This window comes from Sander lucioperca, chromosome 6 (genome assembly GCF_008315115.2).
Source record: "Sander lucioperca isolate FBNREF2018 chromosome 6, SLUC_FBN_1.2, whole genome shotgun sequence".
Lineage (NCBI taxonomy): Eukaryota > Metazoa > Chordata > Actinopteri > Perciformes > Percidae > Sander > Sander lucioperca.
In genome coordinates this window covers 3,926,932-4,047,532 of record NC_050178.1, presented here as the reverse complement: position 1 = coordinate 4,047,532, position 120,601 = coordinate 3,926,932, and the positions used below count along the sequence as shown (strand labels likewise).

Sequence of the window (120,601 nt, the reverse complement as noted above, 5' to 3'; positions counted from 1 at the left end):
CCGTATTGAGGGTTTTTTCAATATATATATATATATATATATATATATATATATATATATATATATATATTATTAATTATATAAATAACTTTATACCCAACTTTACATGTAAAATACTTTCTTGGGCAATATGACTTGTTCATTTTCATTATATGTTAGTAGGGTGACCTCAAAAGTTAGATTAGTTAGTTAGTTTTGACTCTTCGACTAAGAAATATTTGACTGAATTTGCTTTGCCTTGAGCAAGACATTTAACCCCTAGTTGCTCCAGAGGTGTGCAACCTCTGATATATAGCAATTGTAAGTTGCTTTGGATAAAAGCGTCAGCTAAATGAAATGCAATGTAACTGTTCTTACATTTACTTTTGTGTCTAAGTGTTTAACAACCAAACGTTTTGACATTTATAACAGCAGCCCTCAAGAGTTATTATTTAACTCTCTTCATTACGCTTTATTTTCTTTATCGATTAATGCGCAGATTCTTTTCTTGATAATCACTTGGTCTATAAAACATTAGTAAACTTCCAGGATAAATCACCAAATCTCAAATGTATTAACCTGAAGCGATCACATTTTTGCTTTAAAAAAAAATGGTAAATAATTAATTGATAATCAAAATAGATGCCGAATTATTTTCTGTCAATTAAACGACTAATCATTGCAGCTCTACTTTATAGAGATATGTAGCTGGGTTTGAATTCTGTCTGTTCCTCAACCTTTCAGTTGGTACTAGTGCAATACTGTCATAGATTGATCATTAGCATAGTGTTATACAAGTAAAAAAACATGAAATGGAAACATTGAAACATTTATTTAAAAAAAAAAAAAAAAATCAGTGTAAAAAATAATCAGTATTTGTTTAATTGGCTACATTAGTTCTGATGATTTTAATATCATCAACTGGACGATCTTGACCACTTGTCTCCACCATCCCAATCCGGTTCAGCACTCCCATCCCCTGGCATACTCTTCCAAAAATACTGTGCTTTCCATCTAACCACTGAGTGGGTCCGAGAGTGAAGAAGAACTGGCTTCCGTTTGTGTCCGGTCCTGCGTTGGCCATCGCCAGAATACCAGCACCTAACAGATACACAAATGAAAAGAGAGAATTACAATTTTGTGACTTTTCGCTGTTAAAAGTCCCTCAAGTGTCACATAAATATTAGAAATCTCTAACACTTGATTGGTCCATTTTAAATAGATTTCAAATCAAGAAATTCTTTAGGCAAAACCACAACTTTTAACATTTGCTATACATCGACTTTAATATATTTGAAAATCCACTGAGTTGCCAGTATATTAGGTATACCTCGCTAAAAACTAATGCACTTAAATACAAGAGCACTGCAACAAATCCTAACTTCATTTTTGTAAAAAAGACAACATCAAGGACTCAGTACTGACACAGGTAAATTATTTGTAAAGGGCGAAGGAGCTTTTTCTTTATTTACCAACCTATATTTGTCTCCTCCACATCTACCAACATGTATTCAATTGGGGATTTTCCCACTGTGATTACCTGTGAATTTCAGTTCTGGGTTCAGCTCATCTTCAAACTGTTTACCAAATATGGAGGCACCACCGCGACCTGTTAGAAGACCAAAGACCAGTAAACTACAGATTTGCCATCCTCAAGTGAGATAACTGAAGGAAACATACAATCATGAACATTGAACTGTGAGGTTCAACGTTGCTCTGTGTCTATATTTCACCCTTATTTTGCCATAGAGGTAAAGTTGTGTTTTCAGGGGGACAGGTTTACAAAGTAAAGTGAATGTTATGGATAAGATGACAAACAAATGTATGAGCATGGGTGACTACATGTGGTGTAAGACATTGTATGAAATATGTCAATTAGAAAAACAAAATGTTGAAAGGTCACATATTAGAATACCTTTTTTTTTTTTTTTTTTTTAAATGCTCATAAATAAGAAGTGTGGTGGTGTGATCCTCACAACACAGGCTGCACTGCCAAGTGTTTTGGTTGGGTGAAATCTACTGATTAATTCAAGAATGCAGCAAGTAAATCCCGCTACACTACTAATTTAAAGCATAAATTAAAACACGAGGCCCACTAAAATATGCAGAAGTTTGATTGATATTACACAGATGGAGCCTGGCTGCAGGCATTTTCTCCCATTCAGCCACAAGAGCATCAGTGAGGTGAGCCAGTGATGTTGGGCAATAAGTCCTGACTTATAGTTTTCAGCCTAAAGGTGTTGGATAAGGGCTCTGTGCAGGCCTGTCTAGTTCTTTCACAACTTGTGACATAAGTTTCACTTCCAAACAAGGACCTTTTCCCAAACCATTGCTAAAAAAGTTGGAACCACAACATTTTCTAAAATATCATTCAGTGCTGTAGCATACGATTTCCCAGCAATGCTTTAACAGTATGTGTCTATATTGCTATTTGTCTATGTATAGACAGTTAACACCTACCGAAGTCAAATTCCTTGTGTGTGTAAGTATACTTGGCCAATAAAACTGATTCTGATTTCATAGGGCCCATTATTTCCTTAGAAATGTCTTGAAAGCTTCCTTGTAAGAACTATGTAATTTGGTACAAATTATAGGAAATCGAGACAAAGTTCTGAGGCAGTTTGAGTTTAGTTTATAAACAGTTGTTGCTTTCCAAAGAAACTTTTGAGAATTGCTCCATTTATACCAAATAAATATGTATTCTTTTTCTAAAAGTAGAATTCTCCATAAATGATGAATTTTATGTTTGCCTGAAGACAAATTCCACAATACTAATTGAACACGTTGACCTATAACTATCATACCTGCAAACTCAGAAGGGCTGAAAAAAGGGACACATCTCCTCCATTTTCCCATTCAAAACGGCGATTTTCGCCGAAAAGCGACTAGTTTGCAGGTATGAACTATAGTGCCAAATTGCGAAATATTTCTGGGAAACTTCCACTAGCCCTAAACGATAAAGAAAAGGTCAAAATAACGAAAAAGTACGTGACCACGCCTGCCTATGCATCCTGTCTGGATATGTCGTGTATGTGATGAACCCACCTGTTCCTGTAGGGTCTCCTCCCTGCACCATGAAGTCTTTGATTATTCGGTGAAACTTTGTGTTGGTGTAGTAGCCTCTTCTGGCCAGCTCTGCAAAGTTCTTGCAGGTCTTTGGTGCATGTTTCCAGTATAGCTCCACCACAACCGTCCCCATCCTGCAATGCATGGCCAGTATTAATATGTGTAGCGTCGTTGGATAGCACAGATATCACTCTGGCGGTGTGTTAAAGATTACCCAAAGCCTTAGAATACATGTTAGTATCGCCGAAGTTAACCTAGTAGGCGCAACGCGTAGTTAACGTCACCAAACCGCTAGCTAACATCACGTTACTGAGAGCTATCTTAACCGAGTTAGCATCAGCGGTTTTACTAAAAACTTACGTCGTGTCCAGAGCCACTGTTGGCGGCTGCCATGTGTCTGGAGGTATCCCTGACATTATCACTCCAAAATATACCCTTCAGTAGGCTTTAAACAAACCAGTTTGAATAAAAAGTAAGTGTTTTTTTTTTTTTTTCAGCCTAGAACGTTCATTCAATTCATTTCAGGGGGAGTTTTTTCTTCTGTGGTTGCCGCTCGTTTCCTCTGCATGTGGGAGGAAGCCGGCAACAGTTGACTGCCCTCTACTGAACAAAACACGGTAGTTGGCATCCTTAACGGTGTATTCTTATTTCCTTCTGGATATTATAATTATAATAATATTAATGTATATTCATCAATGCCTTTTTAAGGCGTGTAATTAGCAAGTCCAGTAGCTCTCATAAAATCAAGTAGCCATTTCCTGCCATCCACAGTCTCAACCATAGATATAGAACAATATCTATGGTCTCAACACTCTTATATTTTTACTTTTTTTTTTTTTTTTTTTTACTTTTTACACTGGCCTCCACCCCACTCGCCCTGTTTTCTAAGTAATACAAAGTAGTACGTAAGTAAGTAATTATGCAAGTTACTAAGTAGCCTATACTATAACATATGTTAGTAAGTAAGTAGCCTCTAGAAGTAATAGAAGAAATTTTAGTAAGTAAGTCAAGAAATATGTACTTTCTGCTTATTAAAACACAAGTTACAAAGTGCTTCCCAATAAAAGCATTTAGGACAAAACATGATGATCTCAGCAATCTAACCTGAAGTACACCCATAGACTGCAGATTAGTCAATGAGTACACCCATAGACTGCAGATCAGTCTATGGGGAAACCCATCTCTCAGGCTACAGTTCACCATGTTGTAGTTCACATTGAAAACTACAGGGCAGCAACAACACGCATACAAGGCGCAAGCGTGCCGGAAATGTATGCGGAGAAGAAGAAACGCATCCTCCTTGACTCTTCAGTTGGGCCTGTACACGTTTCTTGACAGAGTTGTCTCAACTTGTCAGTGGTTGATAGCAAGGTAGGGATATTTAATTTGTGCGTTTTGGTCGTAGTCTGTTAACACGCTCTTGTTCTTGTTTACGTGTAACTTTTAAGTCAGTAGTTAGTTCAGTTAGCTAACGTTAGCTAGCTAATGTTGTCCGCCCGCAACCGAATCAGTAATGGGACACGATGCGTTTGGGCTCTGGATAAAAATTGGAGAAGTTCATACTCTGCTTAAAGTTTTAATGACTTATTATTTTATTTTGTTAGGCAGTGTGCCTATCTGTTTGTTCAGAATGTAGGTAAACTGTGTCACAATATTAATGAGATGCAGTGATTAAAAAAAAAAACTTTATAGTTTTTTTTTTCTCCATTAGTAAATTGACCTTGAGTTCATTTTTGTGTGTCAATCTGCTATTTCCAAGGTCAAGAATTACTTAGGATAAAGGGATATTTTCCATAATGACAGTGATCCATATCGACAGCTAGCCGCTATGTAAAGTGAATTAATAATGCGTGTGTACTTTAATTTTACTTTCCCATAAAATATATATAAAAAGGTTCAAGTTTAGCCAAACACATCCATGTTTTCATACACTGACAACAATTGCTACTGGCAGGATCATACATATAGCCTATTTCATAATGCATTTGGTTTTATAATATGTTCATTTGTTGTAACTTGCTTGAGACTTGATGACCTGTTGCTGAAAATAAGTGTTACCATAATAATTCTTACAACAGACATTCTAGAGCCTAGCTTGCCATCATTGATTATCAATCAAAATTGTCCATCAGAGAGCCCAAGTCAACATTATCGCATGTCTTGTTTTGTCTGACCAACAGTCAAAAACCTACATAGATATTTAATTTAATATCATAAAAGCATCACATCTTAGTATATGGAGAAATGGAACCACTGGATTTACGTCATTCTCGTTTTGTAAATTGACTTTAAGGTAAAATAGAATATTAACATAGCTACTTAGTTTAGTTGACTTTCAACTAATGACTTAATCATTAGTTATTTCAGCTCCAAGTCTCTTGTTTAAAAGAAGGAAAGTGAGGTGGTTTCCCTTTTAAATTGTATGGTTGCCACTGAGTATCTTTAAACAGTTATTGGTTGGATCAATTTGTCTTTGACCTGTTGGATTTTATGCAGTAACTCTGCTTTGCCACTGAGTTAGATTAGGTGTGTTTGCATCAGCCTTACCTTTTTAATACAGTGTTTAATCATTTAGTCATATGTTGAAACAGAAATTGCAGTTTCCTTAATGTTCTTGTCTCTGGTGTGCGACCCAGTCTGCAGGAAGAGTAATTGTGTAGTTAGCCTGGTTGTGTATCTGGCATGCAAAGGGGAGGAATTATTGTGGATAGCATGTCCTGTGGTGAATGGCAGAGGTAATTTGCTATGGCATACATTCTTTTGTAATCAAAGTAGCATAATGACTCCATGCTAGAACTTAAATTCATATACACTTTACTGCAGCCAGTAACACAGGATAGCAAGCTTAACCTAGCATTGACAGATGCAGCAATTTCTACTTCCCTACTGCCATGTGATTAATCAGATGAGAAGGTCTAATCCAATTAGGATGGTAGCATGCCTGTGTTAGCACTCCTAAGCTTGCAGCTAGGTCAGGATATTTTTGTGATTGAGCCCCAAGGACTAAAGAGAGTAAAAGAGGTGCGCCAGTAGTAACAGAAAACTAGATTTTTAGATAGCATTGAGTTTTTATTTTCATTTATTCTTCTGTCTCAAACCAGAGTTGCTACAGTCTGCACACAGATTGTTTGTTCAGATGATCGTTAGATAGTAACAAATTCAACTTCTCTGTCTCATCTCAAGGTCCTACACCATGTCTATACTCAAGATCCACGCCCGAGAGATCTTTGATTCTCGTGGAAACCCCACCGTGGAGGTTGACCTTTACACTGACAAAGGTAGGCAGAAATATAACTAAAATAATCTATAAACGTATTGCCCATGTATTGCCCATGTGCCTCAATAACAAAATTAATTTAATCATCTTTAGTAGGGCTGAACGATTTTGGAAAATAATCTAATTGCGATTTTTTTTCCACCAATATTACGATTTAAAATGCAGTTATTTTTTAAGCTCATTATCTGCTGTATTATTTATACAATGCTATATTATTAACAAAGACAGAAAATGATTGTATGACTAACACAATATTAGATGGATTAAACAAATTGTCCTTTACTGTTATTATATACGATTAAATTAGGTGATGCATGAATTTATATGAATGACATTATTTATTTATAAACTACTTAATCACAGTGACTGATTTGTTGAACGTCCAGCCTTGTAATACAATGACATGTAATAATTACCATGACAACATAAAGCACTGACAAATAAGCCTGGTGTAAACATTAATATTAAAGTCAGTAAGAAATCACACTTACTAAAGCGCAGATTGCGGAAAAGCACTTTTTAAACACTGTCTGTGAACTTTACTGGACTGTCTTTTAAATATGTATATGTGCACAACGAGTATGGCAGTGCCAGCCGCAGTGATCCTACGGCTTGACCACGTCAGTTGTAGCAGCGGAAAATACTCTTTTTTTTCAGCTCCGCTGCGACTCTCTGTTTACATTTTTGGTGTAACGTTAGCTTCGGTTTGGCGACCTGGCTAAAATATGTGCGGAGGGCATGTTGTACCGCTTATCCAGTGTATTTATCAAAGCTGTCAGCCCAGGCTTGGTCACAGTACTGAGGTGCATCCTTTCTTTAGCGATAAACTTACTACTTGAGTCATTTCCACGTTCTGTTACTGAAGTACAGTATGTTCATTTGGAGTTACGCGGTCAGTGATCCCTGTCGGGTGGCATTTTGCTTACTTGACAGTTGACACCCTGGTGTTAGGCTTTTTAGCCATGCAACTATTGTACATCACTTTGTGGTGTTTTTTTAAGTGGTGATAGAGGTTAGTGGTGTTGCCCCATCGCAACATTAGCAAGGCACGTTTTGCACAATACGTGACGGTTTGCAGATACTTCCTCTGCAGACTGTTTTACTCTCGCGTGTCACGTGACCAGGGTGTAAATGCAGCCTCTGCGATTAGAAAATCTAATTTTAACATATCGCAATTTAATTGCAAATGCAATTACTTGTTCAGCCCTAATCTTTAGTGATTGTCATGTCACCCATATTATGTCCTCTCTCTGCTCCCATGTACATTTCACAGGCTTGTTTAGGGCAGCTGTTCCAAGCGGTGCATCTACTGGAATCTACGAAGCCTTGGAGCTTAGAGACAATGACAAGTCACGCTACCTTGGAAAAGGTCTGTACGGCATTTCGGTGTTTTCTTTTTACTGGGATAGAATAATTTATAATTTAATTTATAATTTATACTCTTTATTGATCCCCAATGGGGAAATTACAATTAAATGCTGAATGAGTTAAATGTCAGGTGTAATTTTCATATTCACTACCTAATACGAACAACCTCTATGGCCAGTTTAAAGCAGAATACACTTTCAAAGAAAAGGTACTATATTTTATACTTTTCCTTTTCTCTATCTTTCTGGGTGTTGTCTTTACTCTCCATTCTCTCTTTTCCAGATGTGAAAGGGTTAGTGAGTTTCCATTGCCTGTCCCTCTCAATTAAAAACAAAGATTTGTCCATTTGACAGTAGAACAATTAATTACACGGTCATTTAATTACATGACAACATAACAACTCATCATCGAATGCTTTTGGCAATCAACCAGATGTGATGTGCATGGTGAATTGTCAGTAAAGCATGCTCACACTTCAGTATTGATGTTTAGCCTGTGGATTGATGGACTGTAAAATAAAATTGCATGCATTTCTGTATATATATGTATTTGAGAAATAAAAGTTGCATGTGTTCAAAATCTATGTTTTTATCATTGGCTTTACAAGATTTGTCCATTGTGAAGAATAATCACACTAATCTCTCTGTCGCAGGAGTCTCCCAGGCTGTAGGACACATTAATTCAACTATTGCACCTGCACTTGTTGGCCAAGTAAGAAGATAATTCTCACTCTGTGTGTTTTATTTTCCCAAATTTTGTACAAACTATTCATTGTTGTGCGGATGTGAATCATTCCCAACTTGCTCTTTCCATCTCGTCAGGATGTATCTGTGGTTGAGCAAGAGAGAATTGACCAGATGATGATCGACTTGGATGGCACAGAGAACAAATGTAAGTGACGATAATCGTACTGTTGTGACATCTGAAACATCTATAAACATTGCAGTACAGTCTTCATAACTATCTGGACTACGGCAGAATTCTGCTGAAGCAGCCGTTTTCACTTACTTGTTCATGCCTCCAGTTTTTTGCTTAACAAGTGGAACACCTGAGGCCTATACTACGAAGCAAGAATTTATTTCTGTTACTCGGCTTCACCTAACCTAACAACCGCGGTCCCTCAAAAGGTGTGACACGACGGTGGTTATCAACTTGTTCCCAGGGTTTCCCAATCTAGCGACGAGCGCCTTCACATAAAAGGGACGGTGTTTGCACTATATGACCAGTCACAAACGTGGACAAGAAGAGCAAATGATAATCCTACAGAAATATGAAGAACACAGACACGTAATACAGGCAAAAAGCAGTGCAGTCGCTGCTGCTAAACCCAGGAAGGAAAGCTGGCAAAACATTGCCGACGCTGGAAATGCATAAGTTAAGGCTTATCAATATCATTGCCCCATCAGTCAGGCACAACAAGATCTGACCATAATTACACTTGTGCATTCCATAAACTTTCGTTGCTGTAGCCTATTCTTTCAGTTGCAACCCTGGCAGTGGTAAGCGGTCGTGGGAGCAGATAAAAGAATAATATAAAAACATAATTCAAACCGATGTGTCGCATTGGCAATATACGGCTCAAGAAGCTGACAGATACGTAAATCCCCTTTGCTGAAAATCTATAGCTTTCATAAAGATACCCATCAGGGAATGTCAACGGGTTTTGTCGGTCTCTAAATGTTCTAGCTTTTCTGAGCGCACCTCTCATTATCCGCGCACCGAGTTCCACCGTATCTTCTAAGAACGGTGAAGCCATTATCAATCGAGTATTGATTGGTCAGTAGGCGGTGCTTTAACACCAGTTGATCTCTAATCTAGAACATAACCTGCTCCCGAGCAGGTTAGGTGTTCAGCATAAGTTACCATGGCGATGTAACCCGATAACAAGTGACCTACCGTTGTGATGCACAAAACCCTGGGTTGAACCTGAAGTTACCTTGGTAACCCCAAATCTTGCTTCGTAGTATAGGCCTCTGCTCAGTTGAATTGAGGTCAGATGACCAGTAAAGTACTTTTTACTGTTTGGCTCTTTGTTTAAGATCATTGTCCTGCTGCATTATGAAGCTTATTTCCAGTGTAATCTGATGCATATGTTCAGATCTGAGATGTATCATGAATAATGTCACTGCTGGTTGCAGTAGTAGGACAGAAAGTTCTGTGAAATGATGGTGAATTTTTATATTTTGCTTTCCTCCAAACAGCCAAATTTGGAGCAAATGCCATCCTGGGTGTTTCTTTAGCTGTTTGCAAAGCTGGTGCAGCAGAGAAAGGTGTCCCCCTGTATCGTCATATTGCTGACCTTGCAGGAAACCCCGAGGTCATCTTGCCTGTGCCGGTGAGGATCTGTGTGCCAATTTATTATTTTTTCCTCATTATTCAGTTCGCCTTCCAGTTCATTGTGAAGTCACAGATCTTGTTTCTCTCCCTTCTGCCTCCGCCAGGCCTTTAATGTGATCAATGGTGGCTCTCATGCAGGCAACAAGCTTGCCATGCAGGAGTTCATGATCCTGCCCATTGGCGCAAGCAACTTCAAAGAAGCCATGCGCATTGGAGCCGAGGTCTACCACAATCTGAAAAACGTCATCAAGAAGAAATATGGTCAGGATGCGACCAATGTGGGTGATGAAGGTGGCTTTGCTCCAAACATCCTGGAGAACCAGGAAGGTATGGAGGAGGAATGATTTTGTTTGAAACTCTCTTACAACTGCAAGATTAGCACAGATAACAGGTTCCTTTCCCAGTGTGAAGTCAAACTGCTATTATCCCAATAAAGAAAATGACTGCGCTGTAAACCAAATGTGCAGCCTGTAAACTAGGGCTGCAACTAACGATTATTTTAATAATCGATTAATCTGTCGATTATTTTTTCGATTAATCGATGAATCGGATAAAAAAACAAAAAAGCATGAATTTACATCAACTCAATACATACATACATACTTGTTGTTTTAGTTAATAGTTGTGTAAAGGTAAGTAACTCAAAGAGCAGATACAGACAAAACACACACACACACACACACACACACACACGTTCACTTGAAGCTTATTCATTAAATTATTACCATCATTGTAGTAAGTGCAAGTTAAGTTCATTTGTACACCACATTTAAACACAACTTAAGATGACCAAGTGCTATAAAAGAACTTTAAAATGAAATTAAAAAGTACAACACACACAAATATATATGTCAACAATAACTGATATGGGACAAAGCACAGAATATATATATGACAATAGATTGAAAAATTAATAGGCCAAAAAAGGCGAGTGAATAAAAACGTGTCTTTAGTCCTGCTTTACTACTGTTATTAACGAGCTAACGCTAGCTTGTCATGCTAGTCAGCTGGATAACGAGTAAACACCACACCAGCACCAGAAGAGGGACGTTGCGTTCCTCACTTCAAAACGGAACAAAAGTAGGATTCTGTAGTGACTTTACCCTGCTGTTGAACTCCCTTCCTTCTCATCAAGGACTCCAACATGTTTACGTTTTAGGTGCTGAATCATCACCGTGGTGCGCCCGTGCCATGCCATGTCGCGTTTGCTTATCTTGCAATTAAAGTTTTTGATTTATTTAGTGTGAATTCTCCCACACCTTGGATGACTTAGGTCGTACTGATTTCTCTGCCTCCGCCATGTGTTTCAGAACAACGTTAAGGGTCCGGTCTCTCTCTGTATTTCCTCTACCCCCGCTCTGCTCTTTTTTCTTCTCTTTCGCTCCACGCCGCTCCGCACGGCACTCAACTCAATTGCAATCTCCGCGACTGAGTGGCGTGTTGCGCGACATAACGAATCGATAATGAAATTCGTTGCCAACTTTTTTAATAATCGAATTTTATCGATTTTATCGATTCGTTGTTGCAGCCCTACTGTAAACCATTAGACAAAAAAAAAATCTGCACAATGTTCTGCTTTTAAAGAAACCTCTCATTCTAAAAGGAAGACTTTTGGGAAGGTTGGGTCAAGGTATGATGTGGTATGATCATACAGTGACCTTAAAAATACAAACAAGTACACAATGTAACACAGTGTAAACACAGGCCAAGTAACAAATACAATCATGTTTGATTGGGACTTCAGTTTTTTGTTTGTTGACTTGTTTCTATGATACATTTTGAGACTGCAGTTGGTACTGGTGTATTGGAGTGTGTCCTCTTGAAAGGTATTTCTAATATTTTCAAAATAAATACCATTAAAACAACATCTATCTGACACAGTGTCAACAGGGGGTTGGGGGTTTCTATTTTTCTGGTCACTCAGTGTGAAAATCATCATCCTCATTTATTGTTTTCTGTGGTGCTTCATGCAAGTGTTATAGCATAAATCATGATAAGTAATGCCCAGCAGTTAATTTTTCTATATTGATTGTTTAACTCTGCAGCTCTGGAGTTGATAAAGGAGGCCATCGCTAAAGCAGGATACACAGATGAGGTTGTGATTGGCATGGATGTGGCAGCATCTGAATTCTACAGGGAGGGAAAATACGATCTGGACTTCAAGTCTCCTGACGACTCGAGCCGTTACATCACTCCAGATGAGTTGGCTGATCTCTACAAGAGCTTTGTGAAGGATTATCCAGGTAACTTCCAGACATTTTTACACATTATTTAGCAGGCGTAGAGCAGGACACACAACATACGCAGTAGTAATGTCAGGGATCAGGCTGCTTTTTTTATTCGTATGATACATTTTTTATTGATTATAAAAAAAACATGCATATAGAACAGACCAATATATGCTTGGGGATTGACCGGCTTTCATCAGAAATAATTTGCGAGGTGTGCAGTATGTTTTCAAAACAAAATTATAATGCATCATCTGATGATTTGGGTTTCTTGAAGAAATTAAAATATTGGGTCAGACTCTGAACCAATTAATACCTGTGTATTTTAATGATAAATCTATTTTCCATATATTGTTGGTTGGCATTGGTTTAAGAGTTGCTGCCATGGACTATAATTGGGAGACCAGACCTCTGGTACCCACACTTGAATATATACAATGTAAGGTATGCAACGGCTGTTCTTTCCCCCAGGGGATTCCATAAGCACATAAAAGGCAGATCGCATCTGCAAGTAAAAGGAAAATGAAGTGGCCGGTATATTAAACTGCTGCTGTATTTCCTGGAAAGTACGGAGAATATAGTCTTTTGTAATATCGGCAATTGTATGCATCCTTGTTCAGACCAATTAGGTGTGCTGATGAAAGTGATCTGAAATATAGATTAAAAGAGCCAAACAAATTGATTGTGTGCTATTGTCAGCACTGGTTTACAACATCAAACACCTGTTTCATCATTGCAAAGCTTTCAAGAACAGCAATTTTTTTTTTTCTTACTAAAATTCATTTTTTGGATCTTCAAATAGATAACGGAAAGCACTCGGCATTTTGACTTGCAGTCAAGTTTTAAACAGATATGAAACCAAATCAAAGGCACTTGCCAAAATGTAGCTTAGACAGATTTGTGCTTTTAACTCACAATGACAGCCCTGACAAAAACAATTGTGAATTCCACCAGGAGCTTACATTTAAATGACTTTGTCACAATAAACTTCTTTGTTTGTACTAAAAGAAAATAAACCTGTAAAAAGACTGAAGTGTCATGTCAACAATGTTATTTGTTGCATTTATTAATAGTTTTCACAAGCTATTGTGCACTATTGTCCTGATTATTATTGGAACATCGTGGCATAGTCACACAGGTATTTATATACTGGTGAACATGGATATTATTGCAAATTTCCCTTTTTATAGCATGGATGTACTTTGAAAAGCGATTACAAATATAAGTACACCTACGCTGTGATGTTCAAATGTCTCCATGATCCTTTTAGAATGAAAGGATATTTTGGTTTTGCCGGAACTTATAGGTCTTTTTTTCATGTTTGGCTATCATTCCTATCAGTGATAATTACATTTTACTAACCAGGTTAACTGCAGAGAGTCTGATGAGGAAGGAACATGAGCATGATGAGCATACACCAAGAGGTTTGGCAAACATTTGGAAAGCTAAAACTATTACCCAATCTGTCCGTTGTAAACATCCATCACAGTTTATAGATCGATTTCTTGGTTCGACATTGACATACAGTGCTTAACATTGTTGTACATGCACAGTTTTCCTGTGCAATGAGGGACCTTACATTTTACCTTGAAATAACATGGGTTACTGTAGATAATCTGTCAAATCGTCGGATTGTCTCATCATTCGTGTTTCTTCCCCTGTTGGACCAAAAGTATGTTTGGTCCTTGAAGGATGTCTTGATGGAACAACAGCTGAACGTGATCACAAACATTTCAGTTTAAGCCATACTGATCATCTGTGTCAATATCCAATGAGGAATGTCTGCATTTTTTTCACTCACAGTGGTTTCCATCGAAGATCCCTTCGACCAGGACGACTGGGCGGCCTGGACCAGCTTCACTGGAAGCACAGACCTTCAGGTTGTTGGAGACGATCTGACGGTGACAAACCCTAATCGCATCAGCAAGGCTGTGGAGGAGAACGCCTGCAACTGCTTGCTGCTTAAAGTCAACCAGATTGGCACGGTTACTGAGTCCATGCAAGCGTGAGTCAACACTTTAAATTTAAAATAAGTCTGGGATGTGGCTATAGATCAATTGAATATTAGACTATATACCTTACAATGTCCTGTAATGTCTAGAAGTTGATGGTCTCCCATTCGTCCTCCTGACAGGTGTAAGATGGCTCAGGAGAGTGGCTGGGGTGTGATGGTCAGCCATCGCTCCGGTGAAACTGAGGACACCTTCATAGCAGATCTGGTGGTGGGCCTGTGCACTGGACAGGTACATTCAGATAATAAAAATGTTTGTTGTATGAGTGTGTTTTTTGAGAACAGTAAATTGGACATTTATGACAAACGATATGGATTTATCTCCTCTGTCCATTTTCACATTGGGAAATTATTTCCACTTTATAAACTACTTTGATAAATTTCTGAATAAACAACACCATTAGTCAAAATGCAATATCAAATGCTGTGAGACAGGAATCACAAAGCAATGACTTGGACAACGATTAATGGAGACATTGAATCCCTTTGATTGAAATCATTGTACATATTTTGTCATGCACTTTCAGATCAAGACTGGGGCACCCTGTCGCTCCGAGCGTTTAGCCAAATACAACCAGATTCTAAGGTAAGTCTTATACCAAAAATAGGATTTTTATCCCAATTGTGCTATTTTTTTAAAAGCATAAAATGCAACCGTGCATGTGGTGTTCTAATTTGTGAAATAAAATACCGCCAATGCCTTTCTGCTAAACTACAACTATGTACTTGTGCTGTATTGATTCAAATGACATACATTATATTGTTTTAATTGTTTTGATTAGTGCATTAATCTCAGTCTGTAACATTTCCGATCCTTTAAACATTGTGTATGTACTTGGCTCATATCTTTGATGGACTTTTTAAATTAAACCGGTAATGTTATTAAAATACTGGGGAAATGATCTACTTGTTGTAAAAAATAAATCTACATTAAATTTTAATATTGTTTACTTTATTGTAGAATCGAAGAGGAGCTGGGAGACGAGGCTCGCTTTGCTGGAAAAAAATTCAGAAACCCATTGACAGAGTAAATCGATTTACTTCATGTACAAATGGATTCATACACACAAATCTATAACAACACATCAGATAATAATGGAAAACACGTTAACCAAAGCGATAATGGTTACTGTAGAGCCACTTGTATACTAATCATTGAAAATAATTGATGGGTAGAACTTACTGTAGTTACTGAAATTGTTACCCTTGACAATAAAGTCTTATACATTGTTCTGTCCTGTGCTAATGTGGAGTAAAATAATAGACAAGATTATAACTTGAGTAATATTTATTTACAAGACTGAAAAACTGTAATTACAAAAGCTGCTCTTGGAGACAGTTAATAAAAAAAAGTTTTCTTAGTGACAGAATGTATTGTGATTATTTGTCCCATGTTTCCGTTTATTTTGCTGTGGTGGTGGTAGATGTTTTTGTTGGGTTAAAGGAGATTGACTTCTTACATCTTTTTAATTATTTCAGCTATTTAAATACATATATAATAAAGTAAAACAAAAGGGCAATTCAGTCAGAATATTATTAAGATAGAGGGACCTGTCGCACCCTAAACCAACCCAAAATGTGGAAAAAGATGCATAAGTATCCCAATCTGCAAATGTGTAATCTGTTGGTATTTATTAACAGACATTTTTACGATAACAGTCAAAAACAGACATTATTAACAGTAACCGAGTCATATTAGAGTAGTAGTAGAGTCCTATTCAATGCAGTATTGTTCTGATTTTGTTTGTTCCTGTGTCAACAACATACTATATATTATAACATAATTCTTAAGTCTTAAAAACCTTTTAGTATATCAATCTAAAACCTGTTTTATCTTGGTGAATTATTTCGTTTTAAAAGCCACGTCTCGCTCAACTCTGGCTCCTGATTCTCTTTTCCATCACTTCTCATTTACACACACTCACATCATTAAAAAGTCCTCTGCACCTTTGCAGGGGGATTCATACAATCGTGTTGTGTACCTGAGTTCAGGTATGTATCGTGTAAAATCTTTATTTCTGCCTCATGGTCACAGGAAGTGAAACACCACATGTCTTCTGCAGGTTGATACTAACTGATGCTTTCATTTTTGATGGAAACATTTCATATCATGGTACATGGTACCATGATATGTCTAATTTTCAGTGGTTGACTTTTGTATTTGACAACCAAACAAATGATAACAGGTGATCTGTTGGTTTGTAGATGGTCACTCTCATTAGTCTCTCAGGGAAAATAAGTTTTTAATCACGTCCTTACCGAACGTTTTAATTCCTTCATTGTGATTAAATCACCTAACTCAGACCTTTTTAATCGTATCATTTATTCAAACATGAATAAATTAAACTTGTTGAAGTTCAAAGTTCAAAAATAGATTAAAGAAATCATTACTTGACCAATACAGAAAAGAATAGACCGAAACACAGGAATGGAATTAATGTAAAGGTATTGTAGTATATTGTTGTAAGTTATTGTACGACCTGAAAAATTGTGTGCTGTAATTGCATATCTATTTGCTTTGTAGTAATATAATTTTGTGAAATAGGGGCAGGACCAAATGAGCTATTTGCTTCCGTCTGCTCCTTCTCAAACTAATCCTTTTTTATTTTTTTGATTTTTGTTAAATTCTGATAATTTGTGTTTTATTTTGTGGTTTTAATTTTTTGTTTTTGTTTTCTTTTGCAACATTGTTGATTGTTCGAGATAAATATAAAAAAAAAATGAAGAGCAGGAAATTATGCATGTGTTCACCATACTTTTATTTATTGTAAATATAATGACAAGCTCAGTTTACCTGCAAAATCACAGCACCAAACTGCTTCCACATTAGCAAATATGGATAATAAAGATTTTTTTATTTTGTATTAATGATTTGCAAAAACATATCTGTTGTTTTTACAAATTAATCTGTGAAGCTATATATTTGTGATGTTTAATTTTTGTATTTAATAACCTCAAAACCAGTAAATAGCTGTAAACTCGACAAAACTGACAGCATATTATCAGATGTTTTCTACACGCCACAGCCTTACATTAACAGAACTGTTTCTGCGGCTGGGAGGTTAACGTCTTACATAATGTTTAATAACCACAGCAGTTCACACAGTATGATACGATGTTTGATTCATGGAGGCCTGTGCAGCAGCTGGTGAGCAGCCTCAGTGGCTCCTGTTCCTGCTGCTGATCCGCGGCACATGCTCAGTTATGTACACCCAGACAACTTTGAAGGCTTAGCTGTGGCTGCTGAGGTCATTGCACTGGGAAAGAAAATAGACCGACTCCCTCCACTATACCGCCTCCATTTTGAATAGCCATGTAATGGGGGATTCGCATAGTTTTTGTGTGTATCGCCCACTGCGCTGCGTAGTGTCAACAAGCCACATCCAAACAGCCTTCGACATGGACGACCTGTTCAGTCCGCGGAGGTAACTTGATTAACTTACATTTTGCATTTATATTTTGTTGTTATGTATTAAATATGTCTCTGTGTTTTGTAGCGTTACTTTAAGAGACGTTTGTATGAAATAGTCGGAGTGTCAGTGGTCACGAAGTTCGTATCTGGCTAACAAGCTAACCAAATAACAGCGTAATCTTACTGTCTCGTTAGCAGCTAGCAGCTCCTGCTGGAAAATGTTTTTTTTTTATCGCTTTAATGTAGCTAACAGTTCTTTCTGCAGCTATTGTTTTAAATGTCAGTAATGCAGATTAACCATATACATCGTTTAATAAATCAGCTGTTATTTCCTCTGGGCTTGGCGTGTATTGACATGGGTCGTTGTCGCTATATGTAACGTTATGTATGTCAATGGCATGTTGTGCATGCTAACATTTATATTTATTATTGATTGCATACTTTAGCTAACAGTTAACCAGGAGACGGAGGCAGACGGCTACTGTCAACCTGTTAGGATCTCCAAAGTAGCACACACTGTTCTTGTAATGGTGACCGTAAAAATTAGCAGCTCTTGTATGACTGATTGATTGACAGTCTTCTACGGTTCTAGCGTCAGATTTCATTCATATAATATAAGGAAACGTCGCAGGTCACAGCTGAGATTGGTTCACAGTGATGGAGGGGCGGGATGGTATTCTGCTGCTGAAATCACTGTCCAGTGGGAGGGAAGCTGCTCTGACAGCCAAGTTAAAGCTGGACATATCGATCATACGTCTGTGTACTGTACATAACTAACTGTAACGTTACAGCGTTAGCGACCCGCTAATCAACAGTTCATAGCAGACTGACTTAACTGTGTGAACACAATTATATTTGCTCTTCCTTTATTCTTAACACTTTGCCGATGTCAAGACTGTAGGTTGCAAATTAATATTAATGCACATGACCATTTTTGTTTCAGGAGCCTGAACAGCACACAGGGCGAGATAAGAGTGGGACCAAGTCATCAGGTACACCCTGTTCAAATATTTTTTGTCACATTTGAATGAAATGAAGTTTTGAAATTATGAATACACTTCTATATCCATATCTTTTGGGGTAAAGACATATTTTGAAAATCAACATTTGTAGGAAGACAATATTAGAGAAGTATGTGTACCTGCTGAGTGTAACGTTAGGTCCTATTGGCCTATTATTATCATTATGAAACTAGTCAGACCTGTCTGTTCAGTGTGCTTTGTTTGAATGTCATACAGTACGCACATTTTTGACATTTGAATCACTCTTAAAATGTAAATTACTGTTGAATGTTTTCTAAAGTGCTTGCATTTGTGCCCTGTAATTCTCCCTTTTTAAAACATTAATCTTGGCAGGACATTCAGTTGCTGTTCTTTAAGGTGGTCTAATGAGTGTTGGTTGCTGTTTTTTTGTCAATTCTATGGTTTCACTACAGGCCAAACTACCAGAGCTGCAGCTGCGGTCTGCTCCTGGTTTACAGACTCAGACAGAGAGTGAGGAACTGATGTGGATGCCTGGGGTCAATGACTGTGACCTTCTCATGTACCTCAGAGCTGCCAGGTCAGTGTCTGCACTATACTGCTTAACATCACTGGTAAGGTGAACTTGGTCAGTCGTGAGTTGTATATAAAGGCTGGCACCTTTGCAAATGGGGGCAAAATATTTTTGGACAATTTTACAATCAACAACGATAATTAACCTGCAGCCATGTCCTTACTGAACAACAAGATGCATATGCTATTTAATGCTTTACTGAATAGCCCTTACTATGTTACTTACCTATAAACAAATACTACTTCACTATATGTCAAACCAGTACTAATGGGGGGCAGCCTCTAGCTAACCCAGTAAGGGTGTTCGCCCCATGTAGGCTGAGTCCTTTGCAGCGACACGGGTTCAAATCCGACCTGCTGCCCTTTGCTGCGTGTCATCCCCTGTCTCTCTCCCCCTTTCCTGTCTATCCACTGTCACTGTCTATAAAGGGAAAAGCCCTAATGGTAGATCAAGTGGGGCATTATTGCAATAACAAAATTAAAATGCAAAAATAACCAGTATTACTTACTAGCTTTTTGACAAGGGTAATCAGAAGTGTCACAAATGGGGAGGCAAAAATAAAACCAGTCTTGGTCTGGTTATGTGAATGCCAGTGTGAAAGCAGCCTGCGTATAGTCTACTTTCTCTATTTACCTGATTTATTTCATGTCATGCAACTAAGAAATGTGGTTTTAATTGGGGGAAGGGATTAAGAGAAACACTGTTCACCTGTACTCTTAAGCATTTCAGAATCACTCCTTGGAATCAGGCTAAATATTAAACTAGGAAAGTGTAAAAATGCACCCTCAATATCTATTTCACCTCTTTATTTTTCAAGGAGCATGGCAGCGTTTGCCGGGATGTGTGATGGTGGATCCACAGAGGATGGATGTTTAGCAGCCTCCCGTGATGATACCACACTCAACGCACTCAACATGGTGCGGAAAACAACTTGAATTATATTCATCAGTATCCAGTAAATTCAAAGACCAAAATATTGCATTGCAGATTTACAAACATCTATGTTTTCATCAATTCTAGCTACATGCAAGTCATTATGATGCAGCAAAAGCTCTCCAGCGTCTGGTTAAGAAGCCTCTGCCGAAGCTTATTGAGAAATGCTGGTCGGAGGATGATGTGGTGAGACACCTTTAGCTACTAGTGGTGATGAAAATGACGCAAACTGTTTATACTTAGCATGTTTAACAATGCAGTGTGTGTAATATAAAAGTTCTCTGATCAGAAATTGGCAGTTTACTCAACTTTTTTCACTTATGTACTTAAGTATGATACAAGCCTGCAGTAAAATAGTGTTTTTTAACCGTTGCCTTAGTTTTGAATGGAAAATCAGTCTAATAATTTGTTATAATAACTATGTCAGACATATATGTTTAATAAATGCTCCTATATATATTACGAGATTTCGCAGCTGTATATCATTTAGTTTTATCCACCATGACCCTTCCCTCTTTTTTTCCCCAACAGAAACGCTTCATCAAAGGCCTGAGACAGTATGGAAAGAATTTCTTCCGCATCCGGAAAGACTTTCTGCCCAGCAAAAAGACTGTAATTGAACACTATGTTTCTGCGTACAGAACAATTCGTTATGCATGCAGTGATTTCATTGTAGCTATATCTTTTTTTAAGAAACATAACTTGGATTGTTCCTAAATGTCCTGTGTCCTTCTCATCAGGGGGAGCTGATCACTTTCTATTACCACTGGAAGAAAACTCCTGAGGCTGCAGGAACAAGAGCTTATCGACAGCAACGACGACAGCCGTCCTCTCGCAAAGCAAAGACTCGCTCTGCGACAGTTCCTGTAACCCCATCGCGAAATTATTCAGGTGAACACTTAGTGTTCCATTTTCTGTTTCCCCTATTCATGCCGATCTTCACAGTTGTGCGGTAACTAAGTGTGCAGTCATATGAACAGGACGTCTTCATTGAAGCTGATCTTCTCCTTTGCAGTGGATGCGAGTTCTGCCAGTGAGGATGATCTTGATAGTGAAGACAGTGAACAGGAAGTCAAGAGCTGCAGCCACTGTGGTACAACAAGTGAGTACACGTCTTTATTTGTGAGTAATCAAATTCTGCTCAGTATTTTCATTAAACGGTCTGTGAAACTTTTGCCTAAAGCATTTTATCTCAAAACAGGTTCTAAGGATTGGCACCAGGGGCGTAGAGACAACCCGTTGCTATGCACGACTTGTCGCACATACGAAAACAAACATGGATGTCTGCCGCCAGCTCCAAAATCTGCAGGCGCTCCATTCATGTTTAAACCTGTTAAAGAGGAAGAAGAGGTGAACAGCAAGCATGGCATGAGGACGCGGCGAAGCAGAGCACCTGTAAGCCTGAGGCTAGCAGATCAATCCCATCATCTTTACTACTAGTAATGAACATTCAAAAGAAATTGTAGTTAAAATGTCTTTTATATATAAAACAGATTTCAACCTATTGAATCCATCCAAAGGTTTGACTTACTGTGAAATGTGTCTTTCTTGCATGTGTTTTACCAAATAAAAAATAAAATAAACTACTGATTATTTTATTTTTTTAAAGCAGCTGTCAACTTTAAGAAGTGGCCACAGGAGGCTCACAGGATCCCCCACCAGTGAGGATCAGCAGTCCAATAGTCAGCCCTCTCCAAGTGGAGCAACTTCTAATTCTTTGAGATCGTCATCCACAGATAATAAGATTGAATCCAGCAAGAAGACAAACAAGGTAAACATAAGCTACACATTTTCATATAGATGCTGGACCTGTATGACATTATCTTATCAAACCAGCTGGATTGTTTGCATATTATTCTGACGAGGAACTCTTCAAAGAATTCAGCCGTTGAGTTGATGAAAGGTTAGTTAGTCCCAACCTACATGTAACGGAAATTATACATGCACATTATATGTAAGTGATTTAAACAATGTGGCCCTTGAGGATACATGTAATACTGCTGCAGCCATAGATGCTTGTTGAATATCACTCGTTGAGGTTTTGTGTCAGTCATCATTATCGTTTTCTGTCAGTAATTAACACCACTGTGTAAATCATGCTGTGTCCACAGAAGATAAAAGAGGAGGTAACGTCACAAAAGACAACAAAACGTGTACGGGAGAGTCCTGCTCAGGAGCATGACGAGCCTGAAAAAGTTGCACCTAAAAGGCCGAAGACACAGGTGAGATGGAACACTTTATGTCAAATATCATTTGGGTAAAAACTTCTCCAAACGTGCCATTTTGTGCAGCAGGAGCAGTAAACGTCAGTCCTAAACTGTCATAGAAAAGTCTGCAATGAGTTTCAAAGTGTAAGTAGGGCTGTCCCAATCATGACATTTTAGTTGACGATCAATTGCGATTAACAATTTAATTGTCTTTTTCTGTTCAATGGCTGCTCATCAAAACGATGCAGTCGTTAGCTTGTTCTAAAACTGTTGTGAAGGAAGAAGAAGAAACTTTATTATTCGTCACATACAAACTCAATCTCTGCATTTAACCCATCCTAAGTATTAGGAGCAGTGGACAGCCACATACAGCGTCCGGGGAGATACTTGGGGTTCAGTGTCACAGGACACTTCGATTGGGATCGAACCCCCAATCTCTGTGGTTGAGGGCTGACCCCCCTCTACCTCTGAGCCACCCAGGCAGACCTAATGTAATGAAAAAGTGGTTCAAGACAGTTAGTTAATGTAGAAGGAGGCTTAATTTTATTTTTAAAAGTTAATATGCAACAGAGAAATGCAAAGTTAGTATTAACCGTTCCTGCTTCAGCTTCTAGACTGTGGTGGGAAGTACAGGGGAGAATTTGTTTTGCCTCCAGTGCTGAAGTTGATGCTCATTTCGGGGCTAACCAGCTTCACTTTACCGAGCAGTTGGGAAGCAAGACACAGGAACTTTACTTGGTCTCGAGGAGCTACAGACTTTATTAATAGACAAACTGAAACATAAATTGTACATTTATTACCACTTTGACAACTTTACTGCTAATTTATTCTCCGCTCTTATTACCACCACCTCTCTCTCTCTCTAATAGTAATCATATATTGCTCGGTGTGAATTGGGTACATCGTTTGTTTGTTTGTTCCTCCAGGATCCACGGGGCTCGCGGTCAGAGGGGGAGGCCGAGGTAGAGGAGGAAAGCTCTTCAGAAAGCCGCAGTGCTCAGGACGACGGCAGCAGTGACACCAAAGACATCGATCAGGACAACCGCAGCTCCTCTCCCAGCATTCCCAGCCCTCAGCAGGGCAACGAGAGCGACTCTGACTCATCTGCCCAGCCGAACGGTGGCCCATCAGAGCCTGTTGCTGCTGCTGCTGTGCTGGCTGACGCACCAGTCCCACAGGCCCTCCCCTCTCAAGGCCATCCCATCACTCCTCAGCCAATGCAAAGCGCCCCCCCTGTTGATCCTGCTCAGAGCCCCCCTCCTCCTTCTCAGGACCCCCCTCAGCCAGCTGCTGGTCAGTCAGCTACCACAGCAGGCCCAAACAGCCGATCACAGCCCGCTTCTCACTCTCTTTATGGTTTACCACCTCTTCCTTCAGCACTGGCTCAGGATTCTCCTCTTTCTCCAGCATTTCAGGTCCCACCTGCTCTCAACTCTACACAGTCTCTGCAGCCTCATGGCCTGTCACCTCAGGCCCCCCAGCGACCCCCTCCCTTCTTTAGGGAGTCTCAGCTCCCCCAACCTCCTCTGTCTGGCCCACAAATCAAGCCCCCTCCCACCACTCCAATTCCACCTTCACACAAACCGCCACACCAGTCTGCTACACCTTTCCCTCAGATGCCCTCCAATCTCCCCCCTCCCCCTGCTCTAAAGCCACTCAATTCTCTGCCCAACCAGCATCCTCCAGGTGCCCCCCCTCCTCCTCTTCAGCTCATGCCACAGCCTTTGCCATTTCAGTCGCTTCCTACCCAGCTTCCAGTGATCTCTCAGGTGCAGACCCACCCTGGAAAAAGCATGACTTCCTCTCACCCACCGGCCGCAGCCTCACACCCTCTCACCTCTGTAACATCTTCTGCTGTTGGCCCCGTCCCGAGCCTCCAGCCTGCATTCCAACCTCTTCCTCTGAGACCCTCACCGAGCACCGCAGCAGGGGGATCACACATTCAGATTAAAGAAGAGCCATTGGATGAGATAGAAGAGGCTGAAAGCCCACCCTCTCCACCTCGGAGCCCCTCGCCAGAGCCCACCATTGTCAACATGGCAAGCCATGCCAGCCAGTCTGCACGGTATGTTGGAAGACATTCTTTTTTAGGAAAATCTCAAAAAATAAGTGTTTGACTCATCTTGTAAAAATTGGAAGGTTTTCAGATTCCTATACATTGTTGTGAAAACCGCTATACCACAGTGTTTAAATAATGATGCCTCTTTGTTTTATTTACTTATACATGTGAGTATCAAATGTGCAATTTAAAGAAAAAATACACCAATCCTACCAATTATGAGAACATTTTACTTACCATATAAGCAACACAAGTAATCAGGCAACCAGACGTTTCAAACAAAATCCCTAAAACCTGCAATAACTGACCACTTGGGGGGCAGTCGAAAAAAGCTGTGAACACAAACTCGTCAGCAGACAGCAGATTAAGAGCAACACTAACATTCATTGGAAGCTAACGTGACAAATGGAAGTCCGATATTCGTTATCGTTTTAGTTCTGGTTTGGTCTCTAACACTTCTGAGGAAAATGTACGTTATGTTCACCTGCTAGTCGCTAACTGTCTCGTCTTGGGCTTTGGAGTCATTTCAGCTGAAAACAGCTGCCTGCTGCTGATCACAACGGCGCTGTGAGAGCAATGAGAGAGAATTAAAATAGTAAAGTTGCAGGCCAGAAAACTAAAACAATGAGCTGAAAGACGAAAGTTTTGTAAAGCTGAAATGGACTGCAGAGTCTTGTGATTCTCTGTAGCTCCATCACTTGGAGCAGCCCCTTTCATATACAAGTAGTCATGTTAACCATTGTTGCTTTTGTTTTCCTTTACAAATAAGTGGTTCACATAATACAGTTAAACTGTGGACTTGTCTGATTGCTGGTGTTGTTCCCATTAAACTTTGTAAAGGCAGTTCTTGCTGAGTTAATTGATTCCCAGACCTCATTATATCTCTCCGTCATTATAACTGACACAAATTTTTTCCAAAACTACCTGTTAAATGAATCATGTTGCGATTATGTGTGAAAGTTTATTAGTCATACTCAAAAGAAAATGCACATCTGTTATTTCTTTCAGGTTTATCAAACACTTGGATCGTGGTCACAACTCCTGTGCCAGAACAGACCTGTTCTTTACTCCACTTTCAGCCTCCAAGCTGGCCAAGAAAAGGGAAGACGCTGTGGAAAAGTCCAGGAGAGAGGCTGAGCTCAGTGCTCGACAAGAACGTGAAAGGGAAAAAGACAGAGAGAGAGAGAGAGAAAGGGAGGCAGACAGAAATGCTGTGAGTGCAACAGTCCATTCCTTCCTTTTTTAACATCTTCTTTGTCACAAAACATGTATTGAGTTGTAACATGAGTTATCTCACTGTCTTCGCTTACAGAGAGCCTCCAGTTCGTCCCACGACAGTCGCATGAGTGATGTTCAGATGACAGTTCAGGGTCACGGGCGCCCCTCCTTTGAGCAGCCGCCCACCACTGTAGCCGCTGTGCCCCCATACATTGGCCGTGATACACCTGCTCTGCGCACCCTGAGTGAATATGCCCGACCTCATGTCATGTCGCCCAACAACCGCAACCATCCTTTCTATGTGTCACTGAGCCCTGGCGACCCCTTGCTGGCCTACCACATGCCTGGCCTGTACAGCGCTGAACCCAGCCTTAGAGAGCGCGAGCTCCGAAACCTCCGAGAGAGGGAGCTCCGCGAGAGGATGAAGCCTGGCTTTGAGGTCAAGCCCCAAGACATGGAAACTTTACACCAATCAGCCAACCCCATGGAGCACTTTGCCAGACACGGGGCGATCGGTCTTCCCCACATACCCGGGCCTCCCCACCACTTTGCACCCTTTCATCCCGGACTGCACCACCTGGAGCGGGAGAGGATGGCGCTGGCAGGACCTCAGCTGCGCCCGGAGCTGAGTTACGCAGAGCGACTTACTGCAGAGCGGCTTCACGCAGAGAGGATGGCATCTGTGGCGACCGACCCTGCTGCCAGGCTGCAGATGCTCAATGTGACGCCACATCATCACCAGCACTCTCACATTCACTCCCACCTCCACCTGCACCAACAGGATCTCCTCGGTCAAGGTGAGTTTGGACTTATTGACTTTGTGGGTTTTGCTAAGTTAATTAGTCGGTATTAATATTATCCGATTGGGTGAAGTTGACCTTCATTTACTGTATGATTTTATTTCTTCATCCAGGTTCAGGCCCTCATCCCCTAGACCCCCTGGGAACAGGACCACGTTTTGCCAGGTTCCCCTTCCCTGGCGGCCCAATTCCCAATGCTTTACTCAGCGATCTTCCTCATGATCATGAGATGCTGCGCCACCCACTGTTTGGTTCGTAATCTCAACCCACAGCCTACCTCTTGAATCTTTTCTGAGTCCATCTCCTTCAGTTTGGTCTTTTTTGTCTCTTCCATAGGAGCTGCATATCAACGAGAGCTGCAGGGCCATATTCCCCAGTCTGCTGCTCATCAGCTCCAGGCCATGCATGCTCAGTCTGCAGAGCTGCAGAGGATGGCTATGGAGCAGCAGTGGCTGCATGGGCATCACCTGCATGGAGGCCCTCTCCCCAGTCAGGAAGATTATTACAGGTGAGTCTTTTCTCTCTAGTGTCTTGTCTTACACTAGAGAGAAAAGAAAATAGGTTCTTTCAGTGATTAAAAAGCATCACATTATTATCGTAGCTATGCAGCCTAATGGGACTTCATAATATGTAAAATCCCTTCGTATTTGTGCATTGGTTGTTAACATTTTCTCCTCTATGGAGCCAAAATTATCAACATGATTCCACATTGCTCAGTTAAACTCATGTAAAATGTGTTTCACCGCAAAAGTGTTTACCTCGTTTCTTTGTTTCTGTTTTCTAAAAGCCGTCTGAAGAAAGAAGGTGACAAGCCATCTTGAGTGCCAGGTGGTGCATGCCCTAAAATCCTATACTCATACCCAATAGAATACTGTGTACTTTTAAGACTGTAAGAAAATATTCATCTGTCCATTTCTTTTGTTTTAATATATTTTAGAAAAATCTTTGTGGATCTTTATGTGCATTCCTTTTTAGCACTTAATGGGACTGTCAAAGTCCGTCTGAGATTTTCACATCACTATAGACTTTATACTGGTTTTATTATCAATGTAATGAACAATCTCACCCATTCATGTGCGATTTAAAGTGACAGATTTTCTCTAACAACAATCACTGTAAAACTGTTTCATATGCAGTGATAAGAATTAGCTAAAATATAGCTCTTATAAAGGATATGAAAACAGACTGACTTTGGTGTTAAGTTTAAATATCTATCTATGATTTCTAAATGATTTCCTTGTACAGAATGACATTTAAATCTGTTTGAATGATTAACGACCTAGCATGACTCAGCCTTCCTTTTTTTCACAAAACTAGAATAGAAAGTTGCATTGTGGTGTTTAGACTTTGAAAGCATATTAGAGGTTGGTTTTACTCTTAAATCTGCTAAATATTTGTCTAAATCCTAAAGTTTTATATATCAAGATATCTTTTCACAGTATAACCGAAGCTTTTATTCGCTCATTTTTGAGATTGTAAATATTACATGTTCACAATGTTCTATATGAATAAGTACTATTGATATAGCAGTAGATGTGAACACTTGACCCTCGATTCAGCACGATAGCAGTAAATCATAAGCTAAAACAGTATATAGTATTATAAGGAGAGTCATTATTAATTGGACCATGATCTGTCGCTACAGACAGAAAGTTTTATTAGAATGATGTATTTACATTGTTTTGATGCAAATAACTGAATTGGAGAGAAACTAAATCTTAAGCATTTTGATGGAATTTTTAAAAGAACTGCCTCTAAATTCAATATTTATGTGACATAATATGAAAGTGTATCCATTGCATATTTATTTCAATAAATAATTTTGCAATGACATTCTCTTTGCACTTGGGAGTTCCTCTGTAACAACAGCCTGTGGTATATACAATTTATTAGGTATACTTAGCTGAAACTAATGTCGTCTAAAACAACAGTCCTACAGTAAATTCTACCTTCATGAAGGTTATAATGATCCGTTTTTGTTGAAACTGTTATAGAGAGGTGTTTGATTCACCTGTATGGTCATTTTGGAGGATGTAGTTTCTGGTTCTGTTGAACGAAATTGCGTTATACTGACAGGTGTTTCTGTTATTTTGTCCACCCCGTTAATATCAATAAGGGCTAAATACCAGGTAAACCTTAGCCTGGATGCCAGCCGAATGTAGCCCCGCCCACAACATTTGAAGTCGGGAATCTGAGTATGACGACGTCAGGCTAGATAAACCTCTCTGCATAATGTGATGTATTAGACTGCATTAGTGTTAGCCTAGGTGTACCTAATAAACTGGCAACAGTGGGTTTATACTGTGAAAATAACAGTATAGTTCCTGTTAGCGCTGTTTTTTTCTTGCACACATCAACTAGGACAGAGAGGAACGTCATGTATTCATGGTTTTATTGCATTTAATCACTTTATTGCACAAAATCTGTCATATATGTAAAATCATATGTACCCAGTCTTGTTTGACAAGAGATATGAAGTGTTGCTTGTAGATCTTTACACAAAATGTGACCGTGGCAACAGCACTATATTTAGGGGTAATTTATACAAGCATCTGAGAATGGATATGTCAGTTAGATTTTGCTTATGTATATGGTAGGCAAATATATAATAATTAGCTATTTTTAAAGCTTAAATATTGTTCCAACACAGGATGTGACGGATCTTAGCAGATACCCTGGCCTTTTCACTACAAAGTATTTTAGATCAGTGGTTCCCATCCTGGGGGTTTGGAATTAATCTAAGGCATTGTGAGTTAATTACCAGAGTAGGAGACAAGAAAAAACTAAAACTGCTACACAGTTACATTCTTCTGTGTAGTTTAATGCTGTATAGTTTTATCTCTACTTGCCTGTATGGAATTATTCAAATGAAATGGTCTAAAAGTGAAAAATCCTTCTGAGCTGCTCACAACTTGTGCAGCCTGTGATGAAAGGTAACAAGTAGCTGTGACTTTGTATTAAAGCTGAACAAAGCCAAAAAGTTTGGGAACCACTGTTTTAGACGATGCTTACCCATCATGCACAGCTTATGCAGTCTGTCCGTACTGAACCTTACCCATACTGAAAAGTATGAGCTTCTCTGCTTACATAATGGTCCACATACCAACCTCAGTTTAACCAGAACTGAACAATCAAAGTCTCTCTCTCCGATAGAAAGAGACAGGATGAGTGGGGAAAACTGTGGTAATTGTAGTGTGTGTGTGTGTGTGTGTGTGTGTGTGTGTGTGTGTGTGACTCTCTGTCCGTCCGCCGGTCTCTCTCTCTCCGTGTGCCTGATCGCGTGTCAAGACAGCCAAAATCACCATGAACCTAGGTGTTTTATTTATTTATTTTTTTGTAAAGCATCATTTTTGTAAAGTATCCGGCTGCACTGTGAACTTCCTGTATGTGATTACCTGCCTGGCTTGACACATACGCTCGCGTCTCGCGCAAGAAATAGAGAGAGAGACGCTGAAACTAAACCTAGCTTGATCGCTGCAACACGCGGGCTGCAAATTTTGTTTTTGCAGGATGGTAGGGGAAGACTCATGAATATTCATTAGGGAACTCATGCCTGAATGGCTAGTACTCGTTGCCTGCTCTGGTTGGGTTGGTAAGGTCAGAGCCGGTCTACGGAGAGCCTGTTCACTCTATTATACTGAATTTGGTTGCAGTTCCACCAGAGTTCCACTGGGGGTGATTGCAGGCGAGTGCAAAATGAATGGGACTCTATGGAGCTAGACGGCTAAATTTATCTCTTTCACCTGATTGCCGTTGACGAATCTCAGATTTGATTGTAGTTTTTGCAAGTTCAACATGGATTATAGGTTGAAAGTTGAATGAGCGAGTACTTATGTCCTTTCGATTTCTTACAGGTTGAGTCATTCTGCTAATGAATGCTGATTGGTCAGTGAAGGACTGATTACGATCGGAGATCCCACTTGACAGCATCCGAAGCAGAACCAGAATGTCAGAGTAAATATTTCGGCGAGGTCTTTAAAACATTAGCAAACCTCTTTCTAGCACGTGTATTGACAGGGAGAGCCTAACCTGTCAGCTGTGTTGTCGATGCCTCGAGTGAAAAAAGGAAGCGACTCAGAGCTTGCTGTAAAGCAGTATCTCTGGCCGTACGATGTGTATGATGTCATTGACATTTTAAAAGGCTTTTTAGAACAAAAAAGCCCCTTTAAAAAATCTAACACCCAGCAGTGTGTATTTTCTTTACCTCCCCGTTCGAATGCAACATTTAAATTACTAGACAAAAAATGATATCCTGAGAAAAGTGGATTTTGAGGGCCTCATAGACCACCATTCATTCTACACTCGCCTGTGAGCGCCCCCTATGTGGAACCAGAGTGGAACTGCAACCAGTTCAGAAGCCGGAAGGAGAGTGGAACTTCTCCCCTTATTAGAAATTCTCTGGTTAGGTTTAGGCAAGAGGAGAGGGATTGGTTATGGCTAGGGTAAGAATGTCAGGGCGAGCCAATCAGGGATGAGTCTTCCCCTACCACCCTACAAAAAAAAAAATCTGCACGCAGGCCAACGCGAAGCTACGCGCCCGATGTGAGCGGACAGATTCGATAACATGTGGGACACCGAAATAAAAATAGCAGTTATACGCGACGCTTACGCGCCCGGTGTGTTCGCAACAAATCCCATTAAAAGACCAAAATCTCAATACTTTCCAACTTCATTATCCTGTCTGTGGCTCTCAACCCCAAGCCAATTTGTTCCTATTAGAATATCAGATATATCTCAAATATACTGATTGAAATGAATAAATAAAAAATAAAAAGCTAAATAACTTCCTCAAACAACTAGGCACTAGTTTTTAGCAAACGTAACCATAATGTCTGTCTGAGCGTGTCTTGTTTATTACGTAGTCTGCGTCCGATACTTATTTTTTACTCTGTATTTGTATTGCACATTAGCCTTTTAGCACATCCTCTAGTCTAGAGAGTATACCACCCCCACATTTCACTGCACACATTGAAAATATGAATATGTGACCAATACATCTTTGAATCTTGATCTTAAATCTTGAAATAGTGCATTTGTTGGGAACTATATTCAGCCCCTTATTTGCTAGTCACTCTACAGCGTCAATATTAATTGTAATGTAAGATGTTTTTGGACAACAATGGAGGTCCCTGTCAGAGAGGAATAAGCTATATCAGGCTTTAGTTACACAGACAATTGTTATTAGGATCAATTCATTGTTGGTTTTCATGTAATCGTAAGAAACGTAGAATATCATCAGACTAAAAATGTCCAACTAGCTTCAGGCTGAAAAGAACTTAAAACGTCAGTTTGCTAATGTCTACCTTTACATGCTGTATTCATTGTAACTTGAGACCCAAAGCATTTTATGGATGTACCCAAGTGAAAAAGTTTGGAAAGGACTCTTCTCTCTTGTGTGTACACATATCAGGGATCATCTTAAGAAGGATTCTTCTTCTTCACATACTGCCGCAGGTACTGGATAGCCGACAGCGCGCTCACGTTTGCTAGCAGAGCTGAACAGGATTTCAATAAAGGTTACTTTGAAGAATTGGATGTCAATTCAAGTTATACAGTAGGCTACTTTTCAGGTTCAGTAAACTTAAAGCCCCTGGAAATGTGGTTTCAAATAAGTATTTCCCATTAACAATTAATATTCATAGTTATTAGTGTTCAACACTCAAAAACTCAGCTCAAAAAACGACTGGCAGATTTTAAATACAGTGTTGCTAAACTCTGATTGGTGCACAGAAATATACGTGACATCACCTTTCAGGAAGAAGCTGATGGAGAGAATTTGTTTTCAGGGCATTTAATGTTTGTATTTTAGACACCAGGTTTAAACTAGAAGATTAATGATTAATGGCAGAATAACAGTGCAAGAAGTTTCATACCTGCTTTCCAGGCATCAGCAGTATCCGGATCAGAGGATTTTAACACCCAGGAGGCAAAAGCAATGCAGACCAAACACATATCTGACTGCTTCAGTGTGGAGAAGATGCCCTCTCGTCCTGTCACACACATAAACATGCACAAACACAGTAGATGTCATTTAATTGTAGTTTTGCTTTGGGTGTGTGTTTTTTTTTTTTACATCCAACCCGCTGTATGAGAGAGCTCAGACTTACTTGTTGTCTGAATAGCTTCCAAAACCCTCTGCTGCACTGCTAGCTCTCTAAACAACTGAGAAGGCGTTGAAGTGACTCTCCTCTCAGTGAGCACTGTTATTGGTGGATCCGCACTCTTCATGGTGATCTTCTCAGCCTCAACTGGGAACACCCAGGCACCAGATCTCCTGCACCAGATGCTACCTTTGTCAGGAAAGTGAATCTTCCTTATCAAACTTTTCCAGCTATGAAATCCATGTGGGGCTGCTGCCCCACAATCACTGCCCTGGATGAAAGAGCCAGACACAACTCTGATTGGAGAGATGTCGTCCTCCTCCTTGCAGAAGAAAACATAGTTCAGATGTGGGAATGTGAGTTCTCTGACAGTGGGATGAGAACAGGAGAAAATGGGTATGGGTCTCTCATCGCTGCGCTGGCAATCATGAAGGGAAAAGAATGACATTTCATCCCTGAATGTACAAAGAGTGTAGTCAAACACAGGAGCCACTGAGATGGCTTCTGGTTCATAGAAGGTGACACACCGCGATTCCCCATTTGTTTTATTCTCTCTGAGTAAGTATTCAAACACTTCAGGGAAGGATACTTGATAATGTTCATCGAGAAAAGGTGCAGCTATCAGTGTTCCAACGCTGTCGCTCGCTTTTAAAACCACATTTTCCTCCAGAGATGGACAGCTGCTGAGCAACAGACTGCTCTCATCATTCCCAAGTAGCAACTGCAAAGATAAATCCTCTGTGTTGAGAGCTTGTACGTTGTGCATGCTTTTGCTTTTTATTATCTGTCTCGGCCATGCAAGTTCGCTTGAAATGAAAACATTTGAGTCCTGATCCTCAAAACATTTACTTGTGAAGTCCTCTAAAGGCACAGGTGTCTCCTTTCCTTCAGAGCCTGTGGAGTCCTCTTCCTCATGTGCTAAGAAAGGAGAGTCACTTGTGCTTCGTTGTTTTTTGCTTTGAGGGTCAGGAGTGGGGTTCCTACTGGCACCAAGAAACTGCCAGTACTCTTCTTCAAAATCGGAGGTGGAAAACTCACAGCTTGAGCGATCTGGCTTGGATTCGTCAGGCTGTGTGAAATAGTCTGAGTCAGCAGTGTCAGATGTATCCATCAGACCACCATCAAAAAAAGTATACTCCGCAGTGTTAATCAAAGAGCTGTGATCGTCTACGCTTGGTGTCATTGTTTCTTGTGTTTCCCTGGGAGGGGTGCTTCTACCCATCCTGAGCTGCAAAATGTCATGTATCGTCAATTTTTCCATTTCATCCCAAAAAGCGGAAATGGCATACACAGGTCGAGTGTGGCCCACGGCTTCGGCATATGTTTCAGGGCTGTCAGCCACAGAGCAGAATGTTACAGTTAAATCAGGAATGGGGAGAAGCTGATCTCCTGAAGAGCAATCAGATGCTGAAAGATTAACTTCATGTTTTTGGACTCCAGGTGTATTCGGGGGCAGCGTGCTGTGTGTGTCGTTATCACATGTGGAGTTGTCATCTGGCATTTTGTCAGCACTTTGGCCAGCAGATGGAAATGTGAGGGTGGGCTGAACATCAGCGCTTTCATGACCTTTAGCGTTGGTAGCTATTACATTGCATGAGAGAGTGCTAGCACAAGAATGCACTTCTCTGTCCTGTGTAGTGTCTGCTTTGGTATTCTCAGTCAGATTGAATGGAGAGCTGTTTTCTGTCAGAGATGATGAGCTTTGCAATTGTTGGTGTTCCACGAGAAGATGTTGAAGTTCCTCCACTGATTCAGTAGCTGACTGATAGCTTTCAGAATCCAAACTGTGAATGGAGAAGAACTTGACATCGTCTTCAAGCTCATCAGACTCTACACTGTCAAACTGTGACAGGTCTTGGTGGGGTGTGGATGCTGAGGTGCTTGTGTTTTGCAATGCTCTGTCTATTGTTGGCTCAATGATATTGTCTTTGGTGGAGTGAGACATCACCAGTTTTTCTGACAAATTGTCTTCTTCACCAGACGTTGAAGACATTTGCGATGAATCTGAAATTACTCCAATCTGAACGTTCTCAAGATCTTCAGCACTTAGATACCCTCCTGATTTTTGCACCAAGTTTTGGTTTGCTTGTGTGACATGCTCTGTGTATGTTCCTCCCTCAGATTCATTTTTATCTTTCATTATCTCAAACTTTAGGCTGCTTTCAAGCGATTTCTCTTTCCCAGGTCTCCACATGTGATCGTCCTTACGAGTTTTTTTTTGTCTCCGTTTTCTTTTCACAGAGGTGGCACACACTCGCTGTCGTGCAGGACCGTCATTCACTGTCACAAACCAGCGCTCTTTTTCTGCTCTTAAAGCTCCTCCACTCACATCCTCACTCTCAGCTCTGTCTGTAGTGTGCGGCTCATTCACATTGAGCTCTGTTCGACTGCAAGAAAGTGGGTCAGATTCCTGTGTGGATTTGAGTTCACGAATGTCACTCTCCATTTGCACATCTCCATCTGATGACTGAACATTTAGTTGCTCAGTTTGCAGGGTGGTTGTGATGATGCCATTTGTCTTCTCTGTGTTGTGCTCTGCTATGGGGATGGTGGTTCCTTCAGGATGATTAAGGCATAGTTCAGCTTTTGTTGTAAGATCATCTTGTCCTTCTCCTGAACCACTCTGAATAATCTGCACTGATATATACTTTACACAACCTGTGCAGTTCTCTTCCTCCGTGCAGCATCCTGCAGCGCTGCTTTCAGCGTCATCACAGTTTGCAGGAGAGCTTTGCTGTCGCTCCTGTTGGCTTGTGCCGAAGACTGAACTTGAGTTTTCCGAATCCTCTGACTCACTGAGGCTCGAGCTATCATGGCAGGCGAGCGAAGGCTGCAGCAGACAACACTCCTCACACTCCTCATAAAAGCTTGTCCAGTCATATTCTGCAATGTGCATGCTGTGATCTAAATCATCCATTTTGATACCTCACTCAATCTGAAGAAAAAAGAGGAAACATGAAGATCAGTTTCAGAAGGTTGCAGATTTAGGTATTTTGCATGCAAAATGACTTTTTCTTTTATCTGTTGGTTTCGAAGCGTCACAGACAGAAACAGACTGAAGAATATAGTCAAAACCTGCTCTAAAATTATTAGTATGAAACAAAGAGATTTAAATTATCTTTGTAATCAACAAATCTTGAGTAAAGCAACGAGCATTTTGTCTGCTTAAGATCATGTTCTTCAGAGTGAATTTTCTCTGTTGCCATTAAGACGTTGATATATTTTACCTGCTTTTAAAACTAATCGCCACTCTAATTCTTTTATCCCTGCAGTTCGACTTTTAAATGGATGAATCTATATTTTTATTTTTGTTTATTTATCTACTCTCTAGGGTGTAGGCCTATATGTAGGCTTGTGTGCTGTATGTATGTGTGTGTTGTCTGTAGCTGCTCTTAAAGGACAATTCCGGTGCAAAACAAACCTAGGGGTTAATAACAGATGTGTACCCACTCTGTCATTCTCTGGGACATGTTTTCATGCTAATTGAATCGAATTGTATTTGTAGCTTGAAACAAGCTAGCGCGGAGTCGTGGACCGCTGATTAGCTTACAATGCTAGTATTCGGGGCACAGGGAAAGTAAAAACAAAACACTATTTATACCACTAAAAAGGCTCAAAATATCACCACACAACGGTAGCATAATGAGGGTCTTCCTAAACTATCTTTTTAATAAACTGTCTGTACATTTACAATGTTCTCAATGCTTCGGTTAACATTTAGGGACCCTCATTATGGTACAGTTGAAGTGTGGTGATATTTTGAGCCTTTTAGTGGTATAAATAGCTTTCCCTGTGCCCCGAATACTAGCGTTGTAAGCTAATCAGCGGTCCGCACTAGCTTGTTTCAAGCTACAAACACATTCGATTAGCATGAAATCATGTCCCAGAGAACGACAGAGTGGGTACACATCTGTTATTAACCCCTAGGTTTGTTTTGCGTCGGAATTGTCCTTTAACTAATTGCCACTTGTGGGATTAATAAAGTTGTTGAATTGAATTGAAATAATATAATGCAAGAAGTAGCAGTACATCCTTGGCATCCTCGCTAAGTTATAGTATATAATATAGAGCGTGCATTTCTCTGGAGCTCAACATTGCTTGTAATCAGCTGTCATTAGGAAACTGCTATGCAGAAGGCAAAAAAGCTCTTGTAAAAAGCTTGAGAGGTTTTAAAGCAACACCAGATTATTGTGGTCACAAGCTCTATAACAGAGCCCAAAATATTCTGGTCATATGACCTGATATGAAAAAATCAGCTGTCCAATGTCAGGACACAACATACTGTATCAGCTTAACAAACATACTCGGTGGGGTCATTGATGCAATGTGATATACGTAAACAAAAAAATGAAATATGATCTTACTTAAAATAACGTCAACTCAAATAACTCATTATATTTTGTATTTCATCAACACAGTTAATTTGTAGTATTGTTTGAAATTCTCTACGTCAAAGTCATTGAAGGTCTCGTCCATTACATTATTTATACAATATCAACACAGCCAACATTAAGCCTTTGGCTACAGTACATTCATGTTAATGTGTTTCTGTTGTAAAAAGAGACCTACCTGTTGCAGAAGGACAAAGCGTCCAGTTTGAAGGTGTCGGTACTTTCTCCCTGCAGGGACATTTCAGTTCTGATGTCCGTCTGTCCTTGCTTATGTCAGACTGGGGCCTTGCACTCAGCGGTTATAAATAGAGTAGTATGTCCAGTCACATGTAGCTGCAAACATCCGTCCCTCTATTACCAGAGGTATGACATTTCAGTACCCTAAAATACAAGCCCTTTTACAGTTATTAGAGGTGAGATCGATAATGAATTCCATTATTAACATGATATAAGTTCAATGACACAAAACCTTTTTTTTCAAGATTATTTTTTGGGCCTTTTATGGCCTTTAATTGATAGGATAGCTTAAAGACCAGAAAGGGGAGAGAAGGGGGACAACATGCAGCAAAGGGCCACAGGTCACATTTGAACCCTGGCCACTGCCAAGGACTCAGCCTACATGGGGCGCACACTCTACTAGGTGACCTAGAGGTCATCCTGACACATGAAACATTTTGAATGGATCATGGATATTTTATGTACACTACTGGCCAAAAGTTTGGGGTCACGTAGAAATTTCCATTTCACTCCATTATAGACAGAATACCAGCTGAGATCAGTTGCATTGTTTTTTTTAACCAGGGCAGCAATTTTCAGATTACATTATGTGCTTACATAATTGCAAAAGGGTTCTCCAATGTTTTCTCAGTTAGCCTTTTAAAATGATATCAGATTAGTAAACAGAATGTGCCTTTGGAACATTGGATGAATGGTTGCTGATAATGGGCAATGCAGATATTGCATTAAAGATCAGCCACTTCTTTCTACAACAGTCAAGAACCCCTTTGCAATTATGTACGCACATAATGTAATCTGAAAACTGCTGCCCTGATTAAAAAAACTGGTATTCTGTCTGTAATGGAGTGGAATGGAAATTTCTAAGTGACCCCAAACTTTTGACTGGTAGTGTATATAGTGCATTTAAAATGACATCTGAACAAATGTCAATTCTTTTCTACAAAGGCATGCATACATTATTTTTTAATTTACATTAAAAAGGATTTTTTTTCTAAAAATATTTGGTTCATCACACAACTTTGCAGGTCATTACAATCCCAGAGTATTTAACATCAAGCCGTGGTCTCAAGTCTTACACAAAAGAACAACCTTGAAAACCCTCTGAAATCAAAAACATGATTGTGGGATTGTACACCTGTCTTAAATACTGTCAAATTTGACCACTTTTGACATCCGCTCTTCAGATCCTGTAAGTGTATGTAGGAGAGCACCAACTCAAGAAATCTTGAGATTTTTGTTTTAAAGAGAAACAAGTTTTTAAAAATCCACCCTAAAACAAAAACAGCATGAAGACTACAACATCACTGTCTGTACGCAAATGTCTCCATCTCCGGACATTAAGACTTGTATTGGTATTTCCTCTGTATTAGACAATAAAAGTACTGTACTGAGTTCACTTACAGTTTGGCTATACATTACCACAAGTGAAAATAAAGATACTGTAATGTTAACAATCAAGATAAATTAAGTATTTTCATTCCTGATTATCTGGAATAAGAGCTAATCAATAAACCAATGAGGAAATTTAAAAGCAATCAGCAAAATAATAATAAAGAAATTCTTGTCTGGCACACAGTGAGGCATTGTTTATTATTAGCAGCAGGAACCACAAAAGAAACATTAACATTATTCAAATTTGTCTTTGAACAATAACAGCTAACTAGTGTCACACAAAAAAATAGCAGAGTGAGAGTTCATATAACTGCACGGAGGAAAGTTATGGAAAGGTGCTTTATTTCTCCAAACATTACATACATCTTTAGAATATTCTTTATGGCACTGAAACTAAAATATGTACTATACATCATTACAAAAACAATACATCATTTTGTATAAAATAATATGTACATGTCAGCTTATGGTTGTCTGTACAATAGCAAAACGGGGAATATTCATGGAATGGTTGCTGCCTTTTTATCATGGTTCACTTCATGTTACTTCACATATACTGATGACGGAAATGATTTTCACAACCTTATTGTTGTTAATATATAAAACTTTATGTAATTAAATAGCAAATAAAACTTGGATATCTAGCCTTGTGAATGGTGTACAGTAAAGGCCACTGGATATAATTCCAATTATTCATCACGTCATGACTATATGTTTCCTAGCTGCATTTAAAGCTCATAATGGCACAGTAATCACAGTAATGGCACACCGTTTTGTCAATTTTCTTCAGACATTTGGCAAAAGTTTATAGTAGTCACGTAAATTCGACAATGCAACAATATTGTTGCCATCTATACAAAAAAATTCTCATTCATACTTGTCCAACATTACCAGATGGCCTCAGACATATAAAGTGCACTAGGATTCATTTTATGTTTTGAGAGAGAAATCTATTGGAATTTGAATCTACTTTATGGAACAAAACTGGTATTTTAAAATGTTTTGTAGTATCACAGACCTTCACATGAAAAAATATTGATTCTGTTGTTGATAATGAGTTCACATCTCTCATATTCGACTGGGTCTGTTGTGGAATGCAATTCATGATGCGTGATTTGTTGTACATGTGTAATACATTCCCCTTGGTTAAGCTCACAAAAAATAATAAATACAAATGCAATAATAAAAACCACAACCAATCAAACAATCGTCCAGTCAGCGCCTACAGTAACTCTCCCTAAAATGTCCTGGTCCACCAGAAGAACTCTACTGCTATAAGACGCATTATTTATTCTGTTGGTCTGATTATAATCAGTAAAACTCAGTGCACAGCAAGAAAATGTAAATAAATAGACACATGTAAACAACAGCCTAATTAACAAACACAGGCTTCTATCAAACGTCACTGGGCTATGACTTTGTCCCAAATTTAAAAAAATTCACTGGCTCGATCAATCTTTGCTTTAATAGAATAGTTTGACATTTTGGGATATATGCTCATTAGCTTTCTGGCAGCGAGGTAGATAAGAAGATTGATACCACTCTTGGATCAATTCAAAATGTGGCTGTAGCTAGCAGCCACCTAGCTTAGCATAAAGACTGGAAACAGGGGGAAACAGCTAGCCGGGCTCTGTCCAAAGGCAACACAATCCACCTACCAGCACCTTTAAAGCTCAATAATCACAACGTTATATGTTGTTGGTTTAATATGAACAAAAACCAAAGTGGAAAAACCTTAATTCATCGGAAAAGTCCGGTCCGCACAATGGGGGATTGTGGTTTTTCCATTTTGTTTTTTGTAAAGATTAAAAGAGGTATAACGTGTTAATTAGAGAGCTTTCAAGCTTTTCCCCCTCATTGTCAAAACTATTCATTTAACAGTCCTGTATTCATGAAATCCATCAAGTCGAGCCAATTCAAGCGAACATGCACCGTCAAACAGCAGATCAAACTGGTTTAATAACAGTGTTCAGACTTAAAAACAAACGGAGTGATCCTGAAGTGGTTGGTGGGAGAAAAAAAATACAATCTGACCAAATTTACAGAGAAATCCTGAAAAATTTTCCTGGGATGATTAAGTTATCCTGTGAAAAAAACATATGTAATATCAGAGGCTGTGTCAAAACGATTGACAATTTAGTTACTGGATTCTTTCTCAATTTCACACTTACATTTTTGTTAAATAGCGATAAAGTAAGAGCCCTCGTGACAAGAATGCAGCAGAAGCAGCTACAGTTAAATATGGCCACCTTCGTACAAGTCAACTCGAGGTCTTTCTTCACACTGCTGAACCTTCACATGATAACTAAATCTAACATCATTCCTGAGAGTTCTCTCTCCTACCTGTCCTGGCACTCCCACCCCTCCACCTCCTCCTTTTCCTCCTCCTACACATTATAGACCTGGGTGGTGGATGTGGAGGGTACGGTGTCATTATTCAGTGTTGATGTTGCAGAGGGCCGCTCCCTTCTGACATATCTTGGCTTCCTCACTTCAAAAGAAACACAAAACAAAAGAGAACATATAAATCACCTGTGAGGAAAAACAAGAGGAGACATGCACTGGAATCAGAGGATCTTTGCGCTAACTATTTTTGCATGATTGTGCTTTTAAGAACAACTTTTATGCCCAAGATCCCCCTTTTCTGTGAATACAAGCCTGTCTTCGCTACAACAGTCCTCAAGTATGGAACACTCCTCACTAACGTTGCCAATTACTTGTGTGTAAACGCTCCTACCTAAATATGTTTTGTACTCCAGTGTAATGTTTTGACTGCATTGCATTACTCAGTAGCTTCACATAGTCTTGCAACCTGTTCAGCAAGGTCAACGAGTTTCAAAACAGGTAGTTGATAGAGATAGTGAAGTTGTCTTACCTGTCGAGGAGGGGATCATGACAGCCTAGAAGGGGATAACAAAAAAAAATAAATAACCATCTCTTTTGAGACATTTTTACAAACAATGTCTTTGTACTACGAGAACATTGCTGAGACAATAAATACATTCTGTCTTGACACAAGGCTCCACTGTAGCGTGTGCTAGGAACAAACAATACAAAACATTGACTTACTGTCTCACTTGGTTGGAACATGAAGGCTGTAAAAGTACACAAAATAATGTTACATTTAAGTTTAACAGAGTCAACATCAATTATTACAACTAAAGCATAGCAATAGCATTGTGTTCCCATGCTTTTATATACTGGATTTAATTGGTGGTGAGTCGACAAAACCCTGCCTGTATGATTACAGTGTTGCAGAGCTGTGCAGTTTTTACCCTTGTCGCGGCGGTAGAAGATGCTCGGGAGTCGGTTGGAGCGTTTGAGGTAGAAAAAGGAGGCCACGGAGAGGATCAGGAACAGGCTGATCAACAGTGTTCCAAGAAGAAGCGAGGCTGCCACACCTGGCCCTCCTGCTCAGAAACATGAGAGAACCGGAAGGGGCTGATGAGAAACATAGTGAATATCTTACCGGCTGCTGCAGACATTTACATTTTACACCCTCATACACAGCTTATACTCATGGATTCTATATATTTTTTTATTCTACTATCCAACTTAAATTTCAATCTCATTTTAATAAATAATAACTATATTACCCCTTAAAGTTGTTTTTATTGATTTACTTTAAAATACATTTGCTTTAAAACTGAATTTACAGTTTCTTTTCTAATAATTGAAACACATTTACAGTATTTTTGCTAATAATTTAAACTTGTTGAACATGACAGTAATTACCAAGAAATAAATATTATAGCCTACATAGGGAAATTAGTAAATCAGTCCATTATGACTGTGAATGTGATATCTTACCAATTTTAGGAATGACAGTAGTTACAGTTGTGTGATTTTTCCTCTCCACCGTATAGTCTAGTGAGCACACAAAGAGGGCACATTTAAAAAAAAAAAAAAAATTACACATTCAGATTTGTCTATTTAAAAGTAGACAGTTCCCAGTCCTCCTTACTGTAAGTGCAGACTGTTATGTTCTCCAAATCCACAGCTGCGGAGTCACAGAATATGCAAACAGTGTTGCTGTTGTCAAGGACACGCAAGAAGCATCCTGAAGAATTAAAACCAAGAACATATTTCATATTTATTTGTCCTTGGATACCTTTGCACCAACACATTTTTAATTTCACCCTGCAATTTAACAGTCACAAGATAGAAGTGACCTTGAAAAAATGATATGATTTTCACATTTTTAAGAGACAGGTGCTAAAACAAAGTGTTTCAGACAGAGGGTGAATACAGGAACATGCAGCAGCCATGGGCAGTTTGAGAAAAATAAAAGTTTTTTTTTAAAACATTAAAGCATGCAAACATGTTCTAGTATTAACCCAACAATGAGCATAATATGGAACCTTTAAAACATCTCCTCACTGTCATGAATTAATCAAAGTGTTGATAATGAGCTAGACTTATTAAAAGGTGCTGTAGGTAGGATTGGGAAGATCCAGGACTTAGCCAAAGAATTCGACAACTTTTCAGTCCTTCCCCCCCCTTTCTGCTAAAGCCCAAACGGTCTCCTAAGCCCCTCCCCCCACAAGGGAGAATGAATTTGTGTGCATGAGCAGTGATTGACATGCAGTTAGACACCCCCCGAGCAGTGGGTTTTTGCAAATCGCACTACAGGCTGTAGGTGGTGCCAGAGGAGCCAGATATTTTTTTAAATGACCTGCTTTATGTAGTTCTACTGGAACATAGGGTCAGTTTCAGCAAATATGACAGAAAGTTAGTTTTATAAGTCTTACCTACTGCATCTTTAATGACCAGAGCACTGTGGCTAATCTAACTGATTATGATAAAATAATATTGATGTAAAAAGGTCAAAACTCTTAGTAACATGCTGTATGAGTGTGCCAACTTGAATCAGAGCTGTTCGAAAACATCGACATTACCTGGTTCACAGTGGGTGTCATTTGAACATGAATTGTTCACTTTCTGTTTCTCGCCACAGCACTCAAGTGAGTTCTGATGTAAAGCCTACAGACAGAACAGCATTCACAGATTAATAAATCAGTGTTACAGTATCTGATCAAAGAACACATTGGCCCTTTAGCTGAGTAACAATTCTTTTTCTACCTTAGTTACAGGTGTCTCGGGTCTGATAAGAATCACAGTTGCAGCCAAGACCAAAAGGAATGACAGAGCCATATTCAAACCCTTAAAGTTCAAACAAACTTGAATTAGATACACATCAATGACTTTGACGAGGCACACTGAATGACAGATACCCGTTTAGTCCAACAGGAGAGGAGAATGATCAAACAACGCACTATTTGACTGGTTGGATGTTTATCTAATAAATGTGTCATATATTTAATTATTAGGATAACCGGAATAATTGTAATAAGTTGGTAATGTTCTGTCTTGTGGAATTTGCTGTTTATTGACCAAACTAAATTGAATGAATACCAAGGGCTGGGTATCAAGTTTCCATACTTCGTGGAAACAGTTGGTATCACATTTGTAGTCTTGCCATTTTGTTGTCTTGCACAGCCGACAATCAAGTTTCTTATCTTATTCTTTCTTATCACATACTTTTTGATCACAGCAACACAACAGTGGAATGCTGCTATCCCTACAAGGAGTATATTAGTTTTAGTCAGTTTAAAACGTATGTCATGATAATGCCTCTCTGAATGTATTCGCACTGGTCTGTCCTACAAGTATTTACTAATATTATGTGGAATTATCTTTTTTATATTGTTATATGTGCATTATATACACGCCCAGGGACAACAGAAGGAAGTTAGCATTGTGCTATATCTGGTGCAATATATTTATTGTACACTGTCCCTGTTGACAACATTTATGTTTTGTTAGGCTTCTTTTGGTAAATGAAAAAAAGAGGTATTGTAGAAAGGACATTTAATGTCTCAATGTAAGGCAGCAGTTTTATGGGTATACCAAAACTTGAGGATATATCGTGCAGATTCTGCACCAGTATCAAATAATTTAAAGAATCCCCAACCCTTTTAATAACTTTTCAGGTTTCTTACAAGGCTGATATTATGTTTATTAGAGTCAACGTTAATTTATAAGTTTTGCTCCCCACCCTATGTTACAAAACAGTGTACCCATCAGGATTTTTAGGTGAATGTCTAAATTTGTCTCTTATAAACAAAGTGTATTGTAACTGCCTAAACTTGCCTGATATTACAATACATTTAACAAGTTTCCTTTCTGGATGAGGATAGGTTAAACACATATTTGTCAGTGTTGCACAGAAGTTACCCACAACCAAGAGTTTGTATAAACACAGCTTACTTTCCTGTCTATCTTTACACCTACGTTTTTAAATGCGAAATAATTAAGCAACATATTTATTCATGTTTCAGAAAATGGCATGACATGTTCTAACGTCAGTTGAGTTACAGGATACAATCAAGGTGTTTAGCTAACGTTAGCTAGCACCTGTCACTGGGATGAAGTTAAATCGTAACTATGCTAGCAGTCAGAGCTAAAATAATGATGTCGGCCTAAGAGATACAGATTTGCTAACATTATTTAAATATGTGTTACATTATCTTGTATGTACAATCACAGACGAGCAGCTGCACATAACAAAAGTTAACTCACCAGCCAAACACTACGCTTTGGCCTGACCAAACTCCTAGGTGTGGTTTAATGACCGTCAGGTCAGGTCCGCCGCAGAGCTATTATCAGAAAGTCACTTTTGGTTTGGGCAGATCTGTCATCAACACACCTTCGCAGTTCAACCACAGACAGTCAGTGCGCAGCTCATAGCTACCTGCTTGCTTTCATTTAGCACGGACACTTCCGGGTAAGATTTTCAAAATAAAACTCTGATTATGTGTTTTTTTAACATGTCTGCGTAGAAAACATAAATAAATAAATAAATGAAGATTCAAATTAATATTAAAAATATACTGCTACAACTACTACTACTACTTCCAACGTCACTACTACAACTACTACAACTACTACTACTACTACTAATAATAAGAATAGGCCCATAATAAAACAAATAATAACAGGAGTACTTGGTATTTAATTTCCAGATTTGCAGTATTTTTTGTTGTATTATAAAAAAGCATAACAATAAAACCTCAGGGTGGATTATAATTCTGGTGCGTCATAAAAAGGCCCACTGAGGACAAAACATCGTCCAATAAAGCACATACAGTACAATACTGTGAAGTTAAATGGGAAAAAGACATTGTATATCAATATGTTTCTGAAATGTATGTAACTGTAATGTGAATGAAATTGAATATTATTGAAATGAAAGGTTACTTGTTTCTGAATTTAAATTCACTTTTTTGTTGGCTTGGCTGAGGAAGTCAATAAATTGAATATATACACTGGATAAATAAATGTGATAGAGCCAATAAATAGTAGTAAGTATGTAAGTTGTAAGTTAAGTTAAGTTTAGTTGTTTTGGTCCTGTCAAGATGTATTTTGGACTTTTTCGACGGCCTTTGAATGCAGCTTAGCCTCGCTCTGTCTGGAAGGTCACTGGCGGGAGACTTAAACCCTCGCGAGCTTGATTACTGTCCGTTTTCGACTTCCCCCTCTTCATCACGGCCTACTGTAGCTAAGTCTAATTAAACATATTTTAGGGTTTAGTATTAAATGCACGACAACCAAACTTGACGAGTTTTTCCTAGCTAAACAGGTAACGAGTTTAAATTGACTCCATGTTAATTAAAGTTATCTAGTGAAGCCCTTAATGCTAACTTAACGTTAACTAACGCTAGTCTCGCATTGCCAGACCTATCTCCATAGCGCTGTGGATTAAACTCACGCTAACTCGCATGATTAATTACAAATGACAGCAGCTGAATTAATGATCATAGGAAGGCATAGCTTGCTGAAATTGCTACTAACTTGTTATCTTTACAAACAGGTCATCAAAGGCAATGAATCATACGAGGAACATAAAAGAAATGCTGAACATACCAACTGGAAGCAGGTGGGATGCTTTTTTTTTTTAACAATGACTCCAATCAGCTATTTCTTCTCTCCAACTGTGAATAATGTAATATGACGCTGTGGTTAATAGTTTTTAATCTGAAAAAATAGTGTAATAACTCTTGATCATCAAGCCCTGCATTTGTAGAGCTTATGTTTTGTGTATGTGTCTGTGTTTACCTGATTTCACACTTTCTCTGTTTTGCTGCACCAACAAATTGTGTGTTTGTGTTTTCTTTACTCATCAATACTTGTGGGGACAAAACAAGCAACAGAAATGTGTCTACTAGCGGCTACTCCAGTTTCACAGACTCTCAGGTATTCTTTGGGTCTCAGTTTTGGCCTGAAAATTCTCAAGGCATGTCTCAAGATATGAGTTTGTCAGCCAGGACATCCCAACAAAGTTCACAAGAGGTGAGATTTATCAGCTTTATCTTAAAAGTGGTTGTTGGTGACGTGAGGCAGTATATGTCTTAGAGTACCCAAATGCATGAGACAAACCCCACTGGTTTAATGGCGTTATTACTTACATGCATGTTAAGCTACTCATTTTATTTTTTAAGTGAGCAGAGTAATGGGTCTAATGCGACAGCTGATGGGGATATTTGCAGGTGTGTTGTTGTGAGAAAAGTAAAAAAAGATTGGATGCTATTTGCGAGCTACCACCTTTTTGTGCTTTTGTTCCCATTAGTAATTTTATACACATTTATATTTATTTATTAAATATATATAGGTTTTGGCAGTATGACAATATATAATGTGAGACAATAGAGAGTTCTTACATCAGAGATTTTAAAGTAAGTAAGTAACTAAGTAACATGCAAATGGGGTGGTGATGGCACAGTGGATATGTGCATGCCTTTGGTGTGGGAGCTGTGGGTTCAATTCCCACTGTGATACATCAACCAATGTGTCCCTGAGCAAGACACTTTACCCATAGTTGCTCCAGAAGTGTGTGACCTCTGACATATATAGCAGTAGTAAGTAGCTTTGGGTAAAAGTGTCAGCTAAATGACATGTAATGCAAATGCATTCTTATATTGCATTAAACATTACTGTTGGACTCTTTAGTCCACATAAATGGGCAATGATGATTGGGTGCAGTAATTCCGCCACCTGTTTCTTTGCATTATGTAAACGTTCTCCATTTGGTGGATAACATATAGGCCTACTGTCATATGGAAAACTTCACCCAATTTATAAGGCCATGAGTGAATACAGTTTCATTAATCATCATCACTCAGATTATGTGAAAATTTGTTTCTTAACCTTTTTTGTTTGTTTTGTTTTTATTTAGGGAAGTGAGCCAAAGTTTTCAAGCAGTTATCACACTAAACCCTTCCTGTTTGGAGAATTAAAGGACAAGAGCAAAGCCTTTGGAATACTGGATAAATTTGAAGAGGACAGGAAAAAGGCAAAAGAAAAAACTGACGGGTACATTTCTATATCACTTGAAACATGCAACTCACCTTGAATTTATACTTGTGGGATTATAAAAAAAATTATATATTATAAAATTAGGCCTAATCACTTCTGTCATTTTTACATCTGTCCTTTTGCTTTAACAGTGATCTTTTAGCCAAAGAATGTTTTCATTTTCGAGAAACTCTCAACAATGTAAGTGATCATAGGCATCCCTTCTGTTGCTTTTTTCGATTACACAGCTGCTCTTTTGTAGATGTAACGTGAAAAATGCTGCCATGTTTTTCAGATCCAACAATTGGTTGCTGGCACAGAGAAAAATACTGCTGTGTGCCAAACAGTCCTTGAGAATGTTGACAATTTTGCATCAACATGTAAGTTTCCTAATTTATTGATATGTATTTATTTATTTATTTTTTCTTTATTTGAAAGGGGACAGTGAACATTAATCAACATTAAAACAATGTAAATGTGCCCGAGTTAGCTCGAAAGTGCTAATTTTCATCGGTAGTTGAAATGATTGGACTGAGAGTTGCTCTCAGCATACTGTAGATCTGGTTGGTTTAGTAAAAAAGGCAGTCAGCAAACCTTTATTATTGCCAGTAGATGGTGCTCTTTGCCCTATGATCAAACATTGATCACCCATAATCTCCACTAATTTTGGAAAATGACATAGCATTTTTACATTGTATTGACTTCAGATGAACATTTTTATTTTATAAATGCATTTATATCTTTTTATTCTTTCATCCTAGTGCACAATAATCTTAACAGTCTTCAGCGTGACATTTCCCAGCAGTTTGAGACTTTTTTGAATAAAGTGAACTCCCAGAAGGAGATGATGACTGAACTGGAGGATAGGGTGCAAAAGGTGAATAGTATGTATTTATCTTATGGTCAAGATTGCTGCAGTTTCAATGAGGAGAAAGTAGATTTTGTGGTTAATAAATGTTTCTGATTAGTAATGACTGTTCATTTTTACCATTTAGAGTGGGGACACCACAGCAGAACTTGGTTCAAATATGCAAAGCTTAAAGAATAGTCTGGAGTGTCTGAGAGAGGAGCAGGAGAGAGAACGAAACATGCTTGAGGAGACTCTGAAGCTGCTCACCACCTTAGTCTCGAAGCACTCAGCCAAACCCAGCCCTGAGAGAGTGACAGACACTGCCATCCAGACATCACCAGGGCTGGAACAGCCTTTCTCCAACATCCTGCAGGAGAACAAGCTTGAAAGCACACAGCTTACATGTAACTCATACAACCTTGAGCACAATCCGGCTAAAGTTACCCCTCAGGGTCCCAGCTGTGTCGCAGGAAAGAGGAAATTCACTCAGAGAAGCAATAGAAGGCGCAAAAAGAGGCCGCTGGTGCTCTCACAAAGGAATAAGCGCATTGTCACGAATGAAAACAGTCGACCCCTCATGAACTGTGACAAACAACAAAATGTTTCAACACCTCTCTGTGAGCGCCGTGATCCGAACATGGTAACCAGCCAAAACAGGGAGGCGAGATCCATAGCTGAAGGTTGTTTCATCACCCCTCTCAGCTGCTGGTCTCAGGACAGCAACAGCTCTGTGTGCCTTGCAGGAATCGAACCCGTCTTAGAGAAGCTCTCAGCTGAGTCCGAGACAGGGACCCCAATGAAACCCGAAGGGTTCTGGCAGTTGTTTGACATGGATTACGATGTAGGCTTTTAGAGGATGAGTAATGGACTCAGAAGAGTGAAGCATTTGTGTTCTTATTTTTAGAGTAAAAGCCAAACATTTTTTGTTATATTTATTATTACTTGTGACCTATGTTAGTTGTAAAGTCATTCAGTTTTTTTTTGAAAAATGAACACATTGATAAATAATTTTTGTCTTATACTTATGGTGGAAGAGCTGTGGATGGGTGTAAAGAGACACTATTAACAAGTGAGTTTAGGATAGACTGACCCACAACTACACATGTTTAGTTTACAAGTTTTTCTTCTGACAACAAATATTGTAAGATTAAGTGTCTCTGCTGACTTTTAAAAATTCATTTATTCTGCATTTATTCTGCTGACTTGGCATTGCAAATTAACTAAAAGAATTGAGTTTTTGTGTTCAAATAAACAACCATGTTCCATAATATTGCTAAGGTGCATGTTTATTGCAGAAAAAAACATTTTATTGTACTTTAGCAAGCATACCACAAAAAGAACAAACAAATTGATTATTACAATACGAAATAATCGGATGTATATGCATAGTCCATAATTATGACTAGAGCTGCAACAAGTAGTTACTAGTTAGTTACTAATTACAAAATATCTTCTGGATGCAGCTTCTCCAGTTTGCTGTTTGTCTTTGTTGTATATGGCAGTAATTGAATATAAGATTTTGGCCTATTCGGACATAAAATACAAACTGAAGACATCACAGTGCCCTCTGAGAAACTGATGCAATTTGTTCACAATTTTTTTTAACATTTCATACTAAACAATTAACCACAGAAATTATTGGCTGATTAATCTATAATAAAATAAGTGTCAGTTGCAGCCCTAATTATAAATATAGTGAATGTTTAATGTCAAATGAAATAATTTCCTGGTGTTGCTGATAATGCTATGTGCCACACAGCTGCAGGTTTCAGGGGTTTAATCTCTGCAGATGTTGCACAATAAGATAAAAAAGACAAAAATACTGTATTTACAAATGATCTTTCTATTCTCATAAACTTGAGAATCTCACATAGCAACATGCAAATCATTAAGCGCAGATCCTGTTTTATGCAGGCCACTAAAATCTTTTCCGCTTGCAAAAATGAATGCCTTTGGCCCAGCAATAAGTGCATTAATAATTAATTTATTTAGCTAATTCTTCCATAAAGACTTTGACCTGATCTGGGGTCTGGTGACAGAGGTGTCACTGTTTAACTAAGTCTGCAGGTGGGGACATGAGTCCTCTTGGGTTGAGTTTTGCCACTAAGCAGACGTCATAGTTGTCATGCATTAAAGCGTGCCGAGCCACCACTGTCCAGCGGTTCTCCCATGGGTCTAGCTCCAAAATGTCCTTTGTTATATCATCATGGCGATCTAAATGTAGTTAAGAAACAGAACGGGTAATACAGTCACTTGGAAACATCTTTCAGACAGTTTTCATTCATTGGATATGGATATTCTTTCATTACCTGCTCCTTTGTAGTATCCACACACATAGATCTTGCCTCCCACCACTCCTGCGTTTGAGGCATTGGTGCGCAGTGAGAGTTGTGCAGATGGGAGAGGAGGTCCATCCCTCCAGTAATCTCCATCTGGGTTGTAGATCTCCACAGCATCGAGGCAGCGGCGTGATTGCCCACAGTCAACACCCTCACAGCCAATACCTCCTGCAAAAAAGGTTTTTATCACCAGATTCTTACATAAATCAATGCAGTTCAATGCATGTAGCAGGATCATCACATTATTGTGTCTATATATGTATACCAAGAGAGATTTAAAATTTAAAAAACAGGTCAAATAATCTTACCCATCACAAAAATTTCACCATTGAGTACAACAGCACTGCAGCGGTACTTTGAGTACTTCATGGGACCTAGCTCTGTCCACTTATTTGTGTTTGGATCATACTCCAGGAGGCGGTTACTAAGACGGTCAGGCTCATCATCCATCCGGTATGACTGGATGGTTGAAGGGGAGGTAGTGCGTGACAAAGCAGAGCAGGTGCAGTCAGAGAGGAGTCACATACAGATACTGTAAGAGCTCATATTAAATGTGCACATGAAGTCTGATCTTCTAGAGTTCACAACAATTGCTAAGAAGTTAAAGTTAAAGATGTTTGACATCACCTGAGGTGTTCGACCACCAATCGCATAAAGGCGATCTTTCATTGTGACCACGCTGTGATAGGCCAAAGGCATAGGCAGGGGTGCTGCACTGCGCCAAGGTCCTCCTTGCAGAGACCATCGTTCTACACAGTTAGTGATGAGAAACTGATCCTTCAGTTTCATCTGCCCACCCAGCAGATATAGAGTGTCACCCAGTGACCCCAGGGCATATGAATCACGGTACTCTGCTGTCGTCAGGTGCTCCCAGCTTCCTTGGGCCTCTACTTTGTACCTGGCAACCCAAGATAACAATCAGTAACATCTGTGTGTGTGCAAATACAGAGTTATCAAATGTGACACCTAATATCTTACCTGTAAATCTCAACATTCATGTCCCTCTGTCGGGCCATTCTTCGTGCACCTGCCTCTCCTGCCACTATAATGTCATTTCTTTCAGTCACAATCCCAGCACACACATACCCCAGAGCCTCTGCATAGCGAGGTGAAGTGATATAGTAGGTTCGGCCTGTGGATGGAGCATAGCAAAAGCTGTGCTCAGTATAGGTCCCATATCTTGACCTAATCCCACCACCATCGTTTCCAACACAGAGCAGCAGATATGTGGTCTCCATGCCGTACCGCAGCTTTAGTTTGCGTGGGGCAGCTGAGGGATGCATCGCTGTGGTCTCCAAGGCTTTATTGAGCATCTCTAGACATTCAGCATCGGCCAACAGGGCCGTGTTCCTCTTCATCGCCTCTCTTAAATAGTCAGGGTTTATCAGTGGCAGACGGACCTTCCTCAGTAGCTCTGGAAGGTGCAGAACACGGACTTCTCCATCCATCAGAGTGCTGTGTTTGACCCAGCGAAGGACCACATCCAAGATGGTCTCTTCTCGTGAAACATTAAGGTCATCAGAAGTCAGGAGCTTTCCCAGCTGATGGGCCTCCAGCTCCAGGACCTCCTCATTTTGGCAGACTTGGACAAAGTGCTGCCTCAGGAACCGCTTAGCATGGTCAGCCAGTTCCTCTGCACCGAGGTCCCGGGCAAAGTAATACACACCAAGGCAGTTGGAGGCATCCATGTTCTCGGTCATGTGTTGCTGACAGCGAGTAAAGACGTCATCCATCTGCAGCAGAAAAGCTGCAATAGAGATGCCTTGTACATTGCCGTTAGTTAGAGGAAGATCTGAGCAGTACATGTAGTTCAAGAGGAGGGACAGGCTGTCTGCAGGGGTGTCACGCAGGAATATTTCTCTGGTGTTACACTCACGCAGGCCACATGTGAACATCACACGGAAGTATGGACTAAAGGCGGATAGAACAACCCGGTGACAGGGAAAGCTAATGCCCTCAGCAACCAGCACCACATCTGTCAGATGCTCACTCTCCCTCATCTTCCTCAGCTGGTCCAGCAGCACCAGCCCATGTTTGGCTGTAAAATCCATTTTGCCTCAATGTTTTTAGTTACAATAATATTTCAAAAGTTACACAGGAAGTTTTATGCACTCTGGTCAGGAGGTTGTCTCTAAAACAAAAAAAACAAAAAAAAAACAAATGTTGAGCAGCCATCAATATCATACCAAACAGCAGTTTATTAAGCACAGGCTAGTTTGACATTTACTTGTAATACTAAATTTGCTAGTCAAATCAAATCTCAAATCAAATCTCTTTTTATTTTATGAAAGTATTTGTTAACCTAAGGTTTCCTGACAATGTAGATAAAAGATAGTATGTATGGTATTACCTGAGTAACCATAATAAATCAATGTAACATTACAAAGATTTTAACCATTTAAGCATATTTAAGTAATACAAAACCCAATTTTTTCTAATAGCCAAAAATAGCAAATCTATAGGGATATTTTCATCAACTTCCGATATAAAGCAACCACCATTTTAATAAACTCCATTTCCTAATTAGCCTTAGATATAACAAATATATACTATATATATATATAATAATATAACGTGCACTCCTCTAAGTTAGCACTACGTCTGTCCACGTCCTACAGCATTCCCTTGCCTTACCATACATCAGCTCCTGTGTTTTCTTTGGTCTAAGAAGACCAGTAAATGTCCTTGTTTTTCATGTATTGTTGATGTTCCCAAATGTGTCAGTCGAGGGTCTTAGAGAGGGTTTGAGCAATTGCAAGAGACAAAGATATGTACCCCCTCCACTGCTGTGGCCCTCTGAGCTACTAACCCAAAATAGACAGTGTTGTGGCAGACAGCAAATAGGTCAGAAGGGTTTGAGTGATCAGAAGTGAGTTGGTTTTTAAGCCATGACAGTGACAAATATTGTGATCTATTTTGACATTCCTAATTTGACTCATTGTCATTATGTTGTACTATGTGATGAAAGTAATTCTCTATTCCAGTTTGTTTGCCTCGGTCACGTGTCTTGCAGCTCTGGAATGACTGAAATGAATCATTGGTCCTAGCTCAGGTTCAGATTTCATGACGGCACTCTCTTAAAGGCCCAGTAGGCTATAGTGCATGCCCACATGTTGCAAAAATCAGACCTTGTCTATTAAGTTCGATTCATAAAATCAAAGATCTTGAGATTGTTGCACCAACCACAATAAAGTTTGTAAGCTAAATGTATGTATACATCTTAGTTTCTGACTTGCCAGCAATGTGTTGGATATCAAGTGACCATTAGTAGATTTTTTTGCTTCTTAAATATTACAATATTACAAGTATTTTGTTCAAAAGTAGAAGAAGACTCACTTGACCAATATAATTTGAGCTTAAGGTGACATTTCATGGTTCATTACCTTTACTTTTGCTAGTGAATGGAAAAAAATGGAAGGATAGGAACACACCTGTCAAACATCCATTGAATTTTAACAGAGTTAATATTTTTCCTATTAAGACCATAATTAGGCCTACATCATTTGCTTCTTCCAGTCAGCCATCATTGTCATGAAGAGGCTCTGCCCACAACATCCTGACTATAGTTAACCATTAGGCAATATGATGTACATATACATATACTGTTGTTCTTGTGACAGTAGTACAGTAGCATTGGTAGTAAAGAGTAAAAAAATAAGTTGCACAGATTTTGACAGATTCAGCTCAATGGACTCTACACACAAATTTGGGAAATATAGAGTGGAGAGGGAAGTGCTTGATGAGCAGAGACTGGAAGAGGTTACACAGAGAAAAACATACTCTGACACTCACCCTTCTCTAATTGAACGCCTTAAAGAATCCCTAAGGTAAGGCAAATTTGATGATGATGTTGTAACTTTTGACCCTTACTGTGCTGTAGATGTAGATGTCTGGTCTGATCTTCTTTTCAAAGACAACCAGAGACCCATCTTCAGCAAATTTATGCTTTAAAATATCAGCCAATAAAAAGACTCACTTTTGTCTGTGTGCATTCTTCAAATCTCTTCCAGATGTACAGTACCCAAACTGAAACAAAGTGTGGTGAGCAGTTTGCCTGTGTTGTACTGGCTGCCCAAGTACTCAGTCTGGGACTATGGCATGCCAGACCTCATCTCCGGCATCAGTGTGGGAATAATGCACCTGCCACAAGGTATGACAATAGTCCATCATGGTTAAGTAAATGTCAACAACATTGCAGAAAAAAAGTCATTTTTTCCCCCCCATAGCCTGATTTTGTTTATTTTTTGTCATACACAAGCAATAGTTTGTAAAAAAAAAAAAAAAAAAAAGGAGAATATTTCATTTGCCAGTATGACTACAGTTAAACTAGCACAGCCTCATAAAAAATATTCATTAGTAAACTGAGACAGGTGTAAAACAACTTTTGTTTTTCCCAGGTTTGGCATATGCATTGTTGGCTTCCTTACCTCCTGTATTTGGGCTCTACACGTCGCTCTATCCACCATTGATCTACTTCTTTTTTGGAACATCACGTCATATCTCCATCGGTAAGTAGAGAGAGACACACACGTTTTACCGTTGTCATTCTAACCTCTGTAATAACACGTGTTGCTATATTTCATTGTGTTCAGGTACATTTACAGTGCTTAGCATCATGGTGGGTAGTGTGACAGAAAGACTTGCTCCAGACATGAATTTCCTCATAAAAAATGGGACCAACGTCACTGCAGAGGTGAACATAACTGCCAGGGACTTATACAGGGTGGAGGTGGCAGCTGCTACTACTGTCCTAGGAGGACTTATTCAGGTCTGAATACAACACCCCACAGAAATGATAATGTCTTATGTTGTTGTACAGCTACTAAAACTCATATACATAAACAATTATTTGCATAGGTGGCACTGGGTTTGGTAAAATTTGGATTTGTGGGAACGTACTTGTCTGAACCTCTGGTGCGGGCTTACACAACAGCTGCTGCAGCTCATGCTGTTGTGGCACAACTGAAGCACATCTTTGGAGTTTCACCAACACGGTTTAGTGGTCCCTTGTCACTGGTGTATGTGAGTACTGTCAAGTATTTGGTTCTGATTGTTGTGTTTTTGTGATCTGATTGCATTATCTGTTTGGCACTGATAATGACAACAGTCAGAGTTTGATGTGTGTTCCTCATTTTCATTTTCGCTTTATTTAACCAGGAAGTCGATATATATCATATCATATAGATATATATCACATAGTTACATAGGAACACACACAATTGCTTTATAACAAAACAGGACCTGAGGGACACTAGAGTGATAAAACATGACATGAAAACATTTGAATGTGAATGCCCGATATGAAGGCAGCATTTCCAGATGAAGTTATCTTGCAAATAGTACAGTAAAATAATACAGTTTTATCAAGTTCTTAGCAGACTAGGGAAACTGAAGATTATCCATCTACCGTAGATGATCTGGTCTAATAGCTGTTAGAAACAGGAAAAGGGTTTTACAAAGGTAAATAGGAAGTTTACCAAGAATGGCTTTAAAGCAACACTAAAGCTTAACAAAATATAAGCCAATCTTAATTTTGTATTTATTGTAAGATAAGTGTACATTATAGATTGGAGAATACGCTAACGAGTTGAAAATGTAACGAGGTGAAAAGTATTTTATACTTAATTATGACCTAAAATGACAAAACCATTAGGTCTGTGCAGTTAAGCATAACCATAACTACCTTCTGCTTTTCCATTCTCCATTTTCAGACTTTAAAGGATGTTTGCTCCTTGCTGCCACACACTCGTCTTCCCACACTGGTGGTCAGTGCTGTGTCCATGGTGTTTCTAATTGCAGCCAAGGAGCTCAACTCATATCTCAGTCCGAAGCTGACAGTGCCCATCCCAGTGGAACTCATAACAGTCAGTTGATAAGAGGACACACTCTCTGGCCTCTCTTAATGTTATCACCGCTGTGCTGCTGCTGTTGCAGCACTGACAAAGCACAGACACAGTGGAGCCAAGCAGCTGAATCAGCAGTTGGCAGGGCTCTGCATTCGTGCAGTTCACAGCAAAAAGGAGATATTTATAGCTAATAATTAGGTTCACGTCTAGAATATGATTTACCTTTTTTAATGATTGAAGGTTTGAAATGTGTTCTGAAATTTGGCTTCATTGTGTGTGTTTGTGTTTATGATCTGTATGCGTTCTTTAGATTGTGGCAGGAACATTGATATCAACCTATACCCACTTGAACAGCAACTACACTATTTCAGTTGTTGGAGAAGTTCCTAGTGGGTAAGCATTTGGGTTTAAGTTATACTGCTGTAATATTTGGTTGAGTCATATTCCCAACTTGTTTAGTACTAACTCGTTTCCTTCTTCTCCACCTATGCACCAGTCTAAGTTCTCCCAGTGTACCAGATGTGAGTCTTTTTAGAGAAGTAATTGGTGATGCGTTTGCATTGGCTGTGGTTGGATATGCCGTATCCATTTCACTTGGCAAAACATTTGCACTGAAACATGGATACAAGGTGGACAGTAACCAGGTAAACCACAACTCTAATCAAATACCTGTTAAATCATACTTCTGCATCCCTTTCTTCTGTTTTCATTATTGTGTCTGTCTTCACCCTGCTGCAGGAGCTGGTGGCGCTGGGTCTCAGTAATGCAGTGGGAGGCTTCTTCCAGTGCTTCTCAGTCTGCTCCTCCATGTCTCGAAGTCTCATCCAAGAGACCACCGGAGGAAAAACACAAGTACAGTAAATGAGCAACAGAACTTACATTAGCACAACCTTAGATAAGCATGACCTCACAAGTACTGTGAACATGCAACATGCAACATACTATAAATATGCAATGCATATGACCTATTTAAGGATGATTTAGGTATGGTAAAAAGTAAATGATGTTGAATAAAATATAACCACATTATGTATAATAGTACCATGTGGAAATTCAAAACTCATGGTACAAGAACATGTGCTGTATCATGCAGCAAAATAGTTAGATAGTTTTGTTAGTTGGCAGTGCCCAGCCCAAATGGACTTAAACCATAACTTCTTACATTACATTGCAAACAAACAACTGCCCCATGCTCTACAAAATAAAATCTGCCACACAAAAGACTTAATTTCTTAAAACACATCTGAGGTTTTAACAGTGATTCATATAGAAGAACTCATCAGAAATAGACAGCAGAAAGAGTCACCCTTAAATCATCATATTATCATATATCACAAAACATGAAATGGACTTCGTCTTTAGTTTCACCTAAATCACATAACAGTCTTTTCTCTTCAGGGAGACCAGTAAGCCTGTTTCTGTAGTTAATGGTAATGTACCTTAATGTGCACATGGACATGTTTTAATTATTTATCTAAACAATATACCAAATTACATAATTATTGGAAACCAGACTTAATAGTTGTTACTACCACTAAATGTTGAAATTATGTGCTGTCATATCATCAATCTATTCTCCAACGATGGATTTGATCCATCTCTGCTAAACAAACGAATACGTTAGCCTGTTGAACTCAATATTTCAATATAACCAGAAACAACATTTGTGTTGTTCTTGCAGATGGCTGGAGTGGCCTCCGCTCTGATTGTGTTGGTGACTATACTGAAACTTGGACCCCTGTTCCAGGAGCTGCCAAAGGTTCTGTTGTTCTCCCACTTGTCTTTATTGTAAAGTAGATTTGCAGTAAATAAAAATGATGCATGACATTTTTTGTGTAATGAAATTAATTTTTATTTGCCTCCTCATTAACACGTTTGTGTACACATCTGATTAATCACGTTAAAACTTGGGTGTGCTTGTTTTAGGCAGTTCTTGCAGCGATTGTCTTGGTAAATCTGAAGGGCATGTTCAAGCAGCACTCTGACATTGTTACACTGTGGAGAAGCAGCAAGATTGATCTGGTGAGAAGTTCAGTTCTTACTTTAAAGAGAAAAATAAGTTTAAATTACGTAAAAGCAACACCTGTGAAAGAATTTGCTGTGGTGAATCTGGAAGAAGTGGCAATATTATTGTTTCCTTTTCATGTTCACACTAAAAAATAAATAATGTCATGCTACATCCCCCAGGTGGTGTGGTTGGTCACTTGGGTGTCAACACTGCTGCTCAATCTGGATCTGGGTCTCGCAGCATCGATCATCTTTGCTCTACTTACTGTTACCTTCAGAACTCAGCTGTAAGACTCCTATGCACCTCATCATAGTCTATTTCTATATTACTATATTTCTTCAGTATCAGAGTGTGTGTGTGTGTGTGTGTGTGTGTGTGTGTGTGTGTGTGTGTGTGTGTGTGTGTGTGTGCGTGCCAATATTAGTATCTGATGTTAGGCTGTAAGATCTGCCAAATTAGACAAAATACTGTACAAAAACATATAGCACACATAATAATGTTGTTTATAATAATATAAATAAATATAAATATAAATATGTAATAATTTGTTTTTTCATTCCATTCAGGCCAACATACTCTGTTCTGGGAAATGTTCCAGGTACAGAACTGTACGTGGATATAGAGACACACACAGAGGTGAAACAGAAAAATGGGAAACCATACATAAAAGATTTTCTACCCTCACTGCCAAAAAAGCTAATTACTTTTTACTATTTGGCAGGTGAGAGAGATTCCAGGTGTTACTATATTTCGCTCTTCTGCCACGGTATATTTCGCCAATGCTGATCTCTACCTTGAGGCTCTGAAAGAAAAGGTTTGTTCCCTTTTCCTGATAATACTATCTATTCTAGGGCTGCGACTAACGATTATTTTCATTAATGAGTAATCTAATGATTATTTTCTCAATTAATAAATTAATTGGGGTTTTTTTTTCTATAAAATGCCAGAATGTAGTAAAAATGGCCATTATAATTTCCCCAAATACAAGGTGACAGCTTTGAATTCCTCATTTTATCCAACCATAAGTCCAAAACCTAAAGATAGTCAGTTTGTTATCATAGGTGACAAAGAAAACTAGCAAATCCTCATATTTGAGAGGCTGGAGCCAGAGAAATGTTTAGCATTTTTGCATTAAAACTTTCTGAAATGATTAATCAATTATCAAAATACAGATTAATTTTCTGTCAATCGATTATTCAGTTAATTGACTAATTATTGTTTCAGCTCTAATCTCTTCTCAGTTCTTCTTAGTTCTTTTCAACATTTTTTCATAAAATGCAGATTACGTTTTATTTTTATTCTTGATCTGTTTTCAGAGTGGGCTTGACATCAGTAAAATGATTATCTATAAGAGGAGACAGGAGGCCAAACAGAGACGTAGAGAAAGGAGGGCTGAGAGACGGGCAAAAAGGCAAGCCAAGAAAGAGGTAATATGTTGGAAATGTATAGCATAATTGCAGACACATGGATTGTATATAGAAATTTACAACACATTTTAATGATCAAAGTGAAGAAAACTGGCACCAAATCCTGTGACAGTTATATTAAGTAAAGGTGGCTTAAGTGTACCTCTTGTCACACTGGACAGAACTAAAGTAGGTGACCAACCTACCAACAGAAGTTTGAATCAGTTCTTTCACCTACCACTCTTTAGAGACGAGCACAGAGAGCAGGTAAACAGCTGTCTGGAGCGCCGGTGTTCTCTGTGGAGGAAGAGGCCGGCCGCTGGAGGGACACATGCGTGGATGGGAATGTTACAGACAAGGAGCAGGGCTTGACAAAGAGGGAGAATGGGACAGTGTTTGTCATTCCAAACACTCCTCGAACACCAGACGGCCCCTGCAGATGGGAGTACCTGAAGGGAGGAGAACCAGACTGCACCAGCTTAGGGTGGATGTCTGAGCTGCAGGACGGGGACACCACCACTCTGGGCTCCAGCAGTGAGGACACGCTGAGTCACGATCTGGAGCGGGTCTCTCTTGGGTCACTGGGCAAGTGGACCTGGGACATTCACTCCATCATTATCGACCTCTCCACGGCTAACTTTATTGACACAGTGGCTATCAAGACTATGAAAAATGTAAGTACTAAAGGGACAAATATCCTTTGAACAAAGGCTAAGACATGACTTGTTTTAAAAGCTTAATAATAATAATAATAATAATAATAATACATTTTATTTATAGGCACCTTTCAAAGCACTCAAGGTCACCTTACAAGAAAAAACAATGTACTAAGTTAAAAACAATATAACAATCTTTCATAAAAGGTACAGGGCATATTTACAAAGCACTTAAGAAATACTATATAAAAATAACATTCTTTTCACTGTTGGTCTCATTTGCTGTTACAGGTCATTCATGATCATCAGAGGAAAATTACACAATTTCAGATACATTTAAAAGTTCCTCATAGTTACTTTAAGTATATGATTTGTGCCGCTGTTATAAAGTGATACCGTTACGGGTTTATAAACAGGAAATTGAACTATGTTAATACATAGACTTATAGGAGGATTTATTTGACAATACTAAAGGTAAATGTTATGATGAGCAGGGGAAAAAGGACCCAAACGCAGAGAGCAGGCTGGCAGGAGAAGGTACGAACTGAGGATTTATTATAACAAAAGACGGCAGTACCAAAGACTGGAAAACCACAGGAAAAACTCACTGGGAAAAGCCACAAAAAACACAAGGCTGACAGACAGTGCAACGGACACAAACAGATACAAAATGATCTAACAAGAGACAAAGGGAACACAGGGGTTAAATACATGAGGTAATGAACAAATGAGGGACAGGTGATACAGCAGGTGAAACACATCAGGGCGGGCCAGGACAATCAACAAAGGCGGGAAAACACAGAAAGTAAAACTAGACAAGACAAGACAGAAAACAGACTATCAAAATAAAACAGGAAGCAGAACATACACAGGGAAATGCAAAACCGAAAAATACACAACAAAATATACACAGACCACAATACACAACATACATTTACAAGATGGGGAACAGAACCTACAGAAAAAACAGGGAGATAACTAAACAGAAATATACACAACAGAAATATACATACAAAAATTTACAAACAAGGCAACAGAAATGTACAAACAGGTAACAAATGTCCAAAACAGGCAACTGAAATGTCCATAACCATCACAGGTAAATACAGGGCTGCAATCAACCAGTCCTGACATATAATTAAATTGTAAAGGATGAAAACACATGAAGCTTTCTATTGTGGTCCTCATTAGAAAGGGAAGATGACAAATCTTTAACACATACAAACTGATTTTGATTTAATATAGTCTTGGCAGGTGTTCACTGAAGTGGGAGTTTACGCATAGTCTAACAGTTAAATTAACCCTGATGATTGACTGTGAGAGATTATTAGAATGATTAGGATTAGTAGCACCTGATGGGGAAGAAATGTGATTTATTTTAAAGGTTGGTGCACTAATAACTTTTGAATAGTTTAAATATTCTGTATTTATATTATTGACAGATTTTCCAGGACTTCAGTGAGATCGATGTAGATATCTACATTGCTGGTTGTCAAGGTAAGTGAACACCTTCTCACTTCCTTGAGGCTGTACTACATGAAAATGCTTCATAATTTGCCTGTAACCTGTTTTCTTTTCAGCTTCTGTGGTGGAACAATTAGAGCTTGGTGACTTCTTCTCTGAGTCAATTACAAAGAGGCATCTTTTTGCCTCCATTCATGATGCTGTGCTCTACTGTCTGGACCACCGTGGAGCGACATCGTTTCCCAGATATGAGCCATCTGTTGTGAGTATATGTTGCTGATGTTCAGTTGGATGGTCCGATGGTCAACATTTTGATTGAACTAAAAACTTTTAATCTTGTCATTTGAACTAAATTAATCTGTTTGATTTCAGGACACATACAGCAGCACACAACTTTAAAAACTTCAACCAAACTGGACATCCAGCACTGAAGATGGAGAAAACTATCTCAAAAATCTTATTTGAAAATGTATAGATGCTGATGATTGTTGAGTTATATTTATTAAGGGTTTCACGATTCTCCAAATTCAGTACAATATGTATGTACAGAAAATGTACAGTCAATACATTTTTAATTTAAACATTTTGTTTTCAACAGGGAGGGCAATGCCACAAATGAACCACTAGATGGCAGAAGGGTACTTTGCAACAACAGTTTGAGTTTCTAAAGGCTGTTTTATGGTTCTGCGGAGGCTCCACGTAGAGCTTTCGCCATAGCCTGCATAAGTGGCCTTGGGTCTCATTTATAAACGTGGCGTACGCACAAAACGGGGCTGAAAATGTGCGTACTATATATATATATATATATATATATATATATATATATATATATATATATATATATATATATATATATATATGTTATTTATATAAGAAAATGTGCGGTAACTCTGACCCATGCGTACACACATTTTGGAGACAGTGGCCCTCATTTATCAACCTAACGCAGAAACCAGCGCAGATATGAGCGCAGAAATCATCTTACGACAGGTTTCACGTGTGATTCATGAAACGTTCGTATCACACCAATCACAGCGTAAGAATGGTCGTACATTGATAAATGCAGCGGCTGGAAACGATCGTAATTTAAATATCACGCCCCAATATATTCTGGGTTTTGAGGCCTCGCCCCTACAATTTACGACATGGTGAGACGTAATCCGGCTGAGAAGCGGCACTTTTCAGAGGTGGAGATTGAAACCCTGATATCTCAGGTTCATTCGCACTTACGTTTGTAGTTTTGTCAGCCTGAAAACTGTTATTAAAGGCCGTGGTAAATCGGACTCCAGCTGAAGTTTATTTAATGTATACATCCTTGACATATGCTATAGTCCCCATAGTAATATACAGGCTTATATTGCAATCTCTTAGGCCTACATGGTTTACGTATATTTAAATAAACACACAGTAGCGGAGTTTATGCAGTGTCTTTTATTTTACTCGTGTTTTTTTTCATGAGTCAGAACTGTGAGGGAGAGTGCGTGTCCTCCGCCCCCCGTGCTGGACCCCCACCTCGACCCTGTCTCCTGACAGCAGAGGGGCTGGAAAAACAAGCCGAAATATATCGGTCAATGGCAGAAATAAATGTTGTGCATCGTCATGTTTCCTGTATTGAGTATCATTGCCAAACATAACAATATACCTTTTAAAATCGAGGAATAATATCCTGTCTCCTTCGTATAGCCCGAGTTGGGGCTGAGCTGGACACTGCTCTCTGGGCATCGGGTCATCTGGCTCCAGAACCCCACAGGCTAAAACAATGTTGCAGAATTTTTCTGCCGTGTATAGTAGGGTGCCCCCGCTGATGCAAGACCATGAGCCATCTGCCCTTAATCAATCCGATGGAGCGCTCCACCGTGGCCCGTGTGCGTATGTGTGCACTGTTGTACCGGCGAATAGAGGTCTTTTAAAAGAGCCAGATCTGCCATTGCTGATAAGTGATCAACTGATGACTTCTCCTTCTCCTAATAAACTTTGTATTTGCTGCACCGCAAGTCCACACTGACTCGAAAACTTGCGTACACGAGTTCAGACCAGACGTGAGATTTTATCGCAGCCTACGCTCACGTTCAAATTGATAAATCCCTTGCTTTGCGTAGGAATCGGCGTACGCCCGTCCTACGCCTGTTTTTGGTCGTACGCACGTTTCGTAAATGAGGGCCAATGGGAATTGGCGATGCAGATGGTGAGGTGGTGAACTGAAGTCAGACTGCAGAAAGTAAATGTGGGGAAAACGATTACTCCATAATATGTTCAAGTATTGATGCCTCACACACATTTCTTCACTCCATATCATCCACATTACCATGAAGATTAGATCCAGCAGTGCTATTTGCACTTGTATTGAGTGATACTTGTTCCATAAACACCTTGTAAAATCCAACTTTAATAAAAAAATGTTTTTAATGTTTAATCGGCGCTGTCTCACTGTCACATTGTCTGCTACGGAGCGCAGGAGGAGATGGCCCGACTCCATGGAATACAGGATAGCATCAAATACCCTAGCATTAGATAATGGCAGAACACAGTGTAAATAACTAAATATATGTATTTTATACTGTGCATGTATCATCAAATGTCAAAGTCTGAAAATACAGCCGTTAAGCTCTCGCGCAATCGTTACACTAAATGTCCTCGTTATCGGTTCGAACTTTAATACTGTTCGTGACAAAACCTGCATGAAGAAAAGTGTGTTTGCCTATTAGACTTTCGTATCTCAGGGTGGGGGATACCACTAGTTGATGCTGTGATTTTGGCAAAGTGTTAACAATCACAATATGTTGTAAACATATAAATACTGCGGTGAACCCGTGCGTAATGCTGCATGATGGCACTGCTGGCCCTGCAGGAGGACTACGGCAATGGAAGAAACAGGAGAAAAAAAGGCTTCAGGGACCATGATGATCTGGCTAATATGCCGTGTTGCACCGAAATCTGTGACCCTCCTGTTAAAAGCATAGCGCCCCCCTCCGTGGTTAAGGTTAGGGACAAGGGTTTGGTTCAGGTTGTGGTAGGGGGACACTGATCTCGATGGGTCACAGATTTCGGTGTAACACCGGAATCGTGCCAACCCGGTCCAATTACAGGTACTCGCCATTCTGGGGGCAACCGGCTGTTTCCAGAGGGAAATGTCAGACAGCTAAATGTTTTATATACATATTATATATAATCTTCAACTTTATCACTAAGGCTTGTTTTGGATATAATATATAGTTCTGTTAAATCTTATCATATAGGTCTGGTTTATCGACGCTCTCCCCGAGTGCCGAAATGCCTGCCGTTTTGGAAGGTATTATTAATATAGGTAGTATATCAGGTTTCCCTACACTGTGCGAGAACAGGCCGAAATTATAATTCAATTAGTTTGTCAAGTTTTTTGCTTTTTCCCCGCCAGTCATCGTGATTCGGCATGATTTGACATGATTCGGCATAACGAAAGAACAACTGCCAGGGTCATTAACATACTGATCAGCATTCATGAGGTGCTTTGCATTGACTATTTATGGTGAAAAATGGGCATGTATAGGGCGGGATAAGAGGCTGATTCATGTACACACTTGTGGGTAATCTGTGATTTATAAAGGGAACATTGCTTGTAGATGTGCATATGCACGGTTTTATGAATCTGAATTTTTTTGGCTTTTGGGCGTACCTACACTTTTAGTAAGGATCTTACGTTTTTTAAATGAGACCCCTGATGTTTATACTTGGCATGTGTGTGTGTGGGGAGATGGTGGTAGAGCGAGGGATCAGTGACGGTGATTAGATTCGGAGCGAGTACCGACTCTAGAGTCATAGTGAGAGAAACAAAGTGTCTCCCCTGTGCTTTCTGACCACGGTGGGAAATCTTTAGCAGGAAAAGTTAACCCTCTCCTTGATTTCATGTTGTTTATGGAGAAGGAGAACCAGGAAATGAGTCGGGGGGAAATGCAAGTTTCCAAGCCACAGCTGAGCGACGACTTGTAGTTACATTTTTCGAGAGGTGCACGTCAGGCTACGGCGTAGGGTCCAGCATAGGTTTGTGTCTTCACGTACCTACGTGCGTAGCAACGGCGTAGATTTTACGCAGAAGTATAAATCAGCCTTTAGAGTTTACGAAGTGCAATATAATGCACCATTAGTTTAACAAGGTGCACATGATTGCACCATGGAGTCCCATCTGAGCCCACATGCTTTACCTTCCTTGTTTGTTTACATAACTCACTCACAGGGATGGCAAAATGTTGCCACACTGGCAACATCATTAGAGCAGAAGTATTTTCTAGTTCTGTTGTTTCTCCATCATCTCCGACTCTAGCAGTCTGGCTGCAGGCTACCCATTAGCTAATTTACCCTGTCTTTAGCTGCATGCTACAAGCCAGTAAGCTATGCTGTGTCTGTTGTTGTTTTTTCTTTGGGCGTGTGCAAGAAGGCGGGGGTGGAGAGAGAAAGAATACTGGGTGAATCACCAATCCTGCTTTTGATTTTGATAGTTGAAGTCGAGAGCTCATTCTGATGGGGAGATGGGGGAAAATCAAAACTGTGACACCACTAATATTTATACATCCTATCTTAGGAAGACTGAAGTCATGTGAGCTTAATTTACCTTTATTCAATGTGAGAGAATGACAGAGTGCATGTATAGAGAAAAAAAATAAACTAATAAAATTAAACATACAAACAATACGTTTCAAGAAGAATCTGGTAGAAAATGAGGAATACAAGTAACAAGACATGCATCACACTGACAGTGTGTGAGCCTTTTTTGGTAATGGCAGCAATAACAAGGTAAGACATTGAAATGTTTACAGCAGCCATTTCAATTTTCAAGTGCAATTTCTGCTCATAGCAACAGCAAAATCTGTGGAGCTAATGCATGCAAAGGGATTTTTTTTGTCTCAACTCCTTCAATGAGTTTCTAGTGCAACATTCCTGAAATGTGAAATTATTAGAGTTTAAAAAATAACAGGATAACAATATCCAAGCAATATTTAACAAAAGCATATATTTACAGTTGCATAAACCCACTGTAACCTCATTCCCTGAATAAATCTTGTCTCTACATACTGGCCACGGAGGATGTTGCCAAAGATGTTGTGCACAGGACTAAGGAAGGCTAGGTAGATTTTTTATACTGTATATAAATTTGGTTTATGAGCTACAAGTCTTGATGGATATTAGAACTCTGTATGTCTGGGTTCGGGGTCAGACCATCATCCTCGTCCTCTGACTGCTGTGCAACCAGCTGCTGGTAGTGAGCCTGCCGCTGGTAATCTGGATCAATGTTGATCCATTTATTTGCGACCCACTTAGTGCCATGGGTGACCACACAGCCTCCATGCAGAGCGTATTCATCCTGCTCTCCCACCCAACCTATTGAGAAAAAAATTAATAATTTAATGTTGATTAGCAATGTCCTTCATATCAGGTCTGTTTTTTAAAGGGCTCACACTAATGTTATGGATATCACAACACGCTGCTTCAACTGATCAAGATGAATTACTTTAACAGTTTTGTTCTCCCAACTTACATATGAGTTTATTAGTTTAAATTAGCCAGATATAAACCTTAAATACACGTTCTTATACTGTATATTTGCTGTATTCTAACTGTATGTAGCTGTCTTTCTAGATAACCTTTCATCTTTACAACACCAATAACAACACCAATATGGGCTTGAATCGCAACCTTTTGACTGCTTTTTATACGTTGACTTTTACGCTGTGCCTTGGCAGTGTGCTGTATTTTTTAATAGAAATCCTACCTCTTCCATCAGAAAGGTAGTTGTACCAGAAAACAGCTGTCCCTTTGGTAGGCTTCACCCTCAGGTTACTCTTGTCACAATTCCTTCTGGTGTCCAAAAGGTCGACATCATTCTGTATGAGAGACTAAAACACACTCAAACTCAGTAACAATTTGCTTAACATCAGGCCATGCACTCACTGACAAACATGCGAGTTAACACATATATGAAAGACATGCATAGTATGTACACAATACAATACTAGCAGGGGTCACCCTACACATTTCCAGACCCATACACAATTACGCACCACTTCATCATAGGTCCTGTTGTCTGCCACAGGGAATGCGGTCTCCCCGCCTCCCTCAACAGAGTTCAGGTAGAAGAGAACTGTGATGTACCTAGATGTGCAACACAGATTTATATTGACATGTGTATGGTGCAAACAAACACACACATACTGTACATACACAAACACTTTGCGAACACGTTTTTCCAGCTAAACAATGTTGAAGCACACAAACTCACATCACACGCCAGCTGTCACAATGGAGCTCAGTAATCACCACACAGATGAACTCAGATCTGAACATTCACAGATATTTTGTCTAGAAATGTTGCTTCAGTCAACACTATGCACCTCAGTGATCTCACCTGCAAGATGTCTCAAAAGGAGTGGATGTGTTGGCTGCGAGGCGTGTGTGTGTGCAGGCTGTTTCAGGATACACAGGGCCGCTGTCGTGGTGGGCGTGGTAGTGTCCTCCCTCGTCATAGCGAACCACCTGGAGCGGCTCACTGAGGTCCACTAATACGGGTGGGAGCCGAGTGAGGCGAGTCACCCTTTGTTAGAGAAAGGTAAGAAAAAATCTGGAAGTTGCAAAGTCTGGAAAAAACATAAAATTAAAATGATGCTTTGTGGAAAAACCTTATAGTTATAGCTGTGGAGGTAGGTCTGGCAATGCGAGACTATATCACAGCTATTATAGCACTGCAGCAATAGGAGAACATGGTTTGACTTGCTTACTTGGTCTTAATGTCTTGGAGGGCCTGGTGTGCTCCTTTGCCCTGATACAGCCAGGTGTGTCTGCTGTTTCTCACCAGCTGACTCCTCTTCACTCCTCGCTGCAGCAGGAAGCGCTGGAAGGCATCATTGCTCAGAAGCCTGAACTCTTCCAGACTCAGCAAACCTGCCCAAAATATGAGAATGTACATACAGTATTATTCTAATGCGTAAGTCTTTATTTCTTGCCTTACTGGCCCAGTTTTCACCATTAGTACAATAGTTTAGAAAAATTTGGTTTCTACTGCTCTTTTATATGTGTGTATACTGTATATATATATATATATATATATATATATACTTTAGATTTAGATTTCTGTTTAAATAAGACCTGCAGCCCTTTTCTAGACAGACTCCTGATGCATTTCCAACTCCACAGGTTTAACTTGAGGCTAATATGAGTTTAAGATGGGTTTTATATTTATGAACTTTGTCCATACATTGTATATCATTTATGGCTCTTAAAATTACTCACATGTCCATGCTAGACCATAAGCTTTGAAGAGAGGTCACACATAGGCATTGCCTCAGTTTAAGGGGTCACACAAGCTACAGTAAAAAGGTTAGGAACAATATTATGTATGATTTAAACACGTTGTACTGTGTTTTACCACAAAACAACTATGCTACCATACTGAAACAAAAAAAGATTTATTGCTCACACCCAACATTATTGCTAAAACCCACCACTGTTGTTTATAGGCAGCATTTTCAATGTAATGTATAAAAGCATTCAATTATCTCACAAATTAGACTTGTAATTTTAGAACTACAATTTTACATCCAAATATGTACATGAACTACTACTGTTTAACACAAATGTTTTCAAAATAATAGCTATGCAAATAGATATATGTATGTAGAAAATGCAACGTTAATTTCTTACCATTACCATCCTTGTCAGCTTTGAGCCCAGCATAGATTTCTCGCAGATTCTCCGGTGTAAGCCAGATGCCGTCCCTCACTCGAGAATGGGTCAGTATCTGTGGAAGGCACGATAGTAAAGGACAGGATTAGTTAACCAACTCTGAACCAAAAAAAAACCCTACATGCTCACAATCCAAAAACTGACATACACCTCATGGAGCTGTAACTGTCCATCCTGGTTGATATCAAGAAGGTTGAAGATCTCCTCTGGGCTGAGGTTGAGTTCCTTGGCCAGCTCCTCCTGGCCGTCTTGCACCATTAGCTGGCTTTCTATTAGGCCTTTTAGCTGTGCAAGTTGCATCACAACACGGCACTCATCGTCTGACAAAAACCCAGGGATCTCTGCGGAAAAACACAGAGACAGAGAGTTATACACAGAGTTTGGTCAACGGGATTGCAGCATTTTCTCAGTATGCTTCACTTTTTCTGATTTGTATTCTAGTTTTATGTAGAAGTCAAGTCAATTCTATTTACATAGCCCAATATCACAAATTTGCCTCAAGGGGCTTTACAATCTGTACAGCATACGACACCCACTGTCCTTTGCTCACTTTGGATAAGGAAAAATAATTAAGCTTTAGTGATTAGTCAATCAACAGTAAATTAATCAGCAATTATTTAGATTTTTAATTAATCGTTTTATTCATAAAGCAGGAATGCAAAACTTTCCCAGCTTCGCCACTTGCAGGATTTGGTACTATTTTGGTAGGAAAGTATATTGAAAACCTTTGAGTTACCACCACCACTTTGGCCTCTGGGAAATTGTGATAGACATGTTTCACTATTTTGTAAGGTTTAATAGAAAAAATCATCAGCAATTAATTGAGCGGAACCATTAATATCAACATTGAACCAGTCATATAAACTTTTATTTAATTTATGCTTGTTACTGATCCAAACACTAATGAAGAGAACAGAGAAAAAAAACAAATACACTTAACCTCCTTCCTTTTTAAAATGGTTGTACCATCTTTACTCTAGCACATCTAATGGCTACATACTGCATGCTTTTGCATTGTTAGTTGTGTTAGGTACAGATTTATTTCTGCTTTATTTCTCAGCTATGAGCCCTTAATTGGAATAGTTGCCTCAGGACTTATTGGCCCACTTCATATAGGCTTGATTGACCTGAGCATTATGTGTAAACTAGGTTACAGTATGGCTTTGGGGGATGGTAGTGATGAAGATGTAAATAAGGACGAGTGTGTGTTGAATGCATGTTTGCTTTCATCAGAAGAAGAAGCCTCTTTGGCCACCAACGGCTCATGTTTGTTCACGGGTGATTTGGCTCTTACCAAACAGCAGAGGTTTCATACTCAGAGTCCGCATTTCATGCACTTTGCCTGGCACCAGTGACACCTTCTGGACGTGTCCCACCTGAGAGATTATCAGAGAAGTGAAGTGATGTGGTGGTGCTAAATGTGTGTGACAGAGAAACACAGAGGGAATAAATAAAAGAGTGGGAGTGATGCATCATCACACTACTCACCCTTATCCCCTCGATTCTTGTTAGGGAAACATCACGCAGGAACTCAGGCTTTGATGGCGGACGTCGCGACTCGGGGCGCTGGTGGTTACTGCTCGGAGCATCACGACTCCGGTTGGCATCTTCCTGCCCGCTGTTGTAATGCACGTAAAATAGCAGTAATATAACATTAATGATGTATACGTGAAAAAACACCATCACTACCACGAAGTAGGAGCGGGAGCACACGCTGCTTTTGTGGCAAGGGAGGCGGTCGCACGGCGGCCGGAGCGGCAAGGTCGCGCTCCCGGCCGGAGTCTTGTCCTCCTCAGCATCGGATGTTTCCTGGTTGTCACTCATTCTTCTGCGACACAAGAAACAGTTGGTAAGCTACTCCCTCAACAGCAAAGTCCATCTGATTAATCAAACGGTAGGATAAACGTTTGCTGGTTGCATAGAAGTAGCAGATGTGCTGGCTGACAGATTTGTCCAGTTTAATTAAAGAAGCAAGCCAGTTTCTCCGCTGCAGAAATGACGTCGTTGCGCACTGAAAAACGACGGAGGGTTCATGATGAAACTGTGCTCGTTTAATATGAAAAGTCAACTACCATTGGCACTGTGTCGTTATATTTTCGCCTACAGACAGCAGTGCTGCAGGCTCGGACAGTCTTGTTTACACTGCAGCAGTCCCAGTCAGCAGCGGCAGCAAAGCGCACTGCGCATCCCAAACCACATCGGAGCTCATCTCAGAAACCTGCTCTATAAACGTGATCCAGCATCCACTGAGTACGATAATCACACTCTAAAATAAAATAAACATGATATTTATATTTGAACAAAACAAAACATCGTGGTCAGTATCCTACTATTTACACGCCATCACCCGAGCTCTTCCGTTCACAAGCCTGCCTATCTACCGTGCAATGCTGACCTCTGGTGACCTACACAAATAACACACTCCTCTCGTTATACCATACAGTCTACGGTACATCTCTCTCTCTCTCTCTCTCTCTCTCTCTCTCTCTCTCTCTCTCTCTCTCTCTCTCTCTCTCTCTCTCTCTCTCTCTCTCTCTCTCTCTCTCTCTCTCTCTCTCTCTCTCTCTCTCTCTCTCTCTCTCTCTCTCTCAGGGGCTTCAGTGGTATGCAGGGGCGTAGCAAGCTTTTCAAAAGTGAGGGGGATGGATGTGATTTGTTTATTAACAATAAAAACGATGGATAATTGTACTGTTTGTTAACATGGGCAAACAGAGCATAATCTAATTACGTATGTGCTAATTTGCATAAATAGCACAACAGATCTAAACATTGGGTATAGCCAGGTGAAAATGTCTTGTTGACATATAACAGAGATGGGGTTTGGGGCTGGGTCCGTGGGGTTTCTGGGGGTTCACTTTTTATTTTACCTACCTTTTGTCTTCTGCATTCTCCTTACCCTTGTTCTTCCCTCAGACTCATCCCCCAGAAACAGTCCCACTGACTCAGCCCCAAACCCCATCTCTGCAATAATAATACTGGTTTAATACACTCAATAATCAATACTGGTTTAAAGCATTTCTTCCTGCCTCTATGTATTAATGCTCATGGGTAGCCTAAATGGGTTCCATTCAGACCTTTACATTAAGTCTTTTACTGTTATGTCAACAAGACATTTTCACCTGGCTATACCCAATGTTTAGATCTGATGTGCTATTTATGCAAATTAGCACATACTAATTAGATTATGATCCGTTTATCCGTTTATTATGAATGCTATAACGTAGCTAATGTTACGGAACGTTATACTTCTTACATGGGAAACTACTCGTACATATTAGCTTTCATTTAACGTTGCTAGTGAAGTTGAAATGGTGCAGTTACCTCCCATCCTGTACTTACAACTGATAAACACACAATTTTCTAAATCTCTGCTAACGTTACGCATATAGCTACAGTAGCATATAAAAAGAGGTGAAAATGCCACCGGACATTAAACTTTACGAACATAAATGGAAAAAAAGACCTAGCTAGCTAGCTAACAGCCTAATGTTAAATGATAGGTTCAGTTAGCTAACGTTAGCTCGGGTTGTATCTACCTAATTACAATAGCAATTTGTACCAGCAGCATTAAAGAGTTAAAGGAGAACTCCGGGCAATTTTTACGTTAATCTTGATCGCTCTAAGTATGTGAGTACTGTCGATAGTAAAAAAAAAAACGAGCCGAATCGGTGCTAGCTAACTGGAGCTGCTGCAGCTAATGCCGAGAGCTCCCACTTAGCTAAAACGGCAGTTTTGGTGGCATATCATAAAGAGTGCCTTTGTGCCTCTTAACAGACACAAAATGCAATTAAAATGTCTGTGCAACATGAGCAGGGCCCTTACATGACAACATGCGTTTTCAACTCAGACATTGTTTAAATTCACCTACCCTGTTAGCTGCGAGCTGCCGTCTGGGATGAGTGAGTGTTCAGCCAGGCTTCGGTAATAATCATCAAGCAGCAGTTCCCTGTGTATTTGTAGCATATATATCCATTTTGTGTGCGATCCATCTGGCGTTGGTGAATAGTAGTCTCTGCAGTGGCGAACTGTGTGTTAGTTGTCTTAGCCAGGCTAACAGGGCCGACCGGCATCCTTCTAATTCCTCCCCGCCTTCCTCACCTGCCGCGGCCGACAACAATCCACGGGCGCCCGCTGGTCTGGTGGATGTCCTCCAGAGGACAGTTTATGCTTTCGCGGCGAAATTTTTGCGGCGAAAAAAGTTTATTTCCCCCTCAAAAATAGGTAATTGAGCACTGTAGTGGTTATGATCATATCAGTGACTATGTAACTACATGGAAACAGGCCACATGATGCCTGTTTCTTAGTAAGTAAGTAACAGCGTTACAGAAGGCTGACTGTAGTCTTGCACTGAAGTCCCGCAGGAATTCAGTTGTAGCAGGAAAAGGTAAACAGCAGTGTGCAGATCGGAGCGTGGTGTGAGAAGAGTGAAGAGCGGAGGTTCACAAGGGAAGAAGCTTGGAGTAACCTATGGAGCTAGAGCTAGCCTTCAGTAACGCTATTACTGTACAAGAAACAGGCATCATTTGGCCCGTTTCCATGTAGTTACATAATCACTGATATGATCATAACCACTACAGTGCTCAATTACCTATTTTTGAGGGGGAAATAAACTTTTTTCGCCGCAAAAATCTTGCCGCGAAAGCATGAACTGTCCTCTGGAGGACATCCACCAGACCAGCGGGCGCCCGTGGATTGTTGTCGGCCGCGGCAGGTGAGGAAGGCGTGGAGGAATTAGAAGGATGCCGGTGTTACACCGAAATCTGTGACCCATCGAGATCGGTGTCCCCCTACCTCAACCTGAACCAAACCCCTGTCCCTAACCTTAACCACGGAAGGGGGCGCTACGCTTTTAACACCGGTCGGCCCTGCTAGCCTGGCTAAGGCAACTAACACACAGTTCACCACTGCAGAGACTACTATTCACCAACGCCAGATGGATCGCACACAAAATGGATATATATGCTACAAATACACAGGGAACTACTGCTTGATGATTATTACCACCTGGCTGAACACTCACTCATCCCAGACGGCAGCTAGCAGCTAACAGGGTAGGTGAATTTAAACAATGTCTGAGTTGAAAACGCATCTTGTTGTCATGTAAGGGCCCTGTTCATGTTGCACAGACATTTTAATTGCATTTTGTGTCTGTTAAGAGGCACAAAGGCACTCTTTATGATATGCCCCCAAAACTGCCGTTCTAGCTAAGTGGGAGCTCTCGGCATTAGCTGCAGCAGCTCCAGTTAGCTAGCACTGATTCGGCTCGTTTCTTTTGCTATCGACAGTACTCACATACTTGTAGCGATCAAGATTAACGTAAAAATTGCGAGTTCTCTTCGATGTAGAATGCGGTCTGTTAAGACCGCTGCGAAGTATAACACACCGTTGCCATGAAAAACAGAGCGTTGCTATGGACGCAATTCTGTTCACTCAGGCAATATAATCGCTACACACAGCCTACGACGTAGCTACGGCGGCAGTTCGACGCAAGGCGTTTGTGCAAAACTGTGGAAAAACTGCAGAAAAAGTGTGGGTGTTGAACCCTCTCACCGGGAAAAGTGTGGGTGTTAAAACACCCACATCCCCCACGGGTGCGACGCCCCTGGTGGTATGGAAAACATACGTGTACATTACCAAAGCAAGTGTTAACAACAGACTAAATAAAGATCTTTAGATTTTGTTTAAAGAAATGTATTTAAAGGTATCTGTTCTACAGTATGTCTGTGTACAGAGATCAGCAAACGGTCAGAGCAGGAATACACAGAGGATTGACATTCTTCTCTCTCTCTCTTGGCAGTGAGCTCTTGACTAATACACTAATGCTTTTGATTATGATGATTACTATTATTATTATTTTCTTTAATTACTAGGCTACCTTTTATTTCTGTTTATTCTTACTCATTTTATGTTGGAAATCCTATCACCCATTGTCTTCTTTCAGAGTGTAGAAAGGTTGAATGAATTAAAGGATGGCTGTTAAAGTAGTGATTTGAGTTTACCCACTTTTTGCCCCTGGCCCGATTTTGCTTCGTGGCCGGTGTGACCCCCATCTCAAGATGGTATCTAGTTGATTCTTATATATGATTTAATAACTTTGTATCTTTGTATTGTTCTGGTCTAAATTACACAATGAATCCTAGAGTAAGCCCCTGAAGGCTTAAAGACATTCAGTATCCAAGGATGTTAAATATTCAATTTTTAAATCAGTAATTAAAAAAATGAAAGGACTGACAAAAAAGATGCAACAAACTACCTTTTATTGACTTCAGGTTATCATGGCATGCTTAACTTGTTAGAGTGAACAAGAAACTCATATTGTATGGCTTCTTGCTACTGTATAACCTTGATTTCGTCCTCACTCTTCTGCTTCCCTGGTCTGAAATGACAGAACAATAGCATGTAAAACATTTGGCCAGATAATCCAAACAAATTGCATTTCTACAAACTTGATTCATCTCAGACAGCTCTTTTTTACCTTTATAATTTCCCGACTCCTTGTCCTCAGCTTGTTGACCTGAGACTCGGCGATGTCAGCTCTCTCCTGAGCTTCCTCCATCTCGTGCTGCACCTTCCTGTACCTGGACAGGTGAGTGTTGGCCTGCTCCTCCTGTATGATAAGCCACAGTGATTCAAAACCTGTGGACTGAGTGGCATTTTCAGAAAGTGTGTCATGATGAATACTTAGGTGTACTCACAGCTTCCTCAGACTGTCTCTTGTAGGATTTCACTTTCAGCTGCAGCTTGTCCACCAGATCCTGAAGTCTGACAATATTCTTCTTGTCCTCCTCAAACTGTAAACCAGGAATCATAAAACATTGTAATACAAGCTAACTACTAGCTTAAGCCTACTGTTTTCATCACCATACTGTATATTATTATTACCAGCAGTTTAAGTTTTAGTTTTGTAAAAAGCAATTTACCTGATAGGTGAGCTCCTTTACTTTTCTCTCATATTTCCGTACTCCCTTGATTGCCTCAGCACCTCGCCTCTGCTCAGCATCAACTTCAGCCTCCAGTTCTCGAACCTTGAATAAAGAATGCAGTGATTTTACAATGCATTATGTTGCATTTCCTTAAAGTAAATACGAATAGGTTGGTCCTTATGGCAAATACCCGAGCCTCCAGTTTCTGAAGCTGCTTCTTGCCGCCCTTCATGGCCAGATTCTCAGCTTCATCCAGGCGGTGCTGCAGGTCCTTCACTGTCACCTCCAGGTTCTTCTTCATCCTCTCCAAATGAGCGCTGGTGTCCTGCTCCTTCTTCAGCTCTTCTGCCATCATGGCCGCCTGAAATGTTGTTGAATTGTATATTATTTAATACAAGCCTATTGCAGTCTAATGTTTCAAAGGCTATAACACTAGATGTTCAGTTACATAGAAATGTATAAGGATGACTCACATCAGTGATGGCCTTCTTGGCCTTTTCTTCAGCATTTCTCGCTTCCTGGACAGCATCTTCCACTTCACCCTGGATCTGGACAAGGTCAGTCTCCAACTTCTTCTTGGTGTTGATGAGGCTGGTATTCTATTATTAAAGAGGCAACAATGAATGTTCATGTATTGAACTATAGAAGAACAAAGTGAAAATTCCCGTTTGTCAACCTTTGAGCATACCTGAGAGTGCAGCAGTCCCACACGCTCGCTGGCATCTACCAGCTCCTGTTCAGCCACTTTGCGGCTTCTGTCCGTCTGCTCCAGTGCAGATCTCAGCTCCTCGATCTCAGCCAGCATCAGGCTGTTCCTGCGCTCCACCATGGCAACCTGCTCCTTCATGTCTTCCTGGCTTCTAATGGCTTCATCAAGATGAAGTTGAGCATCCTACATTAAAAAAACAAAACAAAAAACATTTGCAATGAAGTCTGAATAAAGTAAACTTTACCTTCAGTTTTGTTTAATAAGCCACCATACCTTAAGCTGTCCCTGCACGTTTCTCAGCTGTTTCTGGGCTTCTGCAGCCTGGCGGTTGGCGTGGCTCAGCTGAATCTCCATCTCATTCAGGTCTCCCTCCATCTTCTTCTTGATTCTCAGGGCATCATTCCTGCTCCTGACCTCAGCATCCAAAGTGCTCTGCATGGACTCAATCACTCTCTGGCTGTTCCTCTTGATCTGGTCGATCTCCTCATCCTTCTCTGCAAGTTTTCTGTCAATTTCACTCTTTACTTGGGTGAGTTCAAGTTGAATGCGGAGAATCTTGGATTCCTCATGCTCCAGGGTAGCCTTGACAAAAAATAAATATCTTGTGTAGCCCCAGCATCACTTAAAATTGTGTTTAATGAGAGATATTTGTCAGACAGTACCTCTGCTTCTTCAAGTGATGTCTGTAGTTCACACTTCTCAGTCTCTACAGTCTTCTTCCCTTTCTCCAGTTCATGAATGGTTTTTCCACTCTCCCCAATTTGCTCAGTTAGATCCGAGATCTCCTCTGTAAGACACAAGGTTTAAGCGGTTATTTAAGTAGGTGTGAACTGAATTATTTGCTTTGTGTCTTTGGTAGACAATTAGATTTAATATACTGTATACTTGTACATTTATTAAATTAAAAAAGCTGTAATATTGTATTACATTTGATGTTAGTTTAAAATCATAGACCATGCACATTAAATCTTTCAATCCTGTCATTTCATTCAAAGCATATGACACAGCTTCAGTTATACAATCTGCAAAACTCACAATCAGCACACTCAGACCACTGTCAATTCATTTTACTAGTAGCCTATTTAAGTACTCTGCTTTCTTTTTTTAAAGTTTGCATACGTTGCAGATTTTTGTTCTCTCTCTTTAAGGTCTCCAAGTGGTCCAAAGCTTCTTCGTATGAATTTTTCATCTTGAACATCTCAGTGCTGAGAGAACGGGCTTCCTTTAGAGCTCCCTCCAGCTCTGCCTGGCTTTCCTCATACTTCTGTTTCCACTCTGCAAGAACCTGAACACGTAAAAAGACCCATGTGTTTCAGTAATTAATTCACAATTCTACTGTCTTCATTTAAGCACACAAGGCACACGGAAAATCTAACCTTGTCAAAGTTCCTTTGCTTCTTGTCGAGGTTAGCAGCCAGAGCATTAGCTCTCTCCACATCGATCATCATGTCTTCCACTTCACCCTGCAGTCTCTGTTTTGTCTTTTCCAGAGAAGCACATTTTGCATTCACAGACTCGATGGATTCCTCTGCATCCTGAAGACGCTGGGCAAGCTTTTTCCTGTTGAAACATGTTAGGATGAGTTATTAGAATCGATGCATGTGATAACAGACTCAAGCTCTTATGCACAGTAGGTGCATCCCTCCCAAACAACCACCTAAAAGTGCATTCAGTGCTACAGTTGAAGAGCTTAAATTTGTCATTGATAGTGTTTATACAAAGTTAAGATTGTAATGTCTTACTTAGCATCCTCCAGCTCCTCAGTGCGCTGAATGGCATCAGTCTCATATTTGGCTCTCCACTGAGCCACCTCACTGTTGGCCTTGGACATTGCACGCTGCAGCTCAGATTTGGCCTCCAGCTCCTCCTCATACTGCTCTCTGAGCAGGTCGCAGTCATGACGAGCTGACTGAACAGCATGAGCCAGGGCGTTCTTGGCCTTACAAGGACATAGAGACGTATTTTATTAACTGAAATGTGTCTAACTTCAAGCTTTGAACTTAGTCTATTTAATCATGAAACACTGCAGTTCTGTGATTGTGTTTGCGTTTGTGTGTGCACATACTTTAACTTCCTCTTCAATGTGTCTCTTGAGCTCCTCAATCTGCTGGGTGTAAGCCTGCTTGCTCCTCGTCAGCTGAGAGACCAGGGCTTCTTTCTCCTCCAGCTGGCGACTGAATTCACCTGAGGAGAGACAGAGATTTAGAACTAATCTAAATGCAAATGTGTGTAGTGTATTGTATTGAAAACATCATAAGGTTAGTATTTTATATATATATATATATATATATATATATATATATATATATATATATATATATATATATATATATATATATATATATATATTATTTATTTATTTATTTATTTTTTTTCTCTCACCATTCTCTGTTAGCAGTCTTGCCCTTTGTGCCCCAATGTCATTCAGCTGTCGCACGTGTTCTTCATTTTTGGATTTCATCTCACTCAGTTGATCCTCAAGAGTACGACACATTTTTTCCAGATTGCCCTGAAATTAACAAAAGTTGTGCTGATCTAAAGTGATGCAATGTAGTCTAATTCAGTGAGAGCCCAATAAAGGCAGAGGTGGCACCAAGATCTTGGTTGGAGTTGTCATTGTGGTCCTACGCTCTGCGATGCCCTGCAGTGTCCGGCTGCGTCCTGCTGCGTCCTACTGCGTCCTGCTACGTCCACCCATGCTATGCTGTGCCACGCTACATCCTATAACGCCCTTCAGTGCCCTGTTATGACATGAACTACTACGACTACCATTTGTAGTCACTGTTCCATTATCTTTGTGACTATTATTGCCACTGTTTATCACATCCCCAACCGGCACCGTCAGACACCGCCTACCAAGAGCCTGGGTCTGCCGAGGTTTCTTCCTAAAAGGGAGTTTTTCCTCGCCACTGTCGCATTAGCCACTGCTAATGCTTGCTCTTGGGGGAATTACTGGAATTGTTGGGCCTTTGTAAATTATAGAGTGTGGTCTAGACTACTCTATCTGTAAAGTGTCTCGAGATAACTCTTGTTATGATTTGATACTATAAATAAAATTGAATTGAATTGAATGTAGCAGAGTAAGTTTTGTTGACTCAGCTATTGACTCAATATTTTTACTTTACCTTTGATTTGGCGACAGACTCCATATTGCTGCTGAGGTCATCGATCTCCATCCTGTATTCGCTTTTCTCTTTCTCCAGCTTCTGTTTGACTCTCTGGAGATTGTCAATCTGTTCTCCCAGCTCTGCCACACTGTCAGCCTGCTTCTTCCGCAGAGCTGCAGCGGTGGCCTCATGCTGCAGGGTGGACTCTTCCAGGTCACGGCGCAGCTTCTGAAACTCGGCCTCACGCTTCTTGTTCATCTCAATCTGAACAGACGTTGCTCCGCCGGCTTCTTCGAGCCTCTCGCTGATCTCCTCAAGTTCCCTGGAGAGATCAGACCTCTGCTTCTCCACCTTGGCCCGAGCAGCTCGCTCAGCCTCGATCTCTTCCTCCAACTCCTCAATACGAGCCTAATATTTACATGTTGAAAAAAAAAACATAAACAAAGCCACAATCTAATATATTTCTGTCTGTGGAATGCAGTCACTGTTAGATATTGTACCAACCTGAAGTTCTTTGATTTTCTTCTGAAGCTGCGCACTAAGTGATTGCTCATCCTCAATCTTGCTAAGAAGTTGGCTTGTTTCAAAGTCCTTCCTGTGGAGGGACAAAAATTCATAAATATTTCATCCAGTGTTATTTTTTTGTCTTGATGCAAGCAAAACGAGTTGCGATTTGTAATTGTACTTAGCTTAATTTCTTGACTGTCTATTGTTAGTCTTAAAATCATTGATAAAATCACAATTAGGCCTACACTAGTTTTCTAACATCATTTTGAACATAAGGAAATCAGTTTTTTATTGATTTTAATCACTGATGTGGTAACTTAAAATTTTGCAGGCAAAAAATAATGAAACATGTTAGATGCACACTGTTATTTTGGGAATTGTGGAGGATATAAATTAAGTTCTCATTATTACATACTTCTTTATTTTTTCGTCAGACTGCTGCTTGTCATTCTCCAGATCCATGATGGATTCATGGGCCAGTTTCAGATCTCCTTCAAGCTTTCTTTTCGATCGCTCAAGATCCATACGAAGCTTCTTTTCTTGCTCCAAGGAACCTTCAAGCTGTTTGAACCGATATGAGGGTTAGGGTTATTTTTTATTTTTTAACTTTCAAGGGGACTGAAATCAGTTTATTATAATATACTTAGGTTGGAATGGTATAAGATTTTTACGGTACAAAATAACTGCCTCAGAATATATTGTATCACGGTATCACGGTATATGGAATACACTATTATTATTATTATTATTATTATTAGTAGTAGTAGTAGTAGTAGTAGTAGTAGTAGTATTACTACTATTATTATTATTATTACTATTATCCGTTTCAATGACCCCCCCCAAGCTTTCTTTGGTTGAACAAACGCTTTCTTATAATTGAAACTTGAAACCATTCTTTTTTTAATATAAGTATGTTTAAAAAAATCTGAAAAGAATTCAGTGCAGTAGAGTAAGCAAATGTACACAGTACGATAACCATCAATTTTCATACAACAGTATGCCATGAAACCTTTATATCGCTGCAACCCTATGATATACATACATCATCCACTTGCTGCTCCAGCTTGACTTTAGCCTTGGTCAGAGTGTTGACTTTGTCTTCCTCTGCCTGCAGATCATCAAGGGTCTGCTGATGGGCCTCTTGGAGGGCTTTCTTCTCTTTGGTCAACTTAGCAATGATCTCATCTTGAGATGACATTTCCTCAACCAGGTTTTTAACCTGTATACACAATATTGTGAAAATAAGTTTAGTGTTCTGCAAAGAGCAGACTTCAACATCTAAGGGAAGATACCAACCTTGTTCTCAGTGGCATGTTTCTCCTTTTCCACTTTGGCCAGGGTGAGCTCCAAGTCATCGATATCTTTCTTTAACTCAGAGCACTCGTCCTCCAGCTTCCTCTTCTTTGCAGTCAGCTCAGCATTCATTTCCTCCTCATCCTCCAGTCTCTCAGTCGCCTCTTTGAGTTTGGCCTCAAGCTGGATTTTTGATTTAATGAGCCCCTCACACCTTTCCTCCGCATCACTGAGGTTTTCACCTTCCTAGATTTGCAATGACATACAATTAAAATTATATTGATTTATTTGTAAAAAAAAAAAAAAAAGGTAGCAAATTGTCTTGTTCTATTTAACGTACAGACTGAATTTGTAGCATCAAGTCATTCTTCTCCTGCAGCAGAGAAACCATCTTCTCCTCCAGTTCTTTCTTCTTAGCCAGAGCCTTTGTCAGATCTTCTTTCATCTTTGCAAAGTCCTCTTTCATTTGGGCCATCTCTTTTTCAGTCTCTGCACTCTTCAGCAGAGGCTTAATCTTGAAGTACAGCTTCATCCATGGCCAGGTTTTGACATTCATGAATGAGCGGATGTTATACTGAATAGAATAAATTGCCTCCCTTGGGAAAACAGGTATTGAAGTAAATAAACTGATTCATTTAGATTCTTAAAGCTGTATTAACAGGAAATATGGATTGTTTTTTTAAGTAAATATTGGGCTTGAAAACTACACATGTGCAGTTGCCCTTTGTTGTATAAAGCTAACTATTTAATGTACCTGCGCTCCATCATCTTGACGAACTCTCTCCTCATGAGGAAACCTCTGCAGAGAGCCTGAGTCATTGTGACCAGCTTAGCAAGTTTATCATCTCTCATCTCCTCCAGAACTCCCAGCAGACCGGCTTTGAAGAACACCTAAAACAAAGTGTTACTTGAAATGATGGTTACGCTTACTTGCAGTATCAGTGTTGGCAGTTTAAAAAAACAAAAAAAACACACACACACACACACATATCAGACAAACAGATTACCTTTGTGTGTCCAAATTTGTACTGAGTTTTGTCAATATCAATAGAGCCCAAGAGTTTCTCTGAGGCCTTTTTGTTGTCGATGAAATGTCCCTCAGGAATGACACTGGCATTCAAAACTTTGTATCTTATTGGATGGAAATGAATAATTCAATGAATAATTCATTGTATTGATCATATATATGTAATCATAATATTGTCAACAAATGTGGACTAAGAGGTACAGAAATAGCTAGTGTACCTCTGCTTGAAGTCACCGTAGAGGATTCTGCTGGGGAAACCTTTCCTGCAGATCCTGATACCTTCCAGCACACCATTACACCTCAGCTGGTGGATGACCAGGAAGTTCTCCATGAGACCTTAAAGACATGGTAAGTTCACTTTTGTTTTGCATAATTACAGTAGTATTTAAATGCATAAATTAATACTGATATTAGGCTTACCAGGAGTCTTTGATTCATTTGGAATCAAACAACGTACAAAATGAGGATGGGTGCACCTTAAGTTGGTCATCAACTTGCCTAAATTCTCCTGAAATATGGAAACATTCAAATTTTTACCTAATAAAAACTGACTAGGCTTATTTCCGTGGATGCTCAGGATTTGAGAATTTAGTTGTGTACATCTTGTATGTATTGTTATGTAATCATTTCATCATTTGTGATACTTACCCTGAACAGAGCAGATACTGTCTGAAAAGACCCACCCTTTTTCTTGGCACCTTTTTTTCCAGCACCCTCAGCTGTACCATGGAGATTACATTTGAATTATTAACTTGGACAAATATAGAATATTTTATTTAAACTGCATTCATATACATTATCTAAGCTACAAATCGACCAGTGTATTTTAAGATGTAATGAAAACACCTGAAAACGCTTCCAACTTGTATTCTTTAAAATATTATCCTTACCTTCTGTTGAGGCATGTGATGCATAGAGGTGAGCTAACAGTTTGGCTGCAGACTTCTGGTAGAGCTGAACCACTGAGTCGTTCAGGGGGTCTTTGTTCTTCTCCAGCCAGCCAGTGATGTTATAATCAACAGTGCCGGCATAGTGCACCAGGGAGAAATGGGCCTCAGCTTTGCCTTTAGCAGGTTTGGGTTTCTGGAAGGGAGCACTTTTACCAAGATGCTGGTCATACAGTTTGTTCTTGAAGGTGATGTCTGATGCCTTGGGGAACATGCACTCCTCTTCAAGGATGGAGAAGATGCCCATTGGCTGTCATGATGAAATGATTATTTAAAACAAAAGCTTTTAATGTCATCAGATAGTTTTCTGTTTCATGTGAAAATAAAGCATGTCACTCACCTTCTCAATCAGCTCAATGCAGGCAGCCAGGTCCATACCAAAATCTATGAACTCCCATTCAATTCCCTCTTTCTTGTACTCTTCTTGCTCCAGGACAAACATGTGGTGGTTGAAAAACTGTTGCAGTTTTTCATTGGTGAAGTTGATGCACAGCTGCTCCAAGCTGTTGTACTGAAGAAATTACAATATAAATGGTCAGCAAAGGCCTGAATTAGCTTTACGTAACAAAAAATAAAATTGAAGCTGCATAAGATTATGTAGTATCAGCCAAGCATACTTACATCAAAAATTTCAAATCCAGCAATATCCAGGACACCGATGAAGAACTGTCTTGCCTGCTTGGTATCCAGCATCTCATTAATTCTGACGACCATCCACAAGAACATTTTCTCATAGACAGACTTGGAGAGAGCTGAGACGGAATTGTGGACCTGATTTTACAAATGAATAATACAACAAGGATTAACAAGGATGTTGTAAAAATGAACAAAATTGATTCAAAATGTCAGGGGTTAAACAGGTTAAGAAGCATTAAAAGCTATGATCCAAAGAACGTAATAAGAGTCATGTTTGCATTGTGAGCCTTAACCTTCAGAATGTTAATATGGCAGCAAACAAATATTTGCTATGTAAAGATATAGTGGACTAATGGAGTCACACTGCCTTTATGTGTGTTGTAATCCAAGCTCCTCTGTTTTTTGTTTTGATAGCCGCTCCTGCCGTGCGTACATGTTAGTGCGTGTTAACATATTTGGGAATGGTCTGTGAGACTCTCACTAAAATGAACAGCAGGCTGGGATTGCTTCCAGTCTGCTGTTTTTTTTTTTTTCAGTATTTCGAGAACAATTCAGAAAAATATTATCTATGTTAAAGTATCTTTTAATTAGGAAAAGGAAGAAGTATTTTGTATGTGTTCATTTCTTTTGTGTGTGTGCGTGCATGTGCTCTTGTTGACATCCCATACCTGAGGGACAGTTTGACCTTTGGTCACATACTCATTTCCAACCTTCACTCTGGGGTAGCATAGTGCTTTTAGCAAATCAGCTGAGTTCAGACCCATGAGGTAGCCGATTTTATCTGCCACTAAAAGAAGAACACAAATAGTCATCTATAAAACCTATTCTAGGATAACTTAAAACATTTACTTCTAAATCACAAGTTCTATTTTATACCCTCATTGCCATCGGGCTCAGCCTGCTCTTCACGCTGCTTCTGCTTGAACTTCATGTTTCCGTGATGCATCACAGCTCCAGTCAGCTTGTAAATGCTCGCCTTCTCTTCTGCAGTAAAGCCCAGGATGTCAATAGCAGTCTGTGAAATAAAGAGTCAGTTTAAAACACAAACTTAGATTATTCTTGGAATAATTAATCTAAATAGGGGAGGATGTTATAAACAACTCCTTCATATAACACAATCCAGTACAACACTACCATACATTACTGTTTAAAAAATTACAATAGAGTTGAGTCCAAATGATAAAGATAGGATTTATTGCAGAGATAGAATACATTGGTAACTTAATGTACGTAATAGAAATAGTAATCATAAAAGTGAACATAAGACTGATTTGTAATGGCTGCAAATGTAATAATCAAAGTGAAGTTGTCCTTACATCAGTGGCGACGAATTCTTCAACGTCATCGATACTTTTGACTGTGATTTCACCCTGACTGATCATGGGATAGTCATATGGATTTTTGGTGATCAGGAGGGCCTCTGAAGAAAGGGAAAAAAACATATGTAAATATAACAGAATATATATGCTATACATGTGATAAGCTATTGTTGTTTACTTCCAATCCAGTCCAATCCAAATTTATTTATTTATAGAGCACATGAAAAAACAAAGTTGTTGCAAAATGACAGTAATATCAAAAGGCAACTATTGTAAAGTGTTAAATAAAAAATATGTTTTTAGACAGGATTAAAAACAGACAATGTTGGAGCCAGCCTAACATGTAGAGGCAATTGATTCCAGAGTTTAGGGGCTTAAGAATAACTGATAATATTATTCACTAATCTCTCACCTATCAGCTCAGGTTTGTGGCCTGTCATGAGCTGATAGAAGATGTGGTAGCTCCTCTCAGCAGACAGCTGAAACGTCACTCGAGACTTCTCCAGCAGATCTATATGAATTTATTTTGTGGAAAAATAGAGGGAACACTCCAGTGAAGCACAGCTGAAGGAGTTGGTCATGCAATAAAACAGATAATTCTGGATGAGTTCCACGAAAACTCTTACATGTTTCAATATCAGCTGAAGCCAGCTTTCCAGTTGTCCCAAAGTGAATTCGGATAAATTTTCCCTTTACAAGAACAGATTAACATTTCAATTAATGTCACAGTAAATAATTGTTGTAACAAAATAACACACAATTTCAAGTCAAAGAGAAATCACAAAAATAACTTACAAAACGTGAAGAATTGTCATTCCTCACAGTCTTGGCATTACCGTAAGCTTCCAACAGTGGGTTTGCTGCAATAATTTGATCTTCCAGTGACCCCTAGAAATAACATGTCAATATGACAATACTCAAAATACTTTTCATTTTATATTTAAAATTAATATTGTTCAATGTCTCTTACCTGTATCTTGCCAGCAGTCTGCTCAGTTTTCTTTCCTCCAGCCACTGCGATTGTCGCAAAGTACTGGATGACACGCTTGGTGTTGACGGTCTTTCCTGCACCAGATTCTCCACTGGGTGTGTTCATAAATATATTTTGAAATGATTTTACTACTGTTGCCAATACTTACAGTACAGTGTAGATGATATAGAAAATTGTCACTTACGTAATCAGGATTGACTGGTTTTCTCTATCTGCAAGGCATCAAAATGGTGTAAAACAGTTAGGTGTTGACTTCTCCTAAAGTGCAGCTGCTATATTTCTGGACACACTGCTGCTTATAAACTGATTGATACCTTGGAGCATGAATTGGTAGGCGTTATCAGAGATGGAGAAGATGTGGGGTGGAGCCTCAATCCTCTTTTTGCCTCTGTATCCTGAGACAACCACTGAGTCATACACTGGGAGCCACTTGTAGGGGTTCACAGTGACGCAGAACAGCCCTGAGTAGGTCTGTAACAGTGTGTGATATGAAAGAACGATCAATTTTTCAACAAATACATATATATGCAATTAAAGTTATCTCTCTCCTTCACAAAACTCACGTAGATCATCCATGCTGCATAGCGCTCTTTGAGGTTATACAGCACAGAAGGCTCACTGAGGTGGGTCATCATGGCCATGTCCTCAATCTTATCGTACTTTGGAGGGTTCATGGGATGGATGTCATCTTCTTTCACAGTGAGAGTCTGTTACAGAAGAGGCATAAAAATATGTTTAGTTACTGTCAAGCAGTCACGTGTTGTCTAACGTATTGTTGTTGTTATTCATCTGTCTGTCTGCAAACTAATTTTTGACGGTATATTATGTTTTAAATCTTTAGTGTGTAATTTTTTTTATATTAATGAATGTTACCATTCATTAATATATATAACATATATACCATTCAAGCCATTGCCAAATGAGTTGATACAAAGCTAATTAAGAATTTCAGCTCCTCTGTCTGTTTTTCTCATTATGGCTATGTTTAGAAAATGGTGTCATCCAGGGACTTTCGCGCGCAGAAAATCGAGCGAAGATGCTCCGTGTCCTCCTTGGTTATAAGCAACTGCGTGAAGGAGGGGTGGGGGTGGTGCGTGATCACAGAGGGCTTGTATCATGTGGAGGTACTGACAGTTTTGTTGTCATTACTTAGAACTCCTCATGGGGGAGACAGGAACTACACACTATGCCTTTAAACTTAATTTAATTTTAGATTTTCATTTAAACATTTTAAATCATCAAATAATTAACATGTATTACAGCTGTCCAGATTTCACATAAAAAATGTTAAGCACTGTAAAACATTTAATTCTACTGCGTTCGTTCTCACCTTTCCACAGAGGGTCTCCACGGTGGCTTTGCCGCCCTCTCTTTTAATAAGTTTCCCCTTCAGGTACATCTCTGTGGGCTCGGCCACAAAGTACGCAGTTTTAGCATCAAAGGGACTGGTTTGAGCTTCAAGTCTCTCTCGTTCTGGCTTCCGGAGGTAAACGGCCGCCGGGCCAAAACACTGCATTTCAGGATCAATACTCATGATGACCCTTTACTGCACAAGAGGAAACAAGACAAAAGTCATTCATTTTAAATGCCAGGAAAGTAAATGGATGAGTGCCCATGTGGTGACTTCTACAATGTCTATTATAACTGTCGTCAAATAAATGCTCTACCATCAACATTGGTTAAATACACATAGGTACCGGTATACCAGTACTTAGCAAAGTACTAACATGCTTGTAATCTTCGTAGGGGACAAGCTTTATTTTACAAGTATAGTACATATGCAATAGTAATTGTTGAAACCATATCTCATCTTGAGTTATTCTCCAGGACAAATAAGAATTTACCTTTGATGACACCAGGAGAACAGGGGGTTTGTTCTGGCAGAATTCAGTGCAGACTTCTGAAAAAAAGAGCAAAGATGTAAGGTCCAGAAAGGCTACTTAGAGAGTTAACTCTATCATAATATATTTAAAAACATAGTGAGTAAAATTAAATGCAAATATATTGATAATACTTTACAAACTGTTTGTAGTCCTAAGAAACTACTAAGAAACTCACCTTTGCTGGGTGACTGTCCTTGGTGGAGGTTTGCTGTGGCTTTTATACAGTGTGATGGGAGCCTATCACACATGCATTGCTGTATTTGGTCATGTTGCCTGGCATAATGTTTGTGTAGTAGTTCTTACCTCTAGCTGTCACATTACACAGTTTATGGGATGTCTTCCACGCTGGATCATTGTCAATCTTGGGAATTGAGGTTTTATCCATATTCCTGTAATTATTGGTAAACAACTAGGCTGTTGTGTTGCCTTTAGTAATACATGTTGTCATATTGTGAAGAAAGGAGCAATATTTTGAGATGTTTTTACACATATATTTATTTGTTGTACTTAAGTAAGTTTAATACATGCTAGTGTAGCATATATATGTGAAGTTGGTTCTGTTTGTGGATACTACTGTGTATGCAAATAAGGTACAGATACCATAAGTTGCTTCAGTTTTTGCACAAGGTTCGTTCAGTGAAGACAGCCCAAAGGTGTGACTAATACATCTTTTTAATTCCCCTTGGCACAACAGTAGCCCTGTGCCCCATGCCTTGGGAACGCTTTAAAAAGTCACTGCTATACTGTTTCAGAGTCCTTACAAGTCATAAATTATTAAAAAAGGAAATGAGTGCCAATGAGCTATCAAGGAAAGTAAAGGATTGCCTAGGGATTGTTTCTCACAGCAGTGCCAACAGCTGTTCTCATTCTTGCTCTTAAGGGATAAACAAGGGAGACTGAGACAGTCCCTAAATGTAGAGCAACTGAGAGATGGATTCCAGCGCAACTTCCTTTATGTTTTACAAATCACCTCAAGTTCAGAATGTTTAGGGTGTTCAATTTTAAGTTGTTTTGTTTATTAAAAGTCTGCAGTATGCGCTGAGAAAGAAGATGTTGTCATCGATGGCAAATGTACTCGTCTCCAAATGTATTTGCCAAGAATGTGGCACTCCAAAGTGTGGGTAGACAGCACTGTTTCCATTGCAAAGAGTATCTACTTACAGCTGTGATTAAGAAGAAGAAATTCTGAAGTGGTTACTAACAAGATATAATGAGCATCTGTCTTTAATGAACATGTGTTACATGATACCTGCTCTGAAACCTTCTGTCTTATTAGGGCAAAACTCAAATATAGCACCAGGCTTGTGTTGATGCTCGAGCCAAATGCTCAAGAGGCTTATTGTGTTATCATGGTCTTTGATCTCCGTCTGTCAGTTTCTTTGTCAAGCAACAACAACTGGGCCCAAGATAACAAACCAAGGTGAGTATTAAGTAACATTCAAGTCTAAAACCAGGCCACAAAGAGCATGGATATATATTTACAATAACAGCAGCATCCATGTTTAACATTGTAAGTACAAACATTTTTAATACATTTTTTAATTGTATTTATGGTTCTGCATTGTGATATTATTGTTTTAGAATTGTAAAGTAAAAGTATTCAAACTTTCAGCACCCATTTGTTTGGTTTTTATAAACAAGGATGCGTGTGTCAAGCTCACTAACTGTGCAGCTGTAGCCTCAAGGTCCTCGCCCATCTCAAAAATGTGTTTTTCTTTTTAAGAACTTCTGTCTTAAAACTACTTTGGTGTCATTCATGCTTCAGGACATACATTGTAATACTGTCTTGAAATCTTTCATTGAAGTTCACATTAAGCTGTACTCAATTTAGCTCTCCAACAGCCAATGACTGCCATTTTGAAGAATGCCAAAACATTATGTTTCTGACAAGGTTTAGGGTTTGTTGGTTACAATTAGGTCTCAGTGATTGATTTTGACCCTGCTTACTTGTCCACCTCACAGTAGAGCCTCTGGGATGAGGGTGGGAGAATGAGAAGGTGAGAAGTGGGAGGTGACTGTGGACTCCAACACTCTATTAGTCATACATGATATTTTGAAAGCTTCTGACTTCATGTACGTAGATGACATTTGGCATCATCATGCCACTGAGCAAATTATGTATACAATTCTTCAATATACACTGTGATTGGCCTTTCTGCGTCACAATGAAACTTAATAGCTGATTCAAAACCGTTGCAGTAACAACTTTTCTTTATGACCACATTGAGAGTGGTTGCTGGGGGTGCTGTCAGTTCCTTGGTGGTGTTTATGGCTGTCACAAGGATGTGTGTGTATTAATGTTTGTGGTGGTGGGGGGAGGGGGGGGGGGGGGTCACTGGCATCATATAAACACCAGACGGAGCGTCAAGTTGCAAAGATGTAAACATGCTGCCTATACCAGCTTCTCTATCATTAACCTCTGGTCCCTTAACATTTTAGCATGTCACCAACTCATGAGTGCATTGAGAGGTAAGTTAAGTATTCTAAGTTATTGATACGACATTGTAAATACCCATTTAGAAATATGAATTCACTTATGTTTCATCTTTACTTTGTTCCTATACAGAGTCACAAAGGCATGTTTGAATCTATCCCACAACGCATTGGACAGAAGGCAGAGAAAAACCCTGGACAGTTCATCATAACCCTTTTAAAATATGGTATGACATATTTACAGATCTAGATATCACAAATTGTGATTCATGTTTAGAGGTTTTAGGGCATCCATGTCATTATGTCACAGTGTGTGTCTTTGCCTGTTCTTTTCACTGGAGCTGTGTTGAAATATTTTGTATACATTTTATGTTTTCAAAGATATGGAAGCCAAGATAAAATTCAGTTCATTGCTTTTCTGTATGAACTATCTCTGGTTGTAATTTTTCATTTCTTCACTATTGTATTATGTGATTTCAAATGTAGTGAAGTACCTTAGGTCATTATTTAAATGACTATTGGGCAGCTCTTGTATTGCCTTTTGAAAGTATGATTTGAAATGTGCAACTAAAATAAAACCAGTTTAGACAGGTGCAGAGTTCTTTTACAAGACGGTTGTGTGTCACCTACTGCATTACTTCAGTAGCCTATCTGTCCCAAGGAGCCAATAGTGAGCTTGGCAGTTACTGTATTTTTTTGTTAAAGGGGTACTCCAGCAATTTAGTATTGCACTTCCTTAAAGTTGGGAAACTCACATAAGATAGATTAAATGTAAGGTTCACAGTTTTTCAAGTCTGTCTCAAAACAGTGCTCACATGCCCATATGTACATTGAAACAGTTATTACTTGCTGTAACCATTCCTCCTGTTCATATCGGCCATTAAGAGATCCCTTTCTTCAATGAAAGTGATGGGGGGACAAAATCTACAGCTCTTGTTCTGTGTAAAATTACGTTCCTATTCCTAAGTTTATCTGAAGATAAAATGGGGCGGCTACAGTCTGAGTTAAACAAATTAAGGAGGTATCTTTTAAAGTTAGTCTCTTTTAAGTATGAAATTCCTTCTTTGTGTTTCCCCAGGCAGAGTTTACTGTTTAAATGTTCACACAGGCATGTCACAATTTGTAAGACATACTTGAAAATTGTAAACCTATCCTTTTAATAGAATAATGATCAAAATCAAAGCAGCAGATGAAGATATCTAGAATTTTTGTTGCTAATATTGGTCAAGCACCAAAAATACTGGATCCTACATTTACCAGTTTGTGACGCAGGTTTTCCTTTAAAAATCCCAAGCCCCAAACTTTGAAAGCTCCTTCAGAACCACAGAAGACATTGTACAACTGTTTTCACGGGCTGTGTTTTACTCCTTAAACCAAACGCCTTGTGTAAATAGGTTGAGTTTCCCTTTTCACCACAGTTTCATAATGACTAACTAGAAGATCATTTAACAGTTTTAAAGCAACACTAGAGAACTTTTCCTGCTTTGGTCGCCCTACAGATTGGAAGCGGAATTGTCCATTACATTACATTATGCAAGTTTGCCAGATCGGGTAGCGGATCTGTAGTTCGAATGAACTGGACAATGTAATGTAATGGACAATTCCACTTCCAACCTGTAGAGGGACCGAAGCGGGAAAAGTTCTCTAGTGTTGCTTTAATGCATAATAAACTTTTTTGTTCCTACATGATTCCCTCGCTAAATGTACATTTGTTTTTGTACTAGATCTGCATTTTTTCCAATCAAGAAAACCAATTACCTAATATAGAAAACAAACAAACTAAACCAACCAGGCTCAGGGCAGGGCCTTTCTGTGTGGAGTTTGCATGTTCTCCCCATATTCGTGTGGGTCTCCTCCAGGTGCTCCGGTTTCCTCCACCAACACATGTATGTAAGGTTAAATTCCCCAGTGGCTGCCCAATGTTCCTGATACGATGGGTTAAAATGCGGAGGCAGATTCTCACTACGTTGTGCTCTGCATACAATGTAACAATAACTAATAAAGTTAAACTAACGAATGCTATATTATTCCTTATCTACAGTACACTGGAACTGGAAGAAAGACCTGGGTGAGATGGATCCATGCCAACTGACAGAAACATCAAAGAAAAGTTTAAGAGATAGCTGAAGGTATAACGCAAACTACTTGAAACTTTTGTATTAAAGTTGTTCCGTAATTTATTTAAAGAACATATACTTGCAATTTTTTCCAGGACAAAGTAGAAAATACTCGATGATAAAGGAAAATTATACCAACAATTCTCAATAAATCATCTAATTTACCTTTATTTGCATTGGTGTGCACACTCATGGAATTAACACGTTATTTGGCAGGCTGTGTGATAAAAAGTGTTGTCTTTGGAATACAGTATAATGGGAAGACTCAGTGAAGTGAAGAACTGATTTCTCGTCTGTATCCCAATGTAGAGAACCACTTAACTGTAGGGGACAGAAATGACCTGAATTACAAACACGTCAGTATATGAATAATGAATGAATCAATTACTAAATGCAAGATGAAGCAATGTGCAAAATACAGAGAAATCCACAACTGCTGTACACACGTAGTTATGAAAAGTGAAAGAAAAAACATTAAACGTGAACATTATATTTTAGACTAACAAATCAGAGACAACTACATTTATTTGATATGCCCACTTTATTATGGGCATATGGAACATTTAATAGTCATTTGAATTTAATTATTAAAATCTTACCATTTTACTAAAATTAATTTAAAAATACTGTACTATATATATATATTTAAATTGGTAACTGAAAGTCCCTTACGGACAGACACATACGAGTATATTCAAGAAAATTAGTTAAAGCGCATATCTTATGTAGAACAGTCTTGTGTTAAAAGATCTGAATTGTCTTAGAACAGAAGTACACTATAACTTGGCATGTCACTCAACTCCATTCACGTTTGGAATCCAAAAGTATGCGATGCTGATTCATCAAAGGGCTAGGCAAAAAAACTATTATAAAGTTTATAATAATAAAAAAAATGGTTGTCAGCAGTTTTGTGTAAAATGCACCACTCACAAATAAAGAGTTACTTTAGCAGGACCTTTGCACTATGCACACTTACCAAATGAATTCATGAAGAGTCAATCCCTGACACCCTCATGCACTCACCTATCTGTTTGTTGACATCTAAAAAGAGCTGGAAATGTGCAGGGGTTACCTGGCATTTCTGATACTCATGTCAATAAACTAAACAAACACACTTTAATGATGACTGCTAAAATGCAAATACAATGTACTTACATTTTAAGACAAAATGCTGATTACATATAATCTGATCTGATAACATGCATATCTGATACATTGCCACTACTTCATTACTGCACCATGTTAAAACCACAGATGAATGAATATTCAACAATAATGCGTGGCGTCGATTAGTAGTTTTGATGGTCGAATATTCAAATAGTTGACTATTCTGTGAAACCCCTACCTACAACCAATCAGAGCAACGGAAAGTGGGACGTAGCGCTGAGTGACACATGCAAGTTGGGGTGGTGCTTGATCCGTTTTGGTGTCACAAACTTTCTTAAATTACAACTAAACAGCACCCTAAAATGTGTTTCTGAAAACATTTGAGGCGACAAACAGGCAATACAGACAGTAACAGAGTCCTAATACATATTTGATCAGCACCGCATAGTTTGATAGTTTGATCTAATGTCATGAGCCTGGTGCGCTGCGCTGAACGGACATACAGGACTGTGATATTCCTGTCAATCATCGCCTCAAACCCGCCACATACTAGATAAACGGTTGTGATTGGTCTGTCCAGGTCCTGCTCAGCTGGAAATGAGCTTGAATCTATTCATCTGGTTTCCAGGCTACTAATCTTGATGAAATACTGTACATTGATAGTTTAACCCCAGTTGTAGTGATCAAAACAAAGCCTTAAATAGCCTACTCTTAGTTTAGTGCATGCATGTGCACCCACTCACAAACTAATTTAGAGTGATATCATTACTCAGCAACCCCCTTTTGACCATAAAAGAGTTAAAAGCTGTTAACACTGACCTTTTTATTACGTGACTTTCAGTACATACCAGTTACTCAGGTTTTATTCAGTTATGTGACTATTGAGTATTTCTACAGCATATGAAGACAAATATGTAGAAAATTATCCAAACAACCTGAACAGGACCAGAATTTCACGTGGTTGGAAGTGATATCTACTATTTTGGAATTTTAGTTAGTGGAAAAGGCATTTTACTCTCAGGCCAGATCAAGGAGTTTCAGAATGCACTATTTCTTCATCACATATCAACTAGAAGCCATTATGTTGTATACAAACATGTTTATATAATTTCATAATGTCTCAAATGAAACAGATTTTAGGATAATACAAACATATTAGCATAATGCATCAATTAACAAAAAAACATTAGAATTATACTTTACAGGTAACCTCTTCAATATTAGAAGTAATACACATCTAAATGCAGACACTACCATGATAAGCACATTACATTTCACAGGTGCTAACAACAAAAAATTGTGAAGACCTACTTGTAAATACATTTTAAGTCTTTAACTTACTTGAACTTGCTGCTTTCAGTATTCTAAACGCAATTCAGAATGTTTCCATTTCTGTGTCAACTCAAGAAAACAGCAAAGAAAAGCATCACTCTCAATCTCTCTTTTCTTCACTCCCTTTCTGCGCTTAGTAATATGAATTTCTCTCTCACGCAAGAGTAAACGTTAACACACACACACACACACACACACACACACACACACACACCCACACACACACACACAAACATTGTCAGTGTGCTGCGTAACACCTGCAAAAAGTTATTTATCACACTCATGGGAATATTAGCTGCTTTGGAATTCAAAAATGTCTTGGCCCCCATGAAGACTAGACAGTGTTTACCCAAAACCAACAGGTGGTCTATTATGTGGAAAAGTTGTTAAATATTTGCGGTTGATTATTGGTTCTATTTTTTTTTCTTTTTACAAATTAATACAGTGGATGCAACTGAAGATTAATAATTATATATTATTATATTACAAACCAATTCAGAAAATAGGGCATATTTTGTGGTACAGAGATTCTCAATCTTTTTTCAGCAGAAGACCTCATAGACGATAGAGAATATACCAGGAACTCCGTGGATGTGCCTTGGAATTATTTGACCTATTTGGCCTATTTTTTTATTTCTATAGTCTTAGTTATATGATAGAACAATATATTAGACATGTATTACAGTAAACATATTTGCATATTCTAAGAGTTATAAATGTGTTAGATTAGAACGTAATCCATGAACTATAATAGATTTAAACATTTTAATATCTTTCAACTGTGAAGCCTTTTGTAAAAAAAAAAAAAAAAAAAAAAATACAAATTTGTATATCATGATTATTTTAATAAATTAATTGGAAAACGTTTCCCCCTGGGGGTCCCCAGACCCCACTTTGAGAATCATTGGTGTAGTAAATCACTTTACTTTACACTTTTTGAGAATTATATTGTCTTAGAGAAGCTGGTCAAATGTCGGTTCCAATCTCATTTGTGCATGTGAGCCTCCCAGGTTTTTATTTGTTTGTTGGTTGAGACCTTTCCATGTTTACAGTACAGTATGTCTTACTTTCATTGTGTAGAACAAGTGTTGTTTATTAGTGTTTACCAGATTTCCTACCTCGTCTCCTCCTCTTGTTGCAGCGTTTCATACGTTACAGTAACAGCACCCTAGCCTTTACAGTACTGGCTTACACAACACAATAAAGACCATCCCAAACAACTAAAATGTTATGGTAACAGGTGAAAAATGTATTAAAAATGAATCCTTATCACGTATTAATTTCCTTTACATAATTTCATCTCTGCATGTTTACATAAGCCATACAAGAACATGAACTCAACACAAAATGTTGAGAAATGTTAATGGTAATTGAGAAACCACAAAAAATTCTCATCGAATGATTTCTGTTTTCAAGGTTATATTTTTCTGACTGAAATGTGCAAAGAACGTTAGCTCATACAACCATTGTTACCAGCTTGTGTCACCATTGGCAACCAGCATGCTGCACTTACTTTACTCTTCCGGTATAGTTAAGAAAGTAAAAATAGCTTATTTTTCTAAACTATATTAACTATAAGTACCATAAACAACTAAGTTATGCATCGCTCATTTGGGTGGCACATTTTTTTGAAATACTTACAGCTCAAGCATTTTGTAGTATCAGAGGCCCCTGCAGGACTCAAACAACTCATCCAACTACAGAGGAACAGAAACAACAACAAACTTCTATAGATCTCTACATACCACGATACAGAACCTAACTAAATTGAACTTTATGACCTATTCACAATACTGATAGTCTGAAGCAAGAATAAGGAGTCACAGCCTGGCTTAGTAACTGGATGCTGAAATACATCTGACATGTAATTAACAGAAGCGTTCAATGAATTTGTCAACAATTGCAATGGTAAGGGCATGGGCATTTGTGAGCTGGAGTCTATATTTGCTTTAAGTCCTAATAAGACTGCAAAGAAAGGCCAGACATATTGTATGTCATCTTTTATTAACTTAATCGCACCACAAGAGAATACTTTCACAGCGTCCAAGGTGTCATCTTTCTTTGGAGAGAAAGCACAAATGACCATAATGGGATCTTAAATTAGCCTCAACTGAACACTTGAATCTATGCTCAAGAGATGTTTGAAACAATGTCACTCCCAAAGGTTTGTTTGATGGTATAACAAACTTGTGTGCATGTTGATGGAGAAAGTAATCCTGTAATTAGACTTAGTTTTCAGTCTTGCCCACATTCACACTGGTTTTAAGTATTAGCTTAATTCCTAAAGTTATACACAACAATCCTATAGTAACTAAAAAATACAGTAAATACCCATTATTCCTCATAGTTAAACCACTTAGTACAACATAATGAGGTGTTCAAATGCATAGTCATAGCCAGGTGGTTGATTTTTGGACAGGAATCTGCAATTTTGATCTGTTTTTTAATTTTTTATTTAATGTTAATGTTGTTTTTGTATCATCCAGGATAAGGTGACATGAGTTGTGATGATGGTTTGGAAAAGGCCATCTGGCATCATTCTCAAGACTAGCTCAGTGACCTAAACAGGAGGGCTGCTCCTGCGTGGTGTCCAGAGATTTCAGTATAAAAGAAGCACTCCCAGGCTCGTCAGAAGTTTGGAACTGACAGGCTGCCAACGAAGGTGAGTCTTCCATCACACTTTTTGCTGTGATCAGTGCTTTTAATTAATTAGTAGTTCAAGAGCAGTTCTTTTGCAAGATTGCATAACGTTTCTAAATTTCAGCTTTAGTGAGACTTGCATGTTCCTTTGTTTTTGTATCCACATAACAACTGCATCACTTGGCAACAAAAAGGTAAATGACTAGTGACTTGACTGGAAAAAGGATACTAAATCAAATTAAAAATGTATTAGTAAGCCATGCACTTTTTATTATTTATATATCTAATCTAAAAAATATATTTATATTCATCTAAATTGTATTATTTTATTCATACTTTAATTATTTTTCCAGAGGTGCCATGAGTACGGACGCGGAAATGGAGTGTTTTGGCCCGGCGGCCATATACCTCCGGAAATCTGAAAAGGAGAGAATAGAGGCTCAAAACACTCCCTTTGATGCCAAATCAGCATATTACGTGACAGAGCCCACTGAGATGTATTTGAAGGGGAAACTATTGAAAAAGGAGGGTGGCAAAGCCACTGTTGAAGTTCAGGGTGGGAAGGTATGTAGAGATCTACTGTCATGTAATACAATAGACACAAGTTAAGGTAATCGCTACATATCCTCACACTTTATTTCATAATGGTACTACACAATTATAGAACAAATTCTTTACTGTTTTGGTGCAGAGTTTCACTGTGAAAGAAGATGACATCTTCCCCATGAACCCTCCAAAGTACGATAAGATTGAGGACATGGCCATGATGACCCACCTCAGTGAGCCTTCTGTGCTGTATAACCTCAAAGAGCGCTATGCAGCATGGATGATCTATGTAAGACCAGTTTGAACATTAAACAAACACTATATACTATACTATTACACTATATAGTATATATTGTAAATTTGATGTTGACATTTAATATAAATGTCCTTTTCCTCAAACAGACCTACTCAGGGCTGTTCTGCGTCACTGTGAACCCCTACAAGTGGCTCCCAGTGTATGACTCAGTGGTTGTCTCAGGATACAGAGGCAAAAAGAGGATTGAGGCTCCACCCCACATCTTCTCCATCTCTGATAACGCCTACCAGTTCATGCTCCAAGGTATCAGTCAGTTTTTAGGCTGAAATCTGTACTGAATAGTCATAAGAGAGCAATATTTACAAAAATGTATGTTTTGATAAGACATTTAGTTTTCACCGGTAAGCATGCAGTTTTTTGTGACACTCTGACTGACGTAATGTAAAAAACTAAAATTCAATAATACTATTTAGGATAAATGAATGCAATAACACATTGTGTGTGTGTTCAAATTTCATTCTATCAACAGATCGTGAGAATCAGTCAATCCTGATTACGTAAGTCAATGCTAAAGAGACATAATTTGGACTGATATTTTTATGTACTGTATCATGTCTGACTCACACCAACTTGTGTGTCACTAATTTCCTGCATTCTAGTGGAGAATCCGGTGCAGGAAAGACCGTCAACACCAAACGTGTCATTCAGTACTTTGCGACAATCGCAGTGGCTGGAGGAAAGAAAATGGAGACTGGAAAAATGCAGGTAAATAATGTGATATAATATGTATGATATCTTTGAAAGTGTAAATTTAAACGCATCTCTTGTAACATTGTTTTAAGGGGTCACTGGAAGATCAAATCATTGCAGCCAACCCACTGCTGGAGGCTTATGGTAATGCCAAAACTGTGAGGAATGACAACTCATCCCGCTTTGTAAGTTTTGGTTCACAAAATCCTGATGTTAAAAATAGTGTCTGGTAAGGATGGTTTGCTAGTCCTCAGTGTTTTTGTTTGTCTTAACACTATAGAATGTAGTGAAATATCAAAATTCAGAAGCATGCTGTTTTTGTTTGTATAGTACTGAATAATGTTTTTGGTAGGCTAATATGATTTTAACATTTAACTTTTAGGTTGTTTTTTTCTCACTCTCTGTGTGGTGCAAGTGGAAAGACCTTTAATATGATTAAAATCTGACAAATTTACTACCAAGTATAAGTCATGTGTACTAGCAGAGTGAGTTACAAATATGGCCACACTGATAACTGCATTCTTCTATAGGGTAAATTCATCAGAATCCATTTTGGATCAACTGGAAAGTTGGCTTCAGCTGATATTGAAACATGTAAGCTTCCAGCCTATTATCATCCAGAAGGTTTGATGAAAGGACAAACTGTTAACCAGCTCAGCGGCTTGTTTTATAGATCTGCTGGAGAAGTCTCGAGTGACGTTCCAGCTGTCTGCTGAGAGGAGCTACCACATCTTCTATCAGCTCATGACAGGCCACAAACCTGAGCTGATAGGTGAGAGATTTAGCCATAATGTATATCATTTTATAGAACTAATGCACGCTTCACCTGAGTCTGTATAATAAAATACAATAAATATTTTTCAGAGGCTCTCCTCATCACCACCAACCCTTACGACTTCCCCATGGTCAGTCATGGTGAAATCACTGTAAAAAGTATCAATGACGTTGAGGAGTTCATAGCCACTGATGTGAGTACACACGCTGCAAAATCCAAGACATTCAAAGTTACACTGTAACTTTAAAGTGATTGAATATTGCACATACTGTAAGGGTTGCTCAGATGTCATTATGATGTCTTGTTGGAGCAACTGACAACACAAAGTGAACTAGTAAACCTTTGTCTGTAATGATGATCTGTTACCGAAATACAAAAATACTGTAAATAAACATGTTTCACCAAATCTGTGTTTCTGATGATTCATTCATGCAGACTGCCATCGACATCCTGGGCTTCACTGCTGAAGAGAAGATAAGCATCTACAAGTTGACTGGAGCGGTGATACACCACGGAAACATGAAGTTCAAGCAGAAGCAGCGTGAAGAGCAGGCTGAGCCTGATGGCAATGAGGGTGAATGGCAGTCAAATTTCTTGATATCATACTTGTGCAAACAATTTATCATTACTAACATACTGTTATGATTTTTTTCACTGCATACATTTAGTCAGAGTTCCACTTTTATACTGTGTATTTTGTTATTCAATTACATTTCCACGTTTCTGGAGGATTTGACTGAGGAGAACAATGTCTGGACTATCCTACACTTACCCTGTTGTCACATGGACCTATAGATCCAAATAATCAGCACAGGATGAATGAATGGATATTTAAAAAAAAAATACTGTACATTTTCACATCATCGCCAATCCTCTCTTTTTTTTTTTACTTATTAGCATCATTGAGTGATAATTGGTGGTTTCTGTTTTTTATCAGAGGCGGATAAAATCGCCTACCTCATGGGCCTGAACTCCGCTGATATGCTCAAGGCTTTATGTTACCCAAGAGTCAAGGTCGGCAATGAAATGGTGGTAAAAGGTCAAACAGTGCCACAGGTAATTTACATAAAAATATTAGTTTATGAAGATATATGTATTAATTAATATAAAAAAATGGTTCATATAACCTAAATTCTTTCCATCTTTAGGTGCATAATTCCGTCTCGGCTCTCTCCAAGTCTGTCTATGAGAAAATGTTCTTGTGGATGGTCGTCAGAATCAATGAGATGCTGGATACCAAGCAGCCCAGGAACTTTTTCATTGGTGTCTTAGACATTGCAGGGTTTGAAATCTTTGATGTAAGTAAACAACACTGGCACGTGTTAAGTTTTACAGAGTGAACCAGCACAATAAAGTTTGACACTGTATCTTCTGTCCCGTCTTCAGTACAACAGCTTGGAGCAGCTATGCATCAACTTCACCAATGAAAAACTGCAACAGTTTTTCAACCACCACATGTTTGTCCTGGAGCAAGAAGAGTACAAGAAAGAGGGAATTGAATGGGAGTTCATAGATTTTGGTATGGACCTGGCTGCCTGCATTGAGCTGATTGAGAAGGTGAGCGACATGCGGTATATTCATAAAAACAGAAAACTATCCAATGATGTTAAAAGCTTTTGTCTTAAAAAATAATTTCATCATGACAGCCAATGGGCATCTTCTCCATCCTTGAAGAGGAGTGCATGTTCCCCAAGGCATCAGACGTCACCTTCAAGAACAAACTGTATGACCAGCATCTTGGTAAAAGTGCTCCCTTCCAGAAACCCAAACCTGCTAAAGGCAAAGCTGAGGCCCATTTCTCCCTGGTGCACTATGCCGGCACTGTTGATTATAACATCACTGGCTGGCTGGATAAGAACAAAGACCCCCTGAACGACTCAGTGGTTCAGCTCTACCAGAAGTCTGCAGTCAAACTGTTGGCTCACCTCTATGCATCACATGCCTCAACAGAAGGTAGAGTTCTTTATACAGTATTTAAGGTACTACACTACATGTAATATGGAAGGAAATGTACTGTATCATGGTCATTTCAGCCAGACATCACCAGTACATTTCATAGTTTAGTTTTTACAGGAAAGGAATTAGGGAAGCTCATGGGGTATATACAAAGTCACCCCCAAAGAATTTGAGATAAAATATAAAAAGAATATTCGGAAACATCAATACCATCATACTTGGAAATCATTTATATACCAAATGAGGATGCAAAATGAAAATAAAACTGTTAATGCTTTTTACAGATGGTAAAGGTGGAAAGAAGGGTGGTGGCAAGAAGAAGGGTGGCTCCTTCCAGACAGTGTCGGCTCTTTTCAGGGTAATGTTAATTTTCACAGATACATTTTTGGTCACTTTTAAAAGAGATCCTAACACTAAGGTTTACACAAGAAGCATATATGTAGTTTACCAGTGACTCGGTAATACCATAGATTTCTTTTTGTAGCAGGCCAGGTTTGCACATCGCTGCAGAACAATGTGGTGTATTGATTTAGGAGACCTTCAACATGGTAGTCTGGTCTCCCTATACAGGAAGCTACTCCCCCTTTCAACCTCTATTACCTGAAACTTCAACCTTAAACATTATTTTTGTGCTTTTATCTAATACTTGTGAAATATGTACTATAGTATAGTTGTATCATGTCAGTGTCAAGAATTTTGAGAAAATATAAATGTTTTGTCCATCAACAGGAAAACTTGGGCAAGCTGATGACCAACTTAAGAAGCACTCATCCACACTTTGTGCGCTGTTTGATTCCCAATGAATCAAAAACACCAGGTATGTCCCAAAAAAGTCATGAAAGACAGAAGTCTCATATTCCTCACAAAAATTCAGAGGGTCTTAAGAACCCAGAACTTCCTCTACTGTATGGTTAGCCTGTATGTCCCATAGTTGCTGTTGCAAAAGTCTGCTAATGACACATCTCTACAGTACCACTAATCTGTGCAAGGGCTTCATCTGTTCTCACATTGGGTGTGCTTGTTACTGTTTAAGGTCTCATGGAGAACTTCCTGGTCATCCACCAGCTGAGGTGTAATGGTGTGCTGGAAGGTATCAGGATCTGCAGGAAAGGTTTCCCCAGCAGAATCCTCTACGCTGACTTCAAGCAAAGGTACACTAGCTATTTCTGTACCTCTTAGTCCACATTTGTTGATTCTGTTCCGTTGATGATCTGATTTGAGTAAATCCTTTCAGATACAAAGTATTGAATGCTAGTGTCATCCCTGAGGGACAGTTCATCGACAACAAGAAGGCCTCAGAGAAACTGCTGGCATCCATAAGTGTGGACAAATCCCAGTACAGATTTGGACATACCAAGGTAAATAAACAGACTCAATTACAATCATGAAATAATGAAATCACTGGGTAGCTTGAAACTGATTTTTTGTTGTTGTTGGTTAAATCAATGTTATTTCATCTATTGTCAGGTATTCTTCAAGGCTGGACTACTGGGTACGCTTGAGGAGATGAGAGATGAGAAATTGGTTGAACTGGTCACAATGACTCAGGCTGTCTGCAGAGGTTTCCTGATGAGACGAGAATTTGCCAAAATGATGCAGAGAAGGTGGGCTTAGTATGTTGAAAGCTACAGTACAAATATACTGTGGCACGTACAGCAAAAAAAAGAAGATTGTTTTTCTCTGTCTTGTATTACCAGGGAAGCCATTTACTCCATTCAGTATAACATCCGCTCATTCATGAATGTCAAAACCTGGCCATGGATGAAACTGTACTTCAAGATTAAGCCTCTGCTGAAGAGTGCAGAGACTGAAAAAGAGATGGCCCAAATGAAAGAGGACTTTGGAAAGATGAAAGAAGATCTGACAAAGGCTCTGGCTAAGAAGAAAGAACTGGAGGAGAAGATGGTTTCTCTGCTGCAGGAGAAGAATGACTTGATGCTACAAATTCAGTCTGTACGTTAAATAGAACAAGACAATTTGCTACCTTTTTTTTTTTTTTTTTTTTTTACAAATAACTCACTATAATTTTAATTGTATGTCATTGCAAATCTAGGAAGGTGAAAACCTCAGTGATGCGGAGGAAAGGTGTGAGGGGCTCATTAAAGCAAAAATCCAGCTTGAGGCCAAACTCAAAGAGACGTCTGAGAAACTGGAGGATGAGGAGGAAATGAATGCTGAGCTGACTGCAAAGAAGAGGAAGCTGGAGGACGAGTGCTCTGAGTTAAAGAAAGATATCGATGACTTGGAGCTCACCCTGGCCAAAGTGGAAAAGGAGAAACATGCCACTGAGAACAAGGTTGGTATCTTCCCTTAGATGTTGAAGTCTGCTCTTTGCAGAACACTAAACTTATTTTCACAATATTGTGTATACAGGTTAAAAACCTGGTTGAGGAAATGTCATCTCAAGATGAGATTATTGCTAAGTTGACCAAAGAGAAGAAAGCCCTCCAAGAGGCCCATCAGCAGACCCTTGATGATCTGCAGGCAGAGGAAGACAAAGTCAACACTCTGACCAAGGCTAAAGTCAAGCTGGAGCAGCAAGTGGATGATGTAAGAGGCGTTTTTTTGTTTGAAACAAGTGCACCAAATTTGTTTCTATATTTCCACTGGTACTCATTACACTATATGTAAATGCACTAGATTGAAGGTTCCTTGGAGCAAGAAAAGAAGCTTCGTATGGATCTTGAGCGATCGAAAAGAAAGCTTGAAGGAGATCTGAAACTGGCCCATGAATCCATCATGGATCTGGAGAATGACAAGCAGCAGTCTGACGAGAAAGTAAAGAAGTATGTAATAATGAGAACTTAATTTATAACCTCCACAATTCCCAAAATAACAGTGTGCATCTAACATGTTTCATTATTTTTGCTAACAAAGGAGGGACTTTGAGATGAGTCAGCTTCTTGGCAAGATAGAAGATGAACAGTCACTTGGTGTTCAACTTCATAAGAAAATCAAGGAACTCCAGGTAATGTGTGTTTGGGCTTTGGGGAAAAATTTTGTTGAATGTTTGTGATTTGATTGTTTGTCAATCAAAAGTATATGTTTACAGTCATCTTTCCTATGGAAGTGACAGAGGGATGGATGGAGGGAATGCAAATCAGGAGCGCAGTTATTTTACACTCACTAAAACAACTAGTGGACATTTTTGTTTCACTTGCATGTTTATAATAAAGCCATTAATAGACATTTAGGATTAGTGAAAAGAAAAGTAAATCATTTTTTAAAACGTCATAATAATCGAATTGGTGTCGGCTTCACTTCAAACTTTTAAGTGTCCTGTTGTTTAACTGCAAATAGTGTAATTCTAAGAGAAAATTTGTTTTATACCTGTTTTGAAATGTTGAGTTGTTCAGCGGATTTTCTCTGTATTATCATGAATTACATTCTTGTTTAGTTTAGTTTAAATACAGTCTTATTTTTTGATAATATCATTTTGTCATGAACGCAAAAAACCAAGTCAAACCTTACAGAAATACGGGCTTGGCATACAGGCCATATACACATATATATGTACTTTGTTTTTTGCATCTCAGGCTCGTATTGAGGAGTTGGAGGAAGAGATCGAGGCTGAGCGAGCTGCTCGGGCCAAGGTGGAGAAGCAGAGGTCTGATCTCTCCAGGGAACTTGAGGAGATCAGCGAGAGGCTCGAAGAAGCTGGCGGAGCAACGTCTGTTCAGACTGAAATGAACAAGAAGCGTGAGGCCGAGTTTCAGAAGCTGCGCCGTGACCTGGAAGAGTCCACCCTGCAGCATGAGGCCACCGCTGCAGCTCTGCGCAAGAAGCAGGCTGACAGTGTGGCAGAGCTGGGAGAACAGATTGACAATCTCCAGAGAGTCAAACAGAAGCTGGAGAAAGAGAAAAGCGAATACAGGATGGAGATCGATGACCTCAGCAGCAATATGGAGTCTGTCGCCAAATCAAAGGTAAACATTTTGCTTTTATTTAAAGAATAATAATTATCACAATTCCTGTTTCATCATCTACAGTAGCATTATGACTACAGTGGACTTAACATTGGGTTGATTTGTGTCTGTAGGGTAACCTGGAGAAAATGTGCCGTGCTTTTGAGGATCAATTAAGTGAATTAAAGACCAAGAATGAAGAGCATATGCGTCAGCTAAATGAAATTAATGTTCAAAGATCAAGACTGATGACTGAAAATGGTGAGTACAACATATAGGAAGAGAATAATAAAACAATCTGAACCTGTAATGTTTTAAAGAACATTACAATGTAAGTTAGCACGAATCACTAACCAAAGAATTATTTTTCAATCAGGGGAATTTGGTCGTCAGTTGGAGGAAAAGGAGTCTCTTGTTTCTCAGCTTACAAGGGGAAAACAGGCTTATATTCACCAAATTGAGGAGCTCAAAAAGCACCTTGAGGAGGAAATTAAGGTACTGCAGTATGCTTTTGTTTAATGTAGCAACAAATGGTCTAACGTATTTCTTAATAAGAAGAAATTTGATTTGCCACATGATGTATTTTGTCATTATTAGGCCAAGAACGCCCTGGCTCATGCTGTTCAGTCAGCTCGTCATGACTGCGACCTGCTCAGAGAGCAGTATGAGGAGGAGCTGGAGGCCAAATCTGAGCTGCAGCGCGCAATGTCCAAGGCCAACAGTGAGGTGGCTCAGTGGAGAGCCAAATACGAGACTGATGCCATTCAGCGCACTGAGGAGCTGGAGGATGCTAAGTAAGACATTACAATCTTAACTTTGTCTACCCACCACTAGTGAGTATGAGTAATCGAATACTGAAAGTTTGTAAATCAAATATTCTTAACAGGAAAAAGCTTGCCCAGCGTCTTCAGGATGCAGAGGAATCCATTGAGTCTGTGAATGCAAAATGTGCTTCTCTGGAAAAGACAAAACAGAGACTGCAGGGTGAAGTGGAAGACATGATGTTTGATGTGGAGAGAGCTAATGCTCTGGCTGCTAACCTCGACAAGAAGCAAAGGAACTTTGACAAGGTTAGATTTTTTTTCATCTCATTTTTTTCATCTCATGAGGTGACAGAAAACACTAATTTGTTTCCTACATGTTCAGGTTCTTGCAGAGTGGAAACAGAAGTATGAGGAAAGCCAGGCAGAGCTTGAAGGAGCTCAGAAGGAGACTCGGTCATTAAGCACTGAGATGTTTAGAATGAAAAACTCCTATGAAGAAGCCCTGGACCACCTGGAGACCCTGAAGAGAGAGAACAAGATCCTGCAGCGTAAGACAACAAATCCTGTGTGTGATTGTTGATATTAAATACATTGAAGAAAAACAAAGGCTTACATATGCAAAATTATTGTTAAGTTAAATTGTTTTTGTGATGCTCCAAAAATTGAATTTTGGTATTCAGTTGCTAGAGAAAATGACATAAAGAATTAATGCAATACTATAATTACAACAGTAAACTTAGTATATAATAAGAATTATGAATGTATTATGTGAATTTTGTGTTTTGTTTTGTTTTTCTCAACAGAGGAAATCTCTGATTTGACTGAACATATTGCTGAATCAGGAAAGACAATTCATGAGCTGGAAAAGGGGAAGAAGACAGCAGAGAGCGAGAAAGCAGAAGTCCAGACTGCCCTAGAGGAGGCTGAGGTATTTAAAAAGACTTGTTTGCATAGAAACATCCAAACAAGGTACTCTGAAGTTAAGAATCTTCATCCAAAAACTGCAACCTTCTGTATACTTAATACTACTTAATTCTGAGGTTTTCCAACTTACATTTAATTTTGTAGGCGACACTGGAGCACGAAGAATCAAAGATCATCCGTATCCAGCTCGAGCTCACCCAAGTAAAGAGTGAAATTGACAGAAAACTTGCAGAGAAGGACGAGGAGATCGAGCAGATCAAGAGGAACAGCCAGAGAGTGATTGAGACCATGCAGAGCACTTTGGATGCTGAGGTCAGGAGCAGGAATGATGCCCTGAGAATCAAGAAGAAGATGGAGGGAGACCTGAATGAGATGGAGATTCAGCTGAGCCACGCCAACCGCCAGGCTGCCGATGCCCAGAAACAGCTGAGAAACGTGCAGGGACAGCTTAAGGTCGGGCATAAATATGCAATATATAAACATGTACAAAAATACAGCTACATGGCTTGAATATATGTAAATTGCTAAATTGAATTTGTATTATCTTGACTTTAGGATGCCCAGCTGCACCTTGATGAAGCCATTAGAGGCCAGGAAGACATGAAGGAGCAGGTTGCCATGGTGGAGCGCAGGAACAGCCTGATGCTGGCTGAGATCGAGGAGCTGAGATCTGCACTGGAGCAGACGGAGAGAGGCCGCAAAGTGGCTGAACAGGAGCTGGTAGATGCCAGCGAGCGTGTGGGACTGCTGCACTCTCAGGTATCTGTATGTTATGAGTACTGTTACTGTAAATACAAGAACATTTAGTAAATGTATGAAAACCTCACCATATATTTGTCCCTTTAGAACACAAATCTCATAAACAGTAAAAAGAAGTTGGAGACTGACCTTGTCCAGATCCAGGGTGAAGTGGAAGATGCTGTCCAGGAAGCGAGAAATGCTGAAGAAAAGGCCAAGAAGGCCATCACTGATGTGAGCCCTGTTTTAGTATTTTAGCCTGTACTCATTATTTCATTTAAAACCCAGCTGCTTACTGTATACAGCAAGTCCAAGATTTGAGCCTAAAGTTGAGAAATTCCAGTGGTTACTTTGGAACACCAGTAGTACCCAGCTGTTTTTAAATAAAGGACAGCTAAATTAAATTCATGACTAAATATGAATAAAGTAGACTTTAGAACCTGTGTATTTATTTTTTTATAAATATATATATATAATATAAATACAGCTAAATACTGTGCTGTATTAATCTACTCTTTTGTTTTACATTTTGCTAAGATAAGGCCTAATTTGTAAAAATAAGGCCTTATCTTCCTTGATTATTCAGCTCATTGGCCTTTTTACGATCACTACATGTTTAGGCGGCCATGATGGCAGAAGAGCTGAAGAAGGAGCAGGACACCAGCGCTCATTTGGAGAGGATGAAGAAGAACCTGGAGGTGACAGTGAAGGACCTGCAGCACCGCCTGGATGAAGCTGAGAATCTGGCCATGAAGGGCGGCAAGAAGCAGCTTCAGAAACTGGAGGCTAGAGTGAGTTTACTATATAGGAAAATTATTTTTGTTTTGTTTTGGATCTGTGTTCTTGCAATTTTGTTTTGAATTGAAACCATGTTTGAAGTTAAATTGCTGTCTTTCAGCTTTAATTTCAGGGTCTTTACATCCCACTGCAATGAACTATTTTCTTCTTGTAACAAACATGTTTACCTAACAAGCTCTTAAAAGATTTCCTATCTGTCCAAACATATTCTGTTCTGTCTCCATTAAATCTGCACTTCTTATCGTCCAGGTCCGAGAGCTTGAGTGTGAGGTCGAGGCCGAGCAGAGACTTGGAGCTGAAGCTGTGAAAGGCATCCGCAAACATGAACGCAGAGTAAAGGAACTGTCTTACCAGGTACAGACACCACCAAAACATAGTGGCGCAACTGCTTATTTTCATATAGTATTCTTCTGAAGCAATTCTATAATTTGTACTACTGAAGACAAACCTCTAGAGGGCATGAATCACCATCATATGTGTGACGCTCCGACAGACATACTGAAGTGAAATAGAGTGGGCCACAGCTAAAAATAAACATTCTACCGTATACCAGCATAAATACATGCAGTTATGTGCTCATATTATGACCACGTGATATTTAACTCACTTAGTTCTCAGGCAGCTTGATTGACAGCACTGAAGGATCCTCTACAGACATTGTACAAGTGGTTAAAAGGAAAATATGTAAATTTCTCTGCTGCATTAATTCATATCTTCAGTGTTTGTAGCCTATTTGGTTGCTTTTGCCAGTCTTTCTGAAGTTGCTTCACTAAGTTGTATGTAATAGTGTAGTCTTTACTGTTTTTAAAGATAACCCTAAAAGAACGTTGGGGTGATGGTATTGGCTTTAATGTTGGTCTTAAACAGACTTCTGTCTACCGCCTTTAGACAGAGGAGGACAAAAAGAATATTGTCAGACTTCAGGATCTGGTGGACAAGCTGCAGCTGAAAGTGAAATCCTATAAGAGGCAGTCTGAGGAAGCTGTGAGTATGAAATATTTGTCACATGCAACGCAAATAGGCGTCACACCAGTAACACCTTTTCTAACACCAGAGGACTGACAGCATGATGCAGCAGGATTTAATGACTGCATGTTTTTCATCTCATACAACTGGTAAGATTGTTCAATATGTCACTACTTTAACTTTCCAGGAGGAGCAGGCCAACACTCACCTGTCCAGGTACAGGAAGGTGCAGCACGAAATGGAGGAGGCTCAGGAGAGAGCTGACATCGCCGAGTCTCAGGTCAACAAGCTGCGAGCCAAAAGCCGTGAGATCGTCAGGGTATTTTCATTTTTATTTCTTTTCATTCAGTAGTACACCCTGATATTTATACAAGGAATTTCTGTATCTTTATATCTTGACAACGTTTTTAACCACTAACTTCTCACTGTCTCTTTTGTATTTGTTTAAAGGGAAAGGAGGCCGAAGAATGACCATCAGTCTAGGCACAGTACAAGAAGTCATACAATATGATCTTTTTGTCTGATGTTTCGAATGTGTAAGAAATAAATCTGCAAGCAATTGAATGGCTTTTTTTGTGGCATTATTCTGTTGGTTTCACATCACTCTTTTAGAGATATTTTGCTGATTTAAATCCAGCTCTGTATCATAGCAGTGTGAACGGTGTGTGGCTCCCCTCTGTTGGTCGGAGCAGCTGAGGTCTGTTGAGATTCAGCTGCTCCGAGCACTGGTGCCATGGAGGGAAGCCAAACACCGTTAAAGGTGCCGTAGGTAGGATTGTGAAGATCCAGGACTTAGCCAAAAAACATCGACTTCTCAACTTCTCAGTCCCTCCCCCCTTTCTGCTAAAGCCCAAAACAGTCTCCTAAGCCCCTCCCCCCACAAGGGAGAGCTGTACATGATAGAGCGCGTGTGAAGAGGGTAGAAGGGGAGGAAACCTATCTGCAGCTCGTGCGAGGGGAAGGGGGAAGGGAGGATGCTACGAAATGTGTGTGCCTGAGCAGCGATTGACACGCAGTTAGACATCCCCCCCCCCCCAACCCCCCCCCCCCCCCGACCCTGATTGGTGCATCTGAACAGGGAGTGGTGGATTTTTGCAAATCGCACTACAGGTACAGGTACAGGTACAGGTAGGTGGTGCCAGAGGAGCCGGATTTTTTTATTTTTATTACCTGTTTCATGTAGTTCTACTCAAACATAGGGTCAGTTTCAGCAAATATGACAGAAAGTTAATTTTATAAGGCTTACCTATTGCACCTTTAATCAAAACACACTGCCCACGCAAAGATGACACAGAGCTGGATTGAAATCGGCAAAGTATCCCATTAATTCTAAGATTATTTTTTTGGGGCTTTTTTCCGTTTATTTCAGAGTGACAGTGGATAGACAGGAAAGGTGGGAGAGAGATGGGGGATGACATGCAGCAAAGGGCCGCAGGTCGGATTCGAACCTCAGCCTACATGGGGCAAACGCTCTTACTGGGTGAGCTAGAGGTCGCCCCAGTATCCTATTAATTCAAGGGCTGTATGGAGTTATTTATTCAGAAAACATTACAAGCAGAAAGTTTAAATGTAAGGTCATACACTTAAAGTGGACAGAGAATTGACAATATCTTTACACCAATCAGGCAGTGTCTTAACTCTGAGGATTTATCTGAAAACATTTCTGGATTATTTAGAATATACTGCATAGTGTAATTACACAAAAAAAACTATTTCACTTCATTAATTCACCAACTACATGCAGAGATTCCTTTACCATTGCCACCTTCACAAAATCAAGATAGATGCCATGAGCTACAACTGAAGACAATTATTGATCATTATTTGAAAACGGACAAATCAATAAACTTTTATCAGGAGAACATACATCTAATTACTAATAGTAGCACTAGAAATAAACAGATTTTGAGTGGTGTATTTGTGTCTAAGCAGCAGCGTATGTAGCTTCATCATTAAAATAACCGTGTTGTCAACTGTCGCCAGTTATCACGTAAGTTCTCCAGGTTACGATAACTGCAAATCTTTGCCTCATGGTGATAATGTTACTGACAGTCCAGTGTGTGACCTTACAGTTTTTATGTGCTTCAAAACACATGTTGTCAAGTTGGGATGAAAATAGACCTATTAGTGGACCTCAAGACACAGTGATACCTCAGTGTGTTTGTGCGTTGTAATGTCTCTGCTTGCTGTAGGTTAACATTATAAATCGATTTATTGGTGACCAATCTTTACAGAATATAGATAAAAAGCAAACATAAAGAAATAAAGCATTTTGTTTTATAGACGATAATACAATTACAACCTTACTTGAAGCTTGACCAGTATTCTGACCTAAAAACTTAGTATGCATCACAAGCAAAATACTATGGACAGGATTAATTAATATTTTAGTACTAGTAGGTTTTAGAAGATAAAGTAAAAGATAATAATAATTGACAGAAGGAATCTGGTTGACACATACTACAGGTATTTCAAAGTTTGGCCTTATTTTTTACAGTCTATGAGTATGGCCTTGTATTACAATGTATCTCAGTCATACATATATTTTACTTCTGAAATCCTGTTGTTTAGAACTGGTTTTGTGAAGAGTGGACTGTAGCAAAAGGACAGATGGATAAAATGATAAGAATTAAACTGTTGGGAGGAAAGAACCCATATGAATTTAAGATAGGGAACATGATAATATACACCATGAGGAGATATATAATTGTCTACCATCAGATATTTTGCTATGCCATTTATACAGAAGTAACTACTTCTTTAATATATCTGGTTATATTGTTGCATTGTGAGCAAATCTGCAGTGAGCAAGACTTCTGTATGGTAATACTGCACTTACAGGGTGATGAAGTACCTTTAATATAAACCACTTAATTAGCCAGGAATACATTCCAAACTGGTTATTTATCTACAAAAAAAAAATAAAAAATCTGGATAGATTTTTTGGGACATTCATTTTTTCATGCTATGTATCAATATTGTATGAAACTACATCTGCCCTCATAGACGAGTTTATCACCATCAATTAAGGACCTTTTACTACTTTATATACTGTGTCATTCCTCATTCTATTATTACTATTATTTAAGACATAAAGCTTGTTGAACAATTATAGAAACTGGACAAAAGTGGTTGATTTTTCTGTCTTATTATTTACTAATCCTTTAAAATTGTGTTTATTTTTCTGGGATCAGTGCAAGCAGTTGCTGCTGCAGAAAGCTAATACAGTAAGATTTGAAACACAATGAATAAACACAATAATATTTAAAGTCTTATGACTATGATATATTGATAAAAGCATCAGTAGTTTGTTATATTTAAGACTAAGACCACACTGGAAGTGAGTGTTTTATATTAAAGGTTGATCCACAATAAGACTTGAGGCAGTGACAAATGGTTGAGCTCTGAGAACAGTGCTGAGGAGACAGCTATATTTGTATTTCTTCCAAATAAGTACACCCGGGAGCATAAGAGATCAAGTTACACATTTTTATTGAGTATATAGGCCTCTTTATAAGGGTGTGAAGTCCTCAGTATTTAGCTTCTAATGCCCCCTCCCCTTCTTTGCCAGTTCAGTTTCATCTTTCAACAAGGAAAGAATGCAAACTACTACACATCATATAACATGATCCCCTTCTTGCCACGTATGGGGAACAAACACTTGCCTTAAGGGAAGGTCAAGCTACAAGCCTGACCTTGTCTTCAGTTCATCTGTCAGGACACACAGTACAACCAGTCCATTTAAAGAAAGGGTTTATAAATACATCTGTCCCCTTGAGACAACACAAGTGCCTGTCTCGGAAAATCTGCAGACGTAAATATTATCACCTGTTCACTGAAAATTCCACATGGACAATAGAGCTGTAATCGACATCAATAGAGTTTACTGACAAATAAAACCCTTTGTGAAGCACGACATGTACTGTAGGACTTCTAAACCACCAGCCAATTCACGAGAGCCAGTGGAATAAGGGATATAAGTGGGGTCAAAACCGTTCCTCAAGTCTTATACTGATAGTTGAGTTGTCAACAGAAAACCTTTAAACCTTTGACCCTAGCAGCACAGAGGGGAGATGAGAGGGTCAATGCCTGACCCCCCCCCCACTGACTGGTTAAACTGTCAGAAATGCAGAGGTGTAATCTGATATGATGGAAAATATGAAGGTTGAAAGTGACACAAAATATATTAGATACAAACATTTACATTTGTTCATCAAATGTATTAGGATAATGTAAGTAAGGGACAAAAGTCATTTGTTAAAAACAGAATCATCAATCAGACATTTGAAGTTTTATTGTTTATGTGAGCAAGCCGGAAAGCTCAGGAGGGTCAAACTGGAAACACTATGATTAAATTGTAAAAAAAAAGAAAAAAGAAAAAAAAGAATAAAGTGTAAGAGTGAGGTGACTCAAATGTCCTGATTTCCAGTGGTTCCTCTTGTGCTATAGATTATTAATTGTTTGGTTAGAGTCATGTTTGTTACCTTTTCTGCTCTAGTAGGCCACTGAAATGCTTATTGCTAATCTGAAACTCTTCTGAAGAGGGTTGTCAGTAAAATGTATTCCTGCTAAATGATAAAAACAAATGAAAGTGACAAAATTTAGTTGGATTACACAATACATTTTAAAAATTTGAAAAAAATAAGAAACAATCACCAGTTTTTGATCAAATCCAGTTTGAATTAGCATGTTTGGGAGTTTTTCTCCTTTTAACTTAATTTGCAGTTTATTCACTTATTTCCATTAGCATGCTAATCTTTAACCAATCGATAATCCGTAATATAAACTAAATGTAAATTAAATTCTGTTTAATTAAAAAATATTTTTTTTTTGGCAATTTTAGGCTAGCGAGTTTGCAAACGCAAATACATGTAAGCAACTCATTTACACAAGTTAAACATACAAATATGACCATGTTAGAAAAAGTTCTAATACCACGTGTGCTGTGGCACCGATTGAGTGATGATGTTCATGCTATCAGATTTCAGAGACAGTCCTAGAAAGCTAAAGCCCTTTGACCTAGCCAGACGACAACATTTTGGATGAACATGTCTGGCATCCGTCTGAGCTCTAGTATCATCACACTCTCATAAACCACGACAAAAGTCAGACATCTGAGCCAGTATATCGCTAAATATTTGTCCTCCTGCAGGTTCATAAGAGTAGCTGGAGATTTTAGGGTCAATTGTGATCAAAAATAGTAAAAACGAAGCCTTTGACTGTGTTAGAGCATTTCAGTAAGAGATTAATGGAAACTTGACACTGTTTTCCCTCCAGACAGCTCCCTAGAAGTTTTCACTTCTTACTTGAATATATTATGTCCAGATCATTACAATCATTTTTATAATGTCTATTACTACCTCATTCAATTTTACAAATCTTTTGTCTGAAGCAACCACAATTTGTTTAAAAGTACAGTGTTGACACTAAACACACTTGTGAGAGTACCAAATGAGATCGTAGTGTTTAAAGATCTCCTTCCATTACACGACCCAAATCCAAAAGAAATAGCTCAGGCTCCGTTCACTTTCCAGACAGTATGTAGTTCATGTTTATTTGTTCAAGTTTACATACAAATTGAAATGACTCAGACTGAAGACTTGCTGGAAAGTAATAAGTTCAAAAATAGAACTGCAATCATCCCCTCTCTGTTCCTTTATGCACTATATAATGAGGCCAATAAACAACTGCAGAGCCTAAATAATTCCTCAGTAATTGCACAAATTCATTGGGATAATATGTCATTAGTCTAAAAACAGGACTGCTTTTCTTAGACCAGTTTAAAAAATATCTGCTAAAAAATGTTCTGTTTTGTTTATATCATTACAACTGTTTTATACTATATTGCCATCAATTAACTGTTTATACACCAGCCTCCACTCATATAATTGTTGACAAATAAATAAATACATTAAATATTAATGTAACATTACATTACACGTCATTTGTTATAAACCATTTATTAAATGTGTATATTCTGCTCATGAATGTGAAATACTTTAAGTAAAGTGTTGCAAGCAAAATTGTAATTTGACCCCATGTTTCACAAAAGTGTGATGCAGTGATGTTGTGGCATTTTGTAATCTTGTCACATTAACTCCAGCATTGGCCCTGCTTCAAGATTTCCGCCATTGTTTGTTATGAGATAATTAGACACATTGGCAGGCTTTTTTTATTTATTTAAAGTGATGTATGTCTTTTTAGGAGATTTTCATGTCATGGCACTGTGCTGGAAGAATTTCACACTGCAGTCATTGTATAAATACAATGTTTTGTATGTAAATATTGTAAAATAGGGATATTTTTATTTGCAGTTTTGTTCAGATGTGGTGGCATTGGGGATTTTGTATCAAGGGAACTGCAAAGCAAATGCCATCACCATTTGTTTGACAAGTTTTCTTTCACAGGATGCATATGTCATGTTTATACATAACTAACTTTGGATGCATTAATTAAACAACAGAGGAAAATAAAGCCCTATAAATATGAGTATTATTATTCTTCCTATTGTCCTTCCTCCCTACAGAACAAATCTAATTAAGTTTGGGATTTCATAAAGTGCAGACCTCTGCAAGTGTTACTGCTATCATGAGGTATCATCATTTTCACAGGTTCTTAGATTAGCAACTGTTAGGCCCAATTGTGCTTCTTTGTCACAGGAAAGACTTGCAAGGCTTCTGCAACAGAATACCAGTGACATATGAGAGCTTCTCCACAGCTAAAGTAGGATCCTCTGCAGTGCCAAGGTGCATTAAGGAGATTATCATAAGGCCAAAACAATGTCTGAACTCCAGTAACTGATACACCTGCCAGAACAATATTTACACAAGGTTAAAAAATGCTGCATTATAAGTGTCTTGATGTTTGTCTACACTTTTAAATTCAGTCTCTAGTTTTACTGTGCCTATTGTGAGGCACCATTTATCTTCCTGTAAAATAGTTTACAATGAGACAAACATTCTCTCTCTCGTCCATAAACTTTAGCCCTGAAGGACATTGTGGGTTCTATTTGAAACAAATGATCCTGATTAATTATATTATGAATGAAAAAACATCATATCAACACTTTTCATGCATGTGTTTGTTGATGAAGCAGATTTAATCTGGTGCTGAAAACAATAATGAACCATTTATACTGTACACACTGTAATTAACCACAATCAATTCCAAGAACAATCTTTGAATATACTTCTCATTTAAATTCTTATCACTTTTCACTCTTTAAACCAGTGACTCTGAGAGGAAAAGTGACAAGAGTTAAATCTATGATAAACTGGCTGTGTTGTTCCATGACATAAGATGCCTGAGATCATATAAGAGGCAGAAAATACTCAAGCATGAGAGCATACATGACCAAATAAAGCAAGTCATATCTGATGAGTGAACACTGATCTCTCTATATAAGAAGGGAGGCTGGTCGCCCCAAGGACTGACAGACGCAAGTCAAGGTGAGTGTGTTGCAGTCTTTTATTAGCAGGAGGAAAACCAGCAGCTTAATGAACAATGCAGGGCATGACCACTTATTACCAGACACCACAAAGTGAATACAGAACTGTCGTGTTTGTGCCAGGACCTCAGTGTACAGTAAGTTCATTTTTAATGTTTAATGTTTAATTACAGTTATTCATTGAAAATATTTGTGTCTTTCTTCAGAACCCTCATTAGACCATCAATATTTCTTTCATCTGAGGGGAGGGAGAAAGGTAATTTATTCATTTTCTCTAAAATAGCTATTGAGTACTGACTATGTATGTTCATTAAACCTTAACCTTGTGTGGAATCTGTGACAAATCAATTAACATAGCTAATTCTGTGCATCTGACTCCAATAATGTCTGCATCATTACATAGAAAATATAAATTGTCACTTTTTTTAGTGTTATTGCTGTTTACCGTTTATGACCAAGTGTATGATACTTTTAAACAAGGATTTAGTAGTGCATGTAACAAGTCATGGCATCAACAAAAATAACAAAGACAATTAATGAAAAATGTAGTGACTTAGTTTTTGTGTTTAACTTCTTCATTTTTCATGAAACAAAAATAAGTAAAGATTATATTATACTGTCCAACATTCATCACACACAACGTTAACTGCTTTGTTTATAAGTGAAGTTCCATCATGAGAAGAAATAATGACTGAAATAAATGACTGCGGTACTGTTTTTGTTTACTTGCAGTAGAGGGTCACCATGGACGGAGAAATGGAATGTTTTGGCCCGGCGGCCATTTACCTCCGGAAGCCAGAACGAGAGAGAATTGAAGCTCAAAACACTCCTTTTGATGCTAAAACTGCGTACTTTGTGAGCGAGCCCACAGAGATGTACCTGAAGGGGAAACTTATTAAGAAAGAGGGCGGCAAAGCCACCGTGGAGACCCTCTGTGGAAAGGTGAGCATGTTGGCAGTGGAATAAAGTGTGACATCCTGTGTGTGAACCCTAAAGTAAAAGGTAAAAATATTTGTAGTTTTATAAATCCTAACTTCTGCCTGTAATACAAATAATAATGAATACTGACCAGCTCGCAACATCACCAGTCTATTGTCAAAACTGAAGTCCTGTGTTGTTTTCTGTCCCTGTAACAGACGCTCACCGTGAAAGACGATGCCATCTTCCCCATGAACCCTCCAAAGTACGATAAGATTGAGGACATGGCCATGATGACCCACCTCAGTGAGCCTTCTGTGCTGTATAACCTCAAAGAGCGCTATGCAGCATGGATGATCTACGTGAGTTTGACCTGATCATCACATCAGATGAAACAATGACTACAGGAAGACATACAGTATATCAGTAAAAATCCTCTATGTCTCCACAGACCTACTCAGGGCTGTTCTGCGTCACTGTGAACCCCTACAAGTGGCTCCCAGTGTATGACTCAGTGGTTGTCTCAGGATATAGAGGCAAAAAGAGGATTGAGGCTCCACCCCACATCTTCTCCATCTCTGATAACGCCTACCAGTTCATGCTCACTGGTATGTGAGAAGTGTGCCGAAAACTTTGGGTGTTTTCAATAGAAAACCATAAATAAAAATAAATATGTAATTTACA

The 120,601-nt window shown here is 39.1% G+C and overlaps 12 protein-coding genes and 1 long non-coding RNA gene across 23 annotated transcripts in view; 7 read left to right on the top strand and 6 right to left on the bottom strand.

Moving 5' to 3' along the window:
- Positions 1 to 794: 794 nt before the first annotated feature.
- On the bottom strand, positions 795 to 3,644 carry ppil1 (peptidylprolyl isomerase (cyclophilin)-like 1). Its single transcript, XM_031287618.2, has 4 exons — positions 3,406 to 3,644; positions 3,025 to 3,179; positions 1,520 to 1,588; positions 795 to 1,080 (listed from the first exon to the last, which is right to left on the bottom strand). Exons 1-4 carry the CDS (start codon positions 3,459 to 3,461, stop codon positions 860 to 862), a joined length of 501 nt encoding a protein of 166 aa, XP_031143478.1. The 5' UTR covers positions 3,462 to 3,644; the 3' UTR covers positions 795 to 859.
- Positions 3,093 to 15,636, top strand: eno1b (enolase 1b, (alpha)). Of its 3 annotated transcripts, none has more exons than XM_036002260.1 (12): positions 3,093 to 3,191; positions 6,229 to 6,323; positions 7,596 to 7,691; positions 8,343 to 8,401; positions 8,512 to 8,581; positions 9,892 to 10,025; positions 10,132 to 10,354; positions 12,073 to 12,270; positions 14,059 to 14,260; positions 14,390 to 14,498; positions 14,794 to 14,852; positions 15,228 to 15,636. In XM_036002260.1, the coding sequence occupies exons 2-12, from the start codon at positions 6,239 to 6,241 to the stop codon at positions 15,295 to 15,297; spliced, it is 1,305 nt and encodes a 434-aa protein (XP_035858153.1). In that variant the 5' UTR covers positions 3,093 to 3,191; positions 6,229 to 6,238; the 3' UTR covers positions 15,298 to 15,636. The 3 variants fall into 3 exon arrangements, with proteins under 3 accessions (XP_035858153.1, XP_031143405.1, XP_035858152.1); XM_031287545.2 differs by lacking the exon at positions 3,093 to 3,191 and adding an exon at positions 4,303 to 4,416; XM_036002259.1 differs by lacking the exon at positions 3,093 to 3,191 and adding an exon at positions 5,958 to 6,066.
- A 1,706-nt stretch (positions 15,637 to 17,342) lies between these two features.
- rereb (arginine-glutamic acid dipeptide (RE) repeats b) lies at positions 17,343 to 28,282 on the top strand. 4 transcript variants are annotated; one of them, XM_036002174.1, is made up of 17 exons: positions 17,343 to 17,691; positions 18,622 to 18,670; positions 19,114 to 19,238; positions 20,050 to 20,149; positions 20,253 to 20,351; positions 20,697 to 20,777; positions 20,906 to 21,056; positions 21,181 to 21,267; positions 21,349 to 21,560; positions 21,778 to 21,936; positions 22,277 to 22,387; positions 23,299 to 24,437; positions 25,440 to 25,644; positions 25,744 to 26,446; positions 26,563 to 26,700; positions 26,786 to 26,957; positions 27,237 to 28,282. In XM_036002174.1, the coding sequence occupies exons 1-17, from the start codon at positions 17,585 to 17,587 to the stop codon at positions 27,268 to 27,270; spliced, it is 3,672 nt and encodes a 1,223-aa protein (XP_035858067.1). In that variant the 5' UTR covers positions 17,343 to 17,584; the 3' UTR covers positions 27,271 to 28,282. The 4 variants fall into 4 exon arrangements, with proteins under 4 accessions (XP_035858067.1, XP_035858066.1, XP_035858068.1 ...); XM_036002173.1 differs by having other exon boundaries at positions 21,775 to 21,936; XM_036002175.1 differs by having other exon boundaries at positions 17,345 to 17,691; positions 21,367 to 21,560.
- Positions 28,283 to 31,299: 3,017 nt separating this feature from the next.
- On the bottom strand, positions 31,300 to 37,224 carry si:ch211-157b11.14 (uncharacterized protein LOC799552 homolog). Of its 2 annotated transcripts, XM_036002443.1 has the most exons (5): positions 37,120 to 37,224; positions 35,209 to 35,485; positions 32,557 to 35,157; positions 32,323 to 32,439; positions 31,300 to 31,944 (listed from the first exon to the last, which is right to left on the bottom strand). In XM_036002443.1, the coding sequence occupies exons 2-5, from the start codon at positions 35,465 to 35,467 to the stop codon at positions 31,868 to 31,870; spliced, it is 3,054 nt and encodes a 1,017-aa protein (XP_035858336.1). In that variant the 5' UTR covers positions 35,468 to 35,485; positions 37,120 to 37,224; the 3' UTR covers positions 31,300 to 31,867. The 2 variants fall into 2 exon arrangements, with proteins under 2 accessions (XP_035858336.1, XP_031143346.1); XM_031287486.2 differs by having other exon boundaries at positions 32,557 to 35,485.
- A 1,518-nt stretch (positions 37,225 to 38,742) lies between these two features.
- Positions 38,743 to 45,353, bottom strand: c6h1orf159 (chromosome 6 C1orf159 homolog). 2 transcript variants are annotated; one of them, XM_031287610.2, is made up of 10 exons: positions 45,153 to 45,353; positions 43,653 to 43,733; positions 43,469 to 43,553; positions 42,535 to 42,630; positions 42,381 to 42,437; positions 41,846 to 41,980; positions 41,640 to 41,665; positions 41,446 to 41,470; positions 40,914 to 41,061; positions 38,743 to 40,654 (listed from the first exon to the last, which is right to left on the bottom strand). In XM_031287610.2, the coding sequence occupies exons 2-9, from the start codon at positions 43,722 to 43,724 to the stop codon at positions 40,958 to 40,960; spliced, it is 600 nt and encodes a 199-aa protein (XP_031143470.1). In that variant the 5' UTR covers positions 43,725 to 43,733; positions 45,153 to 45,353; the 3' UTR covers positions 38,743 to 40,654; positions 40,914 to 40,957. The 2 variants fall into 2 exon arrangements, with proteins under 2 accessions (XP_031143470.1, XP_031143468.1); XM_031287608.2 differs by having other exon boundaries at positions 38,743 to 41,061.
- A 684-nt stretch (positions 45,354 to 46,037) lies between these two features.
- LOC116041633 (interactor of HORMAD1 protein 1) lies at positions 46,038 to 50,309 on the top strand. Of its 4 annotated transcripts, none has more exons than XM_036002336.1 (8): positions 46,038 to 46,212; positions 46,444 to 46,509; positions 46,784 to 46,922; positions 47,806 to 47,942; positions 48,077 to 48,125; positions 48,220 to 48,304; positions 48,686 to 48,801; positions 48,920 to 50,309. In XM_036002336.1, exons 2-8 carry the CDS (start codon positions 46,457 to 46,459, stop codon positions 49,625 to 49,627), a joined length of 1,287 nt encoding a protein of 428 aa, XP_035858229.1. In that variant the 5' UTR covers positions 46,038 to 46,212; positions 46,444 to 46,456; the 3' UTR covers positions 49,628 to 50,309. The 4 variants fall into 4 exon arrangements, with proteins under 4 accessions (XP_035858229.1, XP_035858228.1, XP_035858230.1 ...); XM_036002335.1 differs by having other exon boundaries at positions 46,778 to 46,922; XM_036002337.1 differs by having other exon boundaries at positions 46,042 to 46,127.
- A 397-nt stretch (positions 50,310 to 50,706) lies between these two features.
- kbtbd12 (kelch repeat and BTB (POZ) domain containing 12) lies at positions 50,707 to 54,025 on the bottom strand. Its single transcript, XM_031287521.2, has 6 exons — positions 53,748 to 54,025; positions 52,092 to 53,244; positions 51,741 to 52,011; positions 51,422 to 51,572; positions 51,084 to 51,281; positions 50,707 to 50,988 (listed from the first exon to the last, which is right to left on the bottom strand). The coding sequence occupies exons 2-6, from the start codon at positions 53,162 to 53,164 to the stop codon at positions 50,819 to 50,821; spliced, it is 1,863 nt and encodes a 620-aa protein (XP_031143381.1). The 5' UTR covers positions 53,165 to 53,244; positions 53,748 to 54,025; the 3' UTR covers positions 50,707 to 50,818.
- A 541-nt stretch (positions 54,026 to 54,566) lies between these two features.
- Positions 54,567 to 63,023, top strand: slc26a6l (solute carrier family 26 member 6, like). Its single transcript, XM_031287497.2, has 19 exons — positions 54,567 to 54,940; positions 55,124 to 55,263; positions 55,511 to 55,621; positions 55,706 to 55,881; positions 55,971 to 56,135; positions 56,825 to 56,977; positions 57,270 to 57,352; positions 57,456 to 57,603; positions 57,698 to 57,811; positions 58,641 to 58,718; positions 58,886 to 58,981; positions 59,147 to 59,253; positions 59,534 to 59,603; positions 59,689 to 59,781; positions 60,284 to 60,394; positions 60,622 to 61,047; positions 62,472 to 62,526; positions 62,610 to 62,755; positions 62,866 to 63,023. The coding sequence occupies exons 1-19, from the start codon at positions 54,696 to 54,698 to the stop codon at positions 62,890 to 62,892; spliced, it is 2,544 nt and encodes an 847-aa protein (XP_031143357.1). The 5' UTR covers positions 54,567 to 54,695; the 3' UTR covers positions 62,893 to 63,023.
- A 4,043-nt stretch (positions 63,024 to 67,066) lies between these two features.
- On the bottom strand, positions 67,067 to 72,027 carry p4htm (prolyl 4-hydroxylase, transmembrane (endoplasmic reticulum)). Its single transcript, XM_031287534.2, has 9 exons — positions 71,692 to 72,027; positions 71,498 to 71,579; positions 70,354 to 70,544; positions 70,162 to 70,258; positions 69,240 to 69,402; positions 68,870 to 69,055; positions 68,526 to 68,616; positions 68,237 to 68,360; positions 67,067 to 67,845 (listed from the first exon to the last, which is right to left on the bottom strand). Exons 1-9 carry the CDS (start codon positions 72,025 to 72,027, stop codon positions 67,631 to 67,633), a joined length of 1,485 nt encoding a protein of 494 aa, XP_031143394.1. The 3' UTR covers positions 67,067 to 67,630.
- Positions 72,028 to 76,443: 4,416 nt separating this feature from the next.
- LOC116041541 (myosin heavy chain, fast skeletal muscle-like) lies at positions 76,444 to 89,737 on the bottom strand. The gene is made up of 41 exons (XM_031287471.1): positions 89,721 to 89,737; positions 89,507 to 89,562; positions 88,993 to 89,208; positions 88,226 to 88,369; positions 87,977 to 88,133; positions 87,847 to 87,874; positions 87,642 to 87,753; positions 87,467 to 87,559; positions 87,298 to 87,361; positions 87,084 to 87,182; positions 86,669 to 86,772; positions 86,229 to 86,367; positions 86,021 to 86,139; positions 85,338 to 85,487; positions 85,057 to 85,227; positions 84,660 to 84,966; positions 84,418 to 84,488; positions 84,190 to 84,277; positions 83,988 to 84,105; positions 83,750 to 83,873; positions 83,497 to 83,633; positions 83,083 to 83,338; positions 82,746 to 82,988; positions 82,492 to 82,668; positions 81,865 to 82,010; positions 81,447 to 81,537; positions 80,961 to 81,350; positions 80,218 to 80,344; positions 79,901 to 80,019; positions 79,578 to 79,774; positions 79,212 to 79,395; positions 78,955 to 79,120; positions 78,498 to 78,622; positions 78,109 to 78,417; positions 77,815 to 78,018; positions 77,600 to 77,725; positions 77,317 to 77,487; positions 77,124 to 77,228; positions 76,899 to 76,994; positions 76,679 to 76,810; positions 76,444 to 76,579 (listed from the first exon to the last, which is right to left on the bottom strand). The coding sequence occupies exons 3-41, from the start codon at positions 89,194 to 89,196 to the stop codon at positions 76,559 to 76,561; spliced, it is 5,814 nt and encodes a 1,937-aa protein (XP_031143331.1). The 5' UTR covers positions 89,197 to 89,208; positions 89,507 to 89,562; positions 89,721 to 89,737; the 3' UTR covers positions 76,444 to 76,558.
- Positions 89,738 to 89,842: 105 nt separating this feature from the next.
- Positions 89,843 to 92,401, top strand: LOC116041653. Its single transcript, XR_004102997.2, has 2 exons — positions 89,843 to 92,014; positions 92,112 to 92,401. It is a non-coding gene; the product is annotated as an uncharacterized LOC116041653 (long non-coding RNA).
- Positions 92,402 to 99,527: 7,126 nt separating this feature from the next.
- On the top strand, positions 99,528 to 112,120 carry LOC116041647 (myosin heavy chain, fast skeletal muscle-like). Its single transcript, XM_036002033.1, has 39 exons — positions 99,528 to 99,738; positions 99,866 to 100,009; positions 100,123 to 100,279; positions 100,506 to 100,533; positions 100,636 to 100,741; positions 100,819 to 100,911; positions 101,257 to 101,320; positions 101,400 to 101,498; positions 101,591 to 101,694; positions 101,937 to 102,075; positions 102,439 to 102,557; positions 102,650 to 102,799; positions 102,888 to 103,058; positions 103,148 to 103,454; positions 103,751 to 103,815; positions 104,187 to 104,274; positions 104,491 to 104,608; positions 104,692 to 104,815; positions 104,925 to 105,061; positions 105,155 to 105,410; positions 105,511 to 105,753; positions 105,831 to 106,007; positions 106,098 to 106,243; positions 106,335 to 106,425; positions 106,994 to 107,383; positions 107,497 to 107,623; positions 107,739 to 107,857; positions 107,960 to 108,156; positions 108,249 to 108,432; positions 108,509 to 108,674; positions 108,930 to 109,054; positions 109,195 to 109,503; positions 109,606 to 109,809; positions 109,897 to 110,022; positions 110,409 to 110,579; positions 110,836 to 110,940; positions 111,475 to 111,570; positions 111,740 to 111,871; positions 112,003 to 112,120. The coding sequence occupies exons 1-39, from the start codon at positions 99,535 to 99,537 to the stop codon at positions 112,021 to 112,023; spliced, it is 5,802 nt and encodes a 1,933-aa protein (XP_035857926.1). The 5' UTR covers positions 99,528 to 99,534; the 3' UTR covers positions 112,024 to 112,120.
- A 6,722-nt stretch (positions 112,121 to 118,842) lies between these two features.
- LOC116041646 (myosin heavy chain, fast skeletal muscle) overlaps positions 118,843 to 120,601 on the top strand; it is a 12,226-nt gene continuing 10,467 nt past the window's right edge. The window contains exons 1-5 of the mRNA XM_031287641.2: positions 118,843 to 119,000; positions 119,206 to 119,255; positions 119,732 to 119,941; positions 120,136 to 120,279; positions 120,369 to 120,525. Of these exons, the coding sequence (XP_031143501.1) occupies positions 119,744 to 119,941; positions 120,136 to 120,279; positions 120,369 to 120,525 (499 nt within the window). The 5' untranslated portion in view covers positions 118,843 to 119,000; positions 119,206 to 119,255; positions 119,732 to 119,743. The remainder of the gene's footprint in view (positions 119,001 to 119,205; positions 119,256 to 119,731; positions 119,942 to 120,135; positions 120,280 to 120,368; positions 120,526 to 120,601) is intronic.

What these genes read in the sequence shown, in the direction of transcription:
- ppil1 (XM_031287618.2), bottom strand. Translation starts at nt 3,461, where the DNA reads ATGTCAGGGATACCTCCAGACACATGGCAGCCGCCAACAGTGGCTCTG. An exon ending in ACAGTGGCTCTGGACACGAC is followed by an intron (nt 3,180 to 3,405) that starts GTAAGTTTTTAG and finishes CATGCATTGCAG; the next exon opens with GATGGGGACGGTTGTGGTGG. An exon ending in CCCAGAACTGAAATTCACAG is followed by an intron (nt 1,081 to 1,519) that starts GTAATCACAGTG and finishes TGTATCTGTTAG; the next exon opens with GTGCTGGTATTCTGGCGATG.
- eno1b (XM_031287545.2), top strand. Translation starts at nt 4,319, where the DNA reads ATGCGGAGAAGAAGAAACGCATCCTCCTTGACTCTTCAGTTGGGCCTG. An exon ending in GTTACTGAGTCCATGCAAGC is followed by an intron (nt 14,261 to 14,389) that starts GTGAGTCAACAC and finishes TCCTCCTGACAG; the next exon opens with GTGTAAGATGGCTCAGGAGA. An exon ending in TGGGCCTGTGCACTGGACAG is followed by an intron (nt 14,499 to 14,793) that starts GTACATTCAGAT and finishes ATGCACTTTCAG; the next exon opens with ATCAAGACTGGGGCACCCTG.
- rereb (XM_036002173.1), top strand. Translation starts at nt 17,585, where the DNA reads ATGGGGGATTCGCATAGTTTTTGTGTGTATCGCCCACTGCGCTGCGTA. An exon ending in CGCGGCGAAGCAGAGCACCT is followed by an intron (nt 21,561 to 21,774) that starts GTAAGCCTGAGG and finishes ATTTTTTTAAAG; the next exon opens with CAGCTGTCAACTTTAAGAAG. An exon ending in CCAGCAAGAAGACAAACAAG is followed by an intron (nt 21,937 to 22,276) that starts GTAAACATAAGC and finishes CTGTGTCCACAG; the next exon opens with AAGATAAAAGAGGAGGTAAC.
- si:ch211-157b11.14 (XM_031287486.2), bottom strand. Translation starts at nt 35,467, where the DNA reads ATGGATGATTTAGATCACAGCATGCACATTGCAGAATATGACTGGACA. An exon ending in GGAAGCTATTCAGACAACAA is followed by an intron (nt 32,440 to 32,556) that starts GTAAGTCTGAGC and finishes TGTGTGTGACAG; the next exon opens with GACGAGAGGGCATCTTCTCC. An exon ending in TGCTGATGCCTGGAAAGCAG is followed by an intron (nt 31,945 to 32,322) that starts GTATGAAACTTC and finishes AATCCTGTTCAG; the next exon opens with CTCTGCTAGCAAACGTGAGC.
- c6h1orf159 (XM_031287608.2), bottom strand. Translation starts at nt 43,724, where the DNA reads ATGGCTCTGTCATTCCTTTTGGTCTTGGCTGCAACTGTGATTCTTATC. An exon ending in TACTGTCATTCCTAAAATTG is followed by an intron (nt 41,981 to 42,380) that starts GTAAGATATCAC and finishes GTTTCTGAGCAG; the next exon opens with GAGGGCCAGGTGTGGCAGCC. An exon ending in TGTTCCAACCAAGTGAGACA is followed by an intron (nt 41,471 to 41,639) that starts GTAAGTCAATGT and finishes ATCCCCTTCTAG; the next exon opens with GCTGTCATGATCCCCTCCTC.
- LOC116041633 (XM_036002335.1), top strand. Translation starts at nt 46,457, where the DNA reads ATGAATCATACGAGGAACATAAAAGAAATGCTGAACATACCAACTGGA. An exon ending in GCAAAAGAAAAAACTGACGG is followed by an intron (nt 47,943 to 48,076) that starts GTACATTTCTAT and finishes TTGCTTTAACAG; the next exon opens with TGATCTTTTAGCCAAAGAAT. An exon ending in TGACAATTTTGCATCAACAT is followed by an intron (nt 48,305 to 48,685) that starts GTAAGTTTCCTA and finishes CTTTCATCCTAG; the next exon opens with TGCACAATAATCTTAACAGT.
- kbtbd12 (XM_031287521.2), bottom strand. Translation starts at nt 53,164, where the DNA reads ATGGATTTTACAGCCAAACATGGGCTGGTGCTGCTGGACCAGCTGAGG. An exon ending in TTGGTGGTCGAACACCTCAG is followed by an intron (nt 51,573 to 51,740) that starts GTGATGTCAAAC and finishes TCAACCATCCAG; the next exon opens with TCATACCGGATGGATGATGA. An exon ending in TGGTGAAATTTTTGTGATGG is followed by an intron (nt 51,282 to 51,421) that starts GTAAGATTATTT and finishes CCTTTTTTGCAG; the next exon opens with GAGGTATTGGCTGTGAGGGT.
- slc26a6l (XM_031287497.2), top strand. Translation starts at nt 54,696, where the DNA reads ATGATGTACATATACATATACTGTTGTTCTTGTGACAGTAGTACAGTA. An exon ending in ACAAGGTGGACAGTAACCAG is followed by an intron (nt 57,604 to 57,697) that starts GTAAACCACAAC and finishes ACCCTGCTGCAG; the next exon opens with GAGCTGGTGGCGCTGGGTCT. An exon ending in CCAGATATGAGCCATCTGTT is followed by an intron (nt 62,756 to 62,865) that starts GTGAGTATATGT and finishes GTTTGATTTCAG; the next exon opens with GACACATACAGCAGCACACA.
- p4htm (XM_031287534.2), bottom strand. Translation starts at nt 72,027, where the DNA reads ATGAGTGACAACCAGGAAACATCCGATGCTGAGGAGGACAAGACTCCG. An exon ending in CTCCAAGACATTAAGACCAA is followed by an intron (nt 69,056 to 69,239) that starts GTAAGCAAGTCA and finishes TCTCTAACAAAG; the next exon opens with GGTGACTCGCCTCACTCGGC. An exon ending in ACAGGACCTATGATGAAGTG is followed by an intron (nt 68,361 to 68,525) that starts GTGCGTAATTGT and finishes AGTGTGTTTTAG; the next exon opens with TCTCTCATACAGAATGATGT.
- LOC116041541 (XM_031287471.1), bottom strand. Translation starts at nt 89,196, where the DNA reads ATGAGTATTGATCCTGAAATGCAGTGTTTTGGCCCGGCGGCCGTTTAC. An exon ending in AGACTGCTGGCAAGATACAG is followed by an intron (nt 87,560 to 87,641) that starts GTAAGAGACATT and finishes TGTTATTTCTAG; the next exon opens with GGGTCACTGGAAGATCAAAT. An exon ending in CCACAAACCTGAGCTGATAG is followed by an intron (nt 86,773 to 87,083) that starts GTGAGAGATTAG and finishes CCCTTTCTTCAG; the next exon opens with AGGCCCTCCTGATCACCAAA.
- LOC116041647 (XM_036002033.1), top strand. Translation starts at nt 99,535, where the DNA reads ATGAGTACGGACGCGGAAATGGAGTGTTTTGGCCCGGCGGCCATATAC. An exon ending in TTCAGCTGATATTGAAACAT is followed by an intron (nt 101,321 to 101,399) that starts GTAAGCTTCCAG and finishes CTTGTTTTATAG; the next exon opens with ATCTGCTGGAGAAGTCTCGA. An exon ending in AGAGGCAGTCTGAGGAAGCT is followed by an intron (nt 111,571 to 111,739) that starts GTGAGTATGAAA and finishes TTAACTTTCCAG; the next exon opens with GAGGAGCAGGCCAACACTCA.